The sequence below is a fragment of the Carettochelys insculpta genome, chromosome 6 (assembly GCF_033958435.1).
Source record: "Carettochelys insculpta isolate YL-2023 chromosome 6, ASM3395843v1, whole genome shotgun sequence".
Lineage (NCBI taxonomy): Eukaryota > Metazoa > Chordata > Testudines > Carettochelyidae > Carettochelys > Carettochelys insculpta.
Window position 1 is genome coordinate 25,903,225 of NC_134142.1, and position 144,179 is coordinate 26,047,403.

General features: G+C 41.9%; 1 protein-coding gene across 5 annotated transcripts; it reads left to right on the forward strand.

The window, feature by feature from the left end:
- Positions 1–1,792: 1,792 nt before the first annotated feature.
- On the forward strand, positions 1,793–105,450 carry BCL11B (BCL11 transcription factor B). Of its 5 annotated transcripts, XM_074998716.1 has the most exons (10): positions 15,396–15,657; positions 15,998–16,003; positions 18,262–18,282; positions 54,785–54,808; positions 65,540–65,555; positions 83,813–83,837; positions 95,969–95,978; positions 103,392–103,536; positions 104,068–104,597; positions 104,628–105,450. In XM_074998716.1, the coding sequence occupies exons 1-10, from the start codon at positions 15,417–15,419 to the stop codon at positions 105,401–105,403; spliced, it is 1,794 nt and encodes a 597-aa protein (XP_074854817.1). In that variant the 5' UTR covers positions 15,396–15,416; the 3' UTR covers positions 105,404–105,450. The 5 variants fall into 5 exon arrangements, with proteins under 5 accessions (XP_074854813.1, XP_074854817.1, XP_074854816.1 ...); XM_074998715.1 differs by having other exon boundaries at positions 103,392–104,597; XM_074998712.1 differs by lacking the exons at positions 15,998–16,003; positions 18,262–18,282; positions 54,785–54,808; ... (1 more) ...; positions 83,813–83,837; positions 95,969–95,978 and adding exons at positions 1,793–1,850; positions 48,076–48,291 and having other exon boundaries at positions 15,289–15,657; positions 103,392–105,450.
- Positions 105,451–144,179: the final 38,729 nt, after the last annotated feature.

Genomic DNA, 144,179 nt, shown 5'->3' on the forward strand with positions numbered 1-144,179 from the left:
AAACTCCGAGGCAGCAGCGCATCCATCGGGCAGTTTCCGGCCCGCGAAGGCGCCTGCCACCTCCATGCAGTGTCCGCTCTGCTCCCACCGCCTCTGGGTCCTCCCTGGCTTGGGGGAGCGCCCCCAAGTCACCCCCCCATCTTCCCGGTGCGGGCTTGTGCCCCGAGTCCGTGCCACCGGCAGCGCGGGCGAAGGTCGAGGCGGCGCGCACGTGTGTGTGAGCGAGAGGGAGCGAGCGAAGCCGTGTGCTTGCCTGGAACATCACAGACGCGGGAGAGAAAAACCTCTCCGCAGCCCACACAGAGATCTGTGCTAGTGCAAAGCGGGGAGAAACACACTGGCGAGGAAGGGACGTGCCTGCCGCCGAGTGAGCGCCTGCGGTGCCGCCGGCAGGGAGAGGAGCCCCAGCCCCCGGGATGCGAGCAGCGGACCGCAAGGAAGCCAGAGCCGGGACTATGGAGATCGCACCCCCTAGGGATACTAACAGAGGGGACCGACCGCGGCCAGGACCCGCCGCTCAGCCCGGCCGGCTGCGTCACCCTGCGCGGGCCACTCCGAGCCTGACCTCTCCCACCCTGGCGGCCGTGCCTGGCGCTGCTGCGCCCGCGGGAGACCAGGGCGCCCGAGTCACTCACATAGCGACCCCCCCAGCGGGGGGGAGGAGGGGGCACCCCGACCCGCTAGCCCCTCACCCCCCCGCCCCCGAGCTGGTCTTTGCCCGGCCAGCACAGCCAGCCCGAGGGAAGGGACGGGGGGTTTGCTTTGCACGGCTCTCCAGCAGCACTTCTGGAGCGGGTCATCCGGCTGGCCCTGGGCGCAGGCTGGCGAGGCGCCGCAGCGGTGCCTGCGCCGCCTGAGTTGGTGCCTCTGCGTGTGCGTTTCTTGTTCTCTTGCAGGGTACAATGTTAAAAAGCCACCGCTAGTCGCCCCCAGTGCTCCTACTCTCTGGGTCTTTTTGTCTCTAGTGCAGATTAAACGTCACGTCCGCACTTGAACTTGAATTTTATCCCATTGTACAGAGGCAGCCCCAGCCATAGAGAGACAGAGCGCTCCCAGAGAACCAGGACTCCGCCATCTTCACATTGCAATATATAACAGTACTAGCCAGCACCAACCCAGCTGCACTGGGGGGCTTCCTTCCTCCCAGTCCCAGTGCCAGGCGAGGGGGAGCCGTGCAAAGTGGTGTCGAGGCACTGGCCATGCAAAAGCACTAGTGCCCCTTGAAGTGGGCAAGAGGAGACACAGTTTTGGCTCCCCCTGTACCCACCCAGCAAGGGTCAAGCGCTGCGAGCCGGTTGCGGGGCATTTTTGCGAGGGGGGGACGAGCTCCAGTGTGCGCTCTCAACACCAAGCAAAGCAGCCTGCTTGTGTGTGGGTTTTTTTTTTTTTTAATTTTTTACCCTCCTGGTGGAAGAAGTGCACTTGCCCACTGGCCAAGCACTCTGGAGAGCGAGCGAGCGAGCGAGCGAGAAGTGTCCCCGGTGGTGCAAATTCTCCCAAGTTCGCGAAGAGCTTTGGAAGTGCAAGGGGCAGTGGAGGAAAGAGACAGTGCAAAAGAGGAGAGAGAGGAAAAGAAAGCGCTTGTCCTGCTGCTGCTGCTGCTGCTGGGCCCCCCTAGGGCGCCAGACCAACCCCACGGGGGGCTGCCGCGGCTCCGGCTGATGGTGCTTTCCAGCCAGAAGACGACCCCAGCGCCGAAGCAGGAGTGAAGGAAAAGCCAGAGAAGGGAGCTCGGCCCCCGCCCCCCACCCAGGACGGCTCTCCGGGCGATGCCAGTGTAAATGCCAGGGCAATGTCCCGCCGCAAGCAGGGGAACCCGCAGCACTTGTCACAAAGGGAGATTCTCACACGTAAGTTGGAAGGCGAACCGGAGCGATCCCAGAGCCAGGCTGGGGGGGGTGGGGGGTGACGGGGATCGGGGGCTGGAGAGCGGCAAAGTTTGCAGCGCATTTGCAGGCGGCGGCGGGGGGCAGCGAAGGGGCCGGGCAGGGAGCCGGCCGCGGGGCTCCGGGCCGGGGTGCAAAGCCCGCGCGCCGGCGGCGGGGAGAGCCGGGGAAAGTTGGCGAGCGCGCGCGGCGGGGGGACGGGGTAGCGGGACCCCGCGGAGAGGCAGCGGCCGGGCAGGGGGGAGCCCGCGCGCGTGCGGCCGGCGATCGGGGCAGCGCTGGGGCTGGGGGGAGGCGAACTCCGGGAGGGAGACGTCCAGCGGGCGGCCCGGGGCTGCAGGTAGCTGGGCGGACGGCTGCCCGCGCCTGGCCCCGGACAGAGGGACCTGCCCACGTGCGGGTGCCCGGCCGCGGCACAGACGGGGGCCCCTGGCCTTGCCCCTCCTCGGGCGAGGCCACGGCCCCCCAGCGAGCGGCCGGCGTGTGCGCCTGAGAGCCGGGACCCCCTTTGCAAGCGGGGGGGGGGCGGGGAAGTGACCCCACCGGGCTCCAGCTGCGCAGATAACCCCGCTGATACATCCCAAGCAACAAAGCAGCCAGGCGGGAGCTGCACCTCCACGCCAGAGCCCAGCCAACCGCTCGGGCAGGCGGCAGAGCGGCTCTCTGCCAGTGCCCCCCAGTGCAAAGAGAGCAGCGGCGAGCTCCACGCGGAGCCGAGCCGCTGTGTGTGTGTGTGTGTGTGTGCGCGCGCGCGCGCCGCGAGCGGTTGCAAATGCACCTTCCCCGTGCACGTCCCCCTCCCCTCGTTTTTAGCATTTATTTTCTTAATTCGCCACGCACGCTCGCAGGGCAGGCGAACGCGAGCCTCTCCCGGGGCAAGGCAGAGCCCGGGCAGGTTTTCCTCTTGCAGGGCTCTCCGGCATCCTCCCAGCTGGTGTCTGGGGGGGGCGGGGAGGGGGGAACGTAGCCAAATACCCAAACCCACTGCACCCACCACAGAAGTCCCGAACTTGCATTTCTAGGAGGGCTGCGCGGGGAGCAAGCCAAGGGCTGAGCCGGGAAAGCTGCACACCCGAATATTTATGTTAGATTTTAAAAAATTTAAATAAATAAATAAATAAATAAATATATACTGGCGTCTCCCCTCCCCTGAAACCCAAGAATAGAAGCCATCTGCCAGGAGCATTTGGCGGTTGCTTTCGCTCCTTTGTTGCAGCTGATGATGAATTTTGTTTGTAAGAATTTGTTGGGAATATTATTTCCCCCCCCGTTAGATATGTTGGGGGGGGGCGTTTGCCTTCTGAAAATTTCAATTTTTTAATTTTTTTTTTACTTCAGCTGGTTGCTTGTTTTTTTTTTACCCCCATTTCCCGCCCGACCAGCACCTGGCGCAACACAAATGAAGATGCAGCTAGTCTTTGACTCCTTTAGGGGGGATGTTTTTAAGTCCTTGCTCTTCTGCAACCAGATTTGCACGCCCAGAAAAAGGCGACTCTCTACGCCCCTGTGGCTAATTGCATTTTTAAAAACCCTCTGGTTTGGAAATTGCATTTTTCTTTTTTTTTTAGGGGTGGGAGGATGAGTGCTGATTTTTTTGAAAAAAAAACCTTGTCATCTCTTGCAATTTCTCCTACTTCTTTTCTGTCTTATTTGCACGGAGAGCCTTGGTTTTGAAAGGGGCCGTGGACCGTGTGGATAATCGGGTTTGTTGCGCACGTTTGAATTTATTTAAAAGGGCGACACATATTATGGGGGGAGGGAAAGGAGCCAGGTAGGTCCGCTCTTCCATTACCTCCTGTTTTCTGATCGTCTTGCTGGATAGAATGTAGCGAGGCGGGGGGCTCGTGCAAAGAGGGGTTCCAACAAGCCGCCGGCACAATGGGTTTGGAGGGCAGCCCGCGAAGAATGGAAGGCGAAGCTGTCAGCGGTGTCCTTCCCTCCCCTCGTGTATTTCTCTCTCTCCATCCTGAGGAAGCTGGCGGAGAAATCAGGCTGAATACTGAACAGTGGCAGGAAAAAATAAAGGTATCAATTGAAGGAGGGGGTGGGCTGGGGGGGGGAGAAGCAGGAAATGCAGGCAGTTTAGCACACATCCACTGAGCCTCAGCTGCAGACTTTGAGAAGGGTGTTTCGCCAGACAGGAGGAGTCCTACCAGTTTGCAGGAGGCTTTAATTCATTATTAAAGAGCCAGTGTCTAGCCTGTGGGAGAAGGGGAGTTTAGAGAGTTAGGAAGTGGGGTGGGGGGGGACTCTAAACTAATAACCAAAGCAACAACTCGGGATGAATTTGATATTGTTTACTGAGATATGCATATATGTGATGTTTAGCTCTGGCATTTGGGCATCTGTCAGGAGAAATGCTTTGCAGGCTGGATTGGAGTCCTGGGTCAGGCCCCCTCCTCCCCCCCGCCCACAAAAAAAAGTGGTTTTCTGACACTGTTCCACTGGTGTTTATTAGTTTTCATGTTGGTGTTCAGAGAAACATGTAGCTAGCGAGTGTGTAACAAGCAAGCAGACTGCCCTATAGATGTCCTATAGATCTATAGATGCTTATTTCTAAATTGTAACAAATTATTATTTGTAACTGGCAAAATTGAGTGGCCTATTTCCTCCTCTCTAGGTTCCTCCTGGAAGTGCTGCAATAGATATGTTTGCAATACAATGAAATGCAATAAAAAAAACAAAAACAAACATACAACCCCCCCCAATACTCTACACCTTATCCAATGATGGAGACAAAAAGCAAAACAACCCCCTCCCTTTGCACCTGAGTTAATTAAACTTATAGACAGTGAAAAAAGGTGTTATACGGAAGAGATGATGATATGTTGCAGAATTGCTCCATGCCAAGAAAGATTATTTTGGTTCTATTCCAACTGTTTATCTTCCAATTCAACAATTTTTAAATTAGAGAAACGTGTTTTTAAACTTGGACTATATTTTGGGATTAAAGGAAAAGAGACAGGACAATCCATGTAAAAAGCCTGCTTCTTACCTGGTTTGCAGAAGAAGGCAAAATAAGGACAATTAACAAAACAGTAGGAAATGTGGAGGAGAAAAGCACAGTAAAATGATAAAATTCCAGTTAGAGAACTTAATGAGATTTACTTAATCACTGGTCAACAGGTTCCCTAAAATGATTAATTATTTATCCCATCAGTCCATATGTACAAAGTAAGTTAAGCAAAAGAGAAAGAAGTAATAACATTTCTAGTAAGTAAAAGTTTTGCAATTTGCTTCTAAGTACAAAGTACTCCACTTGAAATGCATTTAGATTTGCTGCAATTAATGCACTTTCTGCCATCAAAGAAAACAATTTCACCTAGTGTCACACATTGAGAAAGTAATATATTACTAAAGAATTACCTAGGACATGATTTTTGGAGCTGGCTGCGGTTAGCTTAATGCCCGCATAGCTGTGCATACAAAAGCAGAACATATTTTTAAAGACACCTTACCTGAGAGCTTTAAATAAGGCAATAAAAACGATGTGTTCTTAAATCACTCTTTGGGAAGCATTTTATATAATTTTTTTTTGTAATTTACTCATGAGATAAAAAGCACATTTTTGTAGCCTTCCTGGCTTTAAAAAAGCCATATTTTAAAACTCCAGCACTTTGTGGCTGTGTACTATGAATCTCTATTGCTTTCTAGTTTTTGCTTGATTGGCTTAGTGAGTTAAATAGCTGTAGGACAGATAAGAAAGTGGGTCATGTTGTTGTGTTGGTAGATAAATACTGAGAATAGTTTGTTAAGCTTATTTAAACATTTCGCAAATAAATCTAAGCTTTCTCTGTGTGGCTGCATTTAATTGTAATGGTTTGTTGAATCCTTGTCTAGTGCAAAACGTATCTTGCTATGTTGAACAAAGGGATCTCTTGTGGCATATTTGACAATAATTACGACTTAGATGAGTGTGTGCTAGGTAAAATAGTACAAATTATAGATATCAATGACTGACTTCCGTTGACACCATTCTGCTGTTTTCATCAGAACTGAGTTTGCTTTTTAGCATAATCTTTTTGTTAAAAATGCTTAGTACAAGGCATTTATTTCCCTTTCACATTTCCTATCTAGATTGCTTCGCACTGTGGATTGTTTGTTGATATAAAATACTTTCCAAAATAAACTTTGCTGGCTTTTAGTTGAATTGTAAGTCTCAATTGTGCCCTCTGGCTTTAAATGACATGTGTTGACAACTAGGGGGAGCTCATAGCCTGTATCATAGTAGATTAGGGTTTGACTCATCCAGTAGTACTGGTGGGTGGGATACAATAGCTTGGGAAATAATAGCTGTATCTGAGGCAGTTTATGTTGCCGCAAAATATTTTTAAGTATAAAGTTGTACTATTGATTTTTATGCAAAGATCTATATGCTACTAAATGAGCAGGGCTGCAAGTTAGATAAATCTATTTTTAAACCAATCATGACTGATTAATGGATTCCTGCTGGCCGAAGTCCTTAATTAAAATTAGTTTTTCACAGCATCTTTTATCATCAACATATAATTTTTAAATTCTCAGTTTACTGTTGTCAGATAGTGACCAGGCTCATGACAGCCTCAGCTATGAATTTGTGTAAAAATACATGTGCATCTATTTTTCTGCTTCCAGTGTATGTATAAACACACAGTGAATGTTAGATTGAGAAGATGGTGTGCATTAAAAATGCATATGCGCATTCATACAATTGTGTGTGTTTACATGTCAGAAAGCTTGAAATCCTACTCGGTTGTATCTGGTTGTGTCTAGCTTGTATTACTTTTGCTCCTTGAGGCCTTTTAAAATACAAGCGGTAGTTTGTGTAAATAAAAATATGCTTTTCCCTAAAGAAATAAACAGAAGTCACACACAATGTGTAAAACTTTCCGTCGAATTAGCGATAGGCAAGTATACAGGGCTTCTGCCGTTCACTGTTATAGTTTGCCTCTGCATTCTTGCTAGATTCTAGTGGGACAATTTCTTGCCCAAATGTGTAATTTAATTGCACACACATAGCAAGCTTTGATCACTAGGTGTTAGGATATAATGTTTACCTCACCAAGTCCAATAAATTCATCAAGTTATAGTTTTGTTAACATAGTGATAGCTTATTCTTATTTTAGGGCACATTATGTGGGTGGAGGTTATCCCGTGACAGGAAGAGTGTTCTATTCTAACCTGAAAGAGAAATAAATTAGGTCAGACAAAAGATCAGGGCTGTCATCAACTGTAGAAAAAGCCTTCACTCTTGAGTACAGAGAGCCAGCAATTTATCTGATGATTTCTCTACTTCATTTAATGTTTGAATTGAGCTAGTTGGAAGCATATAGACAGCAGCCAGCTCATCTGACAGACCTGGAAGATGAAGAGCACAGTGGCTCAAGCACTGATGATGCTAACATTCTCCAGCTATGGGAAAGCCTTTTCTGCAGAAACCTCAAACTTTGTTGGTTGTGGCTTTGCTTTCATTCCAGGACTGTAAATTTGTGCTAAGAGGCATAATAGCTGCCCTCTCCCACTAACAGTTTGGTACAACCCCCCTGAGATCGAAACACGTTCTAAAAAGTCTTGCTGAAGAGACTGACGACGACCAAAATGGTTCTCCACTTCCGCTGAATATTTTCTTCTTTTGGTTGTTGGTTCGTGGTGCAGCAGTCATGTTCAGTTTGCTGTGCCCACCACACTGAGTTGGAATTAGCTGGAGAATTCGGTCTTCCAGGTTAAGAGTTGGTGATCTCAGTGAAAGCTCGAGGAAAAGCTGCCTTTTGGGGCTGCATCAAAACGCACAGCAAAGTTACGGGCGCCATAAAAGTGCCTTGCGAAGTGTGTGCCGCCGTTATATGCAGATAGATTTCTATATATATTTTTGTAATGGGGGGAACACATCAATAACAGAGCGTGAAGCATTGATAAATGTATGATTCATACAACTGCTGCTGCTGCTCCAGCACCTTCCCCTTTCATGTTTATTTACTTTCATAAATTGTGTCTACGCAGGCAGCATGCTGCACACTGCTCCTTTGCACCCTCAAAGGCAGTTTTGTGCTCAGAGTAAGTTCCAGCTTCTAAACATCAGTTACATTCGCTCACTGCTTTCCTCCCCAAAAAGCTGTTGCCTGCTCTAAACCATATCTCCTCGCTAGAGCTCTAAGCAGCAGCAGCTTCCTTCCCCAAGGAATATATAAAAACTGCCTAAAGCAGGCTATTCGAAAACAAATTAAAGCAGAGGGACGCACTTCACGCATGGCAGGCACGCGCCAGTGGAGGAAGTTAGAAGAATACCATCATTTTACTGGCAAAAGTGACACCAGATCAGGGATTTGATTAATGGTATGGCATTCACGGGGACTGAGTTCTGTATTTTTGACATATGCAAGTCTTTTGTGTAGTTGCCTCAGTGGAAGAAATTCAGTTTTTGTGTGTGTGTGTGAAGCAACTGATAATTTGTGCGTGTGCTGTTATGTACCCAGGGTACTTTCCAGAGACTCCGTACTAGACATGATAAAAAGGGAATCCAAAGTTAAGGGGGCGAAAAAAAAGATCACTCGTTTACTTAACTTTTATATGACCCCTTCCACAAAGCCACCAGCATAAGCCATAAATTCATTGAATGTTATAATGAATATGCATGAATGAAAGTCGAAAAAATGGCTCAAGAAAGTTGTATACGAGGAACAGTGATTTATGCCTCATTCAGAACACTACCTCTTGGAGACTGGAATTAAAAAAAAATAATACAGTTATGTGTTTAAATCCACATGAGAAACAAAATACTTAATTTCCATCATGCTTTTGAAATATTTAGCTGAGTTTGTAATTGAAGGATTTTCGTACAATACAGCTGAAAGACTGTCCCTCAGTGCAGCGTTTTCTTTTTCTTTTGTGTATCCAGTATCTTTTTTGTATGAGTGTTTAGTTTTAAATAAAACAAATCTATTCACTTGGGAACAAAGAATGCTTCTATATCACATCATCACAATCCCTGTTTTATCTGTGAAGATTTACAGCTTTTGTGGTCTATAAAAGAACTGATGCATTTTAGGCTCTCTGTAGCAGTAAATCTTTTTTTTTTTAAGAGCATCTAGTTTATTTAGGAAAACATACATCACCCCTTCTGTAACAGCATGTGTGCAGCTTCTGATTAAATAACATCTGAGAAATGCCCAAGATTCAAGTATGCAGTTGGATAGGCCTGGCTTTTGTTTTCTTTCATATTTACATTGTTAGCAGTATTTCATATCCATTTCCATTTTTTCATATACTGTAATCCTTATTGCATTTGGTGCAGTGGCAGAGAGGTTTGTTCTATTTTAGGTGTGGACTGGAGGTTAAACTGCATTCAGAGACGTTTAGGATACTTTGGAAATAGGTGTTTGATGTACTGTGTTGCAGAAGAGCCCTGAAACTCACAGTTGTGTGTTCTGTTTGCTAATGCATTACGTCTAAATGGGTTATCCCCCCTGCACCTCTCTGCATACTAGTCCCTGCACTGTTTAGTGATCGAAAATCATTAACATCTAAAGGCTGTGCAGTGGAGTATGTGAAGCGGTGGTCTCTGTCCAGTATCTTAGTGGACAGGTGCTCACATAGTGGCAAAAAACAAAACAAAACAAAACAGAACACCTCCCCCACAAAACAAAACAGAACTAATTGGAATGCTTGTGTGACTGTCTTAGCAGAGTGAATGGGCCAAAGAGATTAAACTGGCCTCTGTATCCGGAGATAGTTCCTGCAGGTCAAGGTTGAGCCACATTGTCCGAGCAGCTTGGGGAAGCTCACACAACTGCTGCCAGTTCTGTTTTGTGGATAAGCGGAGAATCTCAATCTCTTGGGCTGTCATCATGCACTTTTCACAAGCATGTGGTTCACTTAGAAGTTATACAAAAATGTGAGTCTCTCTGTCAGTAGAGCTTTCTTCCCGATTGCTGCTCTTTTGCTCTTTGCTAATCCATCCTCGGCTTTCTTTTCATGAAGAATTGATTTTTAATCGTGCGGATCAGAAAAATTAAATATTGATGGCAGCTAAAACCGGCCAGTGCTGTTGGGTGTAATGTTGATGCAATTTAGACATAATACAATAGATAAACACTGCAATTCACAGCTGCAAAGATGAAAAGAATCTGTACGCAGGGTGCTGCTAGACTTTGGATGGCGAAGCGATGAAGCCCTTGATTTCCAAAGTAATAGTCATAAGCTGGTGAAATCACAACGCTGGCTGCCTCCGATAACCGAGCCACAATGTGTGTCACCTGTGCTATTTTTATAAGTGCAGTAATACTATAATAAGTGTGACTTGCATGTGTTGTCAGTGGGGCATCATACTAAAGTCTAATTTGTGGGCAATACTCCAAGGCAGTGGGTTTCAAATTTTTTCATTTGCAGACCCCTCAGAAATTTCAAATGGAGCTGCAGAACCCTTTGGACATCTTAGCCGTAGCCTCTGGTCCTTCTGACATCTGTAGACCATAGGTCATATCCCACTGGTTCATGGTAAGCGCTACCTTACTGGGTCTCTTAGACATAGTTTGCAGAGCCCAGATTGAATTTCATTGCCCTGAGGGACCAATCTTTCCTTTGTGCATTTTTATCAAGATCACCGCTAAAACATTACAAATAGGGATTTGGTTTCAAAGCACTGTTGAGTTGCCTGTGTTTCAGTGCAGGGACTGTCCCATGGCTCATACTGCTGGTAACTCCAAGCGCATGGGGCATAGGCAGGAGGGATGTTTGCCATACGCTTGAAGGTGGAATTTCCCTGTCGATGGGGTGCAGCTGGCAAATGCCGCAAGATTCATCAGTTCATCATTACAAGATGCAGTCGGATCTGGTTAATCTGTGCTCTGCTCATCTGAGACTGTGGAAGATTTACATGGTAACCGATCTCACAGTACCCATGGCAATCAGGGCACCCGTTAGCACCTCTGTCATTAAGGCTGTGGCAGTATTTCCATCACCCTCTGGTTCACGGGGAAGAAATCTGACATGCAGGACCTCGTTTTGTGATCATTTTTCCCTCCCTTCCTTAAATGAATTAAAATATATTAAATTTCTTATGTTTTATTGCTATATGACAATAAAGAAGGCCGTTTATTGCTTTTGGGTTCATTCATATTTTTAGTACTTCAGTGTGACTAAAATATAGCAAGAAATGTAACATTACATATTATAGACCTCACCCAGTGCCCAGTGGGAGTCTTTCTATTGAGTTCCACAGCCTCTGAAACATCTGAAAACCAGAATCCATTTCAGGTGTAGCAATTTTGATATTGTATGTGGATGATATACACCTGTGCATACATGCAGTAATGGTGCCACCATACTAAGAACCATAGCATCAGTTATACTGCAACAGCCGTTACAGTCTTGGACGAAAAAGCACCTGATTTTTAAAGAAGATTGGTGCAATAGATACTAATTGTGCTTAGAGATGCCCCTAGGAGTCTGACAAACAACAGTGCTTTGAATTATCATAGTTTAAATAGAGTAAGCACACAAAATTATTGAGTGACACTCGTGTCAGGTGGTGCCCACTTTGGACATCATCGCTACACCATGGATCGCAGTGTTCTCTCTGAGCGATTACTGATATGCCTCAGGAGAATGCACCAAGGTGTACCGAGAGCTGGGCACACTTTAACCCACCTGGCTGGAAGCAACTAGTTTTCACTTGGCCCTTTTCTAAGTGAAGGCAGCAGGTGTTTTTCAGTTCCTTTCTCTTTTTTGTGGTTCAGCTTTTCCTCCTTTTTAACATTCTGTTTTAAAGAAACAATAATTAGAAATCCCTAACTAATGATGAAACCCAGCAGCCCAGCAACAGAAGTGCAACCATAGGAAGCAAAGTTCAAATAATGCAAAAGAGCACCTCATTTTAAACCCACAAGCACAAAGAGCAGGTTGGAGTGTTCATTCAGAGTCTGGCCTAAACTGCCCAGTTGAAACTGCAGGATTCTAGAAATCTTTATCTGGGGTGTTATCCAAGCTTGGTGTATGATTTAAGGCTGGATATTTAGCCTTTTCTGTCCTTACCTTTGTAAGTTTATGTCTGGCCTGTAATGTTGTTTTAATGTAGGGCTTTCCATGCAGGTTTTTGCGCCTTATCTGAGTTGTTGAGAGTGAGCTTTTTCTTCTTTTCTGAGTAAAAAAAAAATTGATATGCAAATTGATATGGATAAAATGCATTTGATGACAAAATCACTGATTTGCCAGACGTTATTTTTATGACTATTTCCCAGGCCCTGGAGAAAGCTGCGTGTATGTGTGTCTTATGTTACTTGGATTGATAGGTATCAGACCAATCTTGTTCTGGATGATTTGTTAAACTAAAAGCAGAAATACAGTGGAGTGAAAATCTTTGAATACTTTGGAAACCGATCACTACCGATCATGAGGGCTTAGTGCACCTAAATAATGAAAAGCTGATTTTCTGTAACATGAAGACTGCCAACAAATGAAAGAATACCAGATGTTATTTTAAAAAATACCAGTGCAGAATCTTGGGAAAAAGAGACATATGTGGATGTAACTCATATTCAGATTAATTGCAGAGTTAAAAAAGGGACTATTGAACAAATTGTGCAACTAACAACTAAAAGACACTTGATTTTTTTCTACTAGATATACTCAGAACCCTTATCAAATGCAATTTTGCTATATTTTCTGAAACAGCAGGGAAAAAAAAATCCTATGCATCAAAAAGATAAAAGTTGAGATGCATATGTGTTTTTATTTATCAGTTACATACACATATACCAGAGTAAGACCTTTGTAATTTGAAAGGCGTATTTAGTCCGAAAGCTGAAAAGGGATATTATGTGAACCTAGTAACATGCATTTTTCCTTCCCTAACACTACTTTTCCTTAGCTCAGTTTAGCTCTCATTTTCATTTTGTCTTTTTTAAAAGGTCTTTGTCCCATCTACCTTTAGCGTGTCTGTGTTTTAATATTTTGACATTCTGCTCTCACTTACTAGGATTTCTTTCCAGAAATGGTGCACATATTTCTAAAAGACCCTTTTTCACAGTCCTGTTCGTTTCGCTCTAAAATTATGTATGTGCACTTGGTAATTAAAGGTGCAACCTTTCTTCAGTATAAACAGTATTGCTCAATGTTAGATCATTAATGGGAACAGGAGCACTAAATAATTACCTTTTGCATTCTGACACACTATTCATAGAAATTCACTTTCTCCCCAGCAATCTTTGTTCAGCACAGGGTTATGATTACATATTCACTATGGGAAAGCATCTTTTCAGAAAATAAATTGGTAAATTAATTATGTAGCATTGTCTTCGAACTCCTTTTAAAGTTAGATTAAGGAGGGAAAGTAATTAATGGTTTTCAAAACGTGCATTATGCCTAGAGTTTAGTTACCTTGTAGATTTATTTTGTAATAAGTTAGTAAATTCAAAGCTCTACAATATATATCTTCTGTTTGTTGGATGTGACTTGCTCGGGAATTTCTTCCATAAAATGCTAGTCCTATTCTTATTACTGTAGAGAGATGAAGTGCAGTATTTTTTCTAACTTTGCATACTCTAGGCCAGTGGCTCTCAACCTTTTCAAACTACTGTATGCCTTTCAAGAGTTTGATTTGTCTTGTGTACTTCCATGTTATAATTCACTTAAAAACTACTTGCTTACAAAATCAGTCATAAAAATACAATAGTGTCCCAGCATACTATTACTGAAAAAATTACTCACATTCTCATTTTTTACCATAGTTATAAAATAAATCAGTTGGAATGCAAATATTTTACTTACATTTCAGTGTGTAGTATATAGAGCAGCATAAACAGGTCACGGTTTGTATGAAATTTTAGTTTGTACTGACTGCACCAGAGCCTTTTATGTAGCCTATTGTAAAACTAGATGAGTTGTTATACTCCTGGTTGAGAACCACTGCTAGAAGCTGGAAGGGAGTGCTGATGGAACCTGCCATACAGCTGGTGGAGCTAATAATCAGCAATTTGTCTTATAAGGGGAGGCAGGGGAGAAGCCTCCTCCAATATTTTTTTTGTTACTCAGAATATCCTGTAACTTCCTAGATGTGGAATCTATTTCTCCCATTTCTCCATCCCTAATTGTTATTTTTTTTCTGCAGTTTGCTATATATCTGGGCAAAACTCCTATTGACTTCATGGGAGGAGGATCTAATTCTATATTATGACATGCTGTTTACCCTCTGATTTGGGATCTATGCATGCCTTTTCTTTTCCAGGAAACTGAAAAGCAAACCACTGGTGCGAATCTAGACCATTTTCCATCCCATTCCCTACTCCAGATTCGATTTTATTGTCTCTCTGCTCACTGATTTCCACACAGCTAGTTACCCGTGTACTAGTTGAGCTAAATCCTGTACTCCTTTCTTAGGTAAAACTCCCTCAGGTAAAAGTCAATGCAGATTTTGCCTGAGTGAAGACTTAGACTTGTAAGATATGTCAGTTTCGCAACAAAACAAAACAAAACAAAACAAAACAAAACATTTTGCTCCAAAGTGGCTTGTGAACTACAATTATTTTAGATTTATTAATTAGCTACAGAATATTCACTTTTAACGAAGAATACATGGTGATTGTTTATGAAACTAGAAATTACATGTTCCTTTGGAACTGACTGGGGTGATCGGATAAAGAAATATTTGCCGAGGCAGAAAGCTTTGAGGTAACATTAGAGACCCATACTCAACTTCAGAAGAAAATGTTCTGTGACCTGTGGAACCATATTGAAATTTGGCAGTAGAATCATGAGCAGAAGATTTAAAGTCCAACTAATGTTCCTACATGGGAATAAGTTATTTTCTCTCTTTCTCTCTCAAATGCTTTTGAAAAGTCCCTGATGTCCCACCATGGGCCATATCAGGTTACTCACACAAGTACGTTAAAGTGACTATGGATATTCTGCTGCCACTTAGCTTTGTTGCTGTGTGTGTGCTTGGATAAGTGCTTTTTTTGTGTGCGCTGCGGCACCCAACCATGCATTCCTCAGAGTACCCATTTCTCTCACCAACGGAAGTCAAGTGAGAGTTTTGAGTGCATAAGGATTGCTGGACCAGGCCTGTGCAGCATGGCAGGGAGATGCAGTAAGGAGGGGACGATGGGACAAAAAATAACCCTTTCAGATCGAAACCTGAGGACCGAGCATTGCAAAATGGCTTGTTGCTGCTGTAATTGCAGTGCTGGCAGCAGTTAGAAGGAGCTGTCAGGAAAGCTTTGCCAGGTCAGCCTATCATTTTGTTTCACAGACGGTCGTGGTTGCAAAATATATTGAAATCATGATGGGGGGGGGTGGAGGAAGCTATGGAAAAGAAAAGAAAGATGCAATCGGGCTCTTTTAGCTGACCTCATGGTGCATCTATGAACATTCAAACCAATCTTTTTCTCCTCCCTATCCCCTTTCCCTCTTTCTTCTTGTCCATGTAAAGCAGAGGCTGACCATGTGGAAACGGTGCTTGCTGACGAAGAGGAGAGCCTGGCAATAGCGGAGCCGGGTGGCATCAGCATCACCCCAGGGGGGACAGACCCCGATTTGTTAACCTGTGGACAGTGTCAGATGAACTTCCCCCTGGGAGACATCTTGGTTTTTATAGAGCACAAGAAGAAGCAGTGCAATGGCACTGGTGGTGCCTGCTATGAAAAGAGCCTGGATAAGAGCAGCCCTCCCCCCTCCTCCCGCTCCGAGCTCAGGAAAGTGTCAGAGCCAGTGGAAATCGGGATCCAAGTCACACCCGATGAAGAAGACCGTCTCCTCACGCCTACAAAAGGAATTTGCCCCAAGCAGGAGAACATTGCAGGTACAGCATGTTTTACACTCAATCAACTGCCTAGGTAATCTTTTTAAACAAGTCCTCTAGAAAGTGCTATGAACTGATCTTCAATGGTAGCCATTTGCCTGGGGCCATCTTGCTAGCCAGGACGGCTACATAGTATTGACCAGTGTTTTAATATGGCAGTACCTGTCTGTGAAGGGCCAGCTGTCAGTGAGAAATGACTGTTTTTACGGTTTGAAGTTGGTCTTCTGCACTAGCCGTAGGTACAGCCTGTACACACACACAAAGCTCAAGGCCCAGGGTCACAGAGGCCCTTTTAGTGGTGTCTTCCCCAAGTCATAAGGCACACAGTTACCCAGGCAAGACAAAAGTAAGGCAAGACAAAAGTTACCCAGGCAAGACTCGGGAAGTCCATCCCAGTACAGAAGCCTTATACAACACTTAGAGCCCTCAGAAAGTGCTAAATCTTGATCCCATTGAAACCAGTGGTAATGTTCCCACTGATTTTAATGGGAGGAGGATTTAGTCTTGAAGGATAAAGTGGGGCTTACTTGACGTATAGGGCCCTCCTCACTCCATCTGCATGGGGCTTAATTTCATTGTACAAATGACCCGTTGATGGGGCTGTGTTTATTTATACCCTTTAGATCCTGGATTTTCATCCATTGGCAGAAAGAAAAGGGGCTGTTAGACAGCATGCTCTCAAAGGGGTTTTTCAAAGTAGATATTAGCACAGGCTGGCCTGGGTGAGCAGATTACAGGCATTCTCTTTTCTAAAATGCTTGGCTAGCTTGGAGCAATTGGATGTCTAGGTGAAAGGTGCCCCAAGGCCTACACTTTCTCAGCAGACCACTAGTGGTCTCATTGACTGAGGCATTACAGGGGACTGTGTCCACTTGGATGAGCTGTTTTGAAACCTTTTTTGCCCTGTACATGGCATAGGAAAGCTTTTCTATAGAGTCAAGTATATAGTACAGTCCTTTGCTCTGCACCTAGGCTTTCCTCAGGAAAGAAGCAGACGCTACTTATGACAGTTGTCTGATTTGCTCTCTCTCTTAGTTGCGGGTTTCCTGTACTATCTCAGCATGGAATCTTGAGTCAGACTTGTTGGTGGAGTCTACTTTCTCCATCCAGTCCTGAAAAGCAACAGGGCGTGATTATGGCTTTCAATGGGCTGGTTTTCCATAAGCAGTGCCATACTGGGTCAGAGCCCAGTATCCCTTCTCTGCCAGTGACTCCAGTGCAACCTACTGGTCAAAGAATGTTACATGTCTTCAGCTGGGCCAGATCTATGGAGAATGTGTGTTGGTTATACCCGCTAGCTAGAGCAGCTGTCTGTCGAGTTTGAGCTACTGAGGCTTAAGCTGTGGCGGCTGCGGGTTCAAGCCCTGGTGCCTGCTGTTGCATGAGTGAGATCTGAACCTCTGTGAGCATCAGATGTTCCCGATGAATTTCCTCTGTTGAGAGGAAGTAGGTAACCACTGCTGGTGTGTGCTGTGCAGCTGGCCCCTCTCTCCACCTTGTGACTACTGCTATCTTGGCCGACACTGGAGAGTGAATCGGAGAACCTCCAAAGCTAAACACATGACTCTCTATCAGTTGATCTGAAGAGCCAGGCTCTAGAGCAAGGCATTGTAACGGGCATACATCTTCCCCTGACTTAGCCCCATGTTCTCCCTGTAGCTGGCACATTTCTGCCTTTCCTGTTGGATTGTGATTAGTCAGAACAGGCCCCCAGCCTGTTTCCTCACAAGGGTGCATTGGCTTTTGAAGTGGAGCAGATGAAGATGGCAGTTTTTTGAGCATCAGAAGTGGCGGCACCACGAGCAGCCCACTGCACACATTTCCGGGCAAATAGGGCCTCTTTGTGGTGTAATACTTTTTTTAAAGGGCCAGATCCCATTGAAACCAGCCCATTCGAGCCTTGATTTTTGATGGGAGCAAGACAGCTCAACCTTTGCTCTTGGCACCTTTTTCTGAGGCCATGGAACCCATAGGGCAAGGTGCCAAGCACTGTCAACCTCCATTGACCCCTGTGGATGTCAAAGGTGTTTAGCATCTGGCAGGAGCTGCATCGTACTTGACAGGATCGGGCCAAAAGTCTTTTCTGTAGCTGTACCTTGCCAAATGCTGTGCTCAAAAGTAATCCGTAATTAATACGCATCATTGGTCAATCTTAGACCAGAAGCAAGTTCACCATTTCATTGTGCTTTGGCTTTTTTTGGGGCCTAATTGAGGGCAATCAGGGCACAGCCACATGGAGGATTTGCAGAGGGAAAATCTGGTCGAACATAATCAAAAGGAGTTAAAAAAAAAAAAGAGACATCCCAGAGGTTCTAATCACTTTCACACTAACCTGAAAATCAAAGGGAAATGTGCATGAGATATTCTGAATTTACCAAAATAAAAGGGGCTTATAGATTGATTGGGATTTGCTCTCCACTGCACGCAGATAGGGACTCACCACTAAACACTGAAGCAATAATACTTTCTCAATTAGGAACTGAATTTTTAGATAAAAAGGTGGTGTCCTTCTGTATTTTTTTAATATGAGAAGATAGTTTTCAATAGTAGGATAAAAGCCTCACATTACAGCCATGGAGGGTAGCCATGAAAAACCCACAGAAGTCATTCACTGGAAAGGCTTTAGTGGGATGTACCAGGCCCCTTATTTATATTTCAATAGAAAGGCTTTCTGCATTAGCCAAGAAAATCAGAATCTGCATTTAACATTAAAGGTATTTCCCAGTGAGAGGCTGTAGAGTATTGTTGTTAGATTTGTTAAAAAAAGAGGCTAAATACGATTTCATAAAAGGGAAACTTAATCTCTAAGGCAGCTTTCTGCCACCCCTGCCCCCTCCCGTTATTTTTTTTATTTTATTTTATTTTTTATGTTTTTTGTAATAATGCAGCAGCCTACAGTATTTTTACTTTATATGTGACGAAAGATATTCTTAGCCCTTCTGCAGTGTGACAGGAAGAATGAAATTTTTTATTCCACTGAGAAATATGTAAAATAATCCTTTAGAAGTATGGGGAGATATGTTTGTTCAAAGCATTTAAAATGCTATTTTAATCAAAGGCACAAAACACTTTACATGCTGTGTCAGCTAAAGGAGACCATTACATTTTAACAGCAAATCATGCTCCTTTCTTTTTTCTCTAAACCAATCCCCCCCGTGCACACACTTTGAAACAAACTTTTTTTTATTAAATAAAAAGGAAAAGATTAAAGAATAAAAACTTCAGTGGCTCAAATGTATAAAGTAATTTAATATGGCGGAAGCATTAATTATTTTAGCTTAATTGAATTCTGAGGACTGCAGTAGTTGCATTTTTGTAGACAAGCGCTGTTTATTATTTCTTTGTGTAGATTAACAGTAAAGGAAACATAGATAACTTTCAGTTATTTGTTGTAAAATAAATGTGTCAATTCATGTGTAAAGTAAGCTGTTCAAAGATAACTGAGTCTTTATATTTGAAGAGGGAAACCAGAAATCACATAGTCGCCACTCCCGGCTCCCTGAAATATGCCATCGGTACTGCCCTTAAATAGTTTGCAGGACTCTCCTTAATCCTGTGTTGTTTTTGTAGACCACTTTATTCAGTTGAAATGATTTGTGTGGCCTTCTGCAGTGTGACTAAACTACACGACGTTACAGCCCTCCATGGCTGAGCGTAGCTAAGGTAAGTCAAGCACCGAGCTTGGCTGTGCCACAGAACCTGCTTATTGTTGGGGGCATGGGTCTTTCCTTTGGAATGTTGGAAGGCAGCACATTGTAAAATTTTAGTCCTAAATTTTAGTCCAGGGTGCTTTATAGTTGTGATGATTTTTTTTCCTCCTTTTGGAATGGTTTGGTTACAAGTGCCATAGTGCAAATTTACAGCTGGATTTATGGTCTCAGTTGTCAAATTTTGTCCTTTTAGCCAAGTGCTTCTTTGATAGACTCATGGATAGCTTTCTTCCATTCTTTCTTCACAGCCTTCATCTGAAGCCAGGTGTGACTCCCCTTAATAAGCCCAATGAATCCTACCTCACCACACCACTGGTGGCTTTATAATACTTGCATAGCGAACAAGAGACAAATGGATCCTGAGGAGCTGCAGGAGTGCCTGCATGTGTGTGTGTGTTTGTGTGTGTAAGACAAATGCAGAAATTCAGTTCCTAGACTGAGGTAGAAAAGGAGGCAACTTTTTCTCTGGAATCAGGATCAGATTTGAGTGTTACATGGCCAGTGTAAAGGCATGACTTGACTGTGGGCAGTTTATGCTGCAAAATATTTGCTTATTTTAAATTGGCTAACCTGTTTGGAAACCTGTTCTTGTCCTCCTCCAGAAAGCACTGTATTAACAGATGCTTCGAATTGTTCCACAACAAAATGAAGCCAGGCCAGTGAATTAGCTAGGAGTTGTCAATCACTCTTGCATGCATTTCATAAATGTCAGTTGTTTTGGAAGAAGGATAAGAAATACAGTGGTGTTTTGTAGCTTGTCTTGCCTTCCAAGGATAGGTCTTTGTCTCTAGTTTACCAGTGTAGACCAGGTGCTATACATTTCCAGGCAGTGTGACCCAAACAGTAGCAGAAATTCATTGAGCCAGAGGAATTAATTTCTGCAAAGACAGGGGTAGCAGTAGGATTTAAGTTGAATTCCTCGTCCATACAGTTCAGGCCATCAGTGCAGTGCTTCAAGTGGTGCTGACAGACCTGCCAAAGTCCTGGGGACAATGTGGGAGAAGGGCCCAACTTTCTGCCCCTGGAAGGGGTGAACACAAGAATGGAAGGGGTGGGGCTTAGGACACGTAGAACAGTAGCATAGTGCTCTGTGGTGTTTCAAAGGGGCCTGGAGCTCTGGCTGCTAATATGGCTGGAGCTCTGAACCCCTTTGAAATGCCAAGGCTAGGGGCAACTGCCCCCTTTTTCCTTCCCCGACCCCTGTCAGCAGACCTGAGTGCTCCATCCATTATGGACTTGAGCTAGATGTGCCTGATGAAAAAGCCTTCCCTGTCAAATATAAGGTTTAACTGCAACCCTTGGTCCATGAATGTGCATTTCAGGCTCTTAAATGGTGAAACTGCCTGTAGAGAAACAACCGGCATGTGCTGGAAACCAGAGGTAAACACTGCCACAGGTTGCCACGAAATAAGCTATTTGATATATTTAGAATTGTTATTTTTCTCCAAATTAAGATTACTTAAATCCATGTGTGTTGTGTGAGTGATTGTTAACTCAATGGCATGGATCTTCCTTTTTCAAATCATGACAGCTAATTATTATTGCTGTCTACGCAGAGACATTCACTTACAATGTACCATTATGGGCCAGGGCACCCATATTAACTACGGGAGTCAGCCAGCCATCACAATGCCTCAGTACACCAGCAGAGGAAAACACAAGCTGAGATACCCTGGCTTGATCACCCGTGATGTCAGACAGGTTGTGAATGGGTGGTCTGAGCAACGCTGGGAATATGGCATGGGAAACCAATCAGCAATGGCTGGTCTTCTCTTTAGGAATTCTGCTGTGGCACTTGATGCCACCAACAGTAGCTCTTCAATACAGTAGCTGTAGCAGGGATTACTTAGAGTGAGGCAAGAAGAGGGCTGGAAACAGTGTTACATGGGAAGAAAAGGCTTCCTAAAGAAAATGACATGAGGGCCTAAGAAAACCTGCTTACTGTAAGATTCTGTTCTGTAGGCATCTAGAGACTGCCTTGACAGGCTTGAGTCTCCTCTTATTGTTGCCATTTTCCTCTGATGTAATTCCAGTGATGACACTGGAATTAACCTGAGCTACACTCCTGGGAGACCAGAACCAGGCGCTATGATTTTATCCAGTAGTTATCATTATATTTTGCTAATATGGATATCTAACATTGAAAAAAATAAAAATACCAAGCCAAAATCCAACAAATTGCCCCAACCCTATCAGGCCCAAACCCTCTGAGAGAAGCAAGTACAATGCAGCTATGGGATAATGAACCAGGTCTTTTGTCTCAGGAGACTTCAGTTGAGGTTCTGACTTGGGTCACAAGGGAAAAAACAAGTTGGAAGATCTCATCCTTGTTTGGCCATCACCAGATGACTGCAAAATAAAACGTGTCTCTCCAGTCCTGAATGGAGAAGAGAAAATCAGTCCTGAGGTACATAGCTATAGCAAAGTGAGAAAGATTACGCAGTGCTTGCTGGAATTCATTATTCCTGGCTCTGCCCATTACTATGAGTGTGGTTCCATTTGTCTGTAAGCTGTAACAATAATTAAGGGAGGGGGATTTCTCCAGAACAAGGGGCAGTAGCAACTACTACAGCATTAAGGGTGTTTAAAGACTTGAGTCTGGCCAAAGTGAGAGAACAGATTATTTTACATCTGCCTCTTGTGGGGCTCTTATACTTTCCTCCAGAGTCTGGTGGTGGCCATATTGGAAATGGGTTAGATGGACCTTTGGTCTGATCCAGCTTGGCAAATCTTGTGTTCCTAGAAGTAGATTTCTAAATTGGCTCATCTTTGTCAGGTTAGCTGTCAATGGTATAAAGCCTTTTGATTTGGTCAGTTTCCACAGTCACTGGTTTGGTTGGGAATTGTAATGTTCTTGATGGATGGCTTTCTATCTCTAAACACAGCACAGGAATTGTCCTTGAGGGGACAGGATAGCTAATGGAGGAGGTTCAGAGATGCTCTTGAGCTACTTTCTGCTATTGAAGTGGAATGCCACATTTGCCACAGCCTGTAACGAGAAGGCTTACGGCTGGTAATCGCAATCATGGTAGTGTTCATGGGGTAGGAGGACGTTGTAACTTGAGTTGGGTGTGGGGGACAATGTGACAGCAGGGGTGCAGAGGTGAGAGATGGGCTTAGCACCAGCCGAGAAAAGGGAAAAACGTAAGTGAAAAATAAAGACATTAACTATGCTCTCCTTAATCTTAAATCTAGGAGACACATCTGAGAATTAGCCAGGTACACACACATGCACAGTTGTATGGCACTGGTATTGGTGTAGTACCTTGGGCAGGTGGTTATATGAGAAGATATGTACACAGAACTCTGTGGCACTCCAGCTCACATGGCCACAGAAATAGCTGCTCTGGTATGTCTGTGGAAAAAGTGCCCTACAAAGTCACAACAGGGAGCATAAGAATCCTGGGCAGAGGTAAAGGTGAGAAACCCACTTATTGAGAAACCATTTTTTCCTCCTTTCTTGAACTTCTTCACACTCATTAGACACTGTTCTGAGACAGTCTTTGGTTTTTGTTTTTCAGCCATTCCATGGGCAGATCCTCTGTCTTGTGAATTACACACAGTTGGTGTCAGAGTTTTACTGGAACTTTGTCCTGTGCTTTTCCAATAGTCTATCCAGTCAAAGCAAACAAGGAGGCCACACCATTCACACCTTACTCCTCAGAATGACCTCTCTTGATTTCAATAGGGGCTACTGCTGAGTAAGATGGAGAGGGTTTAATTTGGGTGCTGCAAAATTTCTCCAAAAGTCTCTGAAATTTTGCTATTTAGATGTTTTGGAGGAAATTACTTAAAAAAAATAGGACGCTACCATCTGTCAATTTGAAGTCTAGACAAAATAAAGAGCCATTTTCAGTGACACATGCTGCCACTTTTTGTGGTTTTATAATCACATTTTTCTATATTTCACAAATATTTTTGTCTCCTCTTGCAGCATGACAGCTCCACACAAACAACAGGGGAAACTAGTTGACAGGGCAGGAGAGGCAGAGAAAATGATTACTCACAAAGGACCAGGTACATAACTACGTTACTACACTTTCACAATGAGGTACCACTATTGAAAGCAGTGGCGTTACACTGAACTCAGTGGGATAACAGAGTGATGACTCAAGCCCAGCATGCTGTCAAATATACAAAGTAAAAAAAAAAAACTGGAAAAACGGGAACAAATGTAATCTTTACCTCAATTTCTTTCTGTTAGAGTCACCTTGTGACACACAATTTTAGGTAAAACTTTTTCAGACACAAATATAGTTTTGCAAATTGAAAGAAGACTATACTATACAGGGGGTCAGATTCTTTGCTTATAAGTCTTGAGAGTAAATCCTCTGTGACACATGCTCCAGAAAAGAATTTGCACATACTTTTAAAAAGCAGTGGGCTTGATCCCCTCACTTACATCAGCTTTACAGTGGAATTACTCTCTTGATTTCAGCGGAATGACTCCTGATTTGCCGAGGACTAATCAAAATCAAAATAATCTCCATTAAAATATTTCTCTGTCTTCACTGGGACCTCTGTTGCAGTTACATAGTGTGTGTGAGATGAGTGAGCATGTCTGATAATTATAACTATTGACAGGTTGATAGATTTTTTTATGACAATATGACAGCAAAAAATGAACAAGTGCTGGTCATCCATTCAGTCATTTTCCTGATGTTCTTGCAAAAAATCCATTACAAAATAAAGAAATGCCTCATAATTATAAATAAATGCTATGGCATTTGTTGTGTGCGGAAAAGAAAAATGAAATATTTCATATGATTAGTAGAGTATTGAATGCAGAAGTGACTTTGTACTGGAACCTAGTTTAAAAAAGATAGTTACAAGCACCCCTATTGTAGAAAAGCCAGCCTGAGAGTACAGATTACTAGACTGTTTGAGAATGACAAATGATCAATAAAAGTCAGAGTTACGGCTTTATGATAAATTCTTTAAAATAGATGCTCCTTTGCCTTTGAGGGAAAGAGCTGTCACATCACAAGAGTACGCTTCCATCATGTCTGGTGGAAGTTTGTTGTGATTTCTTGGCCCAAGTTTGAACCTATGCCGCCAAAATATACCGTGACCAAATCAGCTGTGACACAGGTTGGCCTTTCTGCGAGTGTCTGAGCTTGGAACATTTTTCTACTATAGCTAAAAATCACAAACTAATCATATATTTTGTACTAGAAAGATTTCTCTGTCATGTCATCTCATATAACTCAGAAGGCATTGATTTTTAGCTTAAATGTCAGACCCGTAACCCTGTAGACAAGGAGGGATTTGGGGCAGGGAGGGAAGGAGAATAGGAAGTGAAGTCACATATGCAAAATGGTGTTGATTAAATGGCAAGGCTGGAAATAAATACAGAGGAAATGGGAAGTTCGCTCTATGAGAGACGTGTGCATTGAATTCAGCAAAAGCATCATCTTCAGAATCACTTCTTGTCCACATTCCTTCCCACCTTCCAATCCATAATGGGTGGGCTGTGCTGTATAAACCTTAAAAGAAAAGAAAGAAAAGAAAAAGTGGGTGGGGTATCAAGGGACTTAGTGTCTAAGCTCAGGAGCTAAGCCGGAGATCCCAGAGATGTAATGAAAACAAAACGGACTTTTCACTTGCGCTGTGGCATTCTGGCAGTGAGAATGCTTTCGTGAGCCAATGTTTTCATTGTAGGTTTTCTCGAGAGAAGCAGTGGAAACGAATCGTTAACCCCTTAACAGGAATAAATGTGGCTGCAGCAGAAGCAAAGCAGTCTTGGCTCTCAGTTGGCATATTGGAGGGCTCCTGGTGGGTGAGGGAGTTGGGAGGAGATGCCACTTGCAAGAAATGTAATAATCTTAAAGGTAGATGTGAAGTGGTTTCTTGGTGGTTGCTGTTTATTTTAGTTTATTTTAGTTTCATTTTGCTTGTTTGCCTTTGCAGAAAATTGGAGCATGCTCAGCACAAACCTCTGCTGAGTCCAACATCTTGGAACCTCCAGTATTATGTTCTTGTGCTTGTTAACGTATTTCTTGAGCGAGAAGGGACGGGGAGGGGGACGCTGCTTGCGGGTCTTTCAGCAGGGTCATGAAAGTCATAGATGGAAAAGACCAAGCTGGTGAACCTTACTCACTTTTCAAGAGCCAGGTATCTCTAGCTACTGCATCCTTGACAAAATTACAGGACCAAACATTTCCATAAGAACACATTAGAAAAAGAGAGGATTTTTTTCCCGAGTAATTAAGCTAATTTACCTTAGCAGCTGTTTTTTGTAAAGAAATCATTTCCCCCTCCCCCTTCAGCTGATTGTACTGCATTTTATTTTGATATTTTCCTTCACCTTTTGATCACGGGTGGCACTTACCATACTGCTCTCTCTCTCTCCAGGCTCTCATTAGGGTCTCTTATCTGCATTTATTCTTGCAAACAGTGTGGAGCATCAAACCCTTTTCCAGCTAGAGAGCATCTAATCTCGCCTTTAGAAACTTGCAGAACAATTAAAATCATTAGACACATCATTCTTGCTGTCCTGGATCCTCCTGTCCATCCTTGCCAGGCAGGTTCTGCGAAGCTTGGTGGCATGTATAATTTGGACATAATTGCACAGCTGCTGCATGGGGGCTGCGTCTCTGCAGCTGACCTTGGTCAGTGCCTCTGTAGTCTCTGAATAAATGTTGGTCTTCTTTCTTCCCACTCTGACAGCTCCCCCCCCACACCCTTCCCCAGCCCATTCCTTGTCTCTTCTCATTCTAGAATCACCACAGCAGAAAGGTATTAGTGAAGAAAACTGCTTTTGCAATGCACAAGGGCGGCTGGCGCATGGAGAGTTTCAGCTCCCCCCACCCTGGGATACTCCCCTTTGGAACATTGAAAAAGAATGAATAAATGTTATTGAATAAGTGACTCACCTGGATTTTTGAACCAAGAGGATGTTTTTTTACCGGTCATTTAAAAAGGATGGGGTAATGAGGGAGGAGCAGATACAGGGCAATAGCAAATGTGTTTAAACTGCAAGTCTCCTTTTAAGACTTTTATAATTTTCAGTGTCAGCCCCGTAGCCAGCTAATATAACTGTGATCTGGATGATTGGCTAGGAATCCTGGAGGGTTCCGTTTAGAGCTGTGAGTCTCCTGTACAGACAAATCCAGACCAGAAGTTAGTATTTACTTGGTTTGTTTTATTGATTAAAAGGACTCGCTGCTAAGTTTTTTTCCCTCCCCTTCTCATTTTCTAGAGTGCCCTGTTACTGGCTCATAAAAAGAGATTGAAACTGAAGCGAAGTTTCCTGAGCAAGATGGTTTTCTTTTTCTTTCTCTTTTTCTTTCTTCCCCCCTCCCCCAACGGTGGTAACTAGACTTGGCCTGGTGCCAGCTTGTCTTTCAACAAGTAAAGAGCCATTCCAAGTCGAAATTTATAGAGCAGAGTCCAGGTTCAAGGGCTGAAGCCCGCCGACAGCTCCAGTCTCTTTGTTACTGATTAATTCTGCAAGCAGTTCAGCTGGTTTGCTCACTTTTGCCTGCTCTTCACAGCACTGCTGCATCGCTTCCTAGGCAGCAAGGCGGCTATTGCTGCTTTACCCCCCCTTCCTTTTCAGCAGTCATTCCGCCCCCCCGCCCCCCGCCTGCTGCCTTCTTGGCTTAGTTGTTTTAACCACTTGAGGGCTGAGTTTAGCAACAATGTCTTTGCATTAAAAAACCAGCATGCTTTGCCGCCCCTTCTTTCACCACAGCTAGTTTTAAGTGTCAGGGGCTTCCCCTTTCACATCAGCTCCCATTAACAGTTGCTTCTTGGCAGCATTTGGACCCAAAGTTCCCATGTTGTAATTAGTTTACTCAAACACGTTGGGTGTGTGTGTGTCTGTGTGTGGCGGAGAAATAGTGTCTCTCAGCTCTACCTGCAAAGGATGCTTCCTGTCACAATGAGTGGTTTCCTACATGGCAGGGTTTTAAAGATGAGCCTCAAGGTGGGAAAGGGGCATGGCTCAAAAGCGCAGCCACGGAAGGACAACTTCAGAGAGGTAGTTTAAAATGGTTATGGCCCCACGCCTGCAATGAAAACCCAGCCCTTGTGAAGCCGAGGGAAGCTTTGCCACCAGCTCCAGTGGCGTCTGAATTTCATCCCTAGCCTGCACTTAGCTGTCTGAGTGTGAGCAGCGTCGCTGAATTCAGTGCTATTAATCATGCATAAAGCTAAGCACCTCCATTAAGTGCTTGCTGGATTTCTGTCCTGAGACTGTATTTTCGGCCCAAGTGGACTGTGTGTGAGAAATGCATCAGGTAGTAGCAGGTCCATTACATTAACGGCTTTGGGGACAAACCTGCTGCTGTAACAAATATCCGAGGACTACTTTGTTGATTGGGACAGGATTATATTCTTAAAAGTATCCCAAGAAAATAAATACAGTATGAATGGCTGGAAATACAGACCTGTTTTCACTTTTAAAAAATCTTTTGTGTTAATAAGAAATAAAATGGAGTTCAGGTGGTCATTTTGTTGTAGGTCTTCATTACTCTCGGTCATGAAATAAAAAAAATATTTAAAAATATTTAAGGAACTCAAAAGTGCTTAAAGAAACAAACCAAACCAAACAAAAGAAAACCCTCCAACCAACCACCGCCAACAACAAAAAACCCAACAACAATAATAAACAGTAGCTTTTTAATCCCCTGTATGTTTCTTTATAGTGAAGCTCTTAAATTGTTGTTTAAACACTTCTCCAAAACCATTTCTTAGGAAATAAAAAGGTACACTGTTTGCCTATAGCAGATTAAAAGTTTACCTTTAACATGACTGCTACTCAAGTCTAGTGTCGGAAGCATGTCTCTGTTTTATGATATTGTGAAACAGGCCTGCACCAGACACAATGGATTTAACCAAGAGAGAACAAGGTAGAATTTGTAGGGTTCTTTTTTCATTTTTTTATGGTTAAAACCAGAGACCTTTTCTGTTTTTTGTCTCTCTCTTAAAACTTTTTGAGTTTACAAATGGCAAGCACATGTATACGACACTTGGAAATTTATTAACAATCAGTTAACCTTAAAAATCTCAAGTTCACCAAAACTGATTTTTCCTTTTTGTTCTAAGAACTACTCTCTTTAATGACCTGGCAGAGAAATCTGAAGATGTTTTTTTTCCCCCACTTTATAAAACATTTATAATTTCAGCAGTAGAAACTCACACACGCACAAACTCTAAGAAAGCTTTCACATCTGTCTCAGCCTGTGTGCTGATTCCCTGGGGTCCCATTTATAACAATCTAACAAGATAGAATCTGCCTTTGAATATCAGTAAATATGGCTAAAGATCACAAAACTGTACTCATAATTGTTTGAGACTAAAAGGCAGAATATAGTGTTTGATTAATGCTTATGGTACAGGATTTCTTTGCAGAAAAAGCTAAATCACTTAACCAACCTCTCCTCCCCTAACCTCACTTCCCCAAGACTCAACTGCAGAAGCCCTACCCTGTTTTCTCAGAATTCATCATTTAGGGAGATGAGCTTTATGTTAGATTTTGAAGTTGACTCAAGGATGCCTAATTGTATGGGGTGAATTTTGTTTGAATGAGAGCCATTATGTAATTTCATTGATATTGTACAGTCTGATTTATTTACTGGGATTTGTTTATCACCAAAAATTATCCATCAGTGCTCCCTCTAGGTCAGGGTATATTGGCAGAGGAAGCCTAGTCTGAAGATGTCCTTCCTGCATCTCTCCTGTGGACTTCAGTCTCCAGTCCTCTGGAATAGACCCCTAAAATTAATTAAAATCATTACTGGGGTCAGAGGTGGTGGAGGGGAGAAATGTACAGAAATGGTCAAAACAGGTCATGAGCAAAGACAATTGTTTACATTTGAAAGGTTAGTGTTTGTCATCTGAGTGCTTATATTCTTGCAGCTATCATGAAGTGTTTTGATTTCTTCAAAATGATTGAGAACTATAGCTGCTCATCCAGACTTATTATTTAGCAGAGAAATGCAAACTCTGTCTGCCTGTCTGTAAGTCTATCTGGTCTTTGCTAGTTAGCTCTTCTGAAAATTGTCTTTAAGAGGGTAACTCAGATTTTGCATTAATAAATGTATTGGTGTTTAAAAAAAAAGACATTTCATCGAGGGAATGAGGAGAGGCCCCAGAACTCACATGTTTTCTGCCTGTGCAAACACAGGCTCTGGCCTCTCTAGCAAAAGAAGTCTGCCTGGAGGAGTTAGGTGCTGTAGTTCATCAAAGGCTAGAGGCTGCCTGTGCTCCCAGGAAGTGGGAGGAGCCTGCTGGAGATGGGGTGTGACAAGGGTACCAAGCAAATGAACAGACTATTGCATGGTGAATTGAACAAAGGTAAATGAGAATTCTTGACATTAGGGTTAAAGCGAAGAGTTAAAGCCTGCAGAGGAAGAGATGCATATTTCCCAGAAGAGATTGTTTTCTCCAATAAAAACCAACGGGTCCTTCTTGGTGAAATGATAACTCACATGCAGAGTACCTTCACAGAAGAAACAGTGTCCCCAGTATGAAACCTTGTAAGAACGTTTGCGCTTTGAAATGTATGCTTGAATAGCTCTGCTTAGCTTTGAAGCCAGTAAGGTATTTTTGTTGATTTTCCCCAGTGTGGCTGTGACCCAGGCTGTTTGACCAGTAGAAGTGATGGAAGATCTACTGCAGAGATCTCCATAGAACCCCAGCAGTTTAAGCTCAGAGCAGGATTATGTGACCTTGTGCTTTAGAACACCAGAGGCCACTAGCCTTTCTCTGCACCAGAGCTGTCCCTAGTGGAACAAGGGTGGGATGTTTTTGCAAGCATCTAGCAAGCAGAGTTTACAATAGAATCATAACAGCAATGAAGGGTCCTGTGGCACCTTATAGACTACCAGAAAAGTTTTGAGCATGAGCTTTCGTGAGCACAGACTCACTTCATCAGATGCTGAAGTGAGTCTGTGCTCACGAAAGCTCATGCTCAAAACTTTTCTGGTAGTCTATAAGGTGCCACAGGACCCTTAGTTGCTGTTACAGATCCAGACTAACACGCCTACCCCTCCGATAATAGAATCATAGAATCCTAGGGCTGGAAGGGACCTCAGGAGGTTATCAAGTCCAGCCCCCTGCCTGAAGCAGGATCAACCTTAACTAAATTATCCTGGCCAGGATCTTGTCAAGCCAGGACTTACAAAGCTGTATGGATGAAGATTCCACCACCTCTTTAGGGCTATGTCTACGCTACAGAGATCTTTTGAAAGAAGCCCTTCCATATGATCTCTTCTGAAAGAACCTCTTTCAGTAGAGTGCATCCACACACAAAAAAGCAGATCAAAAGAGTGATTTGTCCTTTCAAAAGAGAGCGTCCACACAGCTCCTGCTTTTCCAAAGGAAGGCGCCAGGGATCGAAAAATCAGGTGCAACGAGGATTGTTCTGTCAAAAGAAGGGTCCTGCAGAGCATCTTTCTTTCAAAAGAAGTTATCGAAAGAAGGCATTCTTCCTGAAACGAGAGTGGAAGAGCACTTTCGAAAAGAGCGCTGTGTTCTTTCGATTTACTTTTGTGTGTAGACGCTCTGCGGGATCTTCTGAAGGAGCCCCCTTCTTTCGAAAACTCTTTCAAAAGACCTTGCTAGTGTAGACACAGCCTAGGTAATGCATTCCAGTGCTTCACCACTCTCCTGGTGAAACAGTTTTTTCTAATATCCATCCTACACATCCCCCTCTGTAACTGGAGACTATTGCTCCTTGTTCTGCCATCCATCATTACTGAGAAGAGCCTCTCTCCATCCCCTTTAAGGTCCCCCTTCAACTCACCCCTCACCCTTCTCTTCTGCAAACTAAATAAAAATCATAGGGTGTTTTTCCTTACATCTCTTCAAAAACACCAAAAAATAATCATGGATACCTATATGGGAAATGTATTTGCATACCCATTTTGTAGACAAGACAGGAAGTTATACATGGCTTGACTTTCAGCAGTATCCCCCACAGAGAGTGAAATTGCTGGCACTCTATAGAAAATGTGAAATGTCAAAAGCCACAAAGGTCAGATGGTGTCAAAGACAGGATTAGCTCTCAGGAGTTCCTGGCCTTCAGTTCTGTGCTCACACTGCTAGACTTCTCTGCATATTTTGCTGTTTTGAGCAGAAAGACCATATCCTCCAGATTGTAGTGCTGTTACTGTGAAAACACAGCATTCTCTCCTAAACACTCATCTCCCCTCGCCAGCACAAATGAACACCGGTGAAATCACAGACTGAAGTTTTAAGACTGTTTCTCTCTCCTTACTCCCCTTGCACTCCCTCTGCTGGGTAAATTTATAGGGTGAATGCTGGAGGGAGCTTGATATGTCACTTCTTAGTGGCACAGCACTGTGGCTTCTGTGGGCCCAAAGGCAAAAGATGGTTGCTGCTACTTAACTGGATAAAGATCTAAGTAAATTTTCACTTGGCACCTTCTGCAGTCAAAGAAAAAAGGAATACTTTGCCCATACACAATCATGTTTTCCCCCCTCGTTGCTGTGGTCTAGATTCTGCTTCCATTGATAACACTGGGAATTTAGCCATTAAGTTCAAAGGGGGCAAGATTGGGTTCTCACCTCAGTCACATACGCTGGTCCAAAGCTTGAGTCTGGAGTCCTACAAAATAGATACCCACAATTCACGGGCTAAGGGAGAAAGGGGGGGAAGATCTGTGGCAAAATCGTGTGACGCCCATGTAAATATTGTTTGTATGAATTGGGTCCTTCATCTTTTGTTAGCAGCAGCTTGTTAATTAACAGCAGATTAGTGCTGCTTTCTTCTGACACATGAATATATTTTGGGTTAGAAAATACTTGTAGTCAATAAAACTGTGTGACTGAACAATTCAGAAAGTACCAGTGAAGCTCTGTAATGGATTCCTTTTTCATCTCTCCACAATGCCCCCCCTTCTTTAAATGGCGAGCAGATTTCTGCAGTCTAGTGCAGCAGAGACACGTTAAACACGGCTAAATAAATCATGTTTACTCTTAGTGCTCTTGGTAGTGAAAAAATCTATTGGCTGTTTTTACTTCCTTATTTCTCAGCATTTGCTTCCTACCTGTTTTTGAGTGAGTGCCCAGAAATAGTAGTTTTGTCAAAGGAGTAGATTATGCCAGCCAGCAGTTTGCTCTGCCAAGTAAGCTGCTGGATTGCAAAACCCAGTGACTTTTTTTCCCAGTGACACTGAGCTACTCCCCCCCCCTCCCCCGCTTAATAAATGAGGATGTAGAATATGGGCATTAAAACCTGTGGCATGGGGAGATGTAACCAGATACTAGTAGTTCGTCAAATCAGTTTAAGGAAATTAGAATATCAGAAATTATAGAAGCTAAATTAACTCCTTCCTTTGATTTACAAAGCCCAGAAACAGCTGATCAGTTTTGGAACTGGAGGGAACACAAAACAGAATCAGAGTTTGTATGTTATGATTCCTTCTATTATTTTTTTAAGGAAACTATTTGTGTTTGGGAAAGTGAAAGACTGGAGATAACAGTAATAAGAACCAGACATTTTTCTCCTTCCCATAGTCAGTCCCTCTTCCCCACTGGGATAGGTATGGTTATCATTTCAGTGTGGTTTTTTTTTTCTCCTCGAGATACCCTCTCAGATAAGAGGGGAAGGGTTGGTCCTGCTTCAGGCAGGGGGCCAGACTCAATGACCTCCTGAGGTCTCTTTCAGCCCTAGGATTCTATGATTCTGTGAAAGGTGACTAAGCCTTTATTTTAACTGAGTTTTGACTCTATCCTCTCTTCATATACTCCACTATTGTGGAGAAAGCTGGTTGCTTTTCTCTGTGCCTGTTAGGGATAAGAGTGGTGACTGCTATTCCATTTCCTTTTGGATTTCAAAGGGCAGGTCAAAGGCTCTGTTCTGTAGTCTGTCTTTATTTAGGTAAAGCACGCAGTGATTTTGACAAAGGTTTCACTTCAGCAAGGACTGTAGAATGGAGTGTGGGCACACATCCTAGAGGTGGAAAGTAAGGGCTTCTTTTGCAAAGACATACAGGACCATATTCTTTCCTTGGGGCTGCTGTGTTGTAGTTGGTGGAACTGCGTCCTCAAGGGACACCCAGACATGCCTGTTTCTCAGGCTGTGGGCCTAACACTATGTATTTGACGCAGGCAAAGCCCCCCCTGATTTGGAATTGAGATGATTTCAAATGGAGGGGATGATCCTTCAGGCCTTCATAGCAGCAAAGGCACTCTTGAAACCAATGAGAGCTTCACATGAGTCAGCACCATTGTGAGTTTAGTCAGGCTAGGTCCACACTACAGATGTGCATTGGTATAATTATGTTTTTCAAGGGTGTGAAAAATCCACACCCCTGACCGATGCAGTTATACTGTCCTAAGTGCCTGGTATATACAGTGCTGTACTGATAGGCGAGCTTCTCCTGCCAACCTAGCTATTGCCTATAATGGAGGTGGATTAACTGCACTGTTGAGAGAAGCTCTTCTCTCAAATGTATTAGTGTCTTCACTGGCACATCACAGTGGCACAGCTGAGCTGCTGCAGCATTTTAAATGTAGACTTACCCTCAGTTTGACTGAAAAAATTGAAAAGTATGCCCTTTCCTTCTTGCCAAAGCCTTAAAGGTAATTCTTTGGCTATGCTGGATGGGTCTGCCCCTTCTCCCCATCAGAGCCTGTGGATTTTTTACCTTCAATTTTAATGGGAGTAGGATCAGACACTTGATGAAAATAGAAATTTCTGTGATGTATCTAAAAATCCTCCATTGTAATATTCAAACCAGGGTGGAGGTTCCTGCGGGACCTTCTATCCTGGCAAGCCTTTTGGGCAGAGAGCATAAGATGAGTGGCCATTTCCTGTGCATACTTTGGGCGCATGCTGCACAGTAACTCCGAACCAGGTGGTGCAGAATGGGGTGATACTGGCAGCAAGCTGGATTCAATGGCTGGAACACAGACTACCGGAAGCCTGTGCCCTGCCCCTTACTGGGAGCTGGCAAATTCTGTATACCCAATCCCAACTCATTCCCTGCACAGAGCCTATTAACTCAGGCTTTGTTCTGACACCTTAACCGAGCTCATTATTCGTTGTAGATTATTACTGTAAACAACCACATGTCCTGAGAAGCCAAATTAATTTCTTCCTTTGCTTTACTAAGACCAGAAATGCCTGATCAGTTTCAGACGGGAGGAAAAATAAAACAGAATCAAAGTTTGTATGTTATGATTCCTGCAAATTTCTGGTGGGAATACTCTGCGATCAAAATGATATTTCCATGGAGGCTTTTGCTGCCAGTTTGTTTAATTACATTAAACAGCACTATAAACCTCAGCAGAACAGAACCTCTCTTACAGCCAGTCACTGGAATATTAAATCATAAAGAATAATGATACTAGTGTTAACAGGTTATAACAATCTTTATCAAATTAGTGATATAAGGTGTTACTTGGTTTTAGCATTTCTGAAATGTATGCACATTTTGCCTTGCCACCTGTTATAAGACTGGAACATGGACTGAGTTCTATTACAGAAAAATCAAGAAGTTTTTAAAGTGACACACCAGAAATCTGTGTGATTCTGCAGTCTTGATTCCACTCATGCCTCAAGGACAGGTTTATAATACATATACTGAAATGCCATCTCTGTGCAGAAAATCAGGATTAAAAGGCTATTTTGTTGAAACTAATTACAGGGCAGTTCAAATTTTTTTTGTCAATGATATTTCAGAAACTTGGCTTTAAACCTAAGAGGCCATAGAAAGATCATGTTGCAGGGCATATAAAGCAATGAGCTTCAGTGTGTATAGACACTTTCACTAAAAACAAAACAAAACAAAATCAAAGACATTTATTTTACTAGGATAATAAAGATGAATTGACTGTAACCTCCTTGTGCTGAACATGGCTGAATTGATGGTCTTTTGCTTGCCCTCTAATGGTGCAGTACTTCCATCTTATTCTCAACTTGATTCATTTTTGAAACATCCTCTTTGAGAAATCAGTTTGGCATTGGCTGCAGACAGATATGCTAAGAAAGGGCCTTAGACATTTTTTTAAAATAAGGCCTTAAAAAGGCTTTTAAAAAGGCCTTATTCTTAGACTCAGAAAAGTATATTTGGCCTTAGACACAGTGGAACTACTTGGAGAGTAAGGTACTACTCAGTATGAGTAAATGAGGTAGAATCAGGCCCAAAGAGAATGCGTGCCTTGTGGCCAAATAGTTCTTACTTTCTTGAAGCTGATTTGCTGGTATCCTTCTGCACTGATTGTGAGGAACAAAGACCTGTTTGTGAGGAACAAAGACCTGTTTCTTGAGGTATGGCTATACCTACCGTGCATTCAGTGTACCGCGACTGATCCTCCGGAGTTCGATTTTGCCATGACTGTGAAGACGCAGCAAAATCAATTTCTCTGGACTAGTCAGTCAACCCAGGTACTCCACAGTATCGCATGGAGTAAGGCATGTCAGTATGAGCTCAAAGAGCTCTAGTCTACACTAGGGAAAAAGGTCAATCCTGATATGCCATAGCTAGAATTATGTATCTGGGCTCAATGTTGTTCCCTTGTGTAGACCAAGGCTTTATTTTGCTAGCCTTTTACCTTGCCATGTAGAGTTTGAGTATTTGGTATTCATCTAATCAACATTCCTAAGGAGTCTGATGCTGCTGTGTTTATATGATACCAGGACTGGTCCAAAATTGGTAAGACAAAGTTTCCTTTGGCCACCAAAATTTGAATCATTCTTTGATTATTTCACCTTTTAAAACTATTACTACTACAGTAACTATTTCCTGCTTTTATTTTTGTCCACCTTGCTTGGCGTACCTTCTATTCATATATCATTCTGTTATTTATTCAGATTTATTGGCTGACCATTGAATTGAGAATTAAGTGTCAGATCCCACTATAGATTATTAAAATCTTTGGGGTTCTTTAAGCTTATGTCCTGCTATTCAATTCATGTGTAAATTCACAGTATCAAACTTGGCCCATTTAGGCCCCCACTAGTGGAAGTTTCAAATCATTGTCCACCTTTATTTTTTAAGTCTATATTAATAAATGGAGATACAGTACTGATCTCATAGAGCTGGAAGGGACCTGGGGAGGTCATTGAGCCTGGTTCCCTGCCCTCTGGGTAGGCCCAAGCATCATCCCTTTTTTCAAAATCTATTTGCTCCAAATGGCTCCTTGGAGGATCAAATTCAGAACCCTGGGTTTAGCAGGCTAATGCTCAAGCCACTGAGCTATCCCTCCCTCCATCCCATTTTTCAGTACTGAATACTTTCCCCCCACAACTTGACCCTCTGTGTTATGGTATAGTTTGCTTTTGTGAAACATTATAGTGATTGTGAGTGGTGGATTGGAGGGCAATGTGGTTACAAATGTGCATGTGAAAAGTTAGGAAAAGCAAAAGGGATTTTTTTGCTAATATGATTAACTTATCCACACTGTACATGATACAATGTGCTCCTTAATATCCAGTATTTATTAGGTAGGTAAAATAACATTGCTATCAGCAGGAGACTATTTAGGAAAAGAAAGATGTGGTATTCTCCCAGATTTTGCTCACAGACCAAGCCAGGCCCATATGCTAAATTGCAGCCATGGTAGATATCATTTACAGAGGGTAGCACAGATATACTTGTGTATGGGCTCTGCATACAGTGATGTGAGCTGATTGTCTTCCTTCCACTTTCTTTAGCTAAAAGTGAAACGGTTAACATGGAGGATATTTAGACCTGTGTCATTAGTCTTCAGAGTTAACATCTGTTGAGATGTATGGGGCTGTTCACAGCTCTCAGACCTAGTGTTTCAAAATATCTGTAGCCTCAGACAAACAGTGCTGCATTGATTTACATCACACTCATAGCAGAAACTTTTCTTTGTACCTCTAATGTCCAGTGATTTATTTATTTATTTTAAAGAAGGCTTGGATATTGGAGCATAAGTTAGGATCCTTCACAAAAACTTAAGTCACACTATCCATGAGCACCTTAATATTTGCATTTCCTTTGTGCCCATTCTTATCTTTAACATTGCATCAATATAGGGTTAAAAAAAAAAGGGAGGGGCCGGGGGAGGTTGGGGAACTGGACAGAAAAAAGAGAGAGAAGACCAAACCTTTTTCTGCTCTCATTAATTTCATTCATTCTCTCCTTTGTTCTCTCTTGGTTTCTGTCTTCTCTCTCCAGCCTTCCTTTCTCTTTGGTTTTGGTCTCTCTGTGCTTTTCTCACCAGCCCATGTCCAGTTCCTCAGGGCTCCTGAGATTTGCACTGTAATAAGAGACTTTGAGAGCTGCTTATGCTTTACCAGGTCTTTTCATTGCTGTGTGGTGATTTTGGGGGGACAGAAGCAAAAGAGGGGAAATAGTGGAGAAAGGAAAAAGAAAGGGGTGAGTAGAGCAATACAGGGCACAAATTTAGAGGCAATGGGGAAGAACTTGGCCAAGTACCTTCTGCTTTCTCTCTAAGGGCCAAATTCTGCATGAGGATGGTTGTGTGTGCATTGAAATATGAGCAGTTTAGAACAAAATTTGGTCCCAAATGGAAACGTTTATAAATAAAATGGTCAGCATCACAGCCAGTCCAGTGCTCACCCTGCCCCAAGGCTGGGCCTGGTCTGCATAATTGACTATTTGTTAGTCCAGGCTTCTCTCCTGAATAGCCATGTCCCTTCATTTTTGCATCTTAAAATGAGAGGAGCTGTAAGATATAATCTCATATGGGGGTGTGCATGCATGCATATATGTATTATATCTTTGCCCACATGCAGTCTTGATTTCACCCCCTAATTCCCTTCATTAAGTCCAGGATCTGTTAAATTGCTCTGATCATCTGTTGGGGCAATTATATGTTATAATTGTATCAAGAATATTTGCTGAATATTCAAGACTAAAAATTTAAATCCCCACAAGGATTTGTATAACCATTGAAACTCCTCAGGACTTAATTATGAGAGCTGGAGAATGAAATCAGGGGAAAATTCATGCACTGTTTATTGTCAATCCTGTATTTTTGTTAACTTCTACAATTGGAGTGATTATTTTTATTTATGTCTTTATTTCAGTAGCACCTAGAGGCGCCAGCTGAGAGCAGGGCGCCACTGTGCTAGACACTCTGTGTGCACGTAGTAAGAGACCCTGAAGAGTTTACAGTCTGAATAGACAAGACAGACAAAGGATGGGAGGGGAAACAGAAGCAGAGAGAGGTGAAGTGACTTGCCCAAGGTCACAGGAGGTCAGTGGCAGAGTTGGGAGTAGCTCTCCACTACCCTAATTCTCAGTCCAATGCTTGCTATACTATATCACACTGTCTCAAATGAGAAATTGTTTTGTTATCCTGTCCGTTAATGCTAGAGATTCAGGACAGATTCTGCCCTCACATGCTCTTATTCCTTGTCCCTGAGATTTAATATATCCATATAGAAATGTAGGCAGCTACTTACGATGCAAATACTGTTGTTTTGAGGAACAGGGAGGATGGTGTAATTTGGACCATAATTGCTTTGGGTTTTGGTGAGTAATTATTTTATATATTTGACAGAGGCTAATTTTAAAATAGCAAATATTGGTTTATTTTTTAAATATTTTGCATTCTAACCATGAGTGATTAAAAATAAGAGAGAGAAATGAGTGGCTTTGGTTCATTGATCCAGCTGTGACACAAGACAAAGTACAATGTAAAGTCTTTGACCTGGTTTTCGAGTCATATCTATTGACAGGAGCGCCTTCATGAGATCCAGAGTGTGTTTTATATGGATATTGATCAGTGGCATACAAAATATGCAGTGTGACATCAGCTGTGGCGAAATAGTGGGAGAATCAAAATTAACATACCTATCTCCTAAAGGGCAGATTTTGGCAACCCATAAGCAATCTTCAGGGATATTAGGGGTCATCTGTGAAAATTCAGATGGTTTGTCAGGTAAGTAAAAATATCCTCATCCTACTCTTTAACCATGAACTCCCAAAATAGGACACACAGGTCAATGTGTGTTCAGAAACAGATGTGTACACGTGAAAAGGATCTGCATGTACAAAATGGATATTTAGGCATGTAGTAACTTCACATGGGCTGTTTTAAGCTTAGTTTATTTATGTTTGTAAAGTGCTTCCAGAGCCTTGTATGGAAGGCATTAGTGAAATTTAAGTTGTTGTTGTGGTTATTATTATTATTATTTGACTACTACTGGGACCTAACCACTTGCATGCACAATTTGGGATCTTTAAATTTAGAGGTGATTTGTAGAAATGTGATGCTAGCACTTGTCACTTGGATTCCTTGTATTGAATGTGTATTCAGCTGATCTATTAAAGATAATTTTCTATCTGGAAGTGAGTAAATAGGATGCCTTTTAAAGGTGGCTTATGTAAATCTTTACATATAAATGCGTTCTTATAATAGAACATAAAAACTCTGAAGACAGAACTGCAAAGGAGCTGACTGTATGAGCTGTAAGCTGCTTCCACGTTTTTATTTTTAAAAATACTACCATTAAAACAAAACCAAGGAATTGTATAGACAGAAGACAATGTTTACATTGTGTTAAGGATCTGACATAAACTAACAAAAGTCAGGAAGTGTAAAGCTGAGCCTCACATTCACTCCTCTTAACCACTCTGTTGTGCTTAACCACTGCAGCATGCTTGTTATGTAACTCAATACTTCAGATTCTACAAATGCTCAGACACAACAGGGCATGTTAGGAAGAGCTTGGGCATAGTTCAGAAGACAAAGTTGCAGCTATACCTTTACATTTCTTGAATGATCATGTTTAACTTTTTTCTTCTTTAAACATTTAGGCTCTCCCCTTACACTGCTTAAATAATAGATATAAAAACGGATCAGCTGTGGGAGAAAATCCTGTCAGACCCATTCTCCATTTTTAAAAAGGCTTCATCTGCCACAGTTCTGTGCAGTCTGTGCCTTCATCCTTGCTATTGATTTAAAAGTAGAATTGAAATGATACATTTCAAAGACATCATCTAATTCTTTAATGATTCCCAGAGTATGGTTTTTAGATTTTGAAATATGGGAATAATTGACCTCAGATTGTAAAAATCTGCAGAAAAACCAACAGACCTGTGCAACCCAGGGATCCAAAGCCAAAAAAGGTGAGTCTTGATGTCTGCTGTTCTAAGAGACACCTTTGAAACGATGGCCTACATGCCTAGTCCCCTGAGCAGGGGTTAGGGCTCAGCTATCTGGTACTCAGTTAAGGTGGCCCTCAACATACCTGAAATTTTAAAACAGTAGATATTGTCGGCTTTTAATTAGATGTGCTTTAACTGCACACTGATTTTAGTAGCTAATACCGTATTTTGTATGCTTCATTGTGAATCCTTAGCAAAACTGTTGATGTGCGACAGCCTGAACTTACCAGACATTTTGTAAAACTGGGGTCTTTTTGTAACATTGTTCAGAAACCCTGTCAGGAGGGGAGGACCTTTCTTACTTGGAGAATATTGCACACATATCTCCTATCAACTGATCATTTGGTTGGGACTGTTTTGCACTCTTTGCTGCCAGCTCCCAAGGATGAACACTGTTCCTTATCTGGTATGTTTTTTTGTTTCTGGACTATAGCCACACGCAAGGATAGATTTTGTAGAGTAGAGAACTCACATACTATTAAATGGCTTGGTCTGATTAACGCATCCTGCTTGAGTCATATACAACAAGTTAACGGCTTTCAACATTATCTAGGTGCTGTACACTGTGTAGTATTAGAAATAATGCCCCAGAACAGACAGGGGAGTTATGCTGTATTTTCCTATCACCGGGAAACTTCCAACCTGTTTTAGGACAGACTTGGCTAAAAAACACTCTCACTTAATAAGCAAACAGTACATTTAATTATAGGACTATCTCCCCCATCTTACAATATATATATATTTCCCCTTTGCAATTTAAAATAAAGTAGCTGGTACAATACTGAGGCAATGAAAATAAACTAGATTTTATTTTTTTCTTTATTTGCTTGAATTTGAATTGGGTTATCTGCCTATCTTGTTTATGAAATTTTGTGCTGTCTTTGCTGCACAGACTGTGACTCCCAAATCTTCCACAGCTCCATTTCCATATTCCTGCGTGCTTGTTCTTTGTTAATCACTTGGCAAGCGCTTATTTGAATATTAAAAATTTCTTTAATCATCAAAGGCAGGAGCACAGCTTCATGAATATTCATATTTTTTTCCTCCTCAGACTGGATTCTAGTTCATTACCCTGCAGTAAAGCCAAACAGTCATCAATCGCGCTCATTACAGCCGCTGGCGTTTTGATTGGCTGCCTGCTGCTGGTAGCTTTCTCCCTCCCCCCTGCCCCCCACCTCTCCCCTTCCCTTCTCTATGAGCTGTCGTGTACCTGCCAACAACAACAACAAAAAATATCAACAATGTAAGAATAAATTTCTCTGGTTGAAAAACAACTTTGCAAACTTGTCAAACAGTCCTCGTCACTTTTTTTTTTGTTTTACCATACGAAAAAAAATTAGAAGGGAGAAACTTGAGCTTTAGAGATGAATATTTGTCAAGAGAGTTGACGTAAGTTTCATTTGCATAATGACTTTGTACTTCTGCATTAATAAAATTTGCATATGAAGCCATGTTAATTACTCCTGATCATGCTTTTTGCATTCATGCATAGTAATTTTCTCCGACTTGTGAGAATTAATGTCTTGGCATGGGGGGGAGAGAGGGGGAGTTAGGGTTCTGTCAAGTTTCTGTGCCAGTGTCCCTCACTCACTCTTTTTTCCTTCGTGCTCACATTGCTGTTCTACTATGACTCATTTATGCATTATCAGTCGGAATCCTTGGGATAAAGAAACATATCTATTCAAAGGGAAGCTTCATTTGCCAAAAAAAAGAAAAAAACCCCACCCACCAGCAGAACACCCCTCCTTTACAAAATTGCGTTTCATATTTGTAGATAAATAAAGTTGAGCTGGAGAAAGAACAATGTAAGTCAGGCAGCGTGTGAGGCTGAATAATCACATATTGTTGTGTGTGCTTTGGCTCGAAAGATGGCATGGCTGGGGTATTTGTACCTGTGAGTGTTTGTGTGTGAACATGCCACTCAGTGTGTGTGTGTGTGTGTGTGTGTGAGCGCGCATACTTTATGTGAATAGCCACATGTGCGCCTCTCGCTGTGTGGCAAAGGAATGTTTGCCTCTTGGTGTACACACACCATAATATGTGGCCGCTGAAAAGATTAGGAACTCCATGTAAACCTCAGGGGCGTACGTACTCTGCTGTGTGTGCTTGTTTCTGTACCCCTGCATAGGTCCCTGTGATTGTGTGTGAGCCTCTGTGCATATGTGAGCCCCTCTATATCATCATCACGTGTTTTTGTGTGTGTGAGTGAGAGACTCTACTGTTAAGAGCTTGTAATATTAGGTGGGAAAGGTCTGTATGGTAATATGAAGCCACTCAATTTAGAAAAATCTTTCAGAGAAATAGGTGCTCATTGCAGGGTGGGACGTGCCTGGCTCATGGCTGCGGCACATTAAAAACAGAATACCAGACTTCTCAGAAATAGCTGCAAGAGTGTACCTGAACACAATGGCCTGTGCAAGAATAGGTTTGAAGCTGCACTCTGAATTTCCTGCCATGCACTAACAGCTGCCATTATTTTCAGAGCTGTTTTATATAATTTAATTGAATCTGTCTGCCTGTTTAGCTGTCTACCTGGACACGGGGGATCAGAGAAGCAAATATGTACATACAGAGGCACGTTCACATTGGAATAGAGGCTTAAATAATGTGCACGCGCAAACACACATGCAAGCACAGCACAGAAAGAAAGTAATACAAAAATACGCATATATGCGCACATTGGTCACACTATAATACATAAAGCAAGAGCTCTATTAATTTGGTGTCTGTCTTAAAAATGCTGATACATTACATTCCAAGGGCAGGCTACCACTCCACCTTTGCAGCACTCTGTTGTGCTTAGTGCAGTTCTGCAGATGCATCTGAGAGGACTGGAGTTTTTCATATGCCGTACTACATGCCCAGCAGTGCCCAGGCCAAATGAAAGAGACAAGAAAGCATAACATTTATGTTTGGATTGTGACTTTCCAGGGTTTTATCATTGTCACCAAGATCCTTGCACTCATTTTGATTTTAGGGGGATTGTATTTATCTTAACTTTGTAACCTCATAGACTGAGAAGTCAGAAGGGACTGTTATGATCATTTAGTCTGACCTCCTGCATATGGCAGGCCACAAGCCCTCATCTGCTCCCTCCTGTAATAGGCCCCAGACCTCTGGATGAGTTACTGAACTCTTCCAATCATGATTAAAAGACTTCAAGTTATAGAGAATTCACCATTTTACTCTAGTTTAAACCTGCCCCATACTGCAGAGGAAGGCAAAAACCTGCCAGGTCTCTGCTAATCTAATCTGTGTGAAAATTCCTTCCTGACCTCAAATACATGATCAGTTAGACCCTGAGCATGTGGTAAGACCCACCAGCCAGACCCCCCAAGAAAATTATCTGTTGTAATTCTTCTGTTGTGTACATGTAAAAATACTAAGGAACAAAATGACTCTCGGATGTATCTGGGAGTCAATTCAACATTGATGCATGTGCAATGTAGAGCCTTTCTAAAGTGCAAGCAAAAATGTCTCCTGTTCCATCTCCTTTGGAAGTCTTTTATCCAAACTGTGATCTTTTTTTTGCCTGTGTCATGCTATTTTACCTGCAAAACTCCCATTGACATCATTGGGAGATCCACATGCAGAATGAGTGTAAAATATGCAAGAGATCTGTAGTGTGGGTGAGTGATTCTCCTGTACTGACTGCTGCGGAGACTTATGTCTCAAACATCTAGGCAGGGGCACGTGTTCTCTCTCTCTCGCTCTCTCTCTCTCTTAGATCCTTTTTTTTCTAAAATAGTTTCTCAAATTGCACCCGTCTTTAAATCTATCCTTTAAATTCATTCTTCCTGGAGCCCAAATTGCAGTTGTATGTGCGGGCTGAGTACCTAAAATTTTAAGTACCAGATTTTCATGTGTAAGTGTGATTTCCTTGTCTTCGTTTGAATTTTTATACGTACCAAACTTGGATGTGAAGAAGCACAGAAACAGTTACTTGTCACCTTTTAATCCCAGAACTTGCGAAATTACACATTAGTCTAATAGGGCCAATCTGGAAGTCTTTACTCTGTTTCCACTCTGACCTTGCTTTGGCAAAATCCTGCAGTGATGAATGATTCGGGTTTAGCTCTTAGTCACACTGGTGTCAATCCAGAGTGACTTCAAGCCATTTGTTGAGACTACTCCACAATGGCCATAGTGTGATTGGGATCAAAATTTACCTCAGTGTCAGATTTGCTGACGTAAAGAATGGGTAAATGTTGAGTATCTGATCTTTTGAATTAGGGTTGATTTCATAGATTATTAAGGCTAGAAAGAACCATTGTGACCATCTAGTCTGAACTTCTGGATTACGCTGGCCATAGACTTTCAACCCAGTGATTCCTTCAACTAGACCCATAAATTGTGGCTGTGTGGAAAGAAATCTACTTGTATTTCACAGCATTGTCTTAAAAGGGAAAATTTCTGCTTTGCTTGCATATGTCTGTTCTTAAAGCAGTTCAGCTGATAAGGAGTTGCCCTATTTTTGTTCTCATCTTTAAATACACTCTTTGGGCTACAGCCAAAATGGGCTGAATGGGCAAAAACTGGACACGTCCTTAATGTACTTATTGGGGGGCTGGGCTGTGCAAAATTTCTGCTACCAGAAGGAGGCTTTCCTTATTTGTTTCAGGTGCTTCCAAAAGTTACACAAAATGAAGGGAGAAATGGTGAGAAAAAAGCAGGCACCTGTAATTGCTGACAGAGGAGGGTGTGGCATCCAAAAGCATCCTGGATAGCACCCACCTATGTGATAGGGGCAGTTAAGACCGACATGGTTGTGTTTTATTGTTTATTGCTTCTCCCTTCCTTTCATGCTCTTTGCTCCGCTTTTGGGTTTTTGCCTGTTAGTAGTTTTTTGCCTCATCTAGAGTTGTGATCCATTGAGATTCTGGGAAAGACTATTGCACTTGTGATCCAGGCATCTGGCTCATAGTGCATGCTGTGATCTGTGTGTCTTGCAGGCCTCATCTCCATATTAAAGATGAGGTCAACCACAGGCAGTATAGAATTCTGTGAGCCCATATGGCCCATTTACAGAACTTTGCCTCCCAGACTCCATGGCAATCTTTGGTTCAGTTGAAAGGTGTAAGTGATTGGAGTACACGACTTACACTCCTTCTATATGTCCCAGTCTGTATCATAGAGACACTAGGCTACAGAGATTGTGGTTCCACAAGTAAATAGTTGGTAGTTTGACACTAATATGCAGGGCTACACAATAGACACAGGTAACCAACTCACAACTCTTCCCACAACAGACAAGCTCCCCAGGAGCCAGGTGGGTGAACCAACGCAGTAGCATACCAATTTGATTTACTTGACTTAGACCCTTGTACTCTGAGTGAAGCATAGATCATTGACAAGTCTTCTCTGCTTCAATCTGTCTCTAGACAAAACTTCTAGCTGACCCAAGGAATACCCCAGTTGTTATCCTTCAGTCTCAGTAGATCTTCTCCATGCTGTCTGAGGTCTTCCTCTTTTGTGTTTTCCTTGTGGGTTCCATTTGAAAGCTTGATGGACTATGCTGGATGATGGTTTTCTGAGAGTGTGGCCTAGCCATCCCCACTTTCTTCTCTGGATTTGAACGTCATTATACTATTTTTTCCAAAATAAAAGTGCAGTTATTCACTAGTTTTAGGATGTGTTCCCCCATTCTTAGCTCTTTATTGCTCTATAAACATGCTTGAGAACATAAGAATGGCCATACTGGGTCAGACAAAAGGTCCATCTAGCCCAGTATCCTGTTGCTTGATAGTGGCCAATGCCAGGTGCCCCAGAGGGAACCCAGTGATTCCTTTTCCTTATTAGTGTGTTTTAAAATTACAATGACATGCCCACTATATGTATACATCTGACATCTGTTTCTTTTTGCCTGGTACACAGCCATGCTCAGAATACAGTAGAGATACAGTCCTGTTAATGGTTATCTTTACCTGTTTGTGCAACATTTGCAGTGAGATCAAACAGTTCGAAAAAATGGTCCCATGAGCCACAAACATGGCTTCTATTTAAAAGCAGTCTCTGCAAAAGAGCACAAATTTTATCCTTGATGCTTGGAGCTCAAGTATTTACCCAGGGAATTTAGACCCTTCACTTGTGGTTTTGGCAAAAGCTTCACACAAATGTTTTGCACTGGTGGTCTCTTAGCCATTTAAGATAAACGACAAAATCAAATGCAGTCTTTGCAGACTAGCACTCTGGATGCTGTGCCAAGGATGAAGTATCCCTATTTGCCTCATATGTGTCAGATCAACATGCATCCATAGTTTTCGAACTGGGGCTCTTGATTGGAGAGGATGCATTACAACATGCTGCTTATAGTATCATAAGGCTTATGGCAAAATGGTTCTGGATGCCTGGTTGTGTATCTGATTATGCCAGCACATGCATGTACATAGTTGTCACTATTTAAACAAAACAGCAACTGCTCTTGCCAACCCCCCCTCCCCCACAATTAGCACATTTGTTTCCTGATCTAAAATGTAGGGGAAAACCTGTGGTTTCTGAGATCCCACTGTGAGGTAACTGTTGGCAAGTGCCAGCTTTTGAATGGAGACCACTGCACCACATACCTTTATTTAGAAGCTACGCTGGATTAATTACAGCTCCTTGTTGAGTAATTAAATAAAAGTCATGGCTTTAAATTGACCCATAGTACCAGATCCTCTGTTGGTGCAAATGTGTGTCCTTCTGTGGGCTTCAGTGAAGTTATGCTGATTTACTTATTTTGTGTGTGTCTGCAGGTGCATTTGTGCATAGGTGTGTGTATACACATATTTTAAGATTTATATTTTCTTTTTAAAGTCAAAAGGCTCCTTTCTGACTAGTTCCAGGAAATAAGATGGTTTATAGAGAAGAGGAGAGGATTCTAAATACAGCTTAAATAGCAGAAGATTTCTAGATGTGTTAAGATAAATAATACAGTTTGAGGCTACAATATCATTTTTCAGAGATTAGGAAAAAAGGTTGCTGCAGTCTTTATAGGCTTGATATAGAAACAGAATACATAAATGGGGCATGCAAAATGTGTAACTGGCAGCAGCTCAAATGGGAAGGAAGCACAGTGGCCTATGAATGCTTTATTCTGGGGGCTTGATTTCTGGCACCTCCAGGAAGCCATTTGAGCTATAAGTCTCTGTGCTTTGTGCTGGTGGGTTGAGCCTGTTTCAGCAGCAGCTCGGCAGAAAGCCTATCCAGTTTTGTGTCAGTTAAATGCATTAACATGCCATAAAACAAGAATCCCCCTTTTGAGTTGGTCCCTAAGCACATGCTGGTGGACCACCTCCAGTTCTCATCCACACCATCTCTGACTTTCTCTAGCTTCCTTCACAGGTCACCTCATCCCCTTTCCATGTCGCCATCCCTTGGGCCCCTCCAGTTTGAGTTTGCTTCCAGAAAATTGCCTGTAGCAATCTGTGGTTTTGAAGATCCTCAGGTTGCCTCTTGCCTGCCCATCCCCCCTGGCATTCCCAGAACCAACACCGGTCTCAGCCTGACATAAAAATTAATTAAATAAAAGTATGTAGCCAGGTAGGCCTAGTTGTCCTCTCTCCCTCCTGTTTTCCCTGATGATGCCTCCTCTGTCCCTTCAAACTTAGTTCCGACTGACAGTTTTTTCTATTGTTTTTTCTCCAGGGCCGTCCAGGCCTGCAAAGCTGCCGGGGGCTCCCATAGCTGCCTCCTCCCACCCTCACACATCAGTGATCACGTCACCTCTTCGCGCACTGGCCTCCCTCCCGCCCTGCCTTAGCCTGCCCTGCTGTGGTGCACGTGCAGTCTCAGTTGGCGGGACTCAGACTGAGACTCAGACTGAGACTTCAGGCACATTTGGATGTCATTGTCAGTTGTCAGGTAATAGAAACGTTGTTTTTTTTTTTGCTATCTGAAGGTCAGTAGTGCTACCAAGTGATGCCATCTTTACTGTGGGAGAGGCACCTTTGCTGGGTTGTGTGGGGGAGGCAGCAGAGCATCGTCAACATTCCTTCCCCTTACTGAGGATGAGGAATGGGAAAAGGGGTGGGAGTCCATTCCTACCTCTCCCACCCCCAATCTACCGATTTTCAGCTGTCACCACCCAGTCACTGCTAGTCTATTTATTCCACACTGTGAAAAATGTCTTAGAATCATCACATAATGTGATACCCGCGTATCCAGATTTCATCTCTCTGGGCTGTTTATTTTAAACTTAATTGGATAACATTTAACATCTGAGGTCTTCCCCCCCCAGTCATTTGTATTAAGGGCTTTCCTCAGAGTCCATGTGCCTGCAGGATATGTGTGCGCCATGCAGTTTTCTCCCTAACTTTTGTGAAAGTGTTCCTCATTAACTTTTTTTCTTTTCATTTTTTAAACCCTGACTCTGGTCACTGCAGTGAAATAAAGGTGATATGTAGGTTAGTGGAACCAAGGCAGACCCTGACAAGTAACTGACTACAGAGTTTATTCCTGACCCTGCCCTTTGGGACACAGGGCTCTCTCTGAAATCAGTGTCTGTTGTCAGTGCAGCTTCGCTGAGAGATCAGGCATGTGGTGAATTAAGGGATTAGAGCTGAAAATAGGGAGGGTGTAAAAGAAAATTAATCTAAGGCAAAATCCTACTGTGCTTAGTCCAGTGTTACACAAGCCAAATTCTGCAATCTGTATTCAAGCAAACTTACTCAGAGTTTCACAGTGTAATTCTGAGTAAATGTTGCAGAACTTCGGACAGTCAGGAAGGACTGAACAGAGTGAGATTTGAGTAAAGCCTTCAAGATGGCCCCCGATAACCTCTTAGAAGGGCCAGCATAAGCTTCCGGGCATACAGCTTTTCATTATGACGTGTGGAGATAAATCTGTATACTAAGACTGGGTTCCTATGATTTAGTTTCTTTGGAAAGTACCTTCTTGTATTTCATTAAATGTGTGTGGTCGTTCACTTGGGAGATACTGGGGCTGTAGGGGAGAGATAGGAAATTCAGATTTAATATGACAAACAGAGATTTAAAGTTTTGTAAGCATTTTTAACCTGCATCAATGGAAACCTTGAGTCTTCAAGGACAAAGAATTTTAAAGAGGTGGTTTAAAATGTACAACAGAACTTCCTAGAGCCAGATCCAAAGCTTAAAATCTGTGGAAAGACTCCAACTGACTTCAGCAGATGTTGGATTGGACTGATAGTCCAGTCAGTTTTCATACACCAACTTTGCTCTAAGCACAAACTCTCTCTAACCAGCATGACAAGTTGCACAGTGTAAAGCATTCACATAATGGCTGTGTCTACACGTGCCCCAAACTTCGAAATGGCCATGCAAATGGCCATTTCGAAGTTTACTAATGAAGCGCTGAAATGCATATTCAGCGCTTCATTAGCATGCAGGCGGCAGCGGCGCTTCGAAATTGATGCTCTTTGCCGCCGCGTGGCGCGTCCAGACGGGGCTCCTTTTCGAAAGGGCCCCACCTACTTCGAAGTCCCCTTATTCCCATGAGCTCATGGGAATAAGGGGACTTCGAAGAAGGTGGCGTCCTTTCGAAAAGGAGCCCCGTCTGGACGCGCCGTGCAGCGGCAAGGCGCGTCAATTTCGAAGCACCGCTGCCGCCCGCATGCTAATGAAGCGCTGAATATGCATTTCAGCGCTTCATTAGTAAACTTCGAAATGGCCATTTGCATGGCCATTTCGAAGTTTGGGGCACGTGTAGACGTAGCCAATGTCTGTCAGCTATATGTGAAGTTGCATGAAATCCAAATCATAAGCAGGTTGCATTCTCAGTGGCACTGATTCTCTGTATCTGTTCATCTGGCGTTATGTCATTGGCTTCAGTAGACTGACAGTGTAAAAAAACTAACATAATCAAGCCCTTATAAACAGTTAATACACTGTGTGATAGTAGGAGATTCTCCCTTGTGCCCCTCCCCCCATAACCAATGAAACGTACTGGAGGCTAGCTCATATTTTCTGTTCCCCTCTCTTTTTTGGTATAGGATAGACTCATGTGTCTTTGATAGGTAGGTAGTTGTTTAGTCTGATTCCCTATTGCTTCTAAAACGGTGAATGGAGAGAGAAAAAAATAAAACTAAAAGTAGAAAAAGGAAGGAAGGACTAACTCATTACAGCACATTGGAACACAGGACTTTTCTATTTTATGTGCTTTAATTTTATAGTTGTGCACTGTTAGTATTTGGAATGATCTATTTGCTGTAAGAGTGATGCCAGCTTTGTGGGGAGATAGACCTGTTATCATGGCTTCCTATAATTACTGCTACAGCCTATGGCACTTAGAGAATAGGTTATATCAAAGCACATTCAAAGTGTTTATGACAGAAGTTGGTCAAGTTCTGCTTGAAAGAAACATCTCCTGTTGGAAAGGAGGCTTATTTGTACTTAACCCTTTATTGTCTTCCAGTGCATAACATTGAGCATATAGAGCAAGGTCTTCCTTACCTCCAAAATGTTTTGTGGAAATGAAAAAAAAATCTTCTTTGTGTTGATTGTATGGTAATATCAGTAATGATTTCCGTGTTGTTTCCTTTCCTCTTCACATAACCATTTACACTGGAGAGTCACTTATTCCAGCTTCAGGGATCTGTTTGTCTCCCTCACTCGATTAGTTTTTTATTCTGTCAGCCTTGTTCTTCTTTCTGAGGATTGCTTCATTCTTTGAACAAAAGCCATTAACATTTCCCTCCTCTCTCCTCCCCTTCCTTTTCTCACCTTTTTGTATTTTTCTACTTGCTTAAATGCATGGTGAGGACCTCACATTTTTCAGTGTAGCCTCAATCTCGCTAAATCTGAAGGCTTTCAATTGGCATGTGCATCTTTGGGCACCTCGTATCTCTTATTGTCACTCACAAACCAGGTCCTTAGGAGTCTGTGAAATTTGTTTGCTTTGGTACCCACATGTCAAAGTTGTTGCTGACAACAGTGTTGTAAGCAGGACAAATTAAGTTATGCACATGGGAATTCATCCTGCATTATCTAGGACTGGCTGTGCTTGTTCGAAATCGTGATGCTGATGGTATTCAGGGAAATCCATAATAAGCACACCAAATGGATGCCAGGGAAGTTCTGCTGGGGTGTGAACTAGGCCACGTTTTGACTGCTCGTTGCATATTCTGTTATGCTTTTGTTAATTTTGCGTCTAGGTCAACACAGGATGCAGCATTAGCATGTTAGAGCCTACATATTAAAATATTATTTTAATATCTACACATATCACTGTTGCAGTGTCTTTTGTGCCTCAGAGGCTTCTCTCTGTTGAATTGGGCTCTCTTGTTTTAAACGGTTTTAGTGCCTATTTAATTACAAGTTGGAAGAGAGTCATGAAATTCATTGGTTGTGTAGCTTGGATCTAAAATATAAGCAGGCTCAAGATTCACTTTGTTTTTTGCCTTGCCAGGTAAGGGTGTTTCCTTCATCTTTTTTGTTTGTTTGTTTAAATTAATTCTCACACATAACAAAGAGATGCAAACAATTGTCAGAAGACATAATTATATGTAAAGTATGCATATTTGTGTGTACAGACACACTGGACAGCTTTCACTGAAGCCATTTTTCATAATACACCTTCACTAGAAATATTGACTTCTTTCCCAAGATATGATTTAGGAATATTGTGCAGGAATTTTTAAACTGGTACATTGCAAGGCATATTGAAATAACATGGATTTTTAATTTACCCATTAGACTTCTTATGGGCCTGATCTAAATCCAGTGGCTTTGGCTTTGTGAGCATGGATTTTATATACATATTTAAAATAATTAATTGTATCTAAGCTGTCTTGTCAATCAGTGAAACAGCTTCCTTCCCACACATCAATAAGGAGGTAGAAAGCTATTGTAATACTTCAGCTGCATATTTAAAAACAGCAAATGGGCATTGACATCAGTGATTAATGGGCAAGTTCAAGGTTTTACACAGAGGAAGATATGGTGGCCTAGATCACATGGTTAGAACAATTTTCCTTTAATTTGAGAAATTGACTGTCTTAGTCATTAGGACATTCTAATAATTACCCTGTAATCTTGTAAAGTTATCATCAATTTACTTACTGAATTTTCTCTTACTATGTTATTTGCCTGGTGTTTTCTGTGCATGGTTAAAGTGATAATAAAGTTAAAAGAAATACCTGTATGTAAATAATAGGTTTTAATAGTAGGATATTTTCCCCTCCTTTAGTTACATCACAGTAGTAATTTTGTGTTGGCTCATAACCTGAGTCAGCCAATGAGAAGCAGCAGTAGTACAGACCACCCTGATGTAGAAAGGTTGATGCAATTAATTCAGCCTGTCTAGGAAGCAGCATTATTTCGAAAACTTTTATGTTAATGATATGGTATGTGTGCTGCACATTTCATACTAGAACAAGAAGCAAGCTTTTATTTCATTCCAGACTGGGTTTTATTAACACTGGAAGATCAGTGAAAAACAAAACAGTAATCAGAGCGGAGAATGCAAACTCATTCTGCTCAAGCCTCCTCACTCATCAAGTCCCAGGACGACGGCTGATATTTTGCTCCTCCTCCTCTTACTAAGTGGAATCTGAAAGAAAAAAAATCTGCCCAAATTAGATTTCAGATCCACTTCTCCCCCTCTCTTTTTTGGCGAGGAGGAAGGAGTTGAGCAGTATGTATGTGTGTGAATGCAGACAAAGAGTTACAGCTGCATTAAATTCATTTACAAATGTTTCTTCTCATTATACTGTGGGAAAAAAAAATGGTTCACGCTAGAGTAGAACTGACTAAAATTTGTGCTCAGAAGAGAGGTCTCTATTAGTCACTGATTACTTACATTTATATACTTCTTTTAATGCAATATTTAATGCATTTTGAAGAATTTACTTTAGACAGTGTGTAAAGTGTGCACTGTATCTATTTATCTTTCTATGTACCTAGCTATGTCCTATCCTGCTACAAACTAGAGCTCATCATAAACTTATTTTTAATACATGGTATATTGCTCAAGAGACAAACAAGAGACTATAAAACAGCACAGAGGCAGCTAAAATTAGGGTGCTTTGCAGGGCAGCAATCTGGCATTATAAGTGTGGCTTAGTCTTTTTTTTAGAAAGACACCCTATCAGTATAACTTAGTAAGTCCTAATTATGTAAAGTTAAGAACCAGCAGGGGCAAAAGGGATATTTAAAGTTGCTTTAAACGGAATGCCTGCAATTTCCAGACATCCAAGGAAAGAGAAAGGCGCTTAATTGCAATATTAACGGGTGGAACTGGATCCAGTAGTCTCAAGACAAAAGGGTTCAAGGAAACATTGCCTTTAGTAGAGACAATGGCTCCAACATTTAGAGAGTTAACTGGATTTCATACCACTATGCCAAGCCTGAGAGTTTGAATTCTTCAAACGTTCCAATTGTATAGCTAAATCAAAGAATTCTGTTTCAAATCCATACAAGATGTTGCTGTTTTTCTGCTCTGACAGGAGAGGCATTTGAAAGTGCAGTTTCTTTCTTTTTTTATAGCTGTCTTAAAAAGGAGTTTGGATGTTTAGCACAGCTGGTGCTCATTACATTATGCACTATCAATAAAATAGCATGTGTAATTAATTTTTAATGCAGTGCTATATGCAGCGCTTTAAAGCGGTTACTGTATGGGGAGACCTGACACTGGTCACTGACATCAGAAATATTAAAATAGAGGGCTAAATTTTGCATTTTTAAAAGGTGTATGTGAGGGAGAGAGAGAGTGAGTAGGGAAGGGCTAATTATTTAACCAGCAGTTCTCTGGCCACAATTAAATTTAAAAATATTGAAACAAGATAGATGGAGGTGTTTTTTAATTTACTTATGGGAATAGATGAATTTCCCATTATTGAGGCGCTCAGTGTATGGTAAATGATGGCTTGCTTAGGAAAAATGTTTTCAGAGCAGGAAAACACCATTAGGCTAAGCAGTAAGTTAGGTGAATTGGTATTTTTTACTGACCAGTCTTTGTTAAGTTCTGATCACAGCCTGTCCGTAGCAAGCAAGAAGCCTATTGAAAAAAGGCAAAGTAGGATGTAAGGTTAAAGAAAACGAAAGGAGACACTTTGAGTTCCTTCCAGACACTTTTTTTGAAGAGTTCTTTATTGTGGCACCTCCACAGTTGCAATAAAAATAAATCCCAAATTTATCCTCTTGAATTATTTCATATTCAGGAGCAACACCAGTTTGAATGAGAGTAAGTAGAAAGGATTAGGAAGCAGCACCATTGATGGGGGAGTTCCTGCTGCTCTGGCAAAGGACCTACTCACAAACAAACCCATTTACACTTCTGCTTTCTTCTCTGCAAGCTGGGGCTCATGTCATACCTTTCAGTAATCCCAGAATAAAAAGAGGACACCACCTATGCTAATAGAAATGTAGGTGGAGCTTAGGTGAATACAGATCAGCACACAGCAGTCGTATCAGGAAGCTCTTCTATGGCCAGTAGCAGGCGCAGATATATTTTCCCAGTTGAAATATTGTGTGTGTTCTTTCTCAACAAAGGGGAAGGGATCCCCCTTATTTTGTACCAGGAGCAAACAGGGTAACTGTTGCCAATAATTTGTGCGGTAACACCAACCACTTGATCACACTACTTTCCACCTACCTCTGCTCTCTTTCCCTAAATGCTGCCAGTCTCTTTGTAAACACTTCATAAAAATATTAAAAACATGAAGGGGGGAAGGCTTAAACAATAACCTGTTAGGAAATGAAGCACCAAATTAGGATTTGTACTGCCTGTCTGCACTCAGGAGGCCTGCCCTTTGGCTGTGCAGTGCACAGGGTGGTTGGATTTTTTTAGAACTGAGAGTATTAGACACATGCGCACACAAACACACAATGTAGACATTTGTAATTATCCTTTATTTCCCTCAATAAAATCCTATTCATTTGTATGTAGCATATGCCAAACCATTTGCTTGCTTGTTTCACGTGGTGTGTGTAGAACTGGGTTGTTCTGTTCCTTCACAAATTGTTTCTGTTGTTACTTTCCCTGGCATTTTGTGCATGTGTGTGTGTGTGTGTGTGCGCGTGCACGCCGTGTGTGTGTAATGTGCTAACTAGGCCTTTCAGACTTGGTGAGTAGAGTTAGTGTCCTGCACATAGCTTTTACAGTCAATGGCAAGTAGTCTAATCAATGAAATATCATTTAAGCAAATCTGAGCCTTTGCTGTTTGGCCCTCGAACTAGTGGAAAAAGCGAACGTTTCTTTTGGAACTTTTTCGGGTTTTTAGAGGAGCTGGGCCAAATTCCCCACTGAAGTACCACAGCACAACCCCACTGGGGTCAAAGGAACTGTGCTGATGCATGCTGGATCAGGACGACTATGTTCTGTGTATAATTTATCAAGGTATCCGTGACACTTCTTTTGATGGATGAGTTATGTATATATTTGAAGCAGACATTTTTGTTTTCTTCTTTATTTGCTCTGTGGTTTCCATACCTTTTTTTTTTTTTTGTAACAAGTATATGTACCTAAGGCACTGGAGTGTGGCATGGCCCTTATGTAACGCCCTTCTTTCTGCCCTGTGGATGTTGTTGTTTTGTTTTTAACCAATGTCCTTGCCTGTGTACTACAGATAGGGCTGTTCACCTTAGGAAGGCTTGTGGAAAGAAGGTCTAATGAATCAGTAAAGTGTGTACTTGGAAACAAACAGGCAAAAATCCCATGTAGTGAAGCCTGGCATTTTTTATGACGTCAGCTATGAGAATCAGGGTCCTGTGACTTTTGGAATGAAGTTAATTTAAGCACTGAGTGAATATCTGAGGAGACGAGGGTGTTTGGCACCTTGCCATAAAACTTAACTTTTTGAATTAGTCTTTATTAATAAGAACATAAGGAAATCGTGGGTAGAGAGAAATCAATTTATACAACACATCAGCACTTTTTAGATTTGTTTAAACACCATTTCCTTATTTAGGGCCATATACCACTTGGTTACTCACATAAGTGGTCCCAGTGAAGTGTAAGGAGAGAAGGATCGGGCCCTTTGTCTTTTTTGCCCTTCAATCCCACTCCTTCTGGGTGATTCTTTAACTTTAACATTATTGACGGATTATTTTGTTTTCTTTGACATCTGTGTCTTGAATTGCTTGCTTTGAGTAGTTATAATTCTTTCAGAGCATAAAAGGTTTCTTTTAGCACAGTGCTGTTCGTTTAACCTATTTTTATAAAATACTCCAAAACCGATTCAGTGCTCACAAGCATTCTCACGCCTTCTGTTTATTTCCCGGATTTTACTAAACCTCTAAGTAATTCAATTTCAGGAAGATTCTGGGTAATTTTTAAATACCCATTTCCTTGCCCTAACATGGTGCTAAGTGGTAACCTTCATCAGCCAGGCAGAACAGTGACCATACAGTGCCATCAGTCTGTGTGTGAAATTCTCATTGACACCAGGGGAGCACATGTACTTAACTTCAGTGGTGTTATACCCACTTATGTGAGCTGTGAATTTGGCCTTTGGAGCCCAGAGAAGTATATAACTTTAAATGAGAATCAGTGTATTCTTAGAAAGGAGCTGTCACTTAAAAATATTGACAATGAGTTATGTAAGAAGTAAAAATTAACAGAACTGAACAGGATCTTAAAATAGCACAAAACCTGCTTACATATAATCCTTCTTAAAAAGAACTATTATTTTAATTCACATCTTTTAAAAGGTCTTTTGGATTTTTTCTCACTGCTGTAGAACAGGGAGTGAATAAGTACACATATTATGACCTAGGCCTGTGTAACATTTAAAGAGTGTCTAAAAATTAGGTCTGGGTGTTTACGGATTAATTAATACAAATCCTTTATAAAAATAAGTGAACCGTTGATTAAGCTGGATACAGGATGTTTGTGGTTTTGCCTGTAGCGAGGACAACATTCAAACGATTAATTTTAACCTTATGCAGAAGTCCTATAGAATTTAATGGAAAATAAACCCATTCTATAAATTTTTTAAAACTTTTCCATTGAATTAAAATACTATCCCAGCTATGAAATTCTGTAGTATGGTTTAAAAAGCTTGTCTATAACATGTCTATAATTTTGTATTACATTCAGTAGGTTTGTAGAATAATTTTGATAGAATCCTGTTGAATTTCTGTGGAAACCTATTGGTTTCTTCCTTTTACATTCTTCAGGGTTTTGCCTTAACTGTTAAGGTAAAAGATGGTATTGATGTGAAAAGTGCTAGAGCCCTCTTATTCCTCTTCTTCACCATCATCAAAGATCATTAGGATAAAGTCAATACATTCTTAAAAGCACAATCTCTTGAAACATTCAGTGTCCACTGGCCAGCAAGTCTGCGGGCATGCTCTCTGCTTTTAAAGGAGCAGGCAGATGATCCCGGCCAGGAATGGGCAGTGGAGGTTAGTTTTTTTGTGATTATATAACACGATAGCATGGCATCATCCAAATCTTTGAGGGAAAATAAAGATGTACTGGGAAAAAAGCCATTGCCTTTTAATGTCGGGTTAAAGGCTGCCTTGTATAATTTTCTCCCTCTTCTTTCCCAATAAGTCTGCCAGGACCAGTACACATCCCTCTGAGACAATAATCAGTGATTAATTTTGGTAGTGCCACAAAATTGGCAAATCCAAATAAATCTTTTGCCTGTGGTCTTTTTTTTAATATATATATATATATTGTGCGTAGCTCTTTTTCTCAACACTGTTCCCGTCTTCAGAGATTCCTCTGTTATCGCTGCTTGAACAATCTGGTCTGCTGAGATTGTTAGAGATGGCTGCCCATGTGGTTGTATTCCCCCGAGGGCAGCACTACTCAGCCAGCTCTTCCGTAGTTCTCTTGGGAATTTTAGAGCATATTGCACACACACAGACAGACACACACGCCCCAACAGCCCATAATGAGTCAACGTTTTGGTTGCTTTGATATATGATTAGAACAAGCTCTTCTGTCAATGGCCTGTTTGACTTGTGGTACATGCCCCATATACTTAATCCTCACCTAATTTTTATTCTGAAATTTCATCTTTTATTTTTTTTTAATTTATTCCCTTCACTTACTTTGATTTCTTTCCCCCTAAGAAAATATCTTTTTATTTATCTTGCTCACCTTATTTTTAAACACATTTTTCAGAATCTCCTCTACAAAAGTCCATCGTAAAGAAAATTGTTTTAATTTTAATTTTTAATGGGCGTATCAGCTGAAAGAAAGCACTGCTCACAACATGCAGATTTATTGAGCTAGCATGAGCTTCTTGAATAAGATTTAAAAAACAAACAAACAAACAAACAAAAAATAAAACAACCCCATCCCACTGGCATTAGAACACTGTCCCTTTAAATCTGAACTCAAACTTTACTGGATATTTTACAGAGCCTGGTTTCATTTATAGTGGAGCCAGACTTGCTGTGTGAGAGCCGTCCGCATGCTGGAATTAGTCTTAAGCTTGCTTCTGTGGCCTTGCCAAATTCCATGTTTGTGTTTTATTTAGAATTCTTTTCACGGCCAGTCGAATCTGTTCAGGCACACACAGGCGCTGTTGCGCCCCATGGAGAAAATAAGCAAGCTTGCGTTTTCTTTGGCATAGGCCAGGGCCACAAAAGACTGCGGTCTAAAAAAACATTTTTTAAAAGCTATTTTAACCCATAACAGATGTATAAAGTAGGCACACGCATGCCAGTTTCCTTAGTTTTAATTAAAAAATAATTACAGCTTTAATGGGATGCTAGTGACAAATTTGGATGAATGGTGGGTGACATTATCTCAAGGCTCACTTCAACTTATAAATTAGTGTATTTCTCTTGGCTGATGGTACAGATGAAATTAAATGAAGGAACAGATTAATATTTTTTAAACTCACATTTAACCAAGAGAAAAAATATGGACTCCAGCAATACATGTTTTCATGAGGTTGCAGTGTATGGGAGAAACATTTTCCCCTGCTGACGAATGGTTGGAATGGATCTGAGCTCTGCTTTTTAAGTTACCTGTCCATTTTATAATTTCACTGGTAGTCATGTTGCCAAATTATTGTGATTAATGTCAGATGGCTATTCTATTTATAGCAACATCTAGCTAGGTGATACTGCTCCTCCAAATCAGGAAATTTTAAACACAAAACCAGACACGAATTCTCTCTGTTGCAATAGTAATCCTTGGATAACGTCTGTTCAGCGGCTGCCCTTTTGGATTGTATTGCTTTGATTCTCCACATCTTTAGGCTATTTTCGGTTGCGGCTTTTAAAAAATACTAGAACAGTCTGGATCAATGTGCAGGTACCAATGATTTTTATTTATGAAGCAGTAAACAAGGGATCAGAAAATAGTAGATGGGCTAACCCCAACTCTTATTCCAGTTGTTATTACTGACAGGTGTATTCTGACCTGCAAAAGCAGGAGGAAAGAATAATTGTGGGATATGACTGGAGTGGTAGATATTTCAGGAAGAGGAGTGGATCGACTGCTTAATTCAAAAAGATGTGTTCTCCCCTCCCTGCCAAGCCCAGCTCTGTATAGGTACTGACAAAAGAGAAGACTCCAACATCAGCAAATTCCTTTATAGCAGAGGACAAAATTCTATTTTCAGACTTGCATGGCACATGGGGTTTCCTCCAATGTTGTGCTCTCTTGGGTAAAATTTTCTGGATACATGTGCCAAGAGGCATATAACTGTTTTCCAAATAGGAACATGAAGTCAGAACCACATTCCAGTGCCTGGATCTGTGAAGGTAGTTTTGCCCACAGAGGACCCAGTCATGCTTGCAGGATTCATAAGCATTCCCACAGCTTGTAACAGAATGCACACGATTTGGTCTCCGATGTAAAACCAGCTAAGTTGCTGAGGTACATATTAGTACACACAATAGGAGTTTGTAACAATACTTAGCCCAGAAATTTTCTTCTTTCTGTAGCTTTTCCTTACAAATATGTCTAATGTGTTTTTCCTGGTTAGAAAATCAGCAGGCGTAGAAAATCAGCACGCATGATTTATGGTTTTGTATTAGCTCATTGTAACTAGGAAGCAACTGCATGCCTGACATTGGATTGATTTGGGCTCAATCCTGTTCCTGTTGAAATCTGTGGAAGTTTAGATGTTTATTAAAAAGGGCGCAGTGTTGGGTCTCCCATGTTCCCTGCTGACAGTAGCTGCCATGTCACAAAGGACAGACTTGGCTGTAGGAAGTTGCATTGACTGGTTTGCTTGAAGAAGTTTGAATTCATTACAGTGATCTATCTGGGTTGGTGTTTCCATTCTAATACAAGCAGATCCTCTCTTGTTGGTATGCAGTATGTCCATTACCCAACTTTAAGCCAAGCCAGACTCTCCAATGGTATGACTCCTAAGATTTAACCACACTAAAAGATTTTCCTTTGTCAACTGTATTTCTGTGGCAATGTTTCCCTAACCCAAATTCCTCAAGGAAAAAAAAAATTAAAGTCCAGTATTAAGAACATGAGTCAAACCAGTGCAGATGAGAATCATTTCAGCATTCATGGGATTTTTGGAAGGGAAACATTATGTTCAAGTTAATCCTTTCAATTACACCTTATTGCTAAAATAATCCACCAGACATTCTGCAATAGAACCCCTCTACTAATTGCTTACAGTTTAGGCTTTGAAAATAGTACCTGAAAATTTTTAGCTCCTGGGATCCCGTATCTTAATTTTCTTTGTTGTATTGCTACACGTGGGATGGTCTATTGCCTTTTTATTTACTTCTCAGGATTCTTTTTTTAAATAAATAGGGCTAATTTGATTTGTTCTGATGTGCCTCAAGTATCTAATTGCTGCTGTTGAGAATGATTAATGTCCAGTTGAAAGGATTCCACATCCATAAATGAGAATTGAAAACAGATGCTAGTTTGATGAAAGTGTGCTCCTCATTCCTTGTCTGCTGAGGCTCACAAAGCAGGCTGCAGAAATGTAGCTATCTATCAATAGATAGATGTTAGATGCCAAACACAGTTCATAGTCACATAGACATTAATAGCTGAGTAAACAGTTAACAACAAACAGTTTATTGAAGGACTTTAGTATGAGCTGTGAATGAATATCCTCAGATTGTTGTTCAGAAGCACATACTTGATAAACTTCAGTGTCATTTAAAAAATCACTGTGGATTGATTGTAAATAGTTCTCTGTGGAGATTTCATCTCCAGTATTCATTAATCGAGTTGCGCTGGTTAGTTGTCAAAATTCAGATGAGTCAGATGGAGCCTGATTTTCTGAGGTGCTCAGTGCTCACAGTGCTCAGTACAAGCTCTGAGAATTCAGTGGAAATGGGTCTCATGTTGGGATTTTATTGGTGGATTGGACAAGGGCACAGGCACATCTGGCACAAGAAGACAAGCACATCTCAAAGTTGGTTTCGGCAAATGAATGTACCTGAGATTTTGGAATTTGATATTAAAACTTGCATGCAAATTTAAGAAAAATGAAAAGAGGCAGATCCCAGGATATTTTTTATAGTGTCCACCAGTTTTGATGTGTGAATGCACACAGGCACACCTGGAGGAGGAGACAGATTTCTACAAATGGTGCCTGTTCTGTAGGGCTACGGTTACGCTACAGCGCTGTTGACAGAAGTCACTGTTGGAAGAGGTTTCCCAGCAAAACTTCCATTGACAGAGTGCGGCCACACACAAAGGCCAATTGGAAGAGCTCTCCATCTGTCCACAGAGTAGCTGGACTGCCCAGCTGCTCTCTTGACAAAACAGGCACCCGGAAGCACAGCAGACAGGGCTGCCCATTGTTCTGGATGCGCTGTCTGTTGACAGAAGGCCCCTCAGAGTGTCCACACAGCTTCTTTTGTCAGCGGAATCTGTTGACAGCAGCATTATGCCTCATGGCTGAGAGGAAGAGCACTGCCAGCAAAAGTGCTGAGTTTTGTCCATAAACTGTCGCATTTTATGCGTGGACGTTCCACCAGTTTTGTTGACAAAATAGAGGTTTTGTCGGCAAAACTCGCAAGTGTAACTGTAGCCTGGTACTTTTCACTATGAGTATCTCACCTTTATAATTTACATACAAGGCTGAGTCTTTTAATTGTTAAATGCAATCATCTCTGAGGTAGCAGCCATGCGAGTGGCAAAATACATTTCTTCAGGGTGACCGAGGAGAAATTTTGGCCAAGAACAAAAGGTTAGAGGCTTTTGAAAATTAGTAGGATCCTCAGAGTTCACAAAGAGCAGACAAGGTTTGTTTTTTAAAGTCACAGTCAAAGGCTATGTAATGTACTAGCAAAATATTTTAGAGAATGACTGAGTAGTATAATTTAATAGATAATTAGCAATTTTAAATTTATTTTTGAAATGGGCTTTACATTTATATTTTAGATTAAATCATCATTTAAAATAATGCATATAATTGAAAAGCTGTATCATAAATTGCCTAAAGTAAAAAGTTAAATGTCTGGCAGGCTGTTATCTTTGTGTATGCATGCACTGTGTGTGTGAGAGGGACAGAAAGAGAGATGGTTGGACAGAGAAGCCGGGAGAGCCTTAATCAAGGACAGTGTAGGTATTAGCCTTTCCAAAGATCATCATCTACCAGCTTCTGTACTGCTGCAGCAGCAGCAGGACAGAAGTTGCAAAAATTGAGCAAGACTTCAATGGCGAGCTTCTGTTTACCTGGTATGTGCAGGACAAGGTAAATATATTTTTAGGTATGTGAGAGCAGCAGAGAAATTTCTTCTGGATTTCAGTTGTAACAAGAATGTTACTTAAAAGTATATTTAAAATAATACCTTTCTTTCTTGCAACCCTTTTGTAGTTTGTAAGGAGCCGAGCAGGTAAGAACAGCAGATCTGTAGTCTTACCCTGCAGAGTTAAGGTTACTGTCGCTTTCGAGGACAAAACACACCTTTTTAGTTTGTCCCTGTCCATTATTTCTGACTTATTTCCACTCACCTCTGGCATAATCTCAGCTGCCCCTCCCACCACTAGTATGTGCCACAAAGTGATTGTAAAATTTAAGTATCAGAGAGGTAGCCGTGTTCATCTGTAGCTTTGAGAACAACAAGAAGTCTTGTGACACCTTATAGACTAACAGATTTTTGGAGCATAAGCTTTCGTGGGCAAAGACCCACTTCATTTGATGCATCTGATGAAGCGGGTCTTTGCTCATGAAAGCTTATGCTCCAAAATATCTGTTAGTCTATAAGGTGCCACAAGACTTCTTGTTGTAAAATTTAAAGTAGACTGAAATAAATCCACTGTCTAGCAATAGCTTCCTATTAATTCAAAACAAAAATTTTTTTTAATCTCCCTTCTGCCCTCCTTTCCCTTTCTCCTTCTTCTAAGCTCTCCTTCCCTGACATGAAAAAAAACAAACATTCAACTGTGGATGCTGAGAACATGATTACTACTCTCTAAATTAAGCTACTGATACTTGTCTGTGAACTTTATTGGTTGCGTCTGCATTGTATGGGAGGAACACTCAGTGAACTCCCAGGGAGAAATCCTGGCTATGTCAAAGTCAGTGGCAAAACTCTGCCATACAATCCAGACGTGACCAGTAAAGTCACTGACTTTAATGGGACTGGGATTTCACTGTCAGAACTCTGGTATAATGTCCACTGAATTGGCTGGTTTCTCTTAAGAACAGTGTTGTGTTTGATTGTTTGTTTTGGAATCGAAGTGAGATATTCACAAGTCACTCCAGTAGGAGCACGAAGAAACAAAATGACCATTCTGAGTATGACAGCTGCTCTCGGTTCAGTTGGGTCAATCCAAATCACCATATACAATCTTCAAGGAATACCTTGTTTCCGTTTCCAAAGTGGGTTCTAGAGTTGGCAGTGCAGGACCCATTTCTGGTTTGCATGCAGGTCTTCGGTATGGTCAGTTGAGTGGATATTGATGTAGGATGAATCAGAATGTTCTTGTCCCTGCTCTTGTTTTATTGCTCTCCAAGGCTTTCCTGGGAATAGTGTATATGACCCTCAGTGAATACTGGAACTCCACACTGGTGGCAGTGAGAATGAAGGCATCAGGAATTCTATAGAAACACATAGTATAGGAGTGGCCAGACTGTGGCTTGCAAGCCACATGTGGTTCATTTACAGTTAAAATGTGGCTTGCAGAATTCCTCCCTTTCCCCCTTCATTCTCCACCTACCAATCTTGGGATGGGAGCAGGTGAAGTTGGGACCTCTGCCTTGCAGTGGGATTGTAGGGTAGGTGCATCTGCCCAGTGGGGAAGATTTCTGTTCTTAGATCCACATGGGAGCTCAAGACTGTAATATTCTGGTCTTCTCATATGCTTGGGACCATATCAGTGAGTTTATAATCTTCACAAGCATGAGAGAATTACAGCTGTTAGTCCCCTCTTTGTGAAAATAGTGGCTTGGATTCACATTGCAAATGAAGCTCATTGGAACTCAGTGGGGTTACACATTTGTAACTGAGACCAGAATTTGGCTTGGCATTGCACTGGGTTTTCTTTGTTAATTCTAGCTTCCAAACCTGGAAGAAATGGCTTTTTTATTACAGCAATGCTTTAAAAGACCCCAGGAAAGCAAGGTGTAAATATTTGAGGCTGCCAACGGCTAGTGGCAGTTTCGGCCTAATAAACTGCTAGTAAATAACTTGGTGATTAGCTGGAATTGGCAGACCACTTAAACACAGTGCTGAGTAGGTAGATGATTTTCCCTGTGCACACCTTAATACTATATAACAGCATGGCTAGATGCCTAGAAGGCATGAGCCTCACTGGGGCACTCACCCAAAACTCGTTCTGCAATTATTGACATCTCGATTTGTGAATAATAATAATAATAATAGTAATAATAATAATAATAATAATAATTATTATTTAGCACCTTTTTGTCCCCAAGAGCCCTGAGCACTTTCTCCTTGAAATGCGTGTAAACGATAAGACTGAGTTCATCATTATGGGAAAGACATTTTTGCACCTAAAACAGAAAGTGGAAGTGGAATTGGATTCTCTTCTCATTTCTGCTACACTTTCCCTGCATGAGCTTGGTCAAGTCATTTTACGTCCGTATCCCTCAGTTTGACCTTCTGTAGTGGGGAGAGTGTGAGGTTATTACACCTGTCTCATCGGCACCTGTGCTACAAGGCTTAATTTAAGATTCTCAGAGGCTGAGGTGATGAGAGCAGCATAAGAACCCTTGTAGCTAAGAATTAAGTAATATTCCTAAAGCGCTTTGAGATTTGGCTGCAAGTAGTGTTGCTACCAACACCGTGTACAGGATACAAAGTATGACTGCACTGGCAGCTGATGGAAACTTTAACTCTTTTAGGGCATGATCCAAAGCCCCCTGAAATGGTCAGAAAGACTTTCACTGATTTCACTGGGCTTTGGACCAGGCCTTGCATCCATTTGCAGGCTGTAGCATTCCATTACAGTTGCTACTGATTTCTCTGAGCTTTGTATCAGGCTTCTAATTTGTTGGTAGTTCAGCGAACTTCACTTTTTTATTTTTTGTTTTTCGCGAAGAGTACTTAGAGAAGATCCTGTTCCGTGTTTTAATTTCATTCTCTGCCTTCCCCTATTCCTCTCCTCCATGCTCCCTTACATCTAGGTCCATAATGACAGCCATCCTGAGCAGTGAGATGGAGAGGGCTCTGCTGTAATTCTCTTTACAGTTTCTGTCAGTTGACGCCGTTTCTCTGGCAGCGTGTGCATTAGGCTCCGTTGGACAAACTTGTTCTATTTCCCTCCCTCTGTTGCTGTTGGTTTTTTTTCTCTTGATGCCTTACCCTCAGGGAGATTGCTGCTTCGAGGAGCAATCCTCCCCCCCTCCCCCTCTCCATGTAGTAAACTGAGATTGAGAAATGCTAATTACCAGAGTGGATTGGCGTTGTATTCCCGAAGAAACATGAGGCATAAAGGGCAGAAAACATTATCAGGCTCTCTAACAAGAATAATACTTCCCAGTAATGTGTTGCCTCTCTGCAGCCATGGTGTGTCGTTCGCCCATTCTTCTTAGTCATTTTGTTAGTAAATGTTTTGGTACTGTGTGGGGCTATTTTGGTTTGTTTGGAAAGCACTGCAGACCCGTTTATTATACATGTACATTAGGCTGGGTTTGCATTCAGATATAATCAGCATCATGTTGATCTGTGAATTCTTTTGAAATTAAGTGCAGGGAGAGGGGGAATAGTTCTTTGTGCTTGCTCCATCTCTTTATTATTTTTCATCTTTCAAATGTGGTCTTTAGGTTGCTCAGAAATGGGGTCATGTTTCTTCAAAACCTCAGAACTTTTGCGAGAATATACATGCAGGTCACCTCTGCTGATTCTGTGTAAGCAACCCTCACAGTACCCCGGTGAAATGGGTAAGTAGGCTGATCACCATTTTACAGGCAGAGAAAGAGAGGTGCGGACTGATGTGAGTGACTTGCTCAGGGGCACAGACCTGTAGTAAATAGAGCTGAGCACGGAGCTGAAAAATTCCCAGCTTGCAGGCTTCTGTCCAGGCCACCTCTCTCTATACAGCAAAACACACACATGGCAAAATATACAGAAGCAGAAACGGTTCCTGCCCCAGTGTGTGTGTGAGATACAACCATTTCTGTTTCAGTGGGTTAAAAAAAATAACATTATGTTCTACAGATGTGCTGCGAATGGTGTTTGTAGTCAAATCCTAGCATGCATTCAGCTTTCATTCCCACTGACTAAATGAGAAGTCGGTAAAAAAGGTCATCAACGTTTTAAGCAGAGCTAGTTTGGCTTCGCTGACACTGAGAACTAGTGAACTTGCACTTGGAGAAGCAGCTTTCTGGATTGAACCTGGGTGTGTATTCCAGTGACTGTTGAGGGCAGGGCCATCTCTAGGGGGACACAGGGCATAAGGCAGCCTCTCCCCTGTGCCTCAGGTGCAGGGTCAAGGACAACTGCGCCCCCAACTGCAGGCCCCACCCTACCTCTGCTTCATCCCTTCCCCCAATTCACACCCCACCTCTGGCCGTACCCCACCCCTTTCTGCCCCTGCCCTGCCCCCTTGCTGAAGCCCCCTCCCACAAGCAACACAAGCTGGGTGATTACTGGGGGGTCTGGTGCAGGGTGGGAGTGGGGTTATCCACCCCACCACACTCACCACAGAGACAGGAGCCAGAATGGTCCAATAGCTTGCTTCACCCCACCCCTGCTCTGAGCCCATTGTGCTCAGCTTCTCTTCTGTAGCTGAGCCGTGCAGACTTTGAGAGGGCAGAGGGTGGGGTGGAGCAGAGAAGTCTGCTGGGGTCACTGTAGCTCCTGCCACCATGGTGTTTCCTTGCTGCTGCCCTGTGCTGGTGCCTTCCTCAGGTAATCCTCCAAGCTGCCCTGGCACCTGTCCATAGTTGAGTTGGCTACTGCAAGGCCCCCAAAAGGCAGGGCTTGGGGCTGCTGTCCCAAGCTGTCCTATAGGTGGGATGGCTTTGGTGGAGAGGTCAGTAATCCACAACTGTTGCTCTGTGTGGTGTTTCTGTGGAGAACTGAGGAAAAATGTTCTGGCCCCATTGCACAATACTTACCCACAATGGATAGCACTTTCTGAAGCAATTAGTTCCACCAAGGGAATTATGCACAGTGTTACTCATCTTGAGTAAAGGTTGACTGATCAGGACCTTTGTGTATTGCATAAACCAAGTAGTCTAGTTACTGACTTATCATTGCTAATATTTGGGCCTGTTTCTATGTGCCTTTCTGCTCACTTGGTCACTATCATTCATTTCCATGCTAGCTCTTCCAATCTGTAATTGCCTCTGACTGCCCTAATGTAACAGCTGGCCTCAATCGCCCCAGCCTTCCACAGGCCCTCTGCATCAGGCAATGCGGGCACTCTTTCAGCAGCATGCAATCAGGGTTGGTTTGTAGTCTGTGGAGACGTCCCACTCTCTTTGTGATGAAGAAATAGTGAGTGGTAATTCAATCAGAGCAGTTGTTACTCAGAAGTGGGATGATCTGTAATTCTGATGTCCCTGTCCTTGGAAGCACATGGGACTGGGATGATCCATGCTCAGGAATACATAACCAAACAATCCAAGCATCGGGTCATGTGCTCTGGTGTGTTTCCAAATGGTTTGTAGTGAAAAGGATTCTAAGAATATTAGACATACAGATTTTCTTCTCCTTTATCATGTACTTCTATTAAAGTGCTAATACCTCTTTCCTTTTGATTTGAGAAATTGGACAAAATAACAATGGGAAATTTGAGTGCTTCAGAAAAAAACAGTCCAGACACAACACATATTCCTTATTATGCATTATATATATTGTGGCTATAGCTGTAGGCCCCAGTCAGAGTAAGTACCCCATATTCCAGGCGGCTGTTCAAGCAAGAAGACCCAACCCCCACTCTAAAGAGTTCACAAAGTTTATCCAAATGGCTTGAACTGTCAACTCTGCAGAATTGATTTTGAAATCATAGATGAGGTTTCTTGTATTTTCTGATACCATCCAATACACTTCACTTCAACGTATCCACTTCTGACCTTAAGCAAGCCTTGAAGATTTGGAGGGTTGGAGCAGGGGGAGAATCATTTTAGCCTTAAGAAAAGGTTTCATTGATTCATGTTCTGGAGAAGGACTCCTATTTGTGCTTACTGCAACCATTCCCAATTGCTTTAAAAATGGAGAATGGAAGCCAAACTTCACGTGGTCCAAAGTCATCAAAGGTATCCAAGAGTCAGAAGAACATATTTTTTCTTTTGATGCAGAGGAAGGAAGGTGCATATACATTTAAATCTACAGATAAAAAGCAATATATATGTTAGGTGTTGTGATTAAGATTATTTTCCCATTACCTTTCTAAACAAACAAATAAACAAACAATTGCCAAAATACCCCCAGATGCACGTGCCTGGCCTTTTATAGAAAGTACTTTTAATTTAAGGTAATATTTTACCTTGTCAGGGTACCTTTTATCCCAAAGCAGTTCCTCATAGGTAAATAGGCCACACCACTGAAATGTAGCTGCCACATCTCAAACAACACCATACAAAGATCCAGTGAGAGGAGATGCAGTTTTTTCTAAGGTCATCTGGGCAAGCACCATCCATTCTGAAAGGTGCCATGGGAGCTTCAGCATCTACACAGAGCACCACCATACCAGATTTTTAATATACGTGCTTGGAATCCCAGTCAAGAATCAATCTATTTTCCTGTGAAAGAGCAGATAACTGCTTCAAACAGATTAGGCTTTGAATCTGTGGCTTCTTATGTTCATCTGTTCTAAACCAGCCATCTCCTTTGCTACCAAAAGTTTTGGGGCCAAATTACAAATCAGTGAACAGTGAAGACCTTTAATCTTGCGGTTAGTCTGTGGTCCCATGGAAATATGTGTGTAACTCCTCCTGCAAGCAGCAGCAGTGACAGACATCTAGGCACTATTCCTTAGTTATTTGCCTCTTCAATACTGAACATAAGAAGGAATAGTAAAGGTGATCTGGATTTTTAAAAAAATTTAGATAAAATAGCTTTAAGATTTCAGGTCACTAGCTCAATATCTGTGCAGGCTTGAACAGCGCAAATTATATATATATATATATATATATATATATAGCAAGTCATTTGGAGAAGATTTCTCTCTTCTATTTACTTCCCAATACATGAATTCAAGATTTTGCATTTCCCCTGCTACATGTGATGTAACCCCTAACACATAAACCAGGAATTCAGCTCCCTCCGCTGGTTCAGGAGTTCATGACGGAATTGCCTACTGTGGAGAAACACAGAACCCAGAGGTGCAATTCTGCTCCCACTGAAACCAGCCCCTTTGATTTCAGTCAAGTCAAAGAGCCATAGACTCATAGAACACTAGAATTGGAAGGGACCTTGAGAGGTCACAGAGTCCAGTTTTCTGTCATCGTGGCAGGACCAAGCACCATATAGATCATCCCCAATAGGTATCTATCAAAGCTGCTCTTAAAAAATCTCCCATGATGGAGATCCCACAACCTCCCTAGGTAATTTATTCCAGTGTTTAACCACCCTGACAGTTAGGAAGTTTTTCCTAATTTCGAATCTAAACCTCCCTTGCTGCAATTTAAACCCATTCCTCGTTCTCCAAGTCTCAGAGGCCAAGGAGAATAATTTTTCTTCCTCCTCCTTGTAACCCTTTTTGGGTACTTGAAAACTGCTATCATGTCCCCTCTAAGTCTTCTCTTTGTTAAACTAAACAAGCCCAGTTCTTTCAGTCTTCCCTCATAGCTCATGTTCTCTAGACTTTTAATCATTCTTGATGCTCTTCTCTGTACCTTCTCCAATTTCTCCACATCTGTCTTGAAATATGGTGCCCAGAACTGGACGCAATACTCCAATTGAGGTCTAATCAGCACTGACTAGATCGGAAGAATGACTTCTCATGTCTTGCTCACAACGCTCCTGTTAATGCATCCCAGAATCTTGTTTGCTTTTTTTGCAACAGCATCGCTCTGTTGACTCATATTTAGCTTGTGGTCCACTATGACACGTAAATCCCTTTCTGTAGTAGTCCTTCCTAGACAGTCCTGAGAGATGGGAGCAGGGGGATCTCTGGGGGTCATGAATCCACTGTGTGGTACGGATGCTAGTGCTACATAGGCACTTCCCAGGTTCCCTCCCAGGCTTAGAGACAAGATGGCTGCCTGGGCCCCACAGGTTGATTTGTCCTCCCCACAGAATGGTGATTCCCTGAGCCAGGATTTCACCTCAAGACTCTGGTCCTAGTGGGTAAGGAGGAAAGGGGTCTGGGGGACAGTGTTTTTGGAGCAGCTTTGGAGTTTGGACATTTCTTTTCATTCTGTGTCGGAACAAAAGCAGACCTTGTAAATGTTTTTTTTGAAAACAGAATTATGTTGAAATGTCATTTTTTAGATCAAAACCTAATCTTTTGGATTTGTGGAGTCAGGGCCCCAAGCTTCCTGGTTCAGAGCCAAGTTTTTCAACCCAGAACACAATGAAGGAGGTAAAGCAGAGACTTCAACCCCAGGCCAGCATTTCTCACATCCCAGGTCAGCGCCCCAGCCACCAGGCCATAGAGTGTGAAAGGATTTCTCTCTGGCTCACCAAATCTTAAACCCATGTGTCTCTGCAAAACATTTCAGCGTCAACAAAATGAAACTGAAAAAAAAATTCTAACTAGTTCTAGTAAGGAGCTCTCATGCTCTCTTTTAAATAAAACTGTTCAAGTCAGGATCTCTGTGTACAAGAGAACATAGTAGAAGTTAGAAATGTATGAAGGTTGCATTGCTTGAGTGATATAATTGCCCTGAAATAGCTTTTTTAACAGGCTGAAAACAAACCAAAAAGTGCCATTTATCTCTCCCGTGTCTTGCATATATTAGCCAGATTCCAAATACGATCTGAAAGTCCAGAACATGGATCATTCAGCCCTGAGCTGCTAAGGATGCCCTTTCAGACCTCGGAGGGGAATAGAGCAAACATACCTTGTAGCATGAATGCACTTGTCTGGTGGAGAGAAGTAACTTCATTTGTCAGCATTCACAAAACACGCTTCATTTTATTTTCATTGCTGCACTTTTGGCTAGAACTGCTCAAACCCTGCAGGGTTCCATTCACAGTGGCATAAGTGGAGAGAACCCTGCTCTTAGATTCATGAGAGGCTGATGGTGAAACAGACCCTTCGGGTTTACCTGGAGGTTCAAGTCTGATAAATTTAGAACGTCAGACCTCTTCATCCCTACTGGCTCTCCTTTACTCCTCACAGCCTCAGGACTTCTTATGTAGGGAGTATGGTAGTCAAGGAGTTCCCAGTAATATTATTTCCTATCCTTCTGTTTTTGTGGGGTTGGAGGGAGACAAAAGAAGGGACTATGGCTAGCTATTCCTCATATCTTCTCTTCTTGATGGGACTTAAGTGAGATTGTCTGAAACTTAATTCATTAGTCTTTATAAAGTGCTCTGCGAGCCTCTGGCTATGTCTAGATTACAGTAATTTGTCGACAAATGTTTTTGTTGGAAGACATCTTCTGAGAAAACTTCTGTTGACAGATCGCAGCCGAACTGTCAAGTGGGCAAGTGGATTGCAAGAGTGATCCGGTCTGTCAACAGAGAGCAGCTGGACCACCCGGCTGCTCCATCGGCAAAATGGTTAACTGGAAGCACAGCAGATAGGGCTGCCTAGTGTCGTAGAAGCCTGTCAACAGCCTGTTCCCCCAGAATGTCCAGACTAGCTTTCTGTCAAGTGTTCTTCCCCATGGGGAGTGGGATACAGCTGTTGACAAAAGTGCTGCCTTCTGTTGATTTACTGTCACAGAATGACTTGGGAACCTGGACGCTCCCCGGATTTTGTTGCCAAAACCTGCTGATACAGACAGAGCCTCAGATTCTGCACATGGAGTTACAGAAGTACAGTCATCAATTGTCATGAGTATTGTTTATATATTAAGCTCAGAATCTGAGACTCCATGTCCCCAATATTATACAAATTATGTACATTTCTCATTAGAGAACATAAATTAAAAAAGAATTGAAAAATACAACCCCCAGGACCATCCTCCTCCTCTTCTTCTTCTTCTTCTTCTCTCTCACCAAGTTCATTAGTAGTTGCAGTTTAAATTTTGTGTAAATAATTAATTGGAATCCAGCAAGGGCCGCACTACTGGGAACAAACATTGCAGTACAGTCCACTGGTGACAATGTTGCTATTTGTAAATGATTCTCTCAGCCAGCTTCACCTACTCAGGTCTAAGAAAACCAAATGTCAGAATCTTGTCCGTGCTTCTTTGCTTTGATATCACATTTCCAGTGATTTGGGTATAAATTGAAATCTTCTGTGTGGAAGGGCGGAATCAGGCCTTTCAAGTGCATCCTCACCAGTTTCCTCTGCTTGAGTGACTTTTGAGAGGTAATTCCTTTCTCAGCCGCGTACTGTAGGCCTTATTCTGCTCTTACTTGCACCCTGTTGATTTCAGGGGGGAATTATCCCCATGGAGCTGTGGCCTATTAGGGCTGAAATAATAAAAGTACATAATTTTGTGTACACATATGACTTCCTCTGTGACTTATTTTCATTTTGGCTTTAGGGATACCTTAAAATGTCTCCCAGACTTGGCACAAAGCAGCTCCCCTCCTCCCTCCTGCCCTAAGGCACCATAAGAAAAAATGATAAGGAAGCTGTGAGTGATTGAGCGGAGCAGTCACTCTCCTAAGTTTTCCCACAGTGACAGTATCATTTTGCCAGTAAAGTCTCATGTGGAATATGAGCCTTTCTTGGTGCAGTCCAAACAGACTCTTCCTCTCCTCCAATGTTAAAAATGACAAAAGCACTGAGAAGCTGAAATATTCTGGCCCAGTCTAATTGAACATGAAGAGCATGTGCCTCGTGTGTTGTTATCGTTGCAGAAAAAAATCCCCCTTCCTTGATATATTTTTTGGCGTTTCTGCTAACACACAAGCATGAAAAAGTAAGGGGGAGCTCTTCTACAACAAATATAACCACATGCCCTGGGATCTTTTGAAAACAAAATCTTTTTTTTTTTAATTTCTCTTCCAACCGTCCTTATTATTAAGATATTCGTTTTTATAAGGGATGTTAAATAATTAAGCTTGTGGAGGGGGCAACATCAACAAACTCTGGAATATATTTAAATAATGAAGAACTTCTTTAATTTGTACATGTAAAATAATTGCAGGCCGGTGGCAGGTTAAGCATTCATATTTATTAAAATGTACTTTCCTCCCTATTTAGAAGAGGAAGATTGTCTTTTCTTTTTCTTCTTCTTCTTTTTTTTTTAAATAAACTCTGCACTAGCCCTCATCACTTCAAGGCTTTCTTCTTTTCAGTTAAAAATCAATTATACATTGTGGTTGCTTTCCAAAAAAACCCACTTTGATAGTGTGATTTTATTTCAGCTGAGGGTGCTCTAGTCATTCTCCTAAAAGCAGGAGAGAGGAAAATAATAATAGAAAAGTGAGTCTGTAACCAAATATCTAGTGTTTCAGTATAGATTCGAAGCGATTCAGTATATTGACAGCAATCAGGATTCTCAGGCTGTTGAAACGTCCCCTCTAATTGAACTGGGAAAGGTAAACCAGTTTCAGTGCTCTGCACGCTGTAATTGCAATAATTTAATTTAGCTATTTAACCTGTAATTCAGTGGTATTTATTAAAGAGCATAGGAGAAAATGAGGCCATTAGGAGCCAGAGATGAATACATTGAAATGAAAATGAACACTTCTAACTGCTAGTTGACCTTCGTTTTGTAGCAGTTTTTATTAGGCTGGTCACGGTAATTACCGGGACGTGAATCATGGAGAAAAGTGAATAATTCCGTAATGAACATTTTTATTCATTATCTCATATTTTCAGGAACCAGGAAAGTATCATGTAAAAGTATCTGCAATGTTCTCCTTTTGTTTGTTTTTCGACAAATAATGGTTTGTGGACAATAGCCCAGTGCAAAACATCATTCCACTGAGTGAATTTGTGTCATGCTAAATTGATGGACCAGTGGTGTTCAGTATGCAGTGCACAGGGCTTCATGGTACACTTACGGAGACAGAGTTGTTTGTAAATTGAAAGGGAAAAGCAATAGTAAATACAGGACAAGCAAGTTGCATATATTCAAAGCCAGAATAGGAAATTATTTAGATGTGATTTAGCAGATTAAAAGTTTGAGTGATTCATGTTGAATGAGGAGAGCAGTCCCTACAGGGCTTGATGCCATCACCTTGCCTCATGCTGAGTAGTTCCGTGGGATATCTGTGGGACTGCTTGTCGAGTGAAGTATTACACAGCACCTGAAGAAGTGGCAGAATTGGTTTGGTACAGTTGTGCCTTCATCTCACACAGCCTGTCAGAGTAGACGGAGGGAAGCAACGTCTTCTCTGTGAAGCTCACATTAGAGCTGCCAAAGCTACAGTGGCTTCGGAGAGAGTAAGTGTTTCCCCTGGGAGCAACTGGGTGAGGAGAGAGTGGGCAATGGAAGTCGTGGCTCTGCCTCATACACCATAAGGGGAGTTGGTAGCTGTGCAGGATGGAAGTCAAGGAAAAAGGAAGTACTGTATACCCTATAAAGAGATATTGCAAATTACTGCTCCACAATCCTTAGAAGCCTGTACACTTCCCTTCCTATAGCCTGCATGCTAAATGTACAGTGTAATCTACCAAGCATCCTATTCCTTTTGAGTTGTAATGTTTCATTAAATCCTCTCCTGATATTGCTTCAAATTATTCAAGCCTTCAGCTTCAGTAAGGATGAAAACTTGACACAGTTTTGTCCACTGTGTTGTGATTTATATTTTGTTCATTGTTCTTGCAAACCCTGGTTGCTCTGCATCTCTCCCTTGTTTTTGTGCTGTTCCTTTGCTGTTTGCCCAATGGGGCTCCATTCGGCACCAGCTTGCTTTGCTTCTCCTAGTTCACAAAATTTTTGTTATTATTATTTTCTGTTGTGACAAAGCACAGTCAGTCAGTGAAGGGTTGTGGGGATAGATACGACTGAAAAGGCTGATGAGCTGCAGAAATGTCATGAGCATATCAGCATTATTTGTGGCCATAATAATTGCAACTGTGATGGAGAATTTCTGTTTAATAATATTAGTATGAATTTTGCACATGGGAATGATTGATAACTTTTTGAAATATAAATCAGTACACCCAGTACCTGGTCTCTACCTGCTAGATACTACTGAATCTTCTTGATTGTGAGCACAAAACTCTTACCGGATACCATCATGATGAACTAATTTCTAACTTTTCATGTCCTGCACTGAATTTACTTAATGGTGTTATTTAATTCATATGCTGACTTTTGCCTCTTAAAAACCTCAAACATGTCCATTTTTGATATCATTTCCATAATTTCTCTCATTATGTTTATTTTGAGCCACATCCTGGTCCCACTGAAGTCACTGGACATTTTATCATTGGCTACGTCTACACAAGCCCCAAACTTCGAAATGGCCACGCGAATGGCCATTTCGAAGTTTACTAATGAAGCGCTGAAATGCATATTCAGCGCTTCATTAGCATGCGGGCGGCCGCGGCGCTTCGACATTGACGCGGCTTGCCGCCGCGCGTCTCGTCCAGACGGGGCTCCTTTTCGAAAGGACCCTGCCTACTTCAAAGTCCCCTTATTCCCATGAGCTGATGGGAATAAGGGGACTTTGAAGTAGGAGGGGTCCTTTCGAAAAGGAGCCCCGTCTGGACGAGACGCGCGGCGGCAAGCCGCGTCAATGTCGAAGCGCCGCGGCCGCCCGCATGCTAATGAAGCGCTGAATATGCATTTCAGCGCTTCATTAGTAAACTTCGAAATGGCCATTTGCGTGGCCATTTCAAAGGTTGGGGCTCGTGTAGACACAGCCATTGACTTCACTGAGGTTGGAATTTAACAGTTCATGCCCATGAGTATCATATGAACAAGTACTATTTGGCTGTGAGCCCCATTGTACCATGAACTGCCACTGGTGTCACACAGCAAAAACTGGTGTAAGTGTTAAAATAGCATAACTTGGAGAGATTTGTCTTTCACTTTGGCATGGACAATGAGTGTAACTTAAATTCTGAGGAGTTTGGGAGGGAGTTCGTGTGGAATACCAACCAACAAGATGGTGTAAGATAAAGGAAAGCTCAGATTTAGCTGCTTTCTGCAGTTATCTGCTTTTTACCCTTTTGATGTGTAATCTGCACTCATTCTGCACAATCTAGTGCACCAGCTTGGTGACACCTACAGCACATACGCACACGTCCTCATCACACTGCATCTGATATGTGACCTAACCTGTTTCTATTACCAGAGAATGTGGTCCAGAGATTTTCGTGGAAGCTGAAGTCACTTCTGCCAGTTTGGAATTAGGGGCCCCTGGAGTTTCCTGTGAATTTAAGCTTTCTTTTACTAGAAGGATAACTTTCTTTTTTTGGATAACACCCATTCTGCTGATTTCTTATGTTTGAACAGAAATGTACCCTTGCAGATTCCCCTCATTGCCCCACCCCCCGCCACAGAGATTTTCACTTCATTCCAATCTCACAGTTTCTAGTTATGTTATTGGCATTTTTCTGCTAAGGTGGCCGCTTAACTACTAAAGCCGTGTCTACACATGCATGCTACTTCGAAGTAGCAGCACTAACTTCGAAATAGCGCCCGTCACAGCTACACGTGTTGGGCGCTATTTCGACGTTAACATCAACGTTAGGCGGCGAGGCGTCGAAGCCGCTAACCCCATGAGGGGATGGGAATAGCGCCCTACTTCGAAGTTGAACGTCGAAGTAGGGCACATGTAGACGATCCGCGTCCCGCAACATCGAAATAGCGGGGTCCGCCATGGTGGCCATCAGCTGAGGGTTTGAGAGACGCTCTCTCCAGCCCCGGCAGGGCTCTATGGTCACCGTGTGCAGCAGCCCTTAGCCCAGGGCTTCTGGCTGCTGCTGCTGCAGCTGGGGATCCCTGCTGTATGCACAAGGTCTGCAACCAGTTGTCGGCTCTGTGGATCTTGTGTTGTTTAGTGCAACTGTGTCTGGGAGGGGCCCTTTAAGGGAGCGGCTTGCTGTTGAGTCCGCCCTGTGACCCTGTCTGCAGCTGTGCCTGGCACCCTTATTTCGATGTGTGCTATTTTGGCATGTAGACGTTCCCTCGCAGCACCTATTTTGATGTGGTGCTGCGCAACGTCGATGTTGAACGTCGACGTTGCCAGCCCTGGAGGACGTGTAGATGTTATTCATCGAAATAGCCTATTTCGATGTCTCCACATCGAAATAGGCTACTTCGAAGTAGGCTTCACGTGTAGACGTAGCTTAAATGTTATATATTAATGCTGACTTAATATTGTCTGGATAGGCATGGATTTTAAAATGTTTGATATAACTCAGAATTAGAACAGTGGTACAGCTATTGGACTGTATTTCAAAGCTCATTTAGTCAATCTGGCTTTATTCATCCAAATTAATAAGTGAAACCTTTTATGGTGTTAAGATTCTCTCTCTCTTTCTCACACTCTATCTGAATTAGTGTGTATTACAAATGCTTTATATTTTTCTACATATACATTCAAAAATACTGTATTGCTAAGGGGCACAAAAGTACTTAGATTGAAAGAGATACAAACAAACTTTTTTTACATACATATGGAGATATACATATGTCATAGAGCTTGAAGGTGAGGTCATCAAGTCCAGTCTCCTGCCTCCTTGGCAGGACCAAGCACCAGGCCTGACAGATTTTTTTTTTAAATCAATTTGCCCCAGACCCATAAATGGCCTCCTCAAGGATGGATCTCACAACCCTGCATTCACAAAATCAATGCTCAAGCCGCTGAGCAATCCCTTCCCTCCTTCCTTCCTTTTATACATAATTTTACCAAGAAAAATATTTTACAAGCAGTGTGGGATAACTGTGTGCTTTGCTAGCATAGGATCTCTTTAAGTAAGATCCCCTGCTGCTGGGGACTGTACTGTGAGATAATTGACCTCCATGGGAGTTACCTGATTTGTACCTGATTTGTCAGTTTTCATTTCAATTTTTTTTGTATCTCTCTGATATATAATTGTCATACCAATTTACTTTCAGCACTATTTCCAGTACTGCACTATCTCCAGATCTGAAGAACTGGGTCTGCCCCAAGAAAGCTCCCCACTTACTAAGTTATTTTGTTAGTCTTTAAAGTGCTACATGACTGCTTTTTTGTTTTGCTGAGATACAGACTAACAAGGCTACCCCTGTTACTACTCTCCATTGGAATTATGTGTCCTGAGCTGAAAACAAGAGTGCACTTAGTGGCTTTAAGATCAGTTATCTCACAGTTAGTCCTCCAATGGAGGGAGCTATAATGGTTAGAACAGGCCACTGAAGAGAAGTAGTTGTTTAAAATACTTTAGGTTACTAAATCATTGTAAATAATTTTGCTATATCATCAAACAAACATTGGTGGAAGATTAAGCTGTGCTAAATACTCTGAGCATTACCAGGCAGTAACTTGTTGGCTCTGAAATAAGGGAGTATACCTGGGACAGTTCCATCTCTGCTATTCAGTTGTCTGGCAAGTGGGTGCAACTCTTCTTCCTCAGTGGATGCCACACACCTGTATATATCAGGGAATAACAAAGGTATTGAATATAGGTTTTAAGGACAGAGAACCAGATTCTACCTTCATATACCATGCAAACCTGCCAGGATTGAATTAGGCTTAGCAAGTAAGCCAGGGCTCTCTGTGTGTGAATGGATTTAACTCACAAAATGGGTATGACCCCTCTAGTCAGATCCTGATCACCCAAATGATAATAAGCTAAGCTATCATGTGCTGGAACTTTGAAACTCTTCATCTGTCCGGTTGCTTGGTTACAGAGTCATTTGTCATGTATTCTGGTAGAAGGGCGGGAGATGTCGGGGGGAGAAGATTACATGTGCTGTTGAAAATGCAATGAGCACATTCGATCATATCTAATTCCCATTTATATTACTATGGACACCCCTACTGCCCAGCTGCCCTCTGAAAGACTCAGAGCTATGGGATTTTTTGATGCATGAATGAAGACTGGGAAGTGGGCCAGAACTCTGTCCATAGGCTTCGTCATCATTTATTGCCTTCTAATTTTAATTGTTTTTCCTGCTTCTTTCCAGATATTTATCTGAGAAGAATTGTACTATGCAGTGCACATGCACGAGGTGGCAACTGAACATTGCTTGTTAGCTCAGAACACTATACAATAGATAAATAAAAATAGAAAAGACTATTTGCATTAAAGGAATAGGTCCATGTGTGAACATTTTGAACATAAGTGCATACGTTTGACCTCTGCCTGTCCATTACAAGGGGGTAGAATATATCATAATCACTATATAACTGCCATCTGCAGCCTCACAACCATCAAAAACTGTGCTTTCCTCCTGCCACCATTTCACAAACTCTGTAGTAAATGGAGAGATAAATTTACTCTGGTGTAAACCTACAGTGGGTTTAGACCAGGGCAGAATTTGGTCCATTGTGCTAATGACCCTGAATATGGACAGCAACATAAAGAGGCATTTGAGTGACATTTACTTAAAATTACGTAGGAATCAATAGGAAACCTCAAACTGAGTATGTTTTTTAATAGGCTTGTGTTTGAAACCTAGTGCATGCACTTGGATTTCCTTGCATTCTCCGCAGAAAATTGTTTTATGTGCTCCCCGCCCAACTTCCATTAATTTCAATGGGAATCAGGCGTCCATTTCCCGTAAACAACTTGTAAATCTCATCTCTATGTCTTTTGGATTCACTATCCACCCCATGGCCATTTGCTCACTCAGACAAAACCAGGCAATCGTGCACAACAATTTTCATGCAATTTCCTGGCTCAGTTCCTTTCTGCTGCATTTTAGCATGCCATTGGCATTGCTTTCCCCTATAGGAATGTCTTATATACGGATGCAAGATGTTTGGCAGGGCATCAAGAGACCTTTAGATGTATTAGCCAGCTTCTGGTTTGAGAGTGGGCAATAAGTGGCCTGCAGGATGGACACAGTTCACCAGGGTTAAGCCCTGACTGGCTGCCATGTGCTTTATTTCTGCAGGTATATTCACTCGCAGCCAGTGTTGGCCACAGTTCACTTTCTTGGCCAATAGGAGCTGCGGAAGTGGTGCAGGCTGGGCCACCACTTCCCACAGCTTCTATTGGCCAGGAATGGTGAACTGTAGCCAATGGAAGCTGTGAATGGACGTACCTGCGGATGTGCAGGTATATAAAGCATCTGGTGTTCCACCAGGGGCTAACCCTGGTTAACCATGTCTGGCTCATGGGCCTCTTACTAATCACTCTGCTTCTAGCTCCTATCATTGACCCAAACAGTAGGTAGAACCCAGACATGAACAATTGAAGGAATGAGATTGTGTGAAATCCAGCTCCAGCCTTCATTGGTTTTATCTTTTGGCTTTCAAAGCTTTTATACTGTGAAGAAGGTACAAGAAGACTCTCAGATTTTGATAAAAAGATATAACACCCCCTTTATTTCTGTTTAGAGGCTGGAGAATTAGGGGATCTTTCACTGCACTGTCCCATTATAGTTTTAGGAAAGATAAGGGAGTTTTCTCCATGACACCTAATTTCTTCCCTCAAATGTGAGTGACAAAGTACATTGAGAACATTTGTGCATATATTGGGAAGCCAACAATATGGAAGACATTTCTTATAATTTTAGGATTAACAACTGTTCAGTCTAGATGATCATTATCACCTCGTAAGGGGAGGAGTTGGCTTACGGGATGGCGTTTTCTAATCTCTCTGTCCCCAGTATTAGTCCATTATTTCTTCCAGCATTACCTTGAGTTTTAGTGTTTGGTTCCTGCCTTGCTGTGTTCATCATTGGGATTGGTCCATATTATTCAAACATGGGTAGTAATTTAGTTGTAAATTTAGCACCTGAGATCTGGATTTACTTATGGATCAGGGATCTGATCTAAAGCCCAATGAAGTCAGTGGGAGTATTTTCATTTACTTCCTATTGGTATTGACCCTTGAAGACATTGGGCTAGTTCTACTGAATTATTGAGAATAAAGTCCTTGTGCAGAGCAAAGTCCAAAGTGCAGAGATAAGTACATGTGGACATTGTATCAGATTCTTCCACCAGGAGTTACATCAGGGATAAATTTTGGCCCAATGGGGTGTGGAGTGGGGACTCTTAGCATACATTATAGAGGGATCCAAATCACAGTAACCAAATTTACTGGTAAGAAAGTACATTGCCTGTAGATAAGAAATAGAATAATTCAGTAAATCAGTGAGTTATAGCATACCTGTCTTGGAAGAAAAAAGATTTTATCTGTATATAGGTATATATCTTTCCACAGTAATTTAGGGAAAGGATTTTCTTCCTATAAGTAGATACGTTTTTAAGCTTCATAATAATCAGTTTATGTGAATCAGGTTATTTGATTTTTAAAAAATACCTGTACACGAAATATCAGAGAGGTAGCTGTGTTAGTCTGTAGCTTCGAGAACAACAAGAAGTCTTGTGGCACCTTACAGACTAACAGATATTTTGGAGCATTAGCTTTCATGGGCAAAGACCCGCTTCATCAGATGCATCTGATGAAGCGGGTCTTTGCCCACAAAAGCTAATGCTCCAAAATATCTGTTAGTCTGTAAGGTGCCACAAGACTTCTTGTTGTTCTTTATACACTAAATAGTAAGTCTGTGCTTCTATGTCAGAGAGATGGAATGTATGGCTCAGGTGAAGGAAGTGTTATTTTAATTTCTGTCATGAGTGCGTGTTGATTGTTATTGGTAACTAGCATTCATGTAGTACCAGAAAGGCTCTACCATTGATTTTAGTGGAGCCAGGATTTCACCCAGAGTGCTCTTGAGACAGAGTATCTTTGCTCCGCTCTTTACTCTGTGCCTTGCCTAAAAGGCAATGTTACTCAGAGTTCCCATTCAGCAAATTACTTAAGCATGTCCTTAACTTTAAGCAGATGAATAGTTCTATTGAGTATAACAGGTTAAATGGGTTTACTCTGATGCTTAATCTTATGCACATGTTTAAGTATATGATTCAGGTCCATAAGTAAGAAAATGGAAAATACCTATGAAATTATGCTGCCCAATTTCTGCCAATATAAGATTGTTGCCTACAGTGGATTCTTAAGTACTGTTTTTCCCCCAGTTTTGTTTTAAGTGACACAAGCGGTAGCAATTCCATGAATACATTTGGGAGGTTTATAGACCTTACTGTTCGGGAACATTTTCTTGATAATCAGCCTCTCTAGTCCTTGGCACAATTTTAGCCCATTACCTCTAGATGTACCTCCTTGAATCATCTGAAAAATTTCTTACCATCCTTGCTATCAACCCCATTTAGATACCTATGGGTAGTTATCATGTCTCTTCCACGATTGTTACCTAGCCAAGTTTTGTGATAAAAAATGTGTGTTTCACACTTAGGTCTGGTTCCTGCATCCTTCTGGGTTCTTCTTGCAGCTGCCTGGCTGTTTCGTCCCTCGGTTTTATCTTTGTGAATCAGATATACTATCACATCTTAGACAGGAAATAACTTCTTGCTGTAGGATCACGTAGAGGTAAGCAACTGGTTCAAGCTGACGATAGATAGGTTGCCACTTAATCCTACCTTTACTCTGTTGTGTCTAGCTATTTCCGAGGTCATTGCTTGATCCAAGATCGAAGGGTTTGAGTTATGGACAGTACTCCTACCCCCAAATTTATGTACTTTTGTCAGCCTTAGTTATAGGCTTTGGACCAGAGTCTGCTCTCAATTATGCTGTGAAAACAAAGAGAAATCTAGTGGTACCTTGAAGACTAACAGACTTATTTAGGCATAAACTTCTGTTTTTGCCCATGAAAGTCTCACAGGAATACTCATTTTTGCAGATACAGACTAACACGGCTACCCCTCTGATAATTATATTGTAGTAAATACATTTCACTCAGGTTTTACTGAGATCTGAAACTGATCCATGGCATTACTTTAAACTTTACTTTCTGTATTTCATTCTCTTTGGGGTTTGTGTAAAGTGAGTTTAAAAAGTAATAGTAATTCAACATAAGCTGTGTCTACACATGCACGCTACTTCGAAGTAGCGGCACTAACTTCGAAATAGCACCCGTCGTGGCTACACGCGTCGGGCGCTATTTCGAAGTTAACTTCGACGTTAGGCGGCGAGACATTGAAGTCGCTAACCTCATGAGGGGATCGGAATAGCGCCCTACTTCGACGTTCAACGTCGAAGTAGGGACCGTGTAGACGATCCGCGTCCCGCAACGTCGAAATTGTGGGGTCCTCCATGGCAGCCATCAGCTGGGGGGTTGAGAGACGCTGTCTCTCCAGCCCGTGCGGGGCTCTATGGTCACCGTGTGCAGCAGCCCTTAGCCCAGGGCTTCTGGCTGCTGCTGCTGCAGCGGGGGATCCATGCTGCATGCACAGGTTCTGCAACTCGTTGTCGGCTCTGTGTATCTTGTGCTGTTTAGTGCAAGTGTGTCTGGGAGGGGCCCTTTAAGGGAGCGGCTGGCTGTTGAGTCCGCCCTGTGACCCTGTCTGCAGCTGTGCCTGGCACCCTTATTTCGATATGTGCTACTTTGGCGTGTAGACGTTCCCTTGCTGCGCCTATTTTGATGTGGTGCTGCGCAACGTCGATGTTGAACATCGACGTTGCCAGCCCTGGAGGTCGTGTAGACGTTATTCATCGAAATAGCCTATTTCGATGTCGCCACATCGAAATAGGCTACTTCGATGTAGGCTTCACGTGTAGACGTAGCCATAGTGTATAATTCTGAGCATCTTGATACTGGAAAGATATCAGCAAATGGGAGGGAATTCAGAGAAAACCAACAAAATTAATTAATTGATGGGTTGGAGAGTTTGATTCACTAGGAAAGAAGAAAGGAACTCACTATGTATATATAAGTATGATCACTATGAAGTGGCTAAGGGAGTGTGGATGGGACCATGATGCAAGTAGTTGAGGAACATTCTGCATACAGGATTTTGGGACAAGAATATCTGAGGGTGGTCCAAGGGCGTGACGGCCCCAGTTTAGGAAAGCATTTTTAGTCAGGAAGGGCACATAAAGCCAATGGGATTAAAAGACACGGTTTAAATTCCGAATATGCTTAAGTCCTTTCCTTACTGGGAGCTCATAAACAATGAGTGATGGATAAAACTAAACAATGAGAAATTTGCCTGAATATTAGACCCAGGGCTAACATTATACCCAGACACTGGGATTTGAACTGTTTTCAACACAAAAGGTTTCAACTCCCACAAATGAGTGGTGATGGAAAGCCCCATTGCTTGGGGTATCTAAAATTATCTAGGGAAGAGCTCCAGAAACTGTAGGCTACAGTTACACTACAGCAATCTGTTGACAGAAATCACGGTTGGAAGAGATTTCCCAACAGAACTTCTGTTGACAGAGTGCGGCCACACACAAAAGCCAATTGGAAGAGTGCTTTGCTCTGTCAACAGAGTGGTCAGGCTGCCTAGCTTCTCTCTTGACAAAACAGGCACTCGGAAGCACAGCAGGCAAGGCTGCCCAATGTTTTGGATGCCCTGTCTGTTGAGAGAAGACCCCCCCCCCAGAGTGTCCACACAGCTTTATTGTTGACAGAACTTGCCAACAAAAGGCTTGCTTCCTCATCTGGGAGAGGCAGAAGGCTGTCAGCAGAAGTGCTGACTTTTGTCAACATACTGTCAACAAAACACATTTTGTGTGTGGATGTTCCATCAGTTTTGTTGACAAAACTGGAGTTTTGTTGGTAAAACTTGCTAGTGTAGCTGTATCCTTACTATATCTTTGAGGAGCAAAAGGATGGATCAAATAGCTTCAGGATGGTGGGAATGTTTCTAATTTTGGTGAGCAAAATCCTCATATCCTTTCTTACTCCGATAAAACTACCATATAATTAATTTGTCAATATCCCTGAGTGATGTCCTTGGTAAAAATACTTTGAACGATATTGTACTCCAATTCTGCTGCCTTATGGTGAGGAGGTTCTTAACTGCACAGCCACTCTCACTGAAGGCAACGTGAATCAGCATAGCAGAATCTCCTTGATTTCAGTCTGGCTCTGAGTAGGGCTTGTGGGTCAGACCGCTGAGTCCATTATATCTCACAGTAATGTTGTCAGTGGAAAGGAATGAAATACTCAGGCCTCGTCTATAGGGAAAGTGGCATTGGTTTAACTAAAGGAGTATTCAGACTGACTTAGTTCACTCAGTGCAACTTTGTGTGTGGACACTCTTAAATGGACGTTAAACTTGGCTTTCATTCGTTAATTTAGCTCCTGTCACAGGCTGTGCAGACAGAACCAGTTTTTAAGATGATGTGTCCACACAGGGATTTGCACTGGTTTAACTAAAACCATTTCACTAAACTAGTACATGTCTGTGTGTAGACAAATCCTCTCTTTCCACTGACAATCGTGTCAGGCTGGTGAGTCCTTTGGACCTGATCTAATACAAATGGACTTTTTACCATGCAAATCTTATTACCTAAAGTGCCAATGAAACTAATGGGATTTGGAGTAGTAAAAATCCTCTGGATGTGACATGAATTTGGAATATAAATGCACAGCAAAAAAAAAAAAGGAAGGAAATGGAGCTGCTGTTGCATATGCTTAGCTTTCCCTTAAGCAAGGGCCTGATCCTGTGAACTTCTGATGTCAGTGGCAGCAGAAGGGTGTTCAGTACAAGGTGAGAGATCCTGAGCATCACACAGACTGAAGATAAATCAATACTTGTCTCATTTATTTCAAAATACATTTGGAGGAGAAAGCAGAAATCAGAAGATCTACGAAGTGCTCCCCTCCAAGGACAAACATCCAGAAGAATTTATATTTTTCCAAAGGGAACCATTTTTGCTGCATAAGTCGGCAGAAAGCAGCAGGCACACATGATACCTTTGGATGTGTTTTGACAATCTCTAGATCAAAAATGGCTAAACCTATTCAGATGAAATTTTGTCAAGATAAAAACATAACCCCCAAAAGCCCTGCCTCCAGATGGTGAACCTGTGTGGTAAGTCTTGGGCTATGGGCACTCCATACAGATGTGTTGTCATCCCTTGCAAAGCCAGGTTAGCAGAAATACTGCCATCCTTTTAACTACACCAGTTCTAGAGAGGTGGATGTTACACAGTGCAAGCCACAGAGGGGCCAGTCCCTCTAGATTTACACTGGCAAAATTCCCATTGACTTTGCTGGGAGTCTGGCTTGTGAAGCACTAGGTGGGGCTTAGGCCTAAATCACAGTTTTGAAAAATCCAGTTTTGATGGTTATGATTGTTATTTAGTGTTCTTTCACCCTGGAAGTCGAGGTATAATAAATAATACCTTTATTTTTCATTCAATTGAAAAATGAAACAATGAAAGACACTATAGAAAAGTGGAAGAAAGAGGAGGAGGTCAGATGAAAACAACTGAAATTTGATGTTCGTTTTTGTGGAGGTGATGGTTATTATTTCCAAAGAAAATAATGTCCTTTTTTATTTGCTTTTAACATTCTGCCCTTGGCATCTGTTCCATCCATTGTGGACTAACCTAGATCGTGTTCTGACAATGGGTTAAAGCGAGCACTTACTGAAGAGCATTCTCTACTTAATTACTTTTCTTTCTTCTGGAAGCTATTTTTTATAATCACATGTTAATTGTGTATTAGCAGGCCTTTCTGATTAGTTGAAAACATAATGAAACCTTTGTAAACAACAGAGAGAACGAGAGAGAGTCAGGGATAGAGAAAGGGAAGAGAGAGGTGTGAAGTGGAGGCAGCGTTGATGGGTGGAGGGGGAGTTTTTCAAGCTAGAAATAATGTTAGGTGTCTAGATGCCGTACAGTTTTGTAACTGGAAGTTTGTTCTTTGAGTGGCATCTTTTCTTGCCCAAATTAATCAGTTTACTTAACAAGAGGTTAAATGTATGGTGATGCTAATTGCTGTCGATCTCCAAAAGCGAGGCAGGAAATGCAGCAAGTTTGAAAGTTGTGTAGAGCATGGGACTGCAGCTGTTCTCTAGCAAGTCAGTGATATTTCAGTGTGCTTAGAATCACTGGTTGGCTTTATGTTCTTTTGTGTTTTTCTTCATCTTCTTTAACCGTCGCAGTGACTGAGTTTCTTATCATCTTTCACATTTCATGCCCGTTTGTGTTCGGTGGCTTAGTTCTGCTTTCCTCATAACCCCAAATCTCCCTCTCAGGTGGGTGCACAAGGAATGCAGGATTGGACACTGGATCTGTGGCAGGTTAGGAGATCTCAGGAAGAAACTAAGTTGTCTATGCTATAAGAAGATCATTCTTCGTGTCTGGTTCTTGTAGTGGCTGAGCAGATCCAACTTGTATTGATTCTGATGAATCAGCAGAATCAGGCCTTTTCACTGATTTCTCTCTCTCTCGTTTACTGACTAGCTGCTCCTTAAACATTTCACAATGGTTGTTTTAAAAGGGACTATGCTCCATTTGCAGCTCTGAGTTTTGAAGGGATAGAACATTTTCCCTTCTCCCCTTCTGTTGTTACTTTAAAGAACTACGCTTACAGGGATTTTGCAGCTCTCCGTGTGTTATTAGAAAACGTGTGGCTGGGACGGTTAAAATGGGAGTGCTACTGTGTGCAAGAGCAATATTCACTGTAAGCTATCCAAGGAAATCCTGCCAAGGCAGTATGTGAACAGCAGCCAAACAAAACACAGGCGCCTTTCCAGTGAAAACCAGCACACTTCTGCAAATAGAGGAAAAATTGACTTTCTGATTTGGAGTGTTTCTACAACTAGGAAGAATTACTACAGTGATTGTTCTAAAAATATTTTTAGGCAGCACATTCTCAGAGGGTTTGGGATACTTAGCATTCTTTAATTGTGATTCTCTTAGGTGATCAATCTGGATTGTATAGAAATAAAATATGTTTATAGGGTTTGGGTTTTGTAAGCCTGGATGGGCATTTTTTTTGCAGCGCTCTAACAGCATAAAACAGCAGTTTTAAGGAGCAGAAATTGTATTTTTTATCTTAACACTTCACGAAATTTGTCTATTAATCTTCTGCAGCTATGTTCATGTAGATCTCATCTAAACAGCTTGATCGAGAGCAGTCCCGAAAATCCCTGTCTGCGTAGCTGAACATTTTTGTAGTCTGTACCATTTTACAGCATTTTTTCCTGTTATATGTATACTTCTCATGTTTCTACTCATTCTGATTACCTGTTCATTCAGTCGGGGCTTTTCCTTTACAGGACTTAGAATCTTATTGGAGCAACTTTTCTATAAAATGCAACTGCAGGCATTCTGGCATTCAGATAATTTCCATAATGATGGAAATTGACTGGGATTCCACAAGTTTGTTTATTGCCAAGAATAAATAATGTATGTGTTCTGTTTTTTTAAACGGTTTTGCAAGTCTCAGCTGCCGTTCCTGCAAAGAAGACTTAGTAATGGCACTTAAGGGTGGAGTTAATTTATCTAAACTGGGTGAAAGAAATAAGTGAGACAAAAAGAACATTTTTATTCCCTTCTACCCACTGTCACCCTGCATAATTGTGTAGTAAGAAAAGACAGCAAATTTGTCAGAGACTGATACTAAGCTAACACACTTCCTGTTTTCAACCTGTGCGTTACTGAAGAAACAAGAAGTTAACAGCTATGATCTAAATTAACCCTTAATGTAACTTCAAATGACTTCTTTGGGCTTTTTGCTGGGATAAACTAGGTCCTATATTCTTAATTAACTACCATGCACCCGGCCAGCTTTATCCCGACATAGAAGTTGAGGGCCTGAGAAGAGCAAATCACAATAAGAAACAAGCCTGATCCAAAGCCCACTGAATCAATGGAAAGACTCTTATTGACTTTCAGTGGACAATGGATCAGGCCATTACAAATACGCATTTTTTTTGTCCCTTTGAAATCCACTAATTGCATTTAGGGTGATATTTTTATCCTTCACAAGTCCTGGTTAAACTCACAAAATAAACCTTCGTCTGTGAGACAGTTTGATTCTGAAACTCTCACTCTTGGGCAGAACTTCATCTGGAAAGAATGGACAGGAGGTACTGTCAGATCAGAGCCCACATGTTTGGAAGGATAGGAGAAAAGGCTAAGGAGGCCCTTTTATGTCTTGTGCTTTTGAGCATCTCCCCACCCCCCTTTTGGGAATATTGCAACCATGTTCTGAGTGAGAAAAATGAAGATTAAAAAAGTCGTCATTCCAACCATGAATATAAGGATTGCTACCCACTGTGTTCAAATTAGAACACTTAATTTGTGTGACATATGTCATTTCCAGTCACAGCAATAGTGTTCTGCATCTTTAAACGTTGACTCATAACAGTGGGACCAGGTGAGGTCTAGCCCCAGGTGCTGGCTTATGCATGCATTGCTGAACAATTTTCAAGGCATGTAGATTGTATGGATGTAGAAGAGAAGAAAAAGCAAAACAAAACTCTGACATTTTTTTCCCCTAAATGTTTGGGCAGGTTTATCACATCAGTGTAATTCAGTTATCCCCCAGTTATTCCAGTGCTGGGGGATGGTTTGATGAAGTAGACAGCTGAGATCATAGAGCTCATTTCATTTGTGACCCTTCCATACTGAAATACTGAATTAAGCGTCTTTCATGGAGAGGGCCCCAGTAAGTTTGCCAAGGTAAAGAGTGAGGCTGGGGAATGGGAATTTGTGGGCACAATTCCCAATATCACTTTCTCCTACTACACAACTAGTACCTATATAGCTAGGAACAAAATTACCCAATAGACCAGGGTGTGCACTAATCCTTTTAACTATTTCACCTACAAGGCCAGTGTCCCAAATCCTCCTTTCATTTCACCTGGTGCAGAATCATAAACAGTCATTTTAGTGCCTGGGGCGAACAAACATATTTGCGCCTCCTTTTTTTCTTTCATAATTTTCCTCACCAATTTTCTGCCCCTATGGTTGTGCCTGGTGTGGCTATCCTGCTTATCATGCCCTGGTTACAGCCCCATTCTGGGACACTCCCATTTAAGTCAATAGGACTCTAGCAGGGTTAATTAGGAGGGAATTCGGCCCTTGATCTGAGCTGAAGGTGTGCAGTTTCTAATTCCAGCCAGAGCAGTTTGAAATAGCAAAAATTACCAAAACACGAGGAGGGTTTTATTCTGAGACATCTGTACATTGGCAGCTGTGCCAGTCATGTCACTTCTTTCAACTAACTGAAGCTATGAACTCGAGAATGTTAGTGTTTTAGTTGGTGACAGTTGTGAATAATGGTGCTCAATGACAGATTTATTTTTTTCCAAGTGAATTTGGGGAGGTGTGTTCATGCGCGTGTGCACACACGTGGGGGAGAAGGGGGGTTAAAAGGAAGGCTAATCTTATTTTTTAAATACCTCCTTAGCATTTTGCATATATCAGCATCCTAGCCGAGTGGTTTGCTAATCATGCTAGAAGATCCACTTTAAATTCAGGAGCACTGAAACTTTGAAACTGTAACATTTTGACGGGCGAGAATGACCAGTCTTCTTTTCTATTTCGCAGTGAGCTAGTTGAAGGAAGCTGGCATTGTCACACAGTGAAAGCTCTGCAGAAGTGCCGCAGGTTTTTCATATGGAAATGTGAAATAATGGGGTGATTAAATAGAGCTGTATATTAAAGTACATCTGACATTAGAATTAGCATAATGTGCTCTAGCCCTAGGCTGAGTACTTTATTTGCCATCTGCGTCGGACCAAAATCCCCTGGGGAAGCGCTAAAATATTCTGAATAAACTCAGCCCGAGTTCTTATTGAGAGTAAAATACCATTTGTGGCACGTCGTATTGATTCGTCTTAATTGCGGTGCAGAAAAGAACATTCAGTTGCTGATGACTTTTGTACTCTGTGACAAGTCGGCTGGAGTTATTCTAACACTGCAGTTGGTTAACCTGAACAGACTGTCATGCTCAGACAAGGAGAAAACCTTATTTTCAGCAGCATAAACCGCAATATCATCTCTGTGCTTTACTACTTATCTTGATGCAGTGTCCTTTTTTATTTTTAAGAGTACAGCCATCAACTAAAAAAAATAAAAGGTTTAGCTCAATCAGTCCAAGGAAATTCAAATATTTTCCTCCCACCTCACAGTCTCTTACAAAAAAACAAACAAAGAAACATCTGACCAGCTTTCATGTAAGCGAGTGAAAATCAGTGGAACTTGTCCTTGAGGATACATCTCTGGAACCATTAGTTCAAGAGATTTATTATGCATATTTTGTAAAAGCCAAGGTTTCTCCTGTGCTTAAGCCCATGGTCTTAGTCTGTTGTGGTTTGATTTTTGTCAACTCTCCACTCAAATAGGTTGCTGAATACCTTTGAAAAAGTGCTTATAGCATGCACAAAAGATAAATATTTCATCTGAAGGAAAATACTTTGATGCTTCATGCAATTCTGTAACATTCATAAGTCCAGTTTTTACCCTATAATTGCCTATCATTATACACAATTTACATATTCAAACATTCTCTGCAAACCTTAGTCTAGCATGTTTTTATTACAAATTCAGATCAAGGGAATAACCTTTAACTTCAGAGACAAATGAGACAAATTTACAAGTGCATGTCTGCTGTTTTCTTGTGTTTTATAAATCCCTGTAGACCGGAACACTTTTGCTATAACGCCACTCAGAACAATATACATATATTACTACTTGTTTGTAGTGCTTCAGTAACGAGTCCCCTTTGTATTAGATAACCTATATAATTCAGCATCTAGGCTCTCCATAACGTCAATTATCTCCTCATAGCTAAATGTACATTCCATTAAAACAAGATTTACAGCCCTTATAATACTTCTTAAGATTGAACATGGAAATTTTGTGGATTTAAAGAAGCAGAGATGGGAGTTAGCATTTGTTAAAGAAGTAATGAATTAAAACAAAAGTGCTATTTCATTTACTAGCTATGAATAGATACCTAATACCCTAAAGAGTTAGTTGCAATAAAACAGACACAAGCACAGAAGGAAAAAAAAACGTAAAATTTGTTTTCACCCTTTGGCTTATTTTATTGTTTCCCAATTTACTCTTTATTTTTCCATTAAATGACATGGACAATTTCCTTTATGTCTCTCTTCAAGTTCCTGTTCAGGTTTCTGGCCTCACAATTGCTGCGTGAAAGATCAGAAAATGGCACCTCAGAAAAGTCTGCTGGGCAAAAAAAAAAAAAAAGCTTCCCAGTTTTCAAACGAAGCTACTGTGTGGGAAACAGATTTAAAGGGAAGCTGCTGGCATATTTCATACGTTGTAGAAAAGACTGACATTATTTCAAATTTATTTGAATGCCTTATGCAAAGAAAAGCCCTAAAAATGTCCTTGAAAAGTACAGCGGTTTTCATGAATGCTGTAAATAGGATCCTATATATTAACCGCCATATTATAGATATATCCGATAGCCTTTTCATCTCTCTAATGGGTACATTTTTCCACCCACCATTAAGGTATTGATGATTTTCACTATTTTGTAGGCCATGTTTCTAATGCATCTATCCATCCACACCGTGCTAACAGGTATGTAAGGTTCATACAGCCTACCAAAAAGAAACAAAACTGTTTAAATGCTGTGTAAATGGAGTCAGTTGAAACTGTTGTAACACAAAGAGCTAATTTAAAAGTTAACTCATTCTCTATTGATCTCCTAATATTGATTTTCCTATCTTCTCCTTACCTTTCACACCTCTCCCGTCCTCTGTTTTATAAATTGCTTTGTATTTTAAGAGTTTAACACCAATTAGAAGAATATGTCCAGAGATGGCTAGTGTGCTTTCCGCTGCTATTTTACACAATGCTTTCCATTCGTGGAATGCTATATTGTGAGATCCAATTTTTGCCATGCGTTGTTTTTTCTTTTTTTCCCACTGCATAGGAGAGGAAATGTGATTCTTATTCATACAAGTGTTAAGTATTCAACCTCTGTGAACCTCAGGCTCCTCCAAGATGTCACAAGTAGAGTGCCCAGAAACTGAAGCACCCTAAAATCACAGATCACTTTTGAAATTTGAGATCTGAGTGCAAAAAACCAAACCAACCCAAACCAAAAAAACCCCAAACAAACAAAAAAAACCAAATAAAAAACAACAAAAACAAACTCCCTGACCATGTCCTTGAGAAGTACAGTGGTTTTTTAGAATGCTATAAATGAGATCTTATATATAAACCAGTATCCTCTCTGCCACTTCTCTGCATGGGAATGGCAGTGGGACTTCAGGGAAAAGAGGCCAAGCAGAGGAGGGGCGTTGGGTCAGAGCCTAGGTAGGTCAGGGCCACAGTCTGGGCATCAGGGCATCATAAAAGATTAAACTGGTGCTGTGGGCATGGAGCGTCCCCTAATTTTTTCAGCGTATTCTTGAGCCCTGAAGCACCCACAGTGTTGACACCTAACATTCTGCTATAATGTGGTGTAGTAAAGATTAAGCTGAAATGTAAAGCTAGAGTTAATGTACTAGCCTCTGGATATATAAGATTGAAGTTTGATTAGAGCACAGTTGAAAATAAGTTATTGGACACAGTTTTGTCTGTAGCAGAGTGTTGTCCTCATCTACCAAGAAACAACATGCACCTACCCATGTTATAAATGGCTCTAGCCTAAACTGTTACCCACTGATTTTTTTAAAACAGTGTTACATTTTATCAAATATAATTTATTCAACAATGAGTGAAAAATGTTGACCTAAAAAAATCAACAGCTATATTCATTAGTACTCTCTGGGCTAGATTCTGCTCTGTGTTATACTTAAGTAATATTGGGTTATGTTGGAGGTAAATGCAATTATTTTGGATTTACATACCTGTGAGTCAGAGCAGAATCTGGCTCAATATATGCCACTGTACAATAAGGCTTACATCACTCATTCTCCTTAGGATCCATGCATTCTGTTCCTACTGACGTCAGTGGAAGGTGGACATGGGTTTCTGAGTTCTTTTCCACACAAACCTGCACCATCGATCTACTTCAGCTATGGAAATAGGGTAGCTGGAATCAACATACCTACCACAGCATCTTGCATGTGGTAAGGTCATCAGGGGCTGCTCTCTTGCTGACACTGGCTACTCTACTGCTTTTGTTGAAGTACCGACGTCAAGGGGAGCGAGCCTGGAGATTGATTTATTGCGTTGATCTGCATAGTGGAGACCAGGCCTAAGAGCATAATTTGGCTCACTGACACAGAGTGTATAATTGGCAGTTGGTCTTTCTGTTTGTCCCTGTGCTGTGTAAAAGAGTTTATTTCACCAGAAGTCAATGTTTAATATGAGAGAATGCTATACAGATGCTTTGGTGTCTTGCTAAATATTTGCTAAGTTTGGGTCTGACCCAATGCCTTTTGAAATGAATGGAAAACTCCAACTGACTTCACTGAACATAAGGACAGGCCCTGTATGGGGAACAGCTCTTAACTGCACAGAAGACAATATTTTGCCACTGGCTTCAGTGTGGAAAGGGTCTGGCTACCCCTAAAATGTTAGTATATATTGGAGCAAGAAATCATTAAATCTGTTAGTGCTACTGTAAATTTTCCGCTTGCAAGAAACAAATTCTTTGTGAATGTTTTCCTGTTAATTAAAGGTCATGCTGGAGGTGGGGGAGCCTAGACAGCATTGGAGGTTGTATACATATAAAACTCAGAAAGTTTATCTGAAACCCTTCCGATCACAGGAGAGCAATTGATATTAATCATATTTAGTATGGCAGTGCCTATGGAATAACCAGTAATGGGACCCCATTGTACAAACATAGAGTAGTAAACACTCCCTGCCCTGAAGAGGTTACAGTCAAGCTGGGCAAGGCAGATGCAGGGTGGGAGAAAGGGGCATAATATATAGAAGTAGAGTGAACAATTCAAGTAAGAGCAACAAATGTCATGTTGGTTCCATTGTTATTTTTTGATGGAGGGATTTAATTAGGAGGGTAGATACTAGTGGAAAGAGTAAAACAAAGGGAGAGGGAGACAGAAGAGGAGGAAAGTGGGGACAGGGCAAGGAAGTAGAAGGTTGAAGGGTAAGTGTGGAATGAGGAGTGAAGCTGGAGGAAAGGGACTGCAATGGATGGGGATGGAGAGCAAACAGCCTTTGCTTTCTTTCTGCATGCATTCCCAGTATTTCATCTCCCAAATCAATCTGACCCTTCCCCATCCTTATTTCTTCCCTTCACCTGGCGTCATTCCAAAATTCCACCTCCCCAGATTCCAGCAGGTTCCTTGGACACTTATTTCTGCTCTCCTTCTCCATTACCTTCAGCTTCTCTCTGACCTTCCAGCAGGGTACATGTTTAAATCTCTACATGCAGTGGGATGAATGATCTGTAAGGCATTCTTTGCCTTACTGAGGCCAGCCAATATAATCTTTTCAAGCTCCTACCCAGGTATTGAGCTACCCAGGGATAGGGACACTTGCGAATCCTTGTCCCCCTCACCCCCCTAAGCCAGGATTTTGCAAGATTGAAGACAGATGCAAAATCAGGAGAATGCTAAATCTACTGTGGGCTGAGGTGGATTTTAGCAAAGCAGATAGGTTAGTTGGGAGACAGGAGAGGGCATGCATGTTTATCTGAGAGGAAATAGTAATAATCAGATCTGGAGCCATCCTGCCTAGCAAATAAGAGACCAAATTTTCTTTTTGCCCTCCGATGGCTGATTTGAGGTTTGTGTAATAAATTGGTGGTCTGAGTCTTGTTTTCACTAGACAGGTGTCAATATCACTGGAAACATCAGCATACAGTATAGAACGCAAGATTTGAATGGACATAAAGGCTGTTGTCTATTAACACCCAGAGAACATGGCTTCAGAACAAGTCTGACATTGGCTGGATGAATTAGGGAAGTATGCACTCTGTGGCTGAGTATTTAGGGCTGCACATCTGCACGTGTACTTTGGACTCCAGAAGAGCGTCTTCTGGACTCCAAACCATGTTCTGATATGTTAATGAGGCATGAAAAATTTGCATCCGTGCCTCATTAGTATCTTCTGGATAGCTCATTACCGTGCCACTTCCAGAAGAAGTGACATGTGTAGCCACAGCCTACTAAAAGTTTAGTAAGAGTATGTAGGGTTGTATCATTTTGTTAGCTTTCACTGGAAGCAATAAAACTGAGCTATTATTTAAAGAAATGTAAATATCAATGGTTCAGTCTTGCTTTGTGTTAGAGTTTGGGGGTTTAGGTTAAAGCACTGGGTCAGGCTGGCACTGGATATCTTGGCTCAAGTCATGGCATTCCTGTACATACTACTTCTTAGTCTTTGAAAAAAATCTCTCCTTGCTTCAGTTATCTTTTTGTAAAATAGAGATTGTAATGCTTGTCTACCTCAAAGGGATACTGTGAGAAGAAATTCATTAATATATGTGAGATGCTCAGATATTATGGTGATGGGGCAACAGAAGTAAGTAAGTAGATATTCTAGCTTGTTTTGAATGGCTTAATTAATGGCACAGTTTGGGAAACCATTTGTTGTAGAAAAGATGTTATGCGTAAAATTTGCCCTTGGACCCATATCACTCTTCAGAATACCCCTAGAGCTGGCATGTAACTGTGAGGCAATAGAGAATGATTTGGTCCCAGCTGCGATGTGCTGTCAACTGTTGGTACCCATAGATCTTGTTCACCATGAAATACTAAATCTTTTTAGTGTTTAATGTTCTTCTCTTTAATGTCAACTGGTCTTATGAGGAGACTTGCTAAACCAGTGTTTTCAATTATGGCATTTTAATTTAATAATAATTCAATTAAAGGTGTGTTTTTATTGAGCATCTACGTTACCTTTATAGGTATTATTAGAGTAACCAGCATAATAAGAAGGAGTAATTATTTAAATGCTTATTAAAAAACCAGGTGGAACAGAGTGAGAGTAACACGGTGAAGTGATTTTAGGAACTGGATACATGTCTGTTCCTAAGTGTTATAGTTAAGGGTGTTCTTTCTTTCAAGTTTGCAAGTTTCTACTTTCCTGAGGTTCTAAAACTGCAGTAAAGCAGCATTAAAATTCCTTAAGTTTTTACTGCTGCTGTCATAACTTTGTAAAGCAACCCAGAAACATTACCTACAATCTGTTCCTAGAGGTAAAGAATGGCGGTAGTTGCAGACTCAACTTTGTATATGCCACGGTCATGAGTGTATGATTAAAGGGGAGTTTATTCTCTTGTTACAGCTAATGGAATTATTCTGTCCTGCTGCGAAGGGCTTCATAAGGCACAGAATGTCTCTGTAGGGCAAACAGAAAACAGTGAATTCTCTCAAGTTTTGATCATGCTGTGATTATTGTTTAATATGCCATAGAACAGTTTAAGACATTTAGGGGGAAATTTACCTCTGCTGCTGATGGCCCAAGGTTGAGGCTACATAGGGAAGATGTGAACTGCTTGCACAGAGAGAGTCTCTGCATCAGAAAACAGTTGTGCATTGGTCACAAAGGCTGCGTCTGTACTACAGAGCCGTTCTGAAATAAAATATTTTGAAACAGCAATTTCAAAATATCTTATTTTGAAAGAATGCTGCTACATACAAAATGCATTTTAAAAGAACACCCATCTGTTTCCAAATAGCATTCCAGACACGTAGGCTACATCTACACTGGCCCCTCCCTTTCAATAGGGGCATGCAAAAACAGCAGATTGAAAAAGCAAATGACTATCTGATTTGCATATTCAGCTCCTTATTTGCATAATAATTGCCACTTGCTGTTCCAGAAGTTCTGTTTTCAAAAGCTAAAACAGCCGTGTAGACAGAGTTCCTTCGAAAGGAATCCTTGCTTTCAAAGGCACCCGTCTTCCTGAAAAAAATTAGGAAAAGCCTCTTCCAGAAGCATGATTGCATGAGAATATGCAAATGAGGCACAAGATATGTAAATCCACACTTCATCTGTATGTTCAGTCTTGCTTATTTGCATTCTGCTTCCAAAAGCAGAATGCAGTCTAGCCACAGCCATAAGGTTTACCAATTTTGGAATAATACACTTGCTATTTTTGAATTTATTTCGAAATAGATTGTGCATAGTGCAGACAACAGCAAAGTTATTTCAAAAGAACAGCTGTTATTTCAAAATAAATCAGTAGTGTAGACATAGCCAAAAAGACCTACAGAGGGCTTGTTAGGGGAGCTATGATTATGCATATGCATTGGAGCAGCTGACCCATGAAATCCAATTGCTCTAATATTGAGCAGGCATAAAGCAGAAGTTTGGATGGAAGGAATGTGCTCCATATACCTGTCTGCTAGGTGCCCAATATAAAAACAGAATTTTATGGGTTGACAGAGGGCAGAGGGAGTGGAATTTCCCTTTGTTTTGTGCCATTTATTAAAAAGAAAAAAAGTCATGTTATTGTTTTGACTTTCTGAATGAAACCTAATCAATCATATAGCAAGGAAAGAAGCAAATGCTAATATTGCTGGAAGAGACCACCTTTAGCTGTAATATGCCAAAAAGACAGAAGTGTTCAATAAATTTATTGTCTATAATTACCTACTCAGGGGAGGGGATATCTGATACTAGAGAGCTCTTTAATCTAACAGACAAAGGCATAACAAGATCCAGTGGCTGGAAATTGAACTCTGTAAAGTTCAAAATGGAAATAAGACACAATTTTTAAATAGTGGGGATTATGAACATTTGGAACAGCCTACCACAGGATTTGGTAGATTCTCCATCACTCGGAGTCTTTAAATCAAAATTGGCTGTCTTTCTAAAATATGTAATCTAGTTCAATCATAAATTGTTGGACTAGATGCAAGAAGCACTGCACGCTGTAGCCTGCTTTACCCACCAGGTAAAACTGAATGATTATAGCATTTCCTGTTGGCTTTGAAATCTATATGTCTGTACAGCTATAAACATACATGGAAGGTACAAACTCATGCTATGTATTATTTTATTGCATATAAAAATCCATAGGTCCCTGTCCTGTGCTCTGGGTTCTCATACCAACCATATAAATCACAGAATGGAGTTCTGGTCCTCATACCACAAATAAATACCCACCAATTAATAAGGACAATAAAATAAATTCAGACTCTCCTCCTCTCCCTCGAAAGACACGGAAATCAGAAATTTTATTTGCTTGAAGATGAGTGTCATGCCCACATTCCTGAAATATGTTCATTCATGCCCCATTCAATAAAGCTTTTCACATACACTTAACCTTAAGCACATGCTTGTTCAATGAAGCAGTTAAGTACATGCTTAAATTACATTAACTTCAGTGGGATTATTCATATGGCTTAATAGTAAGCACATGCTTAAGAAGAGATAAAGAGTGCCGACTATAGCCACTTTAGCCGTTTGTTATAAAGGGTTATTTAACTGCAGTGAAGTGGGCAAGGGACTCAGCTATATATCAAAAGTAGCCTTACAACAAAGAGTTTTACGGCATAGGTGAACTGCATTATTAAATATAAGGATCATTTTTGAGAAATACATGACTGTTCCTGGGCATGTTTAAAATATTTAGCAAGTTTTAGACTATGAAAATGTTCGGAGTGGATGTTCAAAGACTTTTTGACATTGTTCTGTACTTAAAAGTGAGCATCTACACTGCTCAGGGCAACTTCTAGGCGAGATAACCATGAAGTGATAATATGGAAATGAACATTTTATTTTATTTTTTTATTTTTTTTAAAGAAGACATCTAGGGAGAGCCTTTGAGGGTTGTGAGCACATTAAGTGAAAAAAAAAAAAAGCTGTCACAGCCTTGGTAGCCAGGTAGCCTGCAGTCAGTTTTGCCATTGTGTAGGGGGTCTCCTGAACTGACGGGTTTCGGGGCATAAAAGCTAAACAAAACAAAAAGAGAGAATACGGTTTCTGTTATGACAGATATCTCCTAAATTGTGTCTCAGCAATAAACACTAATTTGCAGTGTTTGAAAGAAAACTAAAAAGGAGTCGGGGAGAAGGAACTCTCCTCAGGTGAATTTCACAGAGGTGAAGTTTTGGAGAACAAAACAGAACATATGAGCTCCATATAACATGTAGTAGCAAGCTCCTAGCCAGCTGCCATTTTGAGGCTAATTTTTTTAATCAGCCATTTCAGTTTTAGATTAGCCTTGATCCTCAGCCTGCCCAGGAATTCTTTTTCTTACATATGTGCCTTTTTAACCTACAGCTGTTGTATGGTTCCCCCCCCGCCCTTTGTCAGTTCTTTTAGTAGATGAACAGGGCACACCCACACACGTGTACATGTACATGGATACACAAAATTAAAACCAGAATAAAATATAATGCTCAGTCTGACTTTAAAAACTGAAAAAATTGAACAGCTGTGGGTAATAAATGGGTTAATTAGTGTGGCTAAAGTGGAGGTGAAGGGTGCAGAGCACTTTTTATTTTGAAAATACTTGATCTTGTATGACGCTGGACTTCATGCATTATTAGATCACACTGGAGAAAGGGATTTATTAAAATCCATTCTAGGGTGAGCTGAGGTAAAACATATTGTTAAAAAAAGCTTTTGACAGGAGATGTTATATACTTCAGTGTGCTTCAGTGATTTCTGTCACTTTTTGTATTATACATGTTGCTGTGCAAGAAAAGTAAAAAGTCTAGACATTTTTATCATCTTTCTATAAGAAACAGAAATTTAAATAGTTGAAGTAATAATGGGAGCATTTAGTGTTGCTTTGACTTCAGAGCTGACGTAAAACCCTGTAACTGCTCATTGCTAAGTAGATTTTAAAGGATACTCTATCTGCTCCATTTGGTGTGTGCCCGTAGCTCTTCATATGTATTCATGCTAAAAGGGGAATATAACTGCTTCACTTTTATTTACAATAGGTATTGTTACATATTAATCACAAAAGATATTACTCCTAGTTATCTCCCCTCAGAGCAAAAATAAGAAATGGTAGAAAATGGAATCAGGTGTAATTTTCTGTTCTCCCTCAGATGCTGTAATGATAAGGTTAGATAGGTGGTAGATAGATATCCACCATCTTCTCTCTGTCTAAAGTTTCTTCATCATTAGCCATTTTTGGAAGTTTAGAACATGGAATACTGTCTGTGGCAGTCATTGTTCTCATGGTGCATTCTGGGATAAGTGATCTTGGTCTTTATATGCATGTCTGCACTGCAGTTAAACACCCGCAGCTCTCTGGTGTCATTTAAGGAGGGCTCACTGGGCCTGGCTGCAGGGCTGTAGAACTACGGGGTAGGCTCAGGCTGGAGCCAAGGCTATGGGACCCTTTGACTGGGGAGAGTCTCAGAGCCTGTCCCTCAACCTGAACCTTAATACCAACACTATAGTTTTATAGCCCCCACAGCCAGAGTCAGCTGATGCATGGCATGCATGAGGCTTTATTACTGTGTAGACAATACCCTGTGAGTTGCTTGCATTAAAAAAAGGCAGTTTTGACAGTACAGTTGATTTCCCTATAAACATTTTTGTTTTCCAACCCACGATTGAGCCACAGGGTTCTTCACAACTTAGTACCTACAACTGGAAGTGGAGAGCTGTGTTTTGGTTCCGTTCATTACGCATAGGGTAAGACAGGAAGTTCAGTACTGCTTCTGAACTTCAAAATTTTTTTTACATTTGGTTTCCGGGTTCTGGTTTAGGTCCATTACTGTTCAGAATATATGAAGTCATGGAAAGAAATACAAGAATTCAATTTTAGTTCTTCCATAAAAGGGAGCTACTTTCAAAGAGACACTTCTAGAAAAAAAATGCCCTGAAGTGTGATTTCCAAGCTGACATACCTTTACACATCTATAGGGGTTAGACTGCTGTAGGAGCACTAAAGGGAAAATGACCGTCTTGGAAGACAATAAAAAGTTTATATTGTGTCCAGGATTAGAATATTTTAGCTCGTAAAATTTGGACTGCAGTGCAGACTTGTCCACACCTGTCCATTATGTAAAGCTGAATCGGGGTAAAGGAATGCTTCCCATCTTTCTACATTTTTTCAAAGGAGGCTAGAAAGGCAAATAAAGAGACATGGTTTTGGCTCTGCTTACTATTTGTGAAATTGAGGGCAGGCACAGAAATTCTTGGGATGCAGTTCGTGCACTGCCTGACATTTGTTACTGATAATTGCAACAGCATCGAGTACCACGTACTTCACTTGAGTGGCTTCTTGGTGTTCTGGCAAAGAGAATGTCAAGGTGGCATATACGGGGATACATTTCCCAAGCTCCAACTGACTTTAATGGGACTGGTGCAGATAGATACTCATATACTGCTTTAAAAAATTAGGGGGCAGCATGAAAGAAGCATGTATAAATTAAATGCAGCAAATACCTGGGGTGTTTGCTGAGTGAAGTGTATAACAATACAAAATTAAAGATGGCACTTGATAGCAGGTACCATGAAGCTGATCTGCTTACTCCACAACGTTTTCTTTTGACTCTATACATAACATTAAATCCCTTAAAACAAGTATGTTTACTTGGAATAAATGTGTGAAGGAGGATTCATCCCTATATGCCAGAAAAGGAAGACTTCATATGATATCTATCTATATAAATATATATAATGCAAGTATGTGTAATGTATGTCACAGATATTCAGTGAATAAGCATGTTGGATGAGTATATATACAGGGTAACTTTTTATACCAGTCAGTGCATTGCAGTTAAATCCTGCTTTCAGAAATTCCAAGGACTAAATCTTTTAACAAAACTAAAGTACATGCCAATGGTATTTAAATCGTATTTCTCTTCTGTATTTTTTTGAGTGTTTTCTCTGTTTTTCTTTTTTAGGTAAAGATGAGCCTTCAAGCTATATTTGCACAACATGCAAGCAGCCTTTTAATAGCGCTTGGTTCTTGCTTCAGCATGCCCAGAACACCCATGGATTCCGCATCTACCTGGAAACCAGTCCTTCAAACAGTTCCCTTACTCCACGCATCACCATCCCTCCTCCTCTGGGACCAGAGACTGTTGCACAGTCCCCGTTGATGAATTTCCTTGGAGACAACAACCCTTTTAGTCTTTTGCGGATGACAGGCCCCATCCTACGTGATCACCCAGGCTTTGGTGAGGGTCGGCTCCCTAATACTCCTCCGCTGTTCAGCCCACCGCCTCGTCATCATCTGGATCCACATCGCCTTAGTGCCGAAGAAATGGGGTTAGTTGCCCAGCATCCCAGTGCCTTTGACAGAGTTATGCGTTTAAACCCCATGGCAATTGAGTCCCCAGCGATGGATTTCTCCAGAAGGCTTCGAGAACTGGCAGGAAACAATTCCACTCCTCCTCCAGTCTCACCGAATCGCACCAACCCTATGCATCGCTTGTTGAATCCTTTCCAGCCAAGCCCTAAATCCCCTTTTTTGAGCACCCCGCCATTGCCACCAATGCCCCCAAGCAGCACTACGCCTCCGCAGCCTCAGGCTAAGAGTAAGTCCTGTGAATTCTGTGGGAAAACTTTCAAATTCCAGAGTAATCTTATTGTGCACCGACGCAGTCATACAGGAGAAAAGCCCTACAAATGTCAACTCTGTGACCATGCTTGCTCTCAAGCCAGCAAGCTAAAACGTCATATGAAAACACATATGCACAAAGCTGGCTCCATGACAGGCAGGTCAGATGATGGACTCTCCACCACAAGTTCTCCTGAGCCAGGCACAAGTGAGCTCACTGGAGAGGGACTAAAATCCAGTGAGACGGATTTCAGGAATGAGAGTGATCCCTCCCTGGGCCATGACAATGAAGAAGAGGAAGAAGAGGAAGAGGAGGAAGAGGAGCTTGAAAATGAGAGTAGGCCAGAGTCAAGCTTCAGTATGGACTCAGAGCTCAGTCGAAACCGAGAGAATGGTTCCAAATCGCTACCAGATGAAAAATCCCTTGTCCTTGGAAAAGTTATAGAGAATGTAAGTCTTGGTGCCATCCAGCAATACAATGACATGCTAGCTGAAAAACAGAAAAGGAGTAACTTCATGAAAAGGTCTTCTGATCAGCGAGACCTGTGTCCTAGAGACCTCTGTCAGAGAGACACAGGCGATGAAGACTCAGTGGTAGGAGAACTTGACCGCACTGAGGAAGGGACAGTCAATGGAAGAAATTTTGGCCCTGGTGAACCTTTCCCAGGATTGTTCCCTCGTAAGCCGACCCCTATTACAAGCCCCAGTTTAAACAACTCTTCTAAAAGAATAAAAATAGAGAAAGATTTGGACTTGCCACCAGCAACAATAATACCTTCTGAAAATGTTTACTCCCAGTGGCTGGTCGGGTATGCAGCATCAAGGCACTTCATGAAGGATCCATTTCTAGGATTCACAGACTCCCGACAATCCCCCTTTGCAACTTCTTCTGAGCATTCTTCAGAGAACGGAAGCCTGCGTTTCTCCACTCCGCCGGGTGACATGCTGGATGGGGGTCTCTCAGGGCGCAGTGGGACAGCGAGCGGAGGCAGCACTCCTCACATCAGTGGACCTGGTCCTGGTCGACCCAGTTCAAAGGAAGGGCGGAGGAGTGATACATGTGAGTACTGTGGCAAGGTCTTTAAGAACTGCAGCAACTTAACGGTGCATCGCCGGAGCCACACCGGAGAGCGGCCTTACAAATGCGAGCTCTGCAACTATGCATGTGCCCAGAGCAGTAAGCTGACGCGTCATATGAAAACACACGGCCAGATAGGGAAGGAGGTCTACCGCTGCGACATTTGTCAGATGCCCTTCAGTGTTTACAGCACCCTGGAGAAACACATGAAAAAGTGGCATGGAGAACATTTGCTGACAAATGACGTCAAAATTGAGCAGGCAGAAAGAAGCTAAGACCCCCATTGGGTTAAATCAGGGGTCTAGGTAACATTTAATTTGTACAGTTTAACTATTGCCAACTGAGAAAAGCTGACCTAACTTGCCTCCGCAAACATAACTTAGCATAACTATAGTAGGTGCCAGGCCTTGGCACTTAAATATAACCTGTGTCTACAAAGTTCTATTAAACCTGAGGGTTGATTAAGGCAGTAAAATTGTGGAGCCTTTTAACTGTGCAATAATTTCTGTATTTATTGGGTTTTTGTAATTTTTTGGCATGTGCAGGTACTTTTTTTTATTCTTTCTGTTCAAATTTCTTTTAAAATTTTGTTGGGTATCCCTTTTTAATTTACCCAGTGGTAGCCTGAGATTACTTGCATTGTAGGGGGAGAAGCATATCTTTGTAAATTATAATTTTGGGGCTGCTGCTTTGTTGAAATTTAAGCTAAGCATGTGTAATTTCTTGTGAAGAAGCCAACATTTTAACTGAATTTCTTCTTCTTCTTCCTTCACTTTTTGTAAAATAACCTTGGAGATTAGGGAAAATAAAATTGTACAGCGGATAACAATCTTTAAAATTAGCACTTTCTTTTGGAATTGGATCTGATATGTAGCACTGACAATGTCGCTAAAGATAGAGGCCTTTTCTGTGTAGAATTCAGTATGAAAGTTCTGTCAACTAAAAAGACATGGGTGCAGGTGTTTTCTGAGGGCAGCTACATTAAACAAAGCAATAACATTCTTAATTGTGGATTATTATCAGATAGTTTCTTTGGGTGGTTCATGATATCTACTGAGATGCCACCATTTTGTCACTTGTTTCAGGTCACTAATTAAGATAACTGAAAGAGGCCTCATGGCTGTAATGAAAACTGTTTAAGCTATTATATTCTCCTTCTCCACCCTTTGATGAACAAAAAGCCATTCTTCTGGTTTATTACACCCATATAAATCTAACTGAGTTTGGGGTATATAAACTCTACTAAGCTCAGTTGTATACTGCAACTAGAATAGCTGTAGTTGAGGCAATTGTAATAAGGGCTGATTGGTAGTTTCTCAATCTGACAGAATAGAATTTATAAAGCGTTTGGATGGCAAGGAAAAATATCAGGATTATCTCATATAATGCACAACTATGTTATTGTAAGGAAGGGTTAAAATATAAAAACTAGTCATAATATCTGTAGTGGCCTTATTCTGCTTCCCTTAAGTCAATGAGAGGTTTCCTATCAACTTAATTAGGAGCAGGATGAGGCCCTATATGGGCAAAACATTGTAGGAAAAAATGCAGCTGCTCTGTTTTCCAGTTATTATTTTTTTTAGCATATTAGGACTAATAACAACAAAGAGTGGACAATTAAGGTTAGACATTTTAATTGTGTTGACCTGCACTTTAAAACTTTTGTTTGTGTTTAAGAGAAAATGGCTTCTGAACAAGAAATTACAGCATATTTGTCTCCTTGGCCCAAAGGTGGGTTAAACTGTAAGGGAACAGCTGAGATTAAGTGTCAGTGTTGCTAAGCATGGCATTCACAATACTGGCACTATAAAGAAAAATAAAATAAAAATAATTTATTGGACAGTTTTTCTACTGCCATTCAATTTGACGTGAGTGCCTTGAAAACTGATCTTCCTATCCGAGTCTCTTGAGACAAATGCAAAACGTTTTTGTGAAATGAAAAGACTTTTAAAAAAGTAAGACAAGAAAAGTACATTCTTTAAGGGGAAAAAAAAGAGCCACATTTACTTTAAAAAATTACTGGTTGAAGATAGTGGACATGAAAATGCCATAAGACCCAATCCAATGAAGATGCATACCCAGCACAACTTTGGACATCCATTAGCTGAATTATTCTCAGCCTTTTTTTTTTTTTTCAGGACAACGCTGCTTAGGAAATGGAATGGAAATGATTTACTGCTGAATTAAAACTCATGACACAAATTACAAGTTATCATTGAATGAGAAAAAACAATTCAGGAACAATGGCTAATTTTTTTTAAAGTTAAATTTAGTGCACTCTGTCTTAAAATACGTTTACAGTATTGAATACATACAAGGGTAAAAATTGTGTGTATGTGTGTTTGAGCAATCTTTTTTTTTTCAAAGTTTGCTTAATAGGTTATTAAAAATGCCATGATGGCCATGTGTATATTGTTTTCTTTTGGTGATGGGGTTTTAGTATATATTATATATATTAAAATTTCTTGATTACTGTAAAAGTGGACCAGTATTTGTAATAATGGAGAATGCCTGGGCATTTTACAAAACCAGAAAGAAAAAACAAAAAAACAAAAAATAACAAAAAAATACTTTTCTTTTTTCCTTGAAAATGTTGCAGTAAAATTTAAATGGTGGGTCTATAAATTTGTTCTTGTCACTGTAACTGTAAAGTCTTGAGTTTTAGTAATTTTCTTTCTGCCTTGGGTGTTGAATTTTTATTTCAAAAATGTATAGAAACTTGTATTTGGGGATTAAAAGGTGATTGCTACACCATGTAGAAAAAGTATGTAGAAAAAAGTGCTTAATATTGTTATTGCTTTGCAGAAAAAAAATCACGTTTCTGACCTATACCTATTTTTCTCTTCTCCCTCCCCCCCTTCTGGAATGGATATTGATATTGGTTGATTCATATGATGTAGGCACTCGCTGTATTTTTACTGAAGCTTGTAATTTTTTAACTGTACGCTTGTCCTTTTAAAGGGATTTAATGTACCTTTTTGTTAGTGAATTTGGAAATAAAAATAAAAACAAACAAACAGGCTGCCAATAATATATTTTTTTAATTTGGCAGGATAAAATATTGCAAAAAAATTTGTATGTTAAGTCCTTACTGTACAGGAAAAAAAATGGGGCAGGGGGTGTTGTTAGATGACCTTTAAGTAAAAGAAACAAAACAAGTGCTTTTTCTCATTTTATGTTATTTTGTTCACAAATAATTTTGGTTGTATATATTCTTTTTGTCAGAAATGGCCTACAAAAAAGTGCTGTTCCCACAGGGCTCTAATGTCTTCAAAGTTGCCTGGACCCCTTGCATCAAGGTTTTACCAGGTATGGGTGAACCAGGCTACGTAGTTATTGGCTATTCGTGTTAAGGGAAGTTCAGTTTTTGTAAAGATGTTTGAAGGAACATTCCACAGATTCCCCTGCTAGAGAGAGAGAGGAGATTCCCTTCCCCCCCACGCCCAGAAATGATAAGCTGTTTATAGCATCTTCTCTACCACCACCACCTCCCGCTTACTCACCTAACTCCCACCCTCCTGAATAATGTAAGCTTAATCTTTAAAAGCGAGAGCTTTTGTGTCTGCTTTGACACAGGTAAAGTGACCCGCTGTTGCTGCCATTGTAACGGGGATTGAAGTAAAATTGGTCCAGGCACAGCCCTCCTTTTCCCTGTCAGAACAGGACCTATTCCATGTACAGGTCTTGCCAGTCCATGTTATTATCTGCTTTGCTGCTGTACTCCTGAGTGTACATTCCGTGAATTTCTGAATGTTTGAGGGACTGGGATGAAATTCTGTGCCTTTTGATTTCTCTTTTCTATTCTCTCTCTCTCTTTTTGGCTGGGACTGGGACAAGTAGCAGAAGCCATGATGAGATTCTATTGACTATTTTAAGGTGGGAGACAAGGAGGCAAGTTGCATTGTGTCAGAAACAGGTGGCAAAAACAGCAGGCCAGATTTTTCCTTGACTTTCCTCTATGCAGTGCAGTTGAAGACACTGTAACAGAGAGCCGAATTTGACAGAGTTATCTTGCAGATGCTACCATCTGGCTGGACTACACCCAGGCCACTGACTGGAGGTGGGAGGGAGGGACACAAAGGCAGAAGTTGTTCTGGGATCTGGCAATTCAAAAGGACCCGGGGGTCCCAGCCACTCCTGTGTACACCCTTCCCTAAGATTTACCTATTGGGTGAAGTTTTTATTTCAGCTATGTTGGCGTAAATCAGGATTAATTCGTAAGACTGATTCCTGATTTCTCGCAGTGTAACTGAAATCAGAATCTGGCCCTTTAAAGGTGTATTCCACTTTAGGATAAAAAGTCTAGTCCTTGTTACACTAGTGTAAATCTGGAGTCACCTCATGGAATGCAGCGGAGTACCCCTGAATACACCAGTCTAATGACAAATCCTAGGTTTTCAGTCTAAGACCAATTTCCTTAAAGAAAAAAAAAATCTTTCATTTTAATGCAAATTGCTTGGGAGCACCACTAGTCCCCATTGTTCATCTACTAACTAAGGTAGTTACACCAGCAGTTGTCTAATCCTGTGACTTAAATCATTCATAAACCAACAGTAAGTCACTCAAAAAGCACAAGGAATGTGTTTCTACAGACTGTAGTGACAACGGAGACCCTCTTCTTCCTGTTTAGGAGACTCAGACTTTACTAGGCCATAAGCACAATATTACATAGACATACAGTAGCTGTTATGCTGCCATAATTATGTTCACAATTCTGTTTAACTTTTTGTTCAGTTGAAATTTATTACCAGTGTCTGCTTCTGTTTTCACTGAAGTCAATAGCAAAATTTCAACTGACTTTCATGGGAGCAGGACTGGGCCCCATAGTTTTATTTTTGGAAAGGAAAATAGGTATATTTAAAAGGGGTCAAAATCAGCATTTCATCCCAGTCCTGAGTACAAGACAGTCCAAGATTTTGTTTATCACAGGCAAACTCATTTTTATGGTGCTCTTTGTATCTTAGAACTGCAAAGCAAAGTAATGTTGATTTAAGTTGTTTGCATTTGTACCGGCAAGGCAAAATATTTTTATTACCTTTTTCTATTACTTATTGTATGAGCTTTTGTTGTTTACTTGGAGGTTTTGTCTTTTACTACAAGTTTGGAACTATTTATTATTGCTTGGTATTTGTGCTCTGTTTAAAAAACGAGCACTTTTTTTTTATTATGGATAAAATGTTGAGATGGCTGGAGGTCATTTCAATATGGCTTAGTGAAATATTTATTGTTCCTTTTATTCTCTGTACAAGATTTTTGGCCTCTTTTTTCCCTTATTGTCACAATGTTGAGTTCAGCATGTGTCTACCATTTCATTTGTATGCTCGTTCAAAACAACGTTTGTTCCAGTTTCAAGTTATAAAAATAAATTGGACATTTGACTTGATCTCCAAATCTTGTCTTTCCTATTTATTTTAAAGTTGGGAGGACCTGAAAAACTGAGGATCATATGGTTCATTAGATTGATAGATCATCTTTATATCAGTACAGTTAGGAAAGCATCCCTATTCACAAAGGGCACTTTAGCACTTGTTTAAATATGTGCTTAAATCATACTAAAGCCAATGAGACTTAAGTGTATACTTAAAATTAAGCATATGGTTAAACGCTTTTCTGCATTAAGCCAGGCAAGCTGGAGCAACTGTTTTAAACATTTAAAATGTCCCAGAACAAGTAGCTTTAAGTACTGGAAGGTAAACCTGCTTATTTGTTTTTCCTGAGGAAAATTTTGCTTTCATGCCCCCCCCCACCCAGCAAAGTACTTCAGGATTCATTTCACTATCAGCATGTGAGCAGTCCCAGTGATTTAAGCATGCTTAGGTGCTTTGCTGGAGCAGGGCCTCTCTTATTCTGATGCAAATATGAAATAACACTGTTCATTGACTTAACTTACAGCAGAAGTTGGCCCACACAGTGTGGGCTTCCAAGCAATATTTTATATACATCAGAATTGACCTTTAGATGCTTTTCTCACTGAGTAAAGTTAAATATATGCATCTACAGGCAGAATTAAGCTCAATTTGGACAGCATTGTAAGGATAGAGATGATTACAGCTCAACAGAATCCACCATCTTCTTCCCTATCATGCCAACACTTTAACAACTGTGAGAAAACCTTGAATGAGGTAATTGTATACAGAACAGCTATTTGACAATTCAAGATGTATTTGTGAGGCTTTGAGGGCTGGGTTCTTATCTCACTTAGGTCCTGATATAGCAAAACATGTAAGCAGGTGCCATATTTCTAAGCTTGTGAGGAATCTCATTGTCTTCACTACAACTAACAGTGCTTAAGTTATGCATTAGTCAAACACAGGTTATCGGGCTCCATACAGGTGGAACTGGATGAAAGTTGATGATCTATAATATACAGTAGATGTTCTAATGGCCCCTTGTGCCCTTAATCTCCAGGTATCTATTCAAATTACATGTGTGTTTAAGGGCTTGCCGAATCAGGGCTAGACTGATGTAATAGTTATACTGTTCTAACAGTTCTGGCAGCGTGAGAAGAGAATAGGTCTTTGCAAATTGGATTAAAGTCCAAGCTCTTAATGATTTCCAAAATGCCAAGGAAGGTGCATTTTAAAGGCACTCTTCAACAGAAGACTTTATTTAAAGGACATGCTATCTTATTCATAAGTTTCATTCATTTTTCATTCCACTGTTCGTTTCCCCTGAACAGTAAGACTTGATACTGACCTCATTTACTACTGTTTTATGTTACTATGGAGCTTCACTGATTTGAACAGAGTGACTCTTCAGATATGCTGATATGAATGAAAGATTACAGCAGGGCCTGTTTGTTGGATTATTAAATTGAAAAGTGAAACAACAAATACTAGCAAAGCAAATATGTTCACAAAATCAAATGAATATTTGTGCAATGTTTTTGCAGTATTTGCTAAATCTTGATCCATGTTCTGATGTTTCCTGTGCATGGATAAAAGCCAGGAAATCACTGGACTTACATAAGTTTAGTAAAACTGTTATGAACTCAGAATCAGGCCCCTTCTATTCAAGGTCTAATACTCAATGAACTGAAAAATATTTTAAACTTAAAAACAAACAAAATTAATTCAAATGTTCTTTTCAGAATATTTCTAAACCACCTTTTTTTCCTTAGCATTATTGCAATAAAGGAACATGATGTTCTAAAACCCGTACTTGAAGGGCCTGATTCTTACTTACACTAATTTCAGACTGTACCTGTGGGGCCAGCTAGAAGTACTGTCCTGAGACAGAGTGAAGTGGAGGAGACTTGTAGATGACCTATGATATACCCGGAGTACAAGGGTAAAGAGGAAGAATAGTTTTATGGATTTAACAGGTTTACTACTGATTTACGTTAATGTGTGAGATCAGAATCTGAACCAATGATCTTACTGGCAGGAAATGTACATAAATTTTAGGGCCATATTGCAGAATATTAGCAGAAAATAGAATTACCAGTATTCACACCATAAAGTGGATTCTAAGGGTTACACTGCATTCTAAGCACAGTGTGGGGAAAGAACTGTACATATGGGCTATGTATGCAGTCAGAATAGCTTGAGGATTGCATACTTGCAACAAGAGACTTTTGAACAGACCAAGAATTTGTTACAAAAATCATTCAGGAAATAAATTCTAATACATTTGAAAAAATTTGATCAACTTGTAAGACCAAAAAGGAGGACAGATATGTGTAGTGTTTGATTTGTTATGAATTATTCTCACAGCTCATCTAAACACTGACCTTTAGTTATTCAATGACAACCTGTATTCCGTTTTCTGTCAGATGACAAACTGTTCTTTCCTGCAAAGAAACACGTATGTTAGAGAAGGAAAAGACCTGTTTGTTCATATTGTCCATCTCCTACCAAGTGCAAGATTTGTTCCCTGTGATACATTTCCTAGGTAATATGGATACTGTTATTACTGCTGAAGAGTATAAAACATCCTTTCAAATTTCAATACAGAAATACAGGAACATTCAAAAAGATGCATGACCCTATTTTGTCTCTTACTCTTCCTGTAGGTTTTATCATTGCAAGTTACAATATGGGACTAGTCTGTTGCTCAAACTAATGCCCTTTTTAAAGTATTTAGTTGGATCAGGGTTTGGGATGAAAATGAGTGCAGGAAAATACAGTTCTAATTATATTGTTCAATGACCTTCTGGTCAAAGGGCAAGTATGCTACATAGAGATGAATATTCCATTACAGACTTCCTTTTCTGCACACAACTTACACGTGTTTGCATTTAGATGTGGTATGTGTGTGTGTGTGTGTGTGCACGCACATGCATGCCAAGATGCTTGAAGCTGTCTCCTGAAGCAAGTTAAGACCATTTAGAAATTTTCATGTGGCGCTGGCAAGCTACAGCACTGATTGAGGTTGAAGTCTGGTATATCAGAGCACATCAAAGCTAATGAGAATGTGAAGGAAAGCAATCACGGTGTAATGATACATATATCTACAGACACAGTGGCAATCAATTAAAATAGCTTCAAAATACATACGGTGTTCTTCTAAAAAAAGGTTTACCCATTGAGAATTATTGTCTCTAATTTAGCTTGTGCTGTACAATATATTTGTGTCAGGGGGAGGGTAGTTGTGCTTGCATATGTAATACAGAACATCAGATTCAGATCTCAGGCACTCTGGTGCAAATCTAAAATATAAGTTGCATCTCCAAAGTCTGGGACTCTCTTGTCTGGCTGGACTAGGGATGTTCCAGGACCAGCTGGTGGGTGGTGGGGATGGTGCGGGGGGATGAGGGACAGGGGTGGAATGACTGCCAGCAGCAGAGAGGGTGGTGGTCTGGGGGGGCGTGGCTGGAAGCAGTGAACCTCTCCTCGCCCATCAAATACTTTCATTTGGGACAGGTCAGGTCCCAAGAGTGTGGGACCAGGTAGGTACAACCTGTACCAAGCTCACTTCTGATTTGCAGCTGTGTATCTAAGTTTACATTCTTGTCTACAAATCATGGCTCTGGTTCATTCCTGTGTTATTCAATTTTATGCTGCTGTAATTCCACTGAAATTGATTATAACTGAATAATGCCGTGGTGAAGATCTATGCATGTCTTCCCAACCCCTTTATAGAAACCTCAGTTTGCACAAAGAGTGTAAGGATGTAAATCCATCCCTACTGAACTCTCCTATGGACACCATTATAATCCTTCAGCTGTTGGTTTTTACAAGGAAAACCAGGAGCCCCAGCAAGCAGAAGTTCAAGGAACCAGTAAGAGGGGATCAGAACCTGAGCCCACCTGAGTAGGGCCCATCAAGGGAAGTGCAGGGAAAGGGTTATGGCCTTGGCCTCAAGTTCAAAGGCGGCCACAGATTTAGACTCTTGTTAATTTTTTGGCACGTGGTAAATTCCACAATTTGTTTTATGCACATCCCTCAATAATTAGTGCAGTTGCACAGAAAAAGTCTAGAAAAGCATTTGTTAAATAAAAAAAAATCAGATTATGTCACACTCTATTTTGACTAGGGGCCTCAAAAGCTGGGAGTGGCCCAGGCTTCTCTGGATCTCTAAGAGAGCCTGCACCTCAGCCCGGCCACTCCAGGTAGGGAACTAAAGTCCAAAGGCTTCAGCTCAGGGTCGGAGGAGGTGTAAACTGAACCCCACTATTGAGGGCTGAAGCCTGAGCCCTGCTGCCCAGGGCCAAAACCCTTGCACTTTGGAGCCAGGCAGTGGGGTTCAGACTGGCTTTGGCCCTGGACAGTGGGGACTGGGCTTCGGATCTGGTCCCAGACCACAGAGCCCAGCAAGGCTCAACCCACAGTTTGAAGACCACTGCAGGAGACTAATAGCTGTGTTTCTCAGCTCTGAAACCTAATTACCAGCTGAAAACAGGATCTAGCTGAACATTTTCAACTGAGACGCCCACTAGAGTGCAGGTATAAGGTCCAGTGGTGGTGAATCTAAAGCATTCCTTCCTGCAGAACTTACACGTTCCAGCTGACACGGGGACGCTATTCCGGAAGGCAGTTACCTGTTACCTATAACACCTTTTGATTATTCTTGGATTTTGCACAACTGGCTCATCATCAGTCCAACACATGAACTGAAATTAGCACAAAAATTCTGCCCCAGAAAAAAAAGTGTAAGTAGAGGTTTCTAAACACCTCTAATCTGATATTCTGGGTCAGCTGTAAAACACATATCAATCCTACCCTTTTGTTCTTTTCTTAAAGACATAACTCTATAAACAGTTTTTTTCTAATACGCATATAATTGAAATACATATTTAAACTGCTATAAGTATTCCATTGCTTTGGGGGAAAAGGGAGGGGCAGTTTATATTTCTCTGTCACTACCTTTCTTCTTGTTTATGTGGAAAGTGTATTTAAATTACCCTCTTTTTCTGTTATCTTTTACAGAATTTAGAAACTCTTGGTTCCCCTGCTATGTGATGCAGAGGTGGGAGCATAAAAGATACAGAGGGGTGGGTTATCGACTTGAAAACCATACAGCGCAAACTGTTCAGTGAGAGTTCTGTGGCTTGAGGATGAGAAGCATTTGTGGAGTGAAGCAGAGAGAACAGGGCACAAGCTCTTTGTACAGTGCCTTCCATTGTGAAGTTCGGGCAATCCCACCAGCAGAAACAGGGGAAGATGATCTTGATATCAAAGGCAGTTTTGCCAGTGTGAGGATGTCAGTGGTTGGTTAAAAAAATACTAACCAGAAAATGTCTTGAATTTTTATATGAATACAAGGACACTTGAACGGTAATGAGCCAAGCATCATTTTTGCAAACTTTGGAGCATGAGGCCCTGAAGGAGCGGGGCCCAACGTAATCACCTTGCTTACCTTATGCCTGCCAAAACGATCTGAAGTGTGAAATGACATGACACATTTAAGTCAGAAAATGAGAGCAGAGGGAGGGACATAGGTGCCACATGTGGGTGTATGGAGGGGCCATATGCCCCTCTCAGTCACTTCTCCACTCACTCACTGTCAGTGCCACCCCACTTGTGATGAATGGAGAGGCTGTCCTGCCCCCCTCCGGAGCGGCGTGGCCTGAAAGCAGCCTGAGCTCTCTAACTTGGGCTGCTCCTGGGCTTGTGCTATGCTGGGGTGGGAGTGGGAGGGGGGATTGCCCCTGCACCTGCCAGAAGTGGTGCAGGGCTTCCACAACAAGAGGTGGGAGAGGGTGGAGCAGGACTGGGGAGAGGCCAGGGCATGGACAGAGGGGCATGGGACTGCAAGAGTGGAGCATGGGTGGAGCAGGGGGTCTGGCTGGGAAGTGGGAGGAGCAGGGACACATGGCCAGTCCCCCCCTTAGAATGCCTGCACCAGTCACCTCTGGGGAGGAGAATGTTAGGAGATATACGGAAAGGACAAAAAGGGTTTTCAGCTGAGAGTTGTAACCAGATGGAGCATTGAAGAATCAAGCCTGGTAGATAGTGGGTACAATTTTAACAACAACAGCTAACTGATTTAGGAATCTAAGTCCCATTTACAAAGTGACTGAAGCCCAGTGGCAGTTAGATGTCTGAGTATCTTTGAAGATGGGGGCCTGAAGTACCTAGAGCCCTAAGTCCCATTGCCTTTCCCTGTTTCTCTCAGTGGCCACTGAGAGCGAGTGAGCGAGCGAGCAAGCAAGCAAGAGAGAGAGTTTTAAAGTCTTGCTACTTAAATATCCTGATCCTGCAATGAAAGGTACATATGTGGAATCCCAAACCCACATGGAACCAATTGCAGAACTGGGATGTTATAGTCTGGTTCTCTTCTCATCAAAGTCAATGGCAGAATTCCCATTGATTTCAGTAGGCCACAATGAAGCCCTGAAATATGCAGAGATCTAAAATTTTAGCCAGATTTGACTTAGTTGTGCTCTTTTAATTTTATATGAAGAGAGAAGCACTGAAAAAGACACCAGATATAAACTCCTTCAACGTTTGGGGAAGCTGAGATTAATATTTTAGGCCAATCTCTTTAGACATTTGAGAGAATAAGTTTTAACTCAAAATTTTTCACAAAAGCATGATTCACATGCACTCTAAAGGCTAACAAAAAAGCAGATGGCACATAACAGAGGTCAAAATTAATTTTAAAAAATCTCTTGATTTTTAAGACAAGTCTCATGGCGTTGGGGACTTGTCCCATGATTAACCCTTATGGTTGAGAGTACTGTAGGTCTTCCTGATCTCTGATTTCTTAACCAAGTTCCGGAAAACTTATCATTTTATTTCAACCTGCATGACAGTGCAACACATCGATTAGATCCCAAGCTGGCCGAAATCAACAGAGCTTTGTTGTATCCAATGGGTTAGCCTGATTCACACCAATGGAGGATATGACCCAATAGTTGTAGTTATAATACCTGGGAGGGAAATCTATGGGGATTGTTCCAAAGGATTGATTTAGTGTAACAATCTTCAAAGCTTCTGAAGACAGTCTGAAATCTCCTTACACTGTTTTGTCAGGCTGAGTCCAGCTTCTCAAAAAGGTTTGTCCTCAAAGGGGCAGCAGAGAAACAACAGTGCTAGGTTTGTCAGACAGATTTTGGCTATCCACTTGAACTTCTGTGATAGATGCGGATGATCAGACTGCAGAATTAAGCAGCTTTCACGTCAAATCAGTCCAATGTAATCTGCGAAGCAATTTTTACCCAAAGGTGTGTTCTTGTCTTGAGTGCAGAGCTGTGGCCACGCAGCTCAGAGAAAGTGACATGACTATCCCCACTCTAAAAATGTAGGAATAGTGTTTTGTTTGTTAACAGCATGCAAGGACATGCTTTTGCATCATGCCTTTAATTCAAATGATGAGTGATTTTGGAACGCAAAGGCAACTCAGTTTTCTTCCCCTCATGTTTTTCTAATCACTTAGTCTTTTCTTCCTCTGACCAAACAAGAGCAGACTTTGCCCTCGCTAAGTGTGTTAATGGCAGTCTGTAAATCACCTAGAGGGGGATTTTATAGGGATGATGAGGCACTCCAGATGTTAGGGGTGGGTGTTCTGGTCCAGAATTTTAAAGGCTTAGGCAAAGACACTCTTGTTGATCTCAGTGGATGTTAAAGGTTTAAAAAATCTGGCCCTCCACACAGCTCTGCCATACCATGCTAGTTTAGGGAGCTTACAAGCAACTGAACTACCTCCTCCACTCACAACAGACAACTGGTGCAACCTACACGTGTAAATATAAAGTGTCCTTTTGTTTTAGTTTATGTCTAATAGCAATGGCTTCTAGTCTAGTTCATCTGAGATACTTCCTGAACATTCAAGGCATCCTGTGCAGTGAGCTTCCAGACTCTGATTTGCCAAATGCTTCAAATAGAGATGAACCACTGGGGTATGTGAATGTGGATTTCAAGCATGGGATACTGTTAGTCTGTATTTAAGGAGAAAGTCACTCAATATGCTATCTATATTCAACCCGTTTGAGACAAAGACCTCAATAATCAGCCTCCATCAAGAAGCAGTGACGAGAACAGCTTGGATAAATGAGATATGCATGGCCAGACTCCACCAGAATAATTTGCTCCTCCTGACGTGCAAGTAACAGCTACCTCTAAATATTCTTGAAAGACTACATATGTGGGGTGGGAAAGAATTTGTCCATGGAAGAAAAATCAGTGTTCCAAGTGCTAAAGGTGATGCAATAGGCTGCATTTTACATAGGACATAATCATCAGCTGGTGTAAATCTGCTCCGCTGCCCCCGTGTCTATTACAGCCTGAGGACAAAATGTGATTTTCCTTACTCAAGCAAGTAGATCCATGATTGACAACAACAAGCAAGGCAAGGAGGATTGAGTCCAATTGTTTCAATATGCAAGTACTGGTCAGAGGTAATGTGATTGCAAACAGGGCAGGTCAGCACTGCCACTCTCGCAAAGCAGAAAGTTGACATCAGCTGACCTCTCAACTGGGACAAGCAAAGCACTTCCTTGGGGAGGAGATTGCCCACCTTCCTTACCAGTTACTAGGCCTGTCTTAGCTGCAAAGAAGATGGTTGGGACGTGGGCTAAAGGCTACAGTTTGTTATCAGTCAAAACCAAAGATTGGTCTTACTTTCTTCCACAACAGGACCAATTAAAAACAAACAAACAAACACTTAGCTCTTAAACCAGGGATTTTTAAAGGGGCTGCAGGGATTTGAGACACTGAACACCTTTTGAATTACAATGGCAATTGGGTGCTTAAAGTCTCGTGGTTTCTTTGTAAACCAAACTTAAAGCAGCTGAAATCTCAGTAGGGCTCTAGCGAAAAAAAACCTATCCAAAAGAAAAGGGTGGGACTGAATTTAGTTCAGTGACTGCTCCCCGGCATTTCTGTACATCAGGAAAAATCACCAGTAAATGAGTTTGATTGTAATTGCGGAGGGAGGCTCTCTACCAGTACCGCAAAATAACAGCACTGCTAGGCCTTCCTCGGGTGGCAAGAGGACGCAAGAAAGCAACACCTTACCACCTTTCAGGTCCCAGGACCCACCTCTGCAGACTTATCACAGGGTGCGCACTCGGTTGACCCAGATCCCACCGACCCCCTCCCCTCCGGACAGGCAGGAGCTAGGAAGAACGACAAGACAGACAACCGGATTTTTCCAAAAACACTCCCAATTAATTTATTAATTATTAAGAAGAAAACTAAATAGTATTGCGGTCTTATGTTAACAGCAGTAGACACTTACTTGAACTAAAGCCCAGGTGTTCATGGCAACACTAAAGTGGAGTGGTTTCAAAAGGGAATATGAGTTTGAAGCAATATAATAAATAGATAAATATTAAATATATAAATATATGTGTACCTTTTCTTATCCAAAGGAGCGGGGAGGACGCTACCCCTCTCACCCCTACCGGGATCGGGTTTCTAGTCCGACCCGTATATTAATTATGGCCAATGGAGGATTTTCCTCTCTATTGGACCAGAAAATAAAACAAGGAAGAAGGGAGGTCATGCCTTCACCTTAGTGTATGTACGTGGCTGTGAGGTGACCACTAATTCCTTTATGAATAAATATTAATAATTTAACAAGAAATTCTAATGATAATAACAATTCTATAACCTTAACTAATTCAATAACATTAAGAAATCCTATCTATGTATATATCTATAATTATCAAACCATAACAATAACAATAACAGTAGTAGGCATTCTTCAGTCTGCATAGACTATGGATTGCGCCCTTTAAAGTTTCAATTGAGGACTTCATTTACAGCATCTATTGTGACTATAAAGACCCACACGAGAGTGACAGTCCTTGCTGCATCTCTTGCAGATGTAGTGGGTGTCTGGCAAGTCCTTATTGTGCTTTCTGTGTGCTCACTTCTCCTCTGCTAGCTGTCTGATCTTCAACTCGCCCTTCTGAAGGCCCTTGTGTAACCCCTGCCTCCATCTGCTGCGGTTGTCTGCTAGTTCTTCCCAACCGTCCAGCTTGATGTCTACCTCTCTGAGGTCTCTCTTGCAGACATCTTTGTAACGCAGCTGGGGGCGTCCGGGAGGTCTTTTGCCAGAGGCTAGCTCACCATACAGGATAGTAAAGTAAATAGGCTTATTAAGAGTTCCTTTTTAAAATTAGAGTCCAGCCTGAGGCCAGAAAGGCCCGGCCCTAGGGTCAGGCCCCTGGGCACTGCCCCTACCCTGCCAAGCAGGGACACAGCAACGGTGTCAACCTTGCTCCCCCACTGGGGGGTCCCAGTGCCATTAGCTGCAATGAAGATGTGGTGTATGGGTGTGGGGCCACGCAAAGTGCGGGCCTAGCAATAAGGATACTTGTCCTGTATGGTGCATCACGTCTGGTAGATTGGTCAAGTCCGATAAGCTGGTCAGTTCCGGTAAGTTGTCAGGTCCAGTATGTATGTTGGCGGGCCCTGGGTTTCACCGTACCAGCCGCGCAGTACCTGCACAAGTGCAGGCCAGTTCGACAGCTGGCAGCAGCTTCCCCTCAGAGACACCGCTTGCTGCTTGCCAGGAGCGCAGGTGATGGGCAATCTTGCGCTTCTGTGAGGCATTCAGCTCTTTCTTCGCTCTTTGCCTTTTCAGGCTAGCCTGGGGACTGGCGGACGCTCGTCCGAGCCACACCTCCCCATCAAGGGCCACGGAGTGAGCTGTGAGCCCCGCTTATATAGAACATCCTTATGACTGTTTATGAAGGAATTAGCATGCGGGCACAGTTCTCTATTAGGTCCTCACTTTCGCAGAAGGTTCTGGAAAGTCTCCAGAGCCAGCCAATCAGGGCACCGCATGCAAATCATGATTCATGAATATGTATGATTTCAAGTTGCCGGGGGAGCTAATGGTCAAAAAGTGACCGTTGGAATACTGCTAGCTGGGAGGCTATGACAATTTGTAACTCCATGTGTCTGAGGAGATTTTTCCTCACAGTGATCTTTCCCACCAAAAGCATGCTGTCCCTGACTCATGGGGGCGATTATGTCCACAGAGATGTTTTAAGCACGACATGCCCCCTGTGGCCACGTGGGAAGGTGCATGCCTTTTGGCTTTCACAGACAACATGAAGAATTGGAAAACAAAGGTTTTCTTTAAGCCCAGTCTAATTAAGGTCTTACTTAAGACCTATAACTCTCCCGGTAAATTGAAATATATTTACAAATCTTTTTATAAGATCACGATTATTGACAAATAGTACATACAAATAAATTATTTACATTTTAAAATCCAACAGTGATTATATTACTATGTTCTTCTACGATTTGGACTCCAATTTTTCTTTGTGATTTTTTTTTTTGGGTCTGCAGCACAAGATTATACATTTCATACAATATGCCCAGGTGGTATTTTCATTAGGGTGATCATTCAACAAGGGTGGTCTCGGTGATTGAATGATAAATTGGTCAGACAGGGGCATTGGAACAAGAGGAACGCCTGCCTCTGAACTGTCTGGCAGCATTGTGCAAACCCAGCAGTTAGTCATATTCAGTTCTTTGACAATCGCCGTTGATGTTCTTACATACACATTATTTAAGTCCCAGTGATCCATCAGCCCTGCTGGCAGCATGACAAAGAAAATCTAAAACAATGATTACAAAAAAGTGGTTAATGTACAATCAATTGCCTCTTCGATTTATCCAGTTATGGTGGACCACAATCTTGGGTTCCTTTAGGAGGCAGGTATTTGGGAATGCCGCCGGAGTGTCAATTTCAGCCTTAAACAGCTTGGAAAGTCCTTCCCCAGGTAGCAAAACCCAAATCTTGTCACCATGATTATATGTTGGTTTCCATTGATTCTTGATTATGGGCTGGATGTCCGGCCACCTCGAAGTGGCTCGATTAATGTTCAAAATTGTCTTGTCCAAATATTGATGCCAGCCCTTATAATCCTCATTTGGGTTCATGATTCTTAAATGTTCTTTTAAAACGCCGATTTTTCTCTCCACTACTCCATTAGCTTCCGGATGATATTTCAAGTGAAAGTGCCAGTTGCAGTTCCACTCCCTCATTAACTTGTCCAAGTATTTGGAGTTGAAAGGGGGCCCGTTGTCTGATTGGATCTCAGCGGGAACTCCCCAATTGGCCTCACATTTAATTAACAACCTTTCAATATCTTTTGCAGTTGTGTGCTTGGTAGGTGCTGCCCATACCTGGCGACTACCCAAATCCACAATAACCAAAGCCTTTGGAGACTGGCATGCCCCCGGCAGTGGCCCCATGAGATCTGCCTGCGAGGTGGCACCGGGCTTAAAGTACTGTGGATTTAAGGCGTCTTTTTCATACTTGATTTGATTTAATCGTTTATTAGTATTGCAATCAACACAGTTTCTCATGATTTGTTTCCAGGTCTTCCAAGTTATGTCAGGGCTGTCTAAGTCTGATCTCCAGAGTTTCTGGAAAATTTTTGGCCCCCAGTGGCCCCAAGTCTGATGTAACCACTGGGCCAAATATGTCAAATTTAGTTTTTCATAATTAGAGTTAAAATTTACATCAACCTGATTAGAATTTTGGAAGGGATTATGTCCATCATAACTCTGGAGGTGAGAATCTAAAAAGCCATGTAGCAGGTTCGAATCGGATCTATGGGAAGGGCAATGTCTGATGAACCAAATACGCGATTTTGATTTTTTAAGCATAGCTTTAATTTGGAGCCAAATTTGTTCATACTTTTTTGGGGATCCTTCTCCGGTAAGGATCTTTATCGTGTATTCTGAGTCTATACCCGACACTGGGGCTTTGGTGGCGTGTTTTTCAATTGCATGCTGGACAGCGAGGTAGACACCCCTCACTTCTGCCGCTTGAGCAGAAGTGTCCTGTGCCCCCGTCACGATTTTTAGGTAATTGCACTTAGCACAGAACATCCCAGCTTTAACCAATTGGTTTGTGCTCCCATCCGAGTACAACCATGGCTCGTAACTTTCTGTTCTTATGATAATGGCAGAAGATTTTAACTCCACAGGGAGAGGTGCATCTAACAAGGTCCAAGAAGACCAATTTACTTTAGCCAAATATAATAATTTGTTCCATGTTGAATCTTCACCACCGAACTCCAGCGGGTGCCCTTTCATGAGCCAGTAGAGGGATGTTACCACTGGACCTCTTACTGTCCCATGGAGGTGGTTCCAAGACATTGCGGCATCTAAAACGAGCAACATCTTCCCATAGATGCCATACCAGACCTGGCTAGGTTATAATTTCTTTATTAATCATCCTACCACATGATTGTCTTGTTCAACCCTGACGATAACTTGATCAAAATTAAAATCGAGGTCAATTATTACAGGATTTTCATGATTAATTCAATTTAATTTTGAAGGGACCATTAATGATTGCAATAATAATTTATAAGCTGTTAATTGCCTATCACTCCACCCTAAGATATTTTTATTTTTTAGTTTTGATTGAATAATATTCAGAGCAGGCGCAAATTTGGTGGGAATCAGTGATCTATGATAGTTTAAAAAACCTAATATTTCCTGCACCTCATTGATGGTTTTTGGGGGGTTATCCAACCACTTTTGTACATGATTCTGGTCTAACTCAGTCGCCCAGTGGTCAGCCGTGACTTCAATTCCCAAAAAGGAGAACTCTCGAATGGGTTTAATTTGTGATTTCTCATTATTAATTTTCCACCGATTGGAGATCAATATTTGTTTTACCTGATTGATGAATTTTTCGACCACTGATCGATCCTTGCCAACCACTGCGATGTCATTGATGTAGTATAGCAGTTCGCAATCAGTGGGAACCTCCAACTTCTCCAACGTCTGGTCTAGCCACTGTGTAGTGAACGAAGGGGAGTTGTGATAACCCTGGGGCAACACTCACCACCTGTATAAACGTCCCTTGAATGAAAAGTCCAGTACCCCTTGTGGCTCGCTCAGCGGAATTTGATAAAACATATCTTTAAGGTCAATTGTAGAGCCAAATTGATATAGTTTATTGGCCAAAACCTTTTCTATCGCTGGGCGAGTCCATTTAACTGAGTACTGAACTGGCCGAATTCATTCATTGGCTTGACGGTAGTCGATGACCATACGAAATTTGGTGGCTGGGGCCGCTGATCCAGGCTTTGGGATGCCCCAAGCAGGAGACAAATATTTACTTTCGTTGATTCTGTGAATTTTACCGTCCTTGATTAGATTACTAATTAGGTCATTGATTCCCAACAAAGCCTCTCCCCCCCCGCCAGGTTGGAATCGGCCTGAACCGCCGAGGGTCAGGCTGTATTATCTCAGGGGAATGGTAGTAAATTAAGGGGTCACATGATTCTATGGGCAGCGCCGCCAAGATAGGTTGTAATTTCAATGACTTGATTGCGTTTATACCTAAAATGTTCTTATCCCCGATAATGGCCCTGAACCTCAACAAGAGTCCATCTAAATGACCTAAATTTACTTTGACTAATGGAGTTTTTTTAATCTGGTTGAGCCCCTGTACGTATAACTCAACTCCGGTTTTTCGATGGGCCACATTGGGGGTAATAACATTATTTGTACCCCCATGTCTATTAAGAAACTTTTCCTTTTATAATTTTCACCCTTCAGCATAATGTAAGGTCTAGTATCATGATTAGAGTGGGGTTGATCATTTACATTATGTACATGATTTACATTACTTAAACCGTGATTCTGGACCTGCTTCTTGGGCCCTTTTATTCATTTTTTGAAGCCATGCTTCTTTTCACATTGGGGGTACTAGGCCCTGGCCTCCACCTATCTGGCTGCCATCCATGGGCATTGGTCTCCCTTTCCAAATTAGCATTCGTTTGGTCTTTCAATGCCTCTATAGTTTTTCCCTTCCTCAATAAAAATCCTATAAGTGCACTTCTATATCTTTTAAGATGCGAGGGACCACTGCCTGGGCTGGGCCCAGAGGATGGCTGCCCCAATGAGTCATTAGATCTATATTGTGCCTGATCTGGTTCATTGAATTGTACTCGTGGAGGGCCACATTGCCGTAGGGAACAGGGATTCCCTGTTTCCTTGGGAATTGTGGTCCTGCATGATTAGTAGGGTTATAATTTAGACATTCATGATTGAATTCCGGGAGGTCTTCCTCCACATCAACTAGGTGCCCGATCTCCTGATTTTCTACTGACCTCAACCACAGAACTGTCCCGGGATCCTTGAATGGGTGTCCCGACACTCCAGCCTGGATTGCTCCCCCAGATACTGGAAGTCTGGTGAAATTTTGTATATAGATGTAATACAAAGGATCCTGGGCTTGCTCTGTGGTTAGGCCAACTGCACCACCTGCCACGGGGGTCCAATCCATGGCGGACGATCCTGCCACACTCCTAATCAGATGTTTAGACGTATGGATACTATTAATAGGGATGCTCATAGCCTGGAGGGATGATTTATTTAAGAGCATTGCCAGGGCAGGAACTGTTATTGGCCAAATTTGATTATCCTGAAGATATCGTAAAAAGCAGCCCCTACGCCGCCACGATGCATTCGTGGCGAGGTGGTTGCCCTCCATCCTAGAAAGCCACTCCTGTGCATGCTCTAAAATCAAGCGTCCCAGCCAGATTAAGGCTGGTTCCCCTTGTCTTCTTTTTGTATCTTCCGTGAGGGTCTTTAGCTCCGCCTTTGTTCGTTCCCTCTGCATAGTATTGGTTGTTGTAGTGCCCGTGGCATGATCTGTCATGGACTTGGTGACCACAACAGGATATGCAGAGGAAACTGGTTGACATGATTGGTGACCCTCTAGATTGTTTTGATCAATTTGCATATTTTGGTCATGATTAACCATATCGTTAATTTGCACCATCGCCACCCAAAGTGAGATTCCATCTTTGAGACGGTATTGGCAGCTTTCAACAAAGATTGGAACAATGTTAACATGATTTCTTTTTTATGATATTTAACCCTTCCAAAGGCACCTTTTTTCTCATTCTTTGCAAGGGCTTCTGCCCATTCATTGATTAATTTGGTTGCCTTTGGAGTAGGGGTAATCAATCTAGGTAAATCTTTTTTATCTAAAGGTAATCCAATTTTGATCATGATTTATTCTATCTTTTGTAAGGCCTGCTCGACAGTACCTGATTGAGGATTTTTTGATTTAATATCCATGATTTGCAGGGCGTCATCAGGCTGATCAATGGTCAGATCCTGATGTTCTTCCAAAAGACAGGCCAAACCATTTCGTTTACATATTTACAGCGTAGATTTTTTCTTGCCCTTCTTTAGTAATTATAATTTGATAGTCTGTCCCCTGTCCCTCAGCCTCTTGTTTATGAAACAAGAGATGCTGCGTTTCATTGTCTCTCTGAGCCCCCGCCTGCCAAGGGCGGTGGAGCCTGTGCCCCCGAGGTGCAACATCACCCACCAAAGAAGCCGCAGAGGTCTTTGGGTCCTGGGATCCTGTCCATGACACCATGAGGAGGGAGGCTGTCTAGCAGTACTGCAAAATAACAGCAATGCTAGGCCTTCCTCGGGTGGCAAGAGGACACAACAAAGCAACACCGTACCACCTTTCAGATCCCAGGACCCACCTCCGTGGACTTATCACGGGGTGCGCACTTGGTTGACCTGGATCCCACCGACCCCCTCCCCTCCGGACAGGCAGGAGCTAGGAAGAACGACAAGACAGACAACTGGGTTTTTCCAAAAACACTCCCAATTAATTTATTAATTATTAAGAAGAAAATTAAATAGTATTGAGGTCTTATGTTAACAGCAGTAGACACTTACTTGAACTAAAGCCCAGGTGTTCATGGCAACACTAAGTGGAGTGGTTTCAAAAGGGAATATGAGTTTGAAGGAATATAATAAATAGATAAATATTAAATATATAAATATGTAAATATATGTGTACCTTTTCTTATCCAAAGGAGGGGGGAGGACACTACCCCTCTCACCCCTACCGGGATCGGGTTGCTAGTCCGACCCGTATATTAATTATGGCCAATGGAGGATTTTCCTCTCTATTGGACCAGAAAATAAAACAAGGAAGAAGGGAGGTCACGCCTTCACCTTAGTGTACGTACGTGGCTGTGAGGTGACCACTAATTCCTTTATGAATAAATATTAATAATTTAACAAGAAATTCTAATGATAATAACAATTCTATAAACTTAACTAATTAAATAACATTAAGAAATCCTATCTATGTATATATCTATAATTATCAAACATAACAATAACAATAACAATAGTGAAGTAAATAGGCTTATTAAGAGTTCCTTTTTAAAATTAGAGTCCAACCTGAGTCCAGAAAGGCCCGGCCCTAGGGTCAGGTCCCCGGGCACTGCCCCTACCCTGCCAAGCAGGGACAAATCAACGGGATCAACCTTGCTCCCCCACTGGCGGGTCCCAGTGCCACTAGCTGCAATGAAGATATGGTGTATGGGTGTGGGTCCACGCAAAGTGCAGGCCTAGCAATGAGGATACTTGTCCTGTATGGTGCATCACGTCTGGTAGATTGGTCAAGTCCAATAAGCTGGTCAGTTCCGGTAAGTTGGTCAGGTCCAGTATGTATGTTGGCGGGCCCTGGGTTTCACCGTACCAGCCGCGGACGCTCGTCTGAGCCACACCTCCCCGTCAAGGGCTGCAGAGTGAGCTGCGAGCCCCGCTTATATAGAACGTCCTTATGAATATTTATGAAGGAATTAGCATGCGGGCACAGTTCTCTATTAGGTCCTCACTTTTGCAGAAGGTTCTGGAAAGTCTCCAGAGCCAGCCAATCAGGGCACCACATACAAATCATGATTCATGAACATGTATGATTTCAAGTTGCCGGGGGAGCTAACTGTCAAAAAGTGACCATTGGAACACTGCTAGCTGGGATGCTATGACAATTTGGAACTCCATAGCTGTGTCTACACGTGCACGCTACTTCGAAGTAGTGGCACTAACTTCGAAATAGCACCCGTCGCGGCTACACGCGTCGGGCGCTATTTCGAAGTTAACTTCGACGTTAGGCAGCGAGACGTCGAAGTCGCTAACCTCATGAGGGGATTGGAATAGCGCCCTACTTCGACGTTCAATGTCGAAGTAGGGACCGTGTAGACGATGCGCGTCCCGCAACGTCGAAATTGTGGGGTCCTCCATGGCAGCCATCAGCTGCGGGGTTGAGAGACGCTGCCTGTCCAGCCTGTGCAGGGCTCTGTGGTCACTGTGTGCAGCAGCCCTTAGCCCAGGGCTTCTGGCTGCTGCTGCTGCAGCGGGGGATTCATGCTGCATGCACAGGGTCTGCAACTCGTTGTCGGCTCTGTGTGTCTTGTGCTGTTTAGTGCAAGTGTGTCTGGGAGGGGCCCTTTAAGGGAGCGGCTGGCTGTTGAGTCCGCCCTGTGACCCTGTCTGCAGCTGTGCCTGGCACCCTTATTTCGATGTGTGCTACTTTGGCGTGTAGACGTTCCCTCACTGCGCCTATTTTGATGTGGTGCTGCGCAACGTCGATGTTGAACATCGACGTTGCCAGCCCTGGAGGACGTGTAGACGTTATTCATCGAAATAGCCTATTTCGATGTCGCCACATCGAAATACGCTACTTCGATGTAGGCTTCACGTGTAGACGTAGCCGAGGACGTGTAGACGTTATTCATCGAAATAGCCTATTTCGATGTCGCCACATCGAAATAGGCTACTTCGATGTAGGCTTCACGTGTAGACGTAGCCTATGTGTCTGAGGAGATTTTTCCTCACAGTGATCTTTCCCACTAAAAGCATGCTGTCCCTGACTCACGGGGGTGATTATGTCCACAGAGATGTTTTAAGCACGACAGTAATAATTCAAATAAATGTTGCAGAAAATAAAGAGGTGGATTTATCAGATGCCTGGATGAAATGGAAGAAAATTCTGTTTGTGGGATAGATAGGAGGAATGTCATTCAAAAACAGTTTGATTCCAAGTTAAGACCCTGAAATCTAGCTGAGGTCAGTCAGATTTATGAGTGGTTTACTGAGAAAGTGCTGGTTGCTTTGAAGTCCTGTGGAAGAGGTCGGGGGGTCAGAGCCCGAGTTCCAGCCTTAGACATTATTTCAATGCACTGCCTATCCAACTACTTCTAGCTGGCTAGCACAACTTCTGCTAATCTATTAGCTTGCTGTCACGGGCTAAGACATGCCCACTGGTGCTATTTGTATCAGACATGTTTCTAAACTCTATGAACTTTTACATGCCTTACGGGGCTATGAGGTGTGGTTTTTTTTGGTTGTTTCATTTAGAATTGTCTCAGACTTACAGGTATTTTGGCCTTTCATGTTGACAATGGGGTAAATGAAGATTGAATGCCATGTATGCCAAAGGGTGACATACATTCTGGGTCAAAAAATCATACAGAATATACAAAGTGTTTGTTCTGTCGGTCCTAGTAGGTCATCGGAGGGGGCATTCTTAATTTTGGCCTGAGGGCAAGAGAGTTTTAGGAGCAAATCCTACCTCCACCTTCATAAGTATAGAACATCCCTGATGGGGGTCAAAGGAAAATTATCCTGCATGCAATAAAGCAGGGAAAGGTAAAATAGTTTGATAGGAAACTTCATCTCTTCCCCCTGGACATGGACCTGTCCACACTGACACATGGGTCATCAATCTCCATTCTGGTCTATTGTAATTTTCAGCAGCTGAAGCTGAAAGTGTAGACAACGCACAATGTCTTCCAGGTTCTACACCATCATGAGCACATCAGTCTCATCCTTAAGACCATCTTCTGGTTCCCAATCAATTTTAGATGCCAGTTTATGGCCTTGGTCCTAAATTATGGAGCAAGTAATGGCTCAAACACTAGCTACATCAAAGACCAAATATCAGTCTGTGAAAGCTGTGCAAACTGTCCGAGAGCCAGGGTACAAAGCATTCTCAGTAGACAGCATCTAGTATGAAACAATCTTCAAGCAGGAATTTGGGGAATCCAGATTCTAGTCATCTATAGGAAACACTGCAAAACCTTCCTCTTTGAAATTGCCTTTCCTCTGTAGCGGGAATCACATTCACAACACTGACACCTCCATCTACCAAACATCCCCCCCAAAATACTCCAATTGGAAGCAAACAACACAACAAGCCAAAAATCTAAAGAGCTGAACAAAATATCACCTCATGACCCGAGCAGAGATTTCACCTTGAAAAGGGAGATATTTCAGATATGCTATTTCTGCTGGTGCTACATACCACAGTGATGGGCAGCAGCAAAACACCCAAAGAGGGAAACAACAGTATTTAGTGTAGTGGGTACTTGCTCCTGTATGGCATGATAGAACTTGCTCAGCAGCGAGAGAGAGGGAGTGTGTGTGTGTGTGTGTGTGTGTGTGTGTTAATGAACAAGGTATTGCTAGGTAATGCTGCAGAATGTACCATTACATGGATTCTAAAGTCCTGTTCACCTTCCTGGGAAGGGTGTGTACAGTAATTGAAACTTATCTAAAGCACATGGAAATCCTTCATGTCTTCTGTGACAGGGTCTATCTGGGCTTCTCTGCTCCTTCTAGAAATGTCAATATTCTGACCCCCCACCTCCTCAAATAAAGTAAACCCACTCAGGCTGGGTCTCCAGCAGGGCTTACTACCTTAGTGGTCTACAAGGGCCAGAAGGAGAGATTGACTAATAGGGAGACAGCAGGTCACTTACCAAAGCTTTCCTGCTCTGAAAATGGGCTGAAGTGTGATGCTGAGTGACTTGTGAGAGGCGCTTAGTTCAGTTCAGCTCAACACTAGCCCAGAATTCCAGAGCCAGGTCAAGACTTGTGTGCAGTCACTGCAGCTGAAGCACTCTGTCATCACAGTTCTGCTCCAGTTGGGTGGCCCCACCATAGTCCAAGTGCCTTACATGTTCGGTACACATAGGGCTACTTCCTCTATTTGTTCTTGTTCCTTTTGGACAGGATCAAATGTAGTTCTACTTTCATACCTAAAACACCCCCTAAAAGAAGGCTATATCCTGCCCTGGCAAGGGAACAAGCTCAGTAATCTAATACGTCTTTTTAATCTCCAACACTTATGAGCCTATTTATCCCGCTCTCACTTTTTCATTTTATTTTAACACATTCCATTAACACAACCTCCAGCATGCGCACAGAGGCTCCCACACTTACACACCCGAGGATAGATCAATGCTGTTTTGCACGGACTTCTGCTGTTAGAAATCCTGATGATGGAAAATCCCCTCTGGGACTGGAGAGAGGGGAGGTTTAGCATCACTAGATTGCTGCAGTCTCCTCTACGCTGGGAAATGATAGGGTGCTGGCACAGCCTGAAAGGGGGAAGGAGTTGATATGATTCAGTGCTTCTACTCAGAGCCCCTGGCAGAAATGAAAGTTGAACCTCAGAGTGGGTAACCTCAGAAGCATTGGGAAGGAACGAGGATGGAGAAAGCTTTGTCTCCATGCCCTCAGCACGGCATTCAGCACAGCTGTGCCCATGCACCAGGGAATCAGGCTACACCAGAACTAGGGCTGATGTATCGTCTACTATGGACCTCAACAGAGTATGGCCGGAGGCTTGGAAGCAGACTCTGGCTCTGACAGGCTACATCTACATTAGTCTGGAAGGCCGACCTGCTCAGGGGTTCAGTTTCCTGTGTGTAGTGGGGATGCACAAAATTGACCTTTCAGGGACTGAAGTTGAGATGTGAGGAGTAAGGGAGGTTGATGGGAGAAATGTTCCCATTGACCTTGCTCAATATGGACAGCCAAGTATATGAGCGTAGATAGGTTGATTCTAGCTACACAATTGTCATATCTGTGGTCAACTTACTATGCCTAGCGTAGATATAGCCTCAGTGACTACCTCCCTACAAATTCTTTCCTGGGGCTGGGCAACCTGGAGCCTTTAGCAAAGCCAAACTCAAGCCCTTTATTACCCTAGGTGAATTTTGTTCTGTTTATATTATGATTGCAGCTCAGGTTTCAGTGGGTATGCTGATCCCATTGTGCTCAGCACTCTAGAAACTCACAGGAAGGGTTATTCCTTGCCTCAAAGAGCTTGTGGTATAACTTGAGACTCTGTTAAAAAAAAAGGCAGATTAATAAGAAAAGGGAAGAGGGAACAAAAAAGTGTAACACAAAGTTACATGATTGCACAAGTAGGTTTTGCACTGAGTGGGGCTTCCTGAAGATACCCGATCATTTTAAAGCAGGCATTACAATCAGCTCTACCCTTCAGACACAAAAAGCAAACCATCACTGGCTAGATGGCTTCTTGTTGGCATCACAGCAAAGGTTGGTCTTGAAGAGAGAACTGAAGGTGGAGACCTCATGGATTAGTTCATGGAGGACATTCCATGTGTAAGAAGTGGAGTGGAGTTCAGGAAAAGGCTGAAAAATGGGGCATGAAGCTGCTAGTGTTGAAAGAGGGAGGGGAGACAAGCTTGAGAAAAAAGAGGAAAGTCCAATTTGTGAGGAGCCTTGAAGCTTCAACTTGCTAGGGCACAAGGAGCCTGTTGGGGAGGGGATCCGAGAGACATAGAAGAAAGATGATGCTAGTACAGTATTTCTCAAACTTCATTGCACTCCTGTCTCCTTCTGACAACAAAAATTTCTACCTGACCCCAGGCGAGTGGGCTGAAGCCCAGGGTGGCTGACAGACTTGTTGGGCCCCTGGACAAGATGAGTTGAGGCCTGGTTCTGTGGCCTCAGAGTTGACAAATCGTCCAGCCAAAGGCATGGGGCTGGGACTAGCCTTGCCCAGCCAACCCTTAGGTTCAGCTCCAAGTGCAGTGCTTGGGGCTCCAGTGGTGATTTAAAGGGCCTCAGGCTCTGTTTGTCACTGCAGCTGCAGTAGCAGAAGGAGCAGCTGAGAGCCCTGGGCCCTTTTAAACTGCTGGGCCCCCTTTATTCCCATTTATTCCCTCTAGTCCTGCCAAAGCCTGAGCCTTCCTGAACTGCTGCTGCTCTGGGTTAGGTGTCCAAAACCAAAGCCCGAGCCCCGCTGTCCCTCACTGGGGTTAGGGGAAAGCTGGAGCCCAATGACAGCTTCAGCTCCTGCCAAGGGGGCTGCAGCTTGAACCTTGTCACTCAGGGCTGAAACTGAAGTTTCACCACCCATGACTGAAGCCCTCAGGCATCAGCTCCGTATGTGCTCCAGAAAGTCTAATGCCAATCGTGGCAAACCCATTAAAATGGAGTTACGACCCAGCAGATTTTCCAAATTAGTACATGCTATGTCTTTACTGTGTTATTGCAAAGTCACCAGAGAAGTAACACTCAGCAGGGATCATCACTGTATATTTTGCAAATAACCAATAAATTTTGCCTATGAATTGTGACTTTTCAGTGATGTATTGGGTTTTCCTGCAATGTAGAGCTGCTTTGTTGTCTGAGCTTGATTCCTAGTTTAGGTTTTTCAGAAAGCCAATGGGCTGAATAACACCTCTCCGGGGCCAGGCTAGTGCAATTTAAGGTTGTTTTAGTTATAGCCAATATTTTAAATTTAGGTTAAAAAAGAGATGAGGGGATCACTGCATTGTGCTTTTGTATATTTCTCCAGTGGCAGATCCACACATCTCCAAGCCTGAGCTTTTCTATTCAGTAGTGTTTAATGTTATATGAGTCTTTAAGAAACATAATTTATGCCAGCTCCATTTAATGATGCACCTTTAACCAAAGATGAAACACTACCCATGTTGCTTTTGATTTAGCCCTTTTGGCCTAGTTGCTGTGGATCATTTTAGCAAAGAAAAGGTTGTCTGCAGTATGAATCCCCCAACCAGTGAAACTACTTTGTCTTAATTACCTCAGGATGAGAGAGTGCCCCTGAAGCAATCATCTTTGTTTGTTAACACACCCTATCTGCTGCACTGTTCCCCATAAATAAAACATGACCAAGATTACAATGTCATGTTCCTGTGGACTTCAGACCCCAGTAACTGCTCAAGTAGAATGCACAAAAGCATCCCACAGCAACCTGGTGCATATCAGAGGGCATCAAGGAATGCTTTTCATTCCTAAGCAACCACATGTGTACTGGTTTCTAATATTAAACATGTTTGCTCAAATGCTAATGGGAAGTAGAGGAAATGCAGTTTGTTTTGCCTTTTGTCACTGGTAAACTACAGATCACAGGCCAGCTCAGATCAGCAGAGGTCCAAGATCTGTTGCAAGTTTTTACTGTTTCAGATTGTCTAATTACAATTCATGCCTAGGGTATTAGTAATTAATACGAAGTTTGCAGGAGCGTGTTACGGGAAGCGTTAGAACAGGGCTTATGAATTTACAATGATTTTTTGTCACTATAAAGGCATCTGATCCTTAAGGCTGTGCCAGTGTTGTGTTGTCTGGGTGGGAAGCTTGGCACACAAGTGCTTAATTCGGGAACAAATGTATTCACATAATCTGCTTTAAAACACACCTTTTGGCCTTTTAAGAAGTAATAGGGTGGAGTGAGAAAGCACCTGTTATGAAATACTCTGTGCTGGCTTTGAGTTTTAAAAGGCAATTAGGCAGGTAGGGCCAGATTGTGCCACCCTTATGCACCCTGATTAATGCCGTGGGGATTGTAGTCTACTTAATAGGAATATCCATAGCAGATCTGGCTCCTTGATGAGGGACTTTGGGCTATATCATGACTATTAGGCACAGCCCAGAGTAAAGGGCTGAATGGAGCTGCCTGGCCCTGGGATAGCTTGAAAATATCTCAATGAGCTTATGAGAAAGGTGTGCTACTAGTATGCTACTACACCCCTTCCCTGCGTCCACACGTGCCCCTTCCTTTTGAAAGGGGCATGTTAATGAGTGGGTTCGAAAGATGCTAATGAGGTGCTGCAATGAATATGCAGTGCCTCATTAGCATAATGGCAGCCATGGCGATTTCAAAGTGCAGCTTTTCGAATCACGCACTGCCTGTGGAGAAGGGACCTTCCAAAAGCTACCCCCAGTTTTTGAAAGCCCTTCTTCCTATCACCTATCTTCCTATCTGGTGATAGGAAGAAGGGCTTTCGAAAACTGGGGGGGTCCTTTCGGAAGGTCCCGTCTCCATGGGCGGCATGCGATTCAAAAAGACGCACTTTCGAATTACCGCGGCTGCCATTATGCTAACAAGGTGCTGCATATTCATTGCAGCACCTCATTAGCATCTTTTGAACCTCTCATTAACATGCCCCTTTTGAAAGGGAGGGGCATGGGTAGACACAGCCCGTGAGGGGGTAGAGCTTACTCTTCACCTGCACACGCGCCAAGTTCTGTGGGCTAGTGTGGAAGAGGAATGGGATAATGGGTCTTCATTTCATCTTTCCGCACTCTGTGACCTGTTGGGGAAACCAGGCACTCTGAAAGGATTAGGACAAAGCTGTCATTATGCTTCTGCTTGGTCCTTACACTGACTGTGCAAGTTCCCTTCTCCTTGCTCCTTAAGTCCCTCATTGCACACATGCAGAAATGCCAGGCACAATTTGGCACTAAGCAAGTCATTTCTAGCCTCCTCTCTACCTCTCATGCTTCCCTCCACCCCTACCCCCAAAACACACCAAAATCAAAACAAAACCCCAAATGTAAGTGAACTTAGTGCAATAGAAAGATGCCAGATTGTCTGCTCTGGAAAATGAAGCCACCTTCCATTTGTCCACAGAGTGGGTCCAATATGGGCAGCAGCAGTACCTGCTTCTTCACATGATTCACCAAAGCAGCTTAACTCTGTCTTGAGGAGACCATTAGGAGGGATGTAACCATAGTGCAGTTTCCACATTAATTTAGCCCTGGAGGAGGTCTTAGTCCCTGTGTCTCTTCATTATGGCAGGGTCTACAAGAGCCCCTTCCTTTCAGAACGGGCATGTTAATGAGCGGGTTCAAAAGATGCTAATAAGGCACTGCAGTGAATATGCAACACCTCATTAGCATAATGGCGGCCATGGCGATTTGAAAGTGTGGCTTTTTGAATCACGTGCTGCCCATGGAGACGGGACCTTCCAAAAGGACCCCCCAGTTTTTGAAAGCCCCTTCTTCCTAACACCAGCCAGAGGGTATGTGAGGTAGTTCTTGAGTGCTCTGATAAGAGAACCCATTTGTACTGACTGTGCTGAGTCTAGTGAGAGAGATAAATCTCCTTTCAGAGCTGGGACCAAGATGCAGCAGAAGTGGTTCTTTGCTGTCTATTGAATGTTCCATAGAACATGAAAGGCAGCTCCCAATGCTTGGCCTCACTGATTGGTTTGCACAGACCATACAGTTTGTTTGGTTGTGATTTCAGAGGTGCTTTGTTTGGCAAGGACAGTTCTCTTGGCCATTGGACCCCACCTTTCCACAGAATTCTTTAGTCTTGTTAGTGATTTTTGCTTCATCATTTATTTGGTTCCATTTTTTCTGATACTGTAATAAAAGATATGCTCCTTTCATGTGCTTTTCCCCAGCTACTGTACTGGTTTTGTTTTATTTGTTCATTGCTGTCTGGAGAAGTTCAGTATTGTTCTTCCTGGTTTCCTCTCTCATGTTTGTTTTGTAGCTTTATGCAGATTTACAAAAATCTGCCTTGTTTCTTGTGTTTAAATCTCTTTATATCTTATTCCTTATCTGTAGCAGTTTCCTTGTTTCCTCATATACAACCTTGGCTTTTATCTGGCATCTTCATTCCAGCCTTTCTTGGCAACTGCAAAACCTCTGCTATTTCTTCATTCATGGCACTGATACTGGGATTAGTCTGAGTTTGAGATTTCCTGGCTTCTGTCAGTTAGCATCACAGCCTTGATATTATGTACACATAATGTTTTGTATTTACAACATATCTGGTTAAATTACAGAATAAGGAAAGGATTCCCAGAAAAAAAAAAGGAAGGCTTCTAAAGTAATGGTTTTTAGCCAGAGCTTTGTGCCCTAAACATTTGCTGGACAACGTCTTCACTATTGAAAATAAATATGAAAAATTTTGGGCCAATTCCACTTTCTGGTGTAAACTGGCATAGTTCCAGTGACTCTAATGGAAATACCTTGATGTATCCCAGCTAAGGAATAGGCCTTGTTAATTTGATTTTCTTTATTCAGAGCCATTATGCGTGGAAAATTTCAGTCAATTTTAAAGTAGGGAAGGGAAATCTTAGAAGACTAGAATGTGACTTGGCTTCTACAAGCCCATAAAGGAAAGTCAAAACTCTCTTGGTATCCTTCCATGGGGCATTTTGAGACCTTGGTCTCAGGCATGTAGGACTAGGTGGGAGCAGCACATCCATTTAATTCTCCCATGGAGTAGATGGGTGGGGAAAGAGGATAGGAGTGGCTAGAAAGGGTAAGGGATGGGTTGAGTTCAAAGCTCCACTCATTTACCTGCCCAACTGTGCCAGCCAGTGCAGTTAGCTGACAGAGGAAATGCTGTACTTTTGCTGCTGGTACAGTCCATTCCTTCACCTCTCCCTCCTCTACCACCCTCTCATCTGCCCTGAGCAAGGAAGAAGCACAGAGGGAATTGTATCTCTGAGGGAGGTCTCTGAGGCCCACTGCCTCCCTGGACTATTGCTGAGATAATGCAATTTTCCTACCGCTTGCTCAGGGCTGTGCCTAAAGGCACAGTCTAGTCCATAATTTGTTCACTAAGAGCTCTCTCGTTTAAACTGCAGAAAGACTGAGTTACTAAGAGAATAATAGGACCTCTGGGCTGCACCAATTAAAAACTTGTAATCGGGAAGAAGCAGGACCTTGAAGTCCCATTATGCTCTAAATAACAGTTGGCTCTGATCCTGTTGTCACTCACAGTTGGTTAAATCAGGTGTGACTCCACAGATGCCAATGGAGTTACACTGAGATGCTCAATTTTATGATGATGTACAACATTTAATTGTTTAACCAAACAAGTGAGTTATGCCTTGGTGAGGCTTTGCTTCCCCCCCACCTCCCCCCAAAACATAAAATAACCCCCCAAGCCCATCACTTCAACAAAATCCAATTTTTAAATATCTGTCATCAGAACTAAAACACTTGGGCCGTGTCTACACTAGCCCCAAACTTCGAAATGGCCATGCAAATGGCCATTTCGAAGTTTACTAATGAAGTGCTGAAATACACATTCAGTGTCTCATTAGCATGTGAGCGGCTGCGGCACTTCGAAATTGATGTGGCTTGCTGCCGTGTGGATCATCCAGACGGGGCTCCTTTTCAAAAGGACCCCACCTACTTCGAAGTCCCCTTATTCCCATCTGCTCATAGGAATAAGGGGACTTCGAAGTAGCCAGGATCCTTTCGAAAAGGAGTCCTGTCTGGGCGAGCCACGCGGCGGCAAGCAGCATCAATTTTGAAGTGCCGTGGCTGTCTGCATGCTAATGAGGCGCTGAATATGTATTTCAGCGCTTCATTAGTAAACTTTGAAATGGCCATTTGCATGGCAATTTCAAAGTTTTGGGCTAGTGTAGACACGGCCTTGGTTGTTTTAGGAAACAATCATGTAAAGTAAACACGATGCACTAACCATGATTTGTTTTCCCTTATTTAGAGGTATTATATATGGAACATTTCAGTAATCTTAAAGTGGAGAAGGAAAATCTTACAGGACTAGAGTATGGCTTGAGCACTACATGTCCATGTAGGGAAGTCAGAACCCTCTTTACATCCCTCTGTGGAGTCCTTTGAGGCTTTGGGCTCAGGCATGCAGGAGTAGGTAGGGACTGTGCACCTGGTACGTTATTATGTATTTGGTTGTTATTTACCTGCAGCCTTCCCTAAAATCTGAGCACTTGGATGGTCACCCAGGAGAGATTCAGAGCTCCCACAGCCACCCACAGTGGACATTATGCGTTTCTATTGGCCACGCACATCCATACATGCCTTCGTGCACATAACAAAATTTATTCTGCCCATGGATGTTAAAAATAGAGGGAACACTGCTTACCTGTCACAAATGTGAATGACTTAAGAACATGATAAACCATTTTGTGTCACTGATTTTAAATACATCTACAGACAAGCAGTGGGGAAGTTGGCTTTTAAACTTAAACCCGCAATGATATGTAAAGGCAAGACCAAGTATCAGAACCTCACCTGATCTAAATCAACATTGTTTGAGTCATTCTGATTTACATTAGCAGAGCATCTGACCCAGAGACATTAGATATTGCCCTGAACAAGGGGCTGTGTGTGGTTGTGTCACTCCAGCTAAAATACTGGCCCAGAGGCTTGGGGATGTGAAGTCAGTGTGCAGGGAATTCTGTAAAGAATAATCTGAGATGAGATGTAGATTTGCAGAGATTTAAGACTGGAGACTATGTGGAAAGGCAGGGGAACGTTATGCAGTGAAAGGACTTTAACAGAAGGTGTGCAACATAAACAGCAAGAGTGAAAGTTTGTTCTAGCTGTTGACTAAAGGATAGATGAAAGAAGGAGAGGGAGACACAGGATTACAGTGTTCCTGGTGAGGCAGACTGTTGTGTGAGCTAGGGTTTAGCAGAGAGAAAAGGTTTTAGAAAAAAAATTGTTGTGAGAACACAGGTTTGAGAAGAGTAAGTTGGGGGACAGTTAAAGCTGTGAGTTTTAGTAGGAAATAGGAAAGGAGAGAAGCATCTGGAGGAAATACACGAAGATCAGTTATTGCCATGTTTGGTTTAAGGAAGCAGTTGGGCATGCAGAAGGAGGCACTGGAGAGATGGGATGAAGTGGGCCAGGGCGGATGACTAGAGGTTAGCATTGACATGGTAAATCTGAGAGTTTACATCACAAAGATGGCAACAAAAGGATGTTGATTGAACAGGTAATTATTCTGATTTCACAGACTTGCAGAGAATTTTCTGAAGTGAAGGAAAGGTTCGTAGAGATGCAGCCCATTGAAAATAAGTGGATGATCTCATTCCATTATTTTCAACTTCATACACCAATGATAATTAATTTGTCTGACACCATATTGATTTTCTGTCTCTTGTTTTATTGTCAATGCTTTGTTTGTGATATATAACCAGTAAGTTTCCAGTTAACTCCATTGCCCTGTCCAAACATCATCTAAACACATTTTGTAATGGAGCATACATATGATGCTTTGAACTGATTTTCCTTGTAATGTATAGCAGAGAGCTTGCACCTGTACTAATGAAAAATGCAGGACAGATGGTTTCACTGATAATGCCACTGCTATAAAAGATTCCAGACTGAGCTCTCATTTGGAGAACATTGTGAGTATCACATCTTCAAACTATCTCTGTTTTGTCCAGATCTAGGGAAAGATTCTTTTATAGCTCTTCAACGATCCCATTAGCATTTCTAAAGAAATATTTGTGTATGAGCAAATCAGTTTACTTTATATTTTTGTGATAGAATTTCTCCTCTGATAACATTAAAAACCTTGATATGCATATTCTAGAAATGTTATTCAGTGTTGTACTGCCATGGCCTGAAGTTGTTTTCATTGTCTTAATTGTCAGCTTTCTTGATTCAAATTCAAGGAGAGTGCAAAAGGAATTAATAGGATACTTTTTTAAAAGCTCTCCCAGTTCTCTTAACTGGTCTCATAACAACACATTGGCAATACCACACTTTGTGCCTCAGCCGTCAGGATCTTCATATGTATTGCTCACTTTGGGTAAATGGCAAAAGAATAAAAATGAAGCAAAGCAAAAACAAAGATGCCTTTATGCCAATTAACCACAGTCTTTGGTGTTGTACCTTCAACTTTAAGTGATGGATTGTCTCTGTTTGTTCTTGAGCCATTCAAATGCACGTGGTAGATGGGTATAGTCCCTCCTAATCCCATTTCCAGACTTGTCCAGCATTTTCACTATCTCATTTTCCTTACCCAATGGCTCAGTGTCCCACAGCTCAATCACCGTTTAATCTGGCTGCAATTTCCCGGCTGAATATTCAGACCTGTGCCTCTTCCCAGCTACTAACCAATTGGATTACACCCTGGACAAGTATTTGGATGTTGCTTCCAATTTTCTGTATGTCCAGTTGCTTAATTCACACCCATCTTTCCCTTAAGCAGATAACACAAATTAGCCCATCTTCTCAGCTTCCTAATACTCACAATTTAAGATGTCATCTGTCTGGCTTTTATATAGCATTCTGATCCTCAGGCAGCAAAAATGGCCCTAACTTTTAGAGCCCTGCCTAACCCCACTGACTTCAATATGGCTACCTACTTATTTAAACCAGATTAGAAATGATCCTTGCCTGAAGAAATTGAGACATCAATCTTCAGCTTTGCAGCGTGAGGCAGGGGATAGACATTGCTGATTTTACAGAAACAACACTGCGAGTACATAGGGCTTTTGGTAGCTTTGCTCCTCTGGTTCCATGGATCTCTCTACAGTGAGGGTAAAGCTTCTCTGTACAGGATAGCACACCTTTTTGAGTACTAGATGGGGCCATGGAAAGAACTCTTCCAGGAACTGAAATGTATCATAAACCATATCACCTTCTACAGTAAGTACAAAGCACCTTTGTTTGACCCTGCCTTTTCTAACAAGTGTATAGCAACATGTGTACAAAAAAGTTTCACATCCTAAATCCTACCAAACAGGAAACTCCATTCCATCCTTCACGCCCTGTGGAAAAGGGTGAAAGAATGAACAACACATGACTCATTTTAGTCATGTCACTTAATGCACTATCGGAAGGTGTTCGGAGACTATGCTGGTAAGTATGGTATAAGAACCCAAATAGAATAGAATGAAGTTTCCTGAGATACCTGCATGAGATTACAGTGGAAAGTAAAAAGTGAGAACTTGGGTGAGTACACAAGTGTCATTTTACTGAGCTTGACTGGAATGTTCACAGATCACCAAAGTAGCTAGTATAGACATGTATTCCTCTGGACGTGTCCTAGCATTCCTTGCTTTATTAGAAGAACATGTTGTACTGTTGTCCTAAGCTGACTGCCGGTCTAATTTCCAGGAAAACTATGTCACAACAGCTGGCCCAAGCTCCTCCTCTCTTGCTCATATTTCAAATACTGCCTGTAATCATGTAATGAAGATAGCAGTTTTTCAGCTTACATAGTGCGACTGAGGCTGAACCTGAAGAGAAGGCTAGAGATAGCTGCTGTAGATGCTCACCAGTGGGAGACGATATTCTCATGCAAGGATAATAATGATCAATTTAATTACCTCCTGAAAGATGGAACTCTTTTTGGAGAAGAGCAAGAAACTTAGTAGGTTTGGAAATAAAATCTATCCAAAAATTAAAATAAGTTCCAGATAACCCAAGAATCATAGTGTAATCCAGCACGCCACCACTGCAGGAGGAACTGTAGCAGACCTGAAATGATAGAAGAGACTAGGAGTTTCCAAGCAGTTGCTTCAATAAACACTGGGTCAGATCTAAGGTAAATTGGTGGACACACTGTAATGTGAAGTCTTTAAATCATGACTTGAGTAACTCAGCCAGGGTGCTGGGGTCTGTTACTGGAGGGAGTGGGTGATGTTCTGTGATCTGAAACATGCAGGAGGCCAGAGTGGGTGATATGTTGGTCTCTTCTAACCTTCAAGTCTACAAAGTCAAGGTGACCCCAAGCTGGCACAGAATAGCCTAGCTTCCATAGAGCAACACGGATTTATAGCAGCTGAGAATCAGGTCCACTGAGTTTTAAAGATAACATAGGAGAAACGTGCTTGTTGAAATGAAGATGATTTTGACAAAAATATTGGAAAAAATCTGTGAAAAAAAACTTCACCCTTTCATCATTGTCTCACTCAGCAAGGTTTGGGATGATGTGTAACATAAGTGCCTGTCAGACTTATTAGCTAGAATAAGAGCAGCTTCTGGGCATCTTTAACTTGATTTTCCCCAAGAATGAAACAGTTTTAAAGAGATGGCACCAGAATTCTGATGGTGGGTACGGATGGCCAACTCCCATAGGCATGCAGGGAAGAGCAGCAACTGTATAAGGGTGAAGAGTTGTGATACAGGCTACTGGGTGCACTGTTGTGAAAGTGGATACCATGTACTCCTGGGTAACACCATGGGCCATCTACATTGTGTGTAGACTGGCACTTAGCCAGATCATGGCACACTAGTGGGCTCTGGCTACTGCCATCTTCTCCTTGCTCTCAGGTTTTAGGCAGTAACCTTGCCAGCACTGCAGGGATGTGCTTGCAGGGGGAACTGTTTCCCTAGTAAGGAGCAATATAGCAGGCAGGGTCCTCAAAAAGGGATCTCTGTTAGGTGTGCTGTACTCTATTAATGGGTAGTGCTACAGAATGGGGGAGAGATGGCAGTCTGTGCTCATTTTAAATTCCTGATCCCCATGGTGCCCTTACAAATTAGGCCCCTTCTTCTACTTGACTATCTTTCTTCAGTGCCTATCCCACAGGGACAAAGGCTTTGCCTGTTGCATACCCAGAGGGTAACAAAAATGAAAAAGTGCTCTCAAAATCTGACATAGGGCCAGGCCTGGATTGTGAAAGGGGCTTTAGGGTTTGCAGCCCAAGGCCACGGACTAAGGAGGAGCCCTTAGCTCAGGGGCCTGGGATTCAGCCACTAACACCCCTGCATGCTGCAGCTCTGTCTCGAGGGGTAGCGGGGAAGTGGCTCTAAACATTGCTATTTTCCCCACACAACTGGAGTAGTGTGTGTCACCACTAGTAGTGCTCACCTCAGGCTCCACCCTTACTGCTGCACGGAGCCACTTGTTAGCGCCCAAGAGTTGTGTGGGTAAGTACCCTAATCTCCTGCTCTATACCCTCCCTCCCAGACCCTTCACCCCACCCCAGCCCCCCTTGAACCCTATCTCCTGCCCAAACCCCCATATCTGCACCCCCCAGCCTGCTTTAACACCCTATTTCGTGCCCAGACCCTGCATTTCCATCCTGCTCCCCAACAG

Bases quoted from the DNA above. Each gene is read 5' to 3' on its own strand.
- BCL11B (XM_074998712.1), top strand. From the start codon at position 1,793: ATGTCCCGCCGCAAGCAGGGGAACCCGCAGCACTTGTCACAAAGGGAG. The intron at 1,851-15,288 runs GTAAGTTGGAAG...GTCCATGTAAAG, and splicing joins ACAAAGGGAGATTCTCACAC to CAGAGGCTGACCATGTGGAA. The intron at 15,658-48,075 runs GTACAGCATGTT...TTTTTTCTCCAG, and splicing joins CAAGCAGGAGAACATTGCAG to GGCCGTCCAGGCCTGCAAAG.